Genomic DNA, 144,179 nt, shown 5'->3' on the forward strand with positions numbered 1-144,179 from the left:
ACCAGTCGACAGGGAATGCTTGTTTTTTTTAGGCACATGATCCCACTACTCCAGTATGCTAGAGGTTTGCGGCAAAAAACTTTTGTTTGACTTGGCGCCGCTTAACATCTAGCATCCATTGGAAAACTTCTCACCGCTGAAAAGGACAAAATGGGAATGTGTAGTTTAATATACGTTCAAAGCTTTGTCATTAACGAGTGTCAATCACCAATCAAGTATTTGTTATTTTTAAAACAAAGTTATTCTGCAACACTAACTATGAATCCATCAAGACAAAATGTTTTCTAAAATTACGGAACGGAATTTAGATGTTTCGACAAAACGAAATTGATACTGCAAATTCTATACTTATAAGAATACGCTTAAGAAATGTTTTATCATAAATAGAATATCATGACATTGTATAGCCTCCCCTCTTATATGCAAATATTAGTGTCATACTCCTTTATTTCTTTAAGAAAAGAAATGATAATGTAATGTTTTCGTTCTTTGAAAAAGGATCCGTAGAAATGATTATGACGTGAAATGAAAATAAATCCTGGCTAACGTTTTAAACAATATATTTGATTAAATACGTATCAAAGTGGAATTAATGCTTTCCGCTTTGCCACCTGGAAATACGTAAGTTCCTGAAAATTACTTGTTGACTTTTATTTTCACGGAAATTCGATCGGAGCTAGGTCGTTAAAAAATGAGGTTTGAATGTTAGATTCCGAAGTATATAAGGAACGTTAACGAATGCTCTAAGCTGTTGGAGTACTGATCCCACCTCTGGTATGGCCAGGGGTCCGTGTTTGCTCTACCCCTAATTTTGTATTCTTTGTAGGAGTTATGAGATTGGTCATTGTTTGTTATCTTCAGTTTTTATCTATCAAAACCATCTTGGTACATATTCTGAGCATGATCATGTAAATAACATGCACTGCGTAAGTTTAACTATGACGTAACATCAGGACATGATATATTGCTTACTACGGAGGAAAAAATGTCAAAACAACGGGTTCGGCACAAGGGCATACACTTGATGAATGTATACAAGTATAAGGATAAGCATAATTTTCTACACAAGATCGATATTGCTGTACAAATGTTGTCAGTTCATCATGTAAACAAAATTTCAAGATTCAAGTAGTTCAAGTGTGATAATCAGCAAAATAAACAGACCTGTATCGTTTTCTTAAACTAACAATCGAACAGGATTTGCGCTAAACCGTTTTATGTCTATAGTCCTATTGACGTCATCCTTTGACGTGTTGTAGTGCAATACGCAATTCCCGAGTTGCTCAATACTTCTTTCCCTTTGTGGAACTCTTACGCACAGTGAGACACAAAACATACTATCGTCCACACGCGTAGGGTACAAATGTTTATCGCTGCCTTGATATATTGCCTAAAGGCCGATTATCAGACATCATGTAACAACCCAAACTGCAAGGACACACAATATTAGTAAGTTTATTAGTATTTGATAATGAAAAAGCTCAAACAAAAATCGATAATCGCCAGTTTTCTTTCATTAAAATATCACTCGTGCAGAAGAGGAAATAAAAAATAATTTCATATTTAATTTAATAACCCAATTCATTCAAATATTATTCTTGATATAGTCAGTTTAATGTATAACAACGGCTGATATAAACAAACGTTACACTTTCATTACTTCTATCCGTATTAACATAGCTAGTCTAGAGTATATGTATACATCTTGTACCCACCCAAGCGTTCAACGGAACACTGAACGTACCTCTATCACGGAAGAGTTGATATCTCCGAAGTTGTGTATTAAACATGTTTCGCGTCATACGAGTTGTGTATGAATTAATTGATTTAAAAATTTAAAATATTGGTTCTGTATTTTATTAGCTTCTCTTTTGCATAAAAAGGATTGTTACTGACCTTATGTTAGATCTTGACATATATGTTATTTGAAAGATGAGACACTACGTATTTGACAACTCATGCTTATCTAATTCGTCTCTTAAAAAGTTTCACGGAGGACATCAAAATATTACTGTATATAGTATTTAAGCAGTGACTCACTTGCATTGCCAACAGCTCCAGCGTTACTTATATGCATCCGGTATTTGTCCGTCTCTCCGTCAATAGCGAAGTATGTATATTCGATATAATACTCGATGTCATTCTCGTCCACCATTTCTAGTCGAAGGTGATTGTGGCCCGTGGATGTTAAAGCGTGAATGATATCATTTCCTGTTAAAAGTAAATAAAAGCACTAGAGGAAAATACCTTTCATAGTTACTTGTATGATACCCCCAATAAAAAATCGAAAAAACCATCAAAGTAAATTATGAAGTGTTTAATAACAAATTTCGAATATTGTTTTCTTTGCTGCAGTTTTTAACAGATGCAGTAGATTTGGACCATTGCATGTCACCCAAGTTTGTACCAGTGAACTGATATTGATCATTAGACATTATCAATGATCAACGTCTTAGGTTTGACGAGATGTCGGGATAGCAAATCGAACCCAGGACCCCCACCGGCTTGTAATGACCCGTCTTTTGTACATGTGTATGAAGTAATAGATATGATAAATGTTTCATATTCATAATATGCATGCACAAATACCAAGCCAATTTGAAATATTGAATTGCTTGAAGCAGTTGTGTTGTACAATCTAAACAAGTTATGTGGTCTGCACGCGGCGTTGTCTTACTATGCGAATTGTTATTCAACACATTGGCTGGTTCGATACGCAAGAGCTTGTTCTGAGTGTGGTCGGCTTTTTAATCGAGGCAGGCTACTGCCTGGCAGGGTCTCGGCGGTCTCGTTTGGGTTCAGCATTTCGCGAATTCTATTGTTGTTATAACGATCTAGTTTGCCAATACAACCTATCATTGGGTCAAGTGCTGTCTGACGTGTTTCATACCGATTGTTAGACCGTTCTTGGCACACTGGTTTTGACTACGGATAACTTCGTTTGCCTGGTCGGGATATGGTGTTCATGGCTGGTGTGACCGGTAGACAGGGGATGCTTATTCCTCCTAGGCCCCTGATTCCACCTCCGGTGAGTCCAGGGGTCCGTGTTTGCCCCACTCTCTATTTTGTATTGTTTATAGGAGTTATGAGATTGATTACTGTTCGTTATCTTCACCTTTCATGCAGGAATTACCATCGCATTGTCTTTAAATAACATACCGATCATAAGGAAACACACTTACCGATCCACAGACTGCTGTTTATAAATCCAAACCCTTCAGCATATTCCCGCCAATTTCTGTAAAAGTCCACGTCTCCATTCACACGTCGCTGTATAACCTGTAGACAGATTGTTATCAGATTTTTATCCAATACTGTATTTTGAAATTAACATGCGATTTACTCCAGAGGACCAATGTAAAAGATACTAGTAATTTGGAAATCTTAGTAAGAATGGAAATAAATGATGGACTTACCGTCCAGGCTTGTCCTAATTTGAATAAACATAAGACTCTGACAAGCGTGCCCTGAATATTCAAAGTGTACTCCCCGGATTCAGAAGTAGAGAGAGAAACACAATCACAGTCTCCACATCCTGAGGAGAGAGACACGAATGAATGTGTTCATATCTATTTTAAATACCAAAATGAGAAATATTGTTCATTAAACAAAGTACCTCCACTCTCATTGGACTTGTCAGCTTAATTGTTCAAAGTAGAAAAGTTGTACTGATTTTCACTTCATATAGGTTAATTTAATCAACAACCGAAGAAAATATAGGGTACCTGTAAAATGCGAAACGAAACGAAATCTACCGAAACGAAACGAAATCTACCGAAACGAAACCCATCGAAACGAAACGAAACCTACCGAAACGAAACGAAACAGATTGTATGATCCAAATCTTTTAATTATAATAATTGAAAATGGTATCTTAGGCCCCTGTTAAAGTTTACACATATAGATAAAATTCGCCTCCCCTTTGATTTAGGCTTTCGGCTTGACTGATACAAAGTTTTAAGAGTTGGAAAGGGGGGGGGGTAAGCACAAAGTACATAAATACCATGTGCAATTAGCTTCGGATCCATAAATTTCAGAACGGAAGGTTACAGTCTCACAGGTCAGAGGTCTGGGGAAACACACTAAACGAGGGATGGGGTCGTCGGCGTTGAATCACTATGCTTGCGTAAATTATTGCATATACATCATTTCGGATTTATTTACTTTTTCATAGATTATAATGCTAGAATAGACCACCTTACAGTATATCTAATTTTCGCTATACTGAATGAAGTATTCTATCAGTTTTGGTTTCAGTCTACTGTTGGTGGGTTGTTTTGTTTTTTGTTGTTTTTTTTTTTTTTTTTTTTTTTACACAAATGTGCCTTACTCGAATTTCACGTGAATTGCTGTATTTCATCAAGTTTTCAATGTCTCGTTTTCTATAATGAAGGACAATTTTCAAAAATCTTACCGAAACTCGGGGTAACATTAGAGACCTTGAAAGGCTCTGTTGCATTTTCATAGGGTATTTCTTCCGTGGATTCGTTCAAGGAACTCTAAAAGAATTTGAAACATAATTATATGTATAAATATGATTTGCTTGCAGAATGTATTGCAACACTTATATAACTTTCTCTCCAAACTTGGGCTACTTTAGAATATGTTGATCTGAGCATGTCCATATAAGTATTAGTTGTATGGGTCAATTTTGATTATGACGTCACATTATGACGCCAGGAATGGCGAAGGAAAACAAATATCAACAAAACAGTTTCGGTGTAAGGACATACACCAGCTGCATGTAAATTGAGACAATACCATTATGATATACACAAATGTGTCTACATAATCTCACTATTGCTGTGCCAATGTTATCCGTTTATCGCGTGAATAATGATTCCCAAAAGCATTCGACTTAAGGACATAGATGTATTTGCAAATTATATCATATCATTATAAAGACCACTTGCGAAATGCTGACTTTAAAAGAGACTGTTGAAACCCCGATGATATCAACCTATTTGTCAGTAACCTGTATCGGTTTCCAAATGGATTATACGCAGAACATGCTTTCGCGATGTTAATGGACTGTTGCTACATAAATATGGGAAGTTGGTAATTGAGAATATTATATCATCCCGTTTGTCATAAAGTTAAGTTATTTTTCATATCGCTTTCAACGTCTACGTTAAAAGTGCATTATATGTGAAAGTTATATCAACCACTTTTTTTTTTTCAAAATTTCTCAATGACATGGGAAGATATATTAATGACGAATAAAAACATTTGTTTTGTACAAAAAGAAGATAAACCTCATAAATATGCGTTAGATAACCACTTTTAGTGTAAAGAAATACAAATGTATATAAGGAAGATTTATAGACTTGCGAGTTATCTAATCATTGAAATTGCATATTCCTGTGCCTGGTTTAAGGGTAAAAAGTGTTATAAATCATTAAAATATAAAAGATGGAGTAATTTTTATTGAATTGAATTTGTGGTGACAAAATGACAGCTAATGCCCCTTTAAGGACGATATCCAAGTACAAAACAGGATCGCAGGACTCAGTGGTGTTCTCTTGGATATATGAAATCAACATATCAATGAAAATGAATTTTGTTAACAGATGTAACGCCCTCGATGGATTTAATACCCAGTTGAAGACCACGGTAAGATATTTATCTCGTCTAGGAGATCGTAAATCTGAATGTACTACATCTAGAAAGGGATGTTACAGGTTTTGCAGATGAACTCTTACCATAATGCATCGGTGTAAATATGTGGCACTTCACCTACAGCTAGTGATATCTGAGTGGAAAAGGGTCAATATAACGAACAATGACCAGTCTCATAAATCCTATAAAGGACACAGACGTTAGAGTGTGATGGAGTTGGACCCCTTGAAATACCAGAGGTGGGATCAGGTGCATTGGAAGAGTAAGCATCCCCTGTTGACTGGTCATATCCTTTGCTAGTCCCCTATTTTGGACAGGTAAACAGAGTAATTCGAAATTGAAATCAGCGTGTCAGAATAGCCTAATCATTGGTATGAAACACATCAGACAGCATCCAACCTAATGACAGGTTATATATTGTATTGAACATAGAATTTGAAAATCAGGCAAGAAAGAGCATATGCAGGTGATGATGCAATATTGCTACACAAATAATGAAGAAACAAAAGTTACCATATATGTCATTAAGTAGAGTCGTTAATTTGTTAACTTCTATGTTCAGTAAGAAATCCAAATAGGAAGCAGGTGTGGTGGATTCTGGGGCGCGGGGGATTTGGGGGCGTCTTTTATTTCGAGTTAGTGAACAAATCTCGAAGAAACGTAAATCAAACAAACAAACCATTTACTTTGATAACAATTATGATATATCTCCATGACTTGCAGAACTGATGGATTCGGATAATATTGGCTGGAAGTAGAGTCATTTAAACATTCATATTTAAAATTGAAAATTATTTTCACCATCTCATATATATGGTCTACATTTTTCTCTTTTGAAAATCCGATTCATTACAATCCAAGTAAAGATTATGTATATATTTATTCAAGCGTTCGATGATTTTCATCGTTCATTCCTATAAAAAAAAAATCTGATTTTGTTAACACCATATTTTTGTACCTACCATCAAGTAGTTTCTGCAGTTGTTTAAACATACACCGGTATCGTTTGAATATATTTCTGTCAGAAGCACACATCGCGTACCTTCTCCAACCGCACAAACAGAAGCGGAGATACAATTTCTGGTTTTCAGACAGCTAACAACACAGGGAATTGAAGCATCTTTTCTGTTAAACTGTACTTCTTTTATAATCTGTCGATTTCCATGACAATTCTCAGCTGTGAATGTTTCTTCTCGAAAACATGAAACAATAAGTACGAAGGAAGAAATTGCAGTCAAAATTCGCAGACTGCAAAGCATTTTCATCAGTTAACGTCGTTTCTCTCTGGTTGAGATCAACATTACTAATGACAATCGCAATCGATCATTGGAAAAAAAATCCCTGTCTGAAATAACATGAGACAACAGATTAACTAGTCACTGATACAATATTACATAATGATATACCTAAAGGAAGTGTTCACCTCTAATAGTTTATAGAACTACGAGGCTACATATGTAGTGTTTTATCAGTGATGAGACGTTCAAACCCATCAAATCAGGAAAAACATGTCACCGAATTATCTTCAATCTGGGAGGTTCAATACACCGATCCACTGCAGTTCGTGACCTTATATTTTGACCAATGAAATGCGCTGAAAAAAAAACCTCCGCCCACCAACTCGAGCCTCGGACAAACATTGGAGATTCGCCGTTGTTTTGTATAGTAAACACAGAAAGGTATCGACCGATCATGTGTTAATAATACAGTGTGTACGCATCTTTTTGTATGAGGAATGAATAAACATTTTCTCTTGAATCTGTAAATTACACTGTAGGTATCCAGACAAACTTAATCGAGCCAAATTCACACCATTTCCATCAACGAAAGACAGACTTGCAGAAGTGTACATGCCGTTTATTGCCTTATGTCACAGGCCTCAAAGTCAGCTAAATGTCCACAAAATAACGAAGATACGTACCTATGAACTTGGTAAGATGTTTTGTTGTTTATTGTACTACGCAGACATTTATAATCCAGGCACGTAGCATCGTTTTTCGGGTGGGGGGTCACTTGCTGATACATATCTTCAATTTTTATGTACTCTCTTTTTACAACTGTCACAAAAGGGGAGGGTCAGAGGAAGTGTATATCATAGCTTGAAAAGAGGGAAAACAGTCATTGTATGGGGAAAAGGGGTAGATACGTTGTCACACTACACTGCTCTGAGCACTATATGCATGTTTGCAAAGTTGTAAAACATGCAACTAAAATCCAGTGTTTGCAGTTTGTACTGTGCTTGTTAGCCAATAGATTACATACTAAAGACATTGATGATTAATGTATCAGTGAAACTTAGTTGCGAATGTTTCAACAAAATCTAAACGATGACCCTACCAGGATCTGCTGCTAGTAATTTTGTTTTCTCTTCTTTTCTTAGCAATATGATGAGCCAATAGCTGGATACTAAGTCCCGTGTGATGTTACATGTAAATAGGAGGAAATGTACCTGTCAGGATACATATGGAGATTGAATAGAACAATGAACTAATTCAAGTGCTTTAAACTTTTCAGTAGAAAAATTGCTGACACTACATAGTTGCAAAATGTTGACTTATAATCTTAAATATTAATGTATATTTTATCAGAGATTTTGAGAGAGAAAAAAGTAGGTAAGAAATAACGAAACTTTTCAATATTATATACATTTTTAATTACTGAATTTCGAAGACCATATTTATTGAAGACGCTTCAAAACGCATCCTAAGCTTATTAATAATCAATCTTGATGAAGAGACTAATACAGACATGATATTTGAAGAATAAACCCCACCAATGGATTGTTGTCAGTCTGACTAAAGCCAGTCCCTACTAATTGTTGTCAACCAATATGCTGTTGCAATAAAATATTTTTGTGAGTAAATGTTTGTTTATTGGCATTTATTGGGTTATAACTTTAGAAACCCCTACATTCCAACCTAAACCAGTGAATATGGGTTATTTTATAGGTATGTAAATTTAACAGTATCCATACAACAAAAACTCGCAAATAAAAGAAGAAAAAGGGAGGACAGGACATTAAGAAATAATGGCCACAATACCCTGGCTACATATGATATCATTATACAAGTCTATTTTCGCAGCAAATGTAATAGTGGCAGTAATTGGTGCCGTATAAGTTTTATATTATGACCCCGGGGTCGAGGCCTCTACTGGTGGACTGTTAGTCCCCGAGGGTCTCTACAGCCCAGTAGCTAAGTACTTCGTTACTAGCTTGAAAATATATTTAATTGCTGTTATAAAATTTAGAAATTCATTTCAAAATTAAGGATTATCTCCCTCATACATAGCTCTTATCCTTGGACGAATTTGGCTCCATCTTTTTTGGCACACTGTTTTTGGCTATATTTAGCTCTAAAGCTTCATAGTTATTTCGGATTTCAAACATTTCGGTTGAGCATCACTGAAGAGACATTTGTCGAAATGCGCATCTGGTGCATCAAAATTGGTACCGTATAAGTTTTATATCAAGTTTAAGCATTTTAATATCATAAAATTTGCATCAGGAATTTTATATGAATTAATGGAAAATTTTGTAACGCCTTTCATCTCGAAGGTTCGAAATCTTTAATGATTGTGATCATCCTATTGCTACATATATTTTATTAACACTAACGGAATTGCTAGTGAATGACATTGGTTTTTATTTGTGTACATAAACGAATTTCTTCTTCCTTGGAGTTGGTTTGGACTTTAAAAATACCATCGATGAAACAGATGCAGATTGAAAAACCTCTTAGGTCATATTTTAAAAACCATTTAAAATAAGAGGAAAAGTGTTCTATATTAATAAGGCATAAAAGTAACCTATAAGTTTGTATAACTATGAAAAAATAATTCTAAATTAGAAGAGCACTTAGTATAATTGCCCCAACCACTAATGAAGCAAACTAAGTTGCATGATTGCTTTGGAGAAATCTGGTTTAGTTTAAAATGTTTATCGTGGCAGATCTAAGATTTGTCAAAAGGGAACCTAATATAGACTAGGGACTTGTAGTGTTTGTATACGAATTTAACCATAAAATGCTATCGGATTTAACCAGCATTCTACACACTCTAAACTCAGTGATAACACATGATGCTGCATACACTTTATCAAACTTAACTCACATGCGTCATACGATATCGTCATAACATTCAAGTTCGGATATAAACAGATTATATTACAATCCCTCCATTCTTTAGCAAAAAAATTCACATTATTTTAGAAATTCAAATTGATATTAAAATTGTCTTTCAAGTCTTATTTGGTATGGCAGCCTTTTGATTAACACAACACAAACTAGTTCTAAACAGTCTCTAAATGAACACAATAACAAATTCAGAATCAGTCACTCATCACAGAGTCTTTGAATCTGGCGGGGAGTCTTGCCTCTCGCTTCGGCCTGCTAGTAGAAGGTACAGGTGTATCATTAGAGTCTTCCAGGTTTGTATCGTCTGACTGAGGTGGTACGCAATCCTCTGGAATCTCACTCGTGCAATCTTTGTTTTTCCCATCAGCATCATTATACTGTTTAACATGAGTAATGGTCCTTTTGTATTTGGCGTTTCTCCCATCAGTCACAGTTATAGCGTTTCCAGATTTCTCGATGACTTTGTATGGTTCATCATAGAAGTTCGGTGTAAGTTTATCCTGCTTGTCTTGTTTCACCAGTACTTTGTCTCCGATTCCAATGTCCGATTCTTTAGCCTGACGTCTCGCATCTGCGTACAGCTTCCCCTTCCCTTTGTTTTGACCGTCACGATCTGTGATCTCAACATCCTCCTCAACACTGGTGTCGGAAATAGCTGGAATCTTTTGTTCTTATCTTATGTTTGAACATAAGCTCGGATGGACTAACTCCTGTAACACTATGAGGTGTAGTTCTGTACATCCACAAGAACTTGTCAACCTCCTCCCTACAGTTCCGTTTTTCTGCAAATGCAATCCTCATTCGTTTGAGAAGTGTTCGATTCTGCCTCTCTACCTCTCCATTCGCTTGGGGCCAAAGGGGTGTGGTCTTCCTATGCATGATTACCTCACTTTCTAAGTAATCCTTAAAGTCAGAACTCCTAAACTGAGGTCCGTTGTCTGTAGTTCTGCTCACTGGCAATCCATGTGTAAGAACCATTTTCCTCAAACTCCGTACAATTCTATCAGTAGTTGTAGACCTCATGACATCAACTTCAAAATACCGACTGTAGTAGTCAACAACAACAAACAAGTTGTCTCCTGTAGGTAAGCACATAAGATCTGCAGAAATGTGCTCCCATGGAGACGATGGTATGTCGGTTGATTTCATCGGTTCTGATTTCTCTGGAGAACTTACGAGTTGACATGAATTACATGACCTGCAGAACTTTTCAGCTTCCCGGTCAATTCCAGGCCACCATAATTTGGTCCATAGGTTCCTCTTCATAACGACTATTCCTGGATGTCCCTCATGAGCTAGTTTAAGGACATTCTCTTTCAGACTTTTAGGAACAAGAATCCGAGATCCTCGCAGAACTAACATTCCAATACATGCAAGTTCATCTTTAATGGGCAACACAGTTTTACAAGTTACTCGATTTCATCTGTCTGCTATCTCCTCATCTGTTGTCAATTCACGTTCCATTTCTCTAGTTGCCAATGCGTTCGGAGTTGCTGTTAATGCCACAAAACGTATGTGTTCATCTTCATCGTTTTCAATATCAGAATTTGACTTCCCTTCAGATGTCAAAAGTCGAGACAAGCTGTCTGCAATGTTGTGTTTCCCTGGAATATGGACTACACTGAATTTGTATGGTTGAAGACGCAACGTCCATCGTTGTATCCTTGGACTTGCTGTTCCTCTGGATTTAGAAGAATAGCTACATTCAAGTGATTTGTGGTCTGTAAGAAGTGTGAAGTCAGTTCCAGTACAAGTACATATGTAGTCTTTCACAGGCCCAAACAATTCCCAAAGCTTCCTTTTCATTTTGAGAATTACGACGTTCCGTATCTGTCAAGCTTCGACTGATGTAACAGATAACTCGATTCCCCCCTTGATCTCCTAAACCAACACAGTTCATAATCCCACGGGGCTAGTGGCTGTAATCAATGTGGTCTTCGCACTCCCATCAAAATATCCTAGTGTCTTTGTATTCTGAAGTCTTAATTTCAGTTCTTGGAAAGCTATTTCCTGTTTTGTTGTCCACTGGAATGTAGTGCCTTTTCTAGTAAGTTGTCTCAATGGCTCTGCAACAGTAGCCAAGTCAGGAATAAATCGACTACTAGTTTATCAGACCTAGGAAACTGTGAACTTCAGCTGCATTTTCTGGTTGTCGACTTTCTTTCACTGCTCGGACGTTCTCCTCTTCCGGTTCAATCCCTCGGGATGACAGCAGGTGTCCCATAAAACAAGTTCAATCATTCTGAAATTACACTTTTCCTTGTTCAAAGTTAGTCCCAATTCCAGTATTCGGTTCAACAACTTTGCGAGTCGCTTATCGTGCTCCTCAGTTGACTTCTCATGTATGATGATGGCATCAAAAATATCCCTCACCCCCTCTAGTCCTTGAAGTGCCTGCTGAATCACAAGCTGATACATCTCTGGGGCACAGGATATTTCGAATATCAAGCGTTTATAACAATAGAGTCCTAAGTGGGTCAAAAATGTAGGAATTGGTCGTGAATCCTTGCTAAGTTCAATTTGATGAAAAGCCTACTTTCTATCCAGCTTGCTGAAGACTATACTCTGATTAAGATCATATAGGACATCATCCACGTTGGAATAGGGTGTTGTTTGCAAATCACTGCTTCATTTGCACACCTCATGTCTACGCAAAGTCTTATATCTCCTCCACTTTTAGGTACAACAACAACTGGCGAAACCCATGGTGTCGGCCCTTCTGCTTTCTCAATTATGTCTAAGTTCTCAGGTTCTATCAGTTTCTGCTCCACTTTGCTGCGTAAATTAAATGGAATTCTTCTCAGTGTCTGTGCTACTGGAGGCATGGTTTTGTCAATAGGAATTTCCAATTCAAAGTTTGTAAGTTTTCCTATCCCTTGAAAACACTTACTGTACTTCTCACATATCTGATCTAGACCTCCTTGACCTGGTTCCTGGACAGCACTAACATTGTTGATACTGGGTCCCAATTTCAATACTCTGAGTTCCAAAGACGATTTTCTTCCAAGTAGAGTTTGTCCGACTCCATCAATCACCAATATCTCTGCTTTGGTTTGCATCCCATTAACTGCTAACACAGTGTTGAACTTACCAATCACTTTAATTGGTTCCCTATTCCCATATGGATACAGTTTGCTCTCAGATTTGCTCGACTGACATACAAAGTTTTTCTGTTTCAGGTTTTCCCACAAATGTTTGTCTATAACATTGCAACTTGCACCGGAATCGATAATCATAGGAATGTTCGGGACATTGCCTACCGTGAGACTTATTTTCACTGAACTACTGTCTATATCAATGCTAAATGCATATGCTTCCGAACTTCCCTCAGGGTCTTCTTCCTCGCTAACCAATCTCACTTTCTGTTTTGAGTTTCTTCCTCCGGGTTTTCTTGGTTTTTGCTTTATACTCATACTCTTTGTTTTGCTACCTCGCTAAATGTCCTACCTTGTGACCATTGTAGCATTCTTGTTGTTTAAACGGACAATGTGCTTGCAGGTGATCCGATTTGTCACATCTGTAACACTTCCGGTCTAAATTCGATTTATCGTGATCTCGATCCCGAACTGAATTGCTCCGTCGCTTCACCTACACGTGTTTTACCCCATTTCGAATGGTCCCCCCTTCCACGCGGGTTGCTTGAATCTCACTTGATTCGAATGCCCTTGCCATTTCTTGTAGTTTAGTTAATGTCAAGTATTTACCTTTTTCGAGTAATTTCCTCCTCAAATGATTAGAAACACATTTTTCTATGATTTGATCGCTGATACTTTCCTCCTCGTTAGGAAAATCACAAAAGTGAGCTTTTTTTCGAAGACGTGTAACATACTGGTCTATAGTCTCTGAAGTCATTTGTTGCATCCCTCGAAACACATGTCTTTCGTACAGAGTGTTGTCTTTGGGGCTGAAATACTGATCTAACGCTTTCATTGTTACCGAATACACATCCTCCTCGTTTTCAGCAATCGGCTCCGGCACGGTCAAAGTACAAAAAATATCCTGCACAGACATTCCACCAAAATGTAACAACAAAGCCCTTTTCTGGTGAGCATCAGTGACTCCTTTTTTGATGACAAAAAATTCGAATGCTTGGCGCCAACGTGGTCCTATGTTGGTCGGGTCTGAATGACAGTCAAAATTCTGGATTCCTCATACATCCGTCAAAATTTGCACGGCCATGTCCCCCAGATTGATAAACTATCGTCGTCGCCATTTTGTGATATTTGTATATGAATTTAATCATCAGATGCTATCGGATTTAACCAGCATTCTACACACTGTAAACACAGTGATAACACATGATGCTGCACACACTTTATTAAACTTAACTCACATGCGTCATACGATATCGTCATAACATTCAAGTTCGGATATAAACGGATTATATTACTGGACTCTAGGGTTTTGAGGCATTTTTTGTTAATGTTAGGGGTTATTCTTGCTATTCTTTATATATAATAAAATCAAGAAATGACAAGAAATAATTGATTTGTTTATTTCGATGCACTTGTCTGTAAGTATAATGTCAAATCTACGACTTTTATTTTCAAGTTGTCATGGGGCACAGGGGGGGTGGGGTGGTGTTTACATCCACCCCTGTTTGCATTGTTGTACAATTTATACCAATATATATATATATATATATATATATATATATATATATATATATATATTAAAAGAAATAGAAAAAACAGTACACAAAGTTAAAAATTTAACGCAAGCGCTTTCATTTTATAATCCTCAGGCGTTACATTTTAAAATAGTTTTGAAATGGTCTGACGTCATAAAGGCGTCCTAACATTTCACGTACATAACGACGTCATAAACGAATGAAGGGAAAAGGTTTTTACGTTAAGCATATTATGACGTCATAGATAATAACAGTAAACATATTTCACAGTAAGCTATTGAGAGCCGGTTTTAAAGTCTTAATAAAGTGTCTTTCTTTTTCTCGTCGGGAAATAGTATTTTCTGTATACAGTTTATAAAACGGAAATACACTGAATTGTCCGTGGCCACACACATCAATATGTTCACTAACTTTAATTTTTCTGTATTCGGGTGCTGAAATGTGTTGTTTATGAACTCGTATACGAGTTCGCAGAGTAGTTCCAGTTTCACCGATATAATGTTTTCCACAGCCAGCACATGTTATAACATTACTGAAAAAGAAGAGGATTTTATCACAAATTTTGATTTGAAAGAAAGCTGTTTCTATGGCTTACCCAAAGTCCACAAATCGGATGAAATAAAACATGCAATACAGCTTCAAAATTGTGAATACATCACTTGTTTTAGACCCAAGGATTTGAAATTCCGCCCAATTGTAGGGGGACCATCCGCCCCAACACAAAGACTTAGTAACTTGCTGGACATTATATTAAAACCTCTGTGTAATGAAGTCAACAGTTTTGTCCGTGATGATTTAGATTTCTTACGACACTTACCTGATAAGGTAAACGAGAACGCAATATTAGTAACGTTTGATGTTGTTAATTTACATACTAATATTACTTGTCCACTAGGACTTCAAGCACTAGAATATTGGATAGATAAACACCCAGAACAAATAGATGAACGTTTTTCTAAAGACTTTATTTTAGAGGCAACAGCACTTGTACTACAAAACAATGTTTTCACATTCAACAACAAACACTATCTTCAAGATAAAGGTACCGCAATGGGAACCAAAATGGCTCCAACATATGCCACTTTTACACTCGGCTATTTAGAGGAATTATTATACCAAAAAGTTAAAAAATCATTTGATGAACAATTCGGTCTATATATAAGACAAAACTGGAAAAGATACTTGGATGATTGCTTCATTATTTGGAACAAAGACATTACGGATTTGAATAAATTTAAAAACATTCTAAACGAATTGGATATCAATTTAAAATTCACAATGGATTACAGTACATCTTGTATACCATTCCTGGATGTTTCTGTTATCAAAAAGGAGGATAAAATAATTACAGATATTTTTTACAAACACACGGACACTCACCAGTATTTACACTTTTCGTCCTCGCATCCAAGACACACAAAACGTGCCATACCTTACAACCTCGCCAGAAGAATATGTACCATCGTTAGCGAAGAACCTACCAGAGAACAACGTTTAGGGGAATTAAATAGTTATTTACAAAAACAGAATTATCCAATCAAACTTATAAACGACGGAATCAAGAAAGCCAGAGAACTCCATAGAGAAAATCTTATCAATAAATCCAAAATCAATCCCACAACAAATTCACACATTTTACCGTTTGTTACAACATACAACCCAAGGAACTCTAATGTTACACCTATCGTTCGGCAACTCAACGACCTACTAAAAACAGATGAAAAATGGGGGAAATTATGAAGAAATATACTTTTATCAACAGCAAGAGACAACCGAAAAATCTTAGGAGACTGTTATGTAAATCCAATTTTCAGGAAAAGTCCAACAAAAAAATTTTCACCGTTACCAAATGTGACGATCGGCGATGCGGAACGTGCCCATACTTAAGGGAAGGAAGTTCGTTCAAATTTAACAACAAGGAATTTACGGTAAATTCAGATATGACGTGCTCCACCAAAAATTTAATTTATGTTATAACATGTGCTGGCTGTGGAAAACATTATATCGGTGAAACTGGAACTACTCTGCGAACTCGTATACGAGTTCATAAACAACACATTTCAGCACCCGAATACAGAAAAATTAAAGTTAGTGAACATATTGATGTGTGTGGCCACGGACAATTCAGTGTATTTCCGTTTTATAAACTGTATACAGAAAATACTATTTCCCGACGAGAAAAAGAAAGACACTTTATTAAGACTTTAAAACCGGCTCTCAATAGCTTACTGTGAAATATGTTTACTATTATTATCTATGACGTCATAATATGCTTAACGTAAAAACCTTTTCCCTTCATTCGTTTATGACGTCGTTATGTACGTGAAATGTTAGGACGCCTTTATGACGTCAGACCATTTCAAAACTATTTTAAAAAATGTAACGCCTGAGGATTATAAATTTAAAGCGCTTGCGTTAAATTTTTAACTTTGTGTACTGTTTATTCTATTTCTTTTAATATTTTATACCGGACACTGTGATTTTTAAAAAAAAAACACAATTTGGATATATATATATGTGTGTGTGTGTGTGTGTGTGTGTGTGTGTGTGTGTGTGTGTGTGTGTGTGTGTGAGAACATGTTCCAGAGAGTATTAAACAAAATTAATTATAATACCACTGCGTAGGATAATATAATTGTTACTGTTCGTATTTTACAGAATAGTTAAATGCAGACAACTGCAATCTATTATGGGGCCAAGATTACTATAAATGTTTATAGATCTAATGATTCAAAAGAAAATAATACGGACTAATTTTAACATCCAAATCTGAACACGTCTTCAGTCTGTTTACAAGTGGGTGATCATCAACTTATCGAATTTACCGAAACGGTAATCATTACGATATGTTAAAAAAAATAATCATTCTACTGACAAAGGAATGTAAATTCACAGGAGTTTAAAATTTTATCAATAAAGTTAATAAAATGTACTTGATTGACCAAGCCATGAGTTCTGCGTTGGTCAATCAGGTACATATTATTAACTTTTTTGATAAAATTTCAAACTCCTGTGGTAAATTATGGAATAAATATATGAAAACAAATCTCAACAGCCTGTTCAGCAAGAGTAATGAGAATTAAACATTACAAAACCCGAGTGAGGATCGTCATCCTAGAACGCGGGGCCTGTCGTTTCGGTGTGATTTCTACGCTTTCGTGAGTGGAATGAAATAATTTGAAAGCATATAAATAAAAATGAATTATCACAATCAACCCTTCTCCTTCACACGGGATGAAATGATGACCCTTTTAAAGTAATCTAACAAAAGTTTAACCGGGATTATCTCGAAAACGTTTGCAGTCGCCGTCATTGTTTACTTTTTTGTCCGAGTCTCCGTTGTTGCTATGACGTAACCATGGTGGGCGGGGTTTATGCTGCGACAGTGGATCGCTGTATTAGAATCAGGGTGCTAATTTTTCATCAATTTAAAATTTAAAAAAACTAATAATTAAATAACGGATATCTGATGTCCTTATATAAACTGATATCTTTAGTTGGAGTCTCGCTGAAATCAAATCAATAGTACTTTGTGCAGGTTTACAAGCTATAATGAAAAGAAAATTACTTAGTGAACTCTAAATGAAGTGCAAACATATCTCTCTCCGTTAGTAAGAAAAATCGTGTGGAGAAAAGGCAATGCAAGATAGCGTCCAATATCCAGGTCGGAATATCTCAGGAGAATTTTGACTCACTAAATTTGAAAATATAAATCACCATATGTATGTAGCAAACCTAACGAAAGGTTGTATATGCATAATAAACCATTGTCTGAACCATAAAATTTGCGAAACCTTGACATCCACAAACACCATCTACAGGTGATAGTGGAATTTTGTTATATTGATAAAGGTAAAGCTCACGTTTGTCATAAAATTAAATTGTTAGTTTGCCGTTAAAGGCCCAACTTTAAGTTAACACCCCCAACTTGTTAGCCGTCTGTCAATCAAATATTTAACAATAGATCTCAGGTAGAGTGACATCTGCAGCTAGAGCTACCCCAGAGAGGTGTTTTGATAACAATAACAGCCAATACCTACAGACATTCTTTAGATCTCGAGGAAGCCCTGTATTCTAGAGTTTTGATAGCATTGACCTGTCCACAACTACTATTTTCTCGTAATTCAATTGTTTTTAACAAGACCCCTGAACAACGCAATTTTAATATAATTGTAATCACCCGCTATATACATATATTATGAATTAAACAATCAGAAATCAAACAATAAATTGCCAATTAATTTCAAAACTTGTAACTTATTGAAATAATTTATATTATCAATTTATGATAGTTCTATATCTATAAAAGAAATTATTCATTGAGTCAATGACTGAGAGTAAAAGAGAGAAAGAGATGGTGGTGTAGAATATGTGTCATCTAGCCATAGGGATAAAACCATTATACAAACACTATGACAACAGTTCTAAACACTGCAGACGGCCTTGAGACCCTTCCTGTGTACACCAAAAGTATACACAGCACCCTGATCTCTTGGCCAGGTAAATAACAATGACCATAGATGAGATCCGCCCACATCCAGTGATCCGTGAAGAAACCGTGTGGTATTTTTTTTTTGGGGGGGGAGGGGTCTTTAACGTCTGTGTTTGGTAAATATTCAAATATAAGACAGATATTGAAAACTGTGGCGTGTTTTACTTACAATTTACTGGGATATATCAGTAAAATTGGATATTGATAATAGATAAATCGTTTTCTATGCATGTAAAATTCGAGTTGAAGACCACAGCAAGAAAATTCTTTTTCTCGTGTAGAAGCTTATAATTATGAATGAATTTTGCAACATTAAGATCCTAAACCTGATCAGCTTATAAAAGGTTTATAAATAGGGGGACGTCAACAGAATGCCCCAAAACTTGGTTCAGTCTTTTATCCCAAACTTTTTAAGTACAAACAAACTTTGCAGTGCCTAGATATAGACCATATTATACCTAAAACATCTACGTGATCTTATTCGTCTTCTTTCAACTATAGTCTAGCTGAACATGTCATTACTGGTGATGTCGATATAGTTGAACACGAGTGCACAAAATCACTTATTTTACAAGGTCCTTATAAATTCAGAGAAAACCGGTCTTTCAATTGGTGACAAGTCTTCGTCACTAGACTGAATTCTGTCGCAGATTATGCCAGACAAGTTGACTGTCACAGTACCCAATTCTGCAACCAGTTTTGGACGTCACAATGCCTGTCTCTAATATGTTACAGTATCTCAGTTCTCTGTACACCGAAACCATTACAGTGGCAGATTGCCCGTGTCTACAACCACTCTCACTTTGAACGTCAGAATGGTTGTTTCTACAGTTAAACATTTGAACGTCACAAGCCTGTGGAAAGATTTAAATTCATGGAAATTGTTAAAATGTTACAGTTTTATTTAGGGTTAGGGTTTTATTGTGATGTAACAAGGATACGGTTCCTTAACCTTAAACATGTGAATTGTGTATTTCGCTGTGTTTTTGGAATTCTTAGGATAAGAGTACCTTGGAAACAACGAAAGTCCAATTACTGAAAATCTTATTATTTCATGGTACCCGGCTTAACAGCCAAATATTGAGAGCGTCAAAATCTGTGTCTTGATGACTAATCAGGGCGTCACCATACCCGACAACCAGACAGAGTGGCACTGCTTTTTCAGCGGCTTTTCTATTTATATTGATTGCCCAGGGGCGACATCCACCAGTATCACGTTGATCACAGATCAAACAAATATCTTACTACGTCTTATCTATATTCAAAAACCCATTTACTGGTTGACCTAGAGCATGTTGAGGGCACAAAGTTCACAATCACATTATAATGATAATCAGTGGAATTTAGAAATAAACGGTTTTCTTATAAGAAAATATTTATATTGAATGATGTAAATTCATTCTGTAATTGTGATTTTAATTGTATGTAGAAAAGTTTTTACCCCTTATGCTGTTATGCCTGTCAGAAATACATGCGGAAATTTACGAATGCAACACATCTGCATAATGGCTCTTTATGAAACATAATAATCATATAAATCAAAATGCAAATATAAATATCGAATTCTGGAATATGAACCATATCAAGGTAAATATTCAAGAAATAAAACGCAAACTAGTGCTACAAATACAAATTGATGTACAAAAGTCCCAAGGAGATTTTATTGAATTTAAGATCACATTTTTTCGCTAAAATCAACAGCATCATTGTACGTCTTTTAAACACTTCACGCCATGATTAAAGACTTGACTTTCTGTCATTATAGAGAACCGATTCTTCAAATAAACTAGAACCGAGCAATATACACATCTTGTTATTAATCATCGGGGAAAATGATTTCTTTAAAAATTATTCTGATTCTTCACGTTAATATCTACACGATGCTGGAATTTCCCATCGACTCTATCAATGCTTCCTTTTGAAATAAGGTCTTCCAAAAAGTATGTTGTAATTTACATGGCCACAAGTTTGTGTCTTTTCATTAGATGACATGTTTTTGGAATTCATTTCAGAAACAATTCATGTAATAAAGCCTACAAGAGAAGAAAATTGTCCTTGAAAGTTTTCGATTTGATCGATTTCTGGTTTAAACTAGTTTAGATACAAAAGTCAGAGTCAAGTCAGCGTCAATAGGTGTAGGCATATAGTGGTAAATTGAATGAGGATAATTATTGAACACTAAACGTTGCGGGATCTGTTTTCTACAACAACATCCTTTCTTTGGATGTTTTATCTACTGGCAATATTGATTAACGTGTAGCTATCAATTTAAATTAAAGCAGTAGACATAAAACTTTACATTTTACAAGCTTGGAAACTCGACGTGAATCTGGTATTGTCACCAGTAAGACAGACATTGACATAAGACAAAAATACATTACTTGAACACTCAATTTTTATTTATTACTTCCTTAAGTTTATTTCACATTTTCGTGAGCTGGTCGATCAGATTCTCATGTTCAGTTGAAAATTATCGGGGTATGTTCTACCTTTTATACTTCTAATCAACCTACATATCTTCACCTCTTACTAATATAAAATAAATAGCCCGTTTTCCTGACCTTCCCATCACGTCCCACAAATGTTTATAGAGCATTAAGGGAAGGTCGGGGAAACAGGATATCAAACAACAGGATGCTTTGAATCTGTGTTTTAAATGTATTAAAATTAATGACATATGCATTTATGAGTCAATACTTAATAAATCACATGCATGCTTAACATAATTGTGTTCGCCACTGCTTTATGTAACCGAGCAGCAAGGGAAAAGTTTTGATTCGGCTTTATGAAAGGTGTAGATAACGTACAGTGATCAATCTCATAACTCCTACAAGCAATACAAAATAGATAGTTGGGCAAACACGGACCCCTGGACACACCAGAGGTGGGATCAGGTGCCTAGGAGGAGTAAGCATCCCCTGTCGACCGGTCATAACCGCCGTGAGACCTATATCCTGTTCAGGTAAACGGAGTTATCCGCAGTCAAAATCAGTGTGCCAAAAACGGCTCAACAATCGGTATGAAACACGTCAGATAGCATTTGACCCAATGATAGGTTGTATTGACAAACTAGATCGTTATAACGACCATAGAATTTGCGAAATGCTGACTTCAATCGAGACTGTTGAAACCCCTGTACCATCAACTTGTTTGTCAGTAGCTTACTTCGATTTAAAAACTGACTATACGCAGAACAAGCTCTTGCATATCGAATCAGGTGAGATATATAAACACCATATGCAGGTGATACTGGAATATTACATAAATATTGGAAATTGACGATGGAGAAGCTGAAATAATCCCGTTTATCATACAGTTGAGTTGCCAATTTGCAATCAATGTCTACTTTCAATAAAATATCTAAGTATGAAGCAGAAGTGGACAACCCTGTGGTGTCCTTTATTTCGAGCTCACAAGGATATATCAAATCGACATATGAATGAAAGTTATCATTGTTAATAGACAAAACGTCATCGATATATCGAAATGTCGAATTGAAGGCCACAGCGAGAGATTTTTTTTCTTCTCACGTAGAAGTTTTTGAATAATTTCCGCTTCATATGAATATAGAAACAGGTCAGCTAACAAAGGAGCACAATTCATGCCCATGGGAATTCCAACAGACTGTTGGAAGACCTGATAGGCAAAGACCACGAAGATATTGTGAATGAGGAACCCTAGCATATTTTTTATTTCAACTTCAGAGTACTTGTGCGTGTAATCAGAGTGGTGTTTAACAAAGTAAGTTATTGAATGACTGATCACTAGGTATTAATATTTCCGTTTTCCATTTTTGCTGAATAAGCAACTGTCTATTATTATTATTTTTTATTCATTATAAAGTGCAAAATTACCTATAGTTTCTATGCGCTGTACAATGTTCGTGCTAATAATAATTAATAATCAACAGGGGATGCTTACTCCTCCTAGGCACCTGATCCCACCTCTGGTATGTCCAGGGGTCCGTGTTTGCCCAACTATCTATTTTGTATTGCCTGTAGGAGTTATGAGATTGATCACTGTTCGTTATCTTCACCTTGCATTCTAATAAAAGACCTGTAAGAGCTATGAAGAAAATGATAAAACAATAGAAAGAATTAAAATAAAACATGGTAGTAAAATGACGAAGTGGTTGACTTTGAGTTGACAAGATAAAATTGGCATACAGGTATTCGTATGCTGGATCAAAATTCAGTTTGCACATGGAATCCTTGATACTACACTGAATTCTACATTCACAGGGCATATTCACGCTTGAACAAGGGTGTTTTTATGTTCTTACGGAATGTTCCATGTGCTTCAAGCTCTCAAAGTTCCAGTGGCAGTTTATTCCACAATTGTGCACCTAGTGATTTTATGGCTCCTGTACCGTATTTGTTTGATGACTTCTTCACTACCAATTTCCATTGGTCGGATGCTGATCTCAAGGTCCTATGTGGCTGATAAACAGGACAAAACTCTCTCATGTATGCTGGTGCTGAGAAAGATTGTGGTTATTTATGTATGGTTGTCAGCACTTTAAACACAACAAGTTGATTTACCGGAAGCCAGTGTAGTTGTTGAAGTATCGGCGAAATATGTTGTATGTAGCACGTTCTTGTGAGACAACATGCAGTGTTGTTCAGAGCCACTTGTTGTCGGTACATGGGGCGATCGGTCATGCCAAGCAGGAGGGCATTCTGATAGTCAGGGTGTGATATGACTGTTGCATTGTTGACCTTCGCATACGTTTCCTGGTTGAGATGGTGTTTCACCTTGGATATTCTCCTGATGTTGAAGTACATCTTCCTTACCACGGAGTTGAATTGTATTTCCATTGATAAGGAGGCGTCCAGGACAGTAACGATGTTTTTAATAGTAGTCTTATGTGTCAATATTGCCTCACCAATCTTCAGACGGATATCCTTTACAAGGCACTGGTTGTGGGTACTAGCAACCACCATAATCTCAGTTTTTCTATCATTTAGTTTAAGTTTGTTCACAGTCATCCAGGTTCGGACACTTGTTATGCATTCCTCAATAATGTTGACTTGATAGATTCGTTTTACAGTGTGTTTTTTTTACACTCAAATGGCTGTAAAGGTGAGTGTCATCTGCGAACCCATGACGGTTTGTGGTATATTGGTTAATAACTCTCCTGAGTGGGAGAAGGTACACCAGGAATAGAAGGGGGCCGGGAACGGACCCTTGGGGCACTCCGGTGGACGGTGGTACATCTGAGGACACACTGGTGTTGATCTTCACCGCATGTATGCGGCCATTCAAGTAAGACTGTACCCAACGGAGTGCTGTGTCCGTCAATCCAGCCTCCACACGTTAGTATCTCTAACAAGAGGGTATGATCGATGGTATTAAATGCCGCACTTAGGTCAAGAAGGACCAGGAGCATAGCGTCACCTTCATCCAGTACTGCTTCTACGTCTGCTTTTATTCGTAGCATGGCTGTCTCAGTGCTGGTACCGGTCTTAGAAGCTGACTGCAGATCATCATGTAGACCATTTCTGGTGAGATGGCTATTAAGCTGCTGTGCAACAACACGCTCGATGACCTTGTTGATGAATGGGATATTTGATACTGGCCTATAGTTACTAAACGTTCTCATATCAAGTCCAGGTTTTTCTATGATATCAAAAAGTCTAGTTTTTTTAATTTATCGTGAGGAATGGTCGTGTATAGTGTTGAAGAGGTATAGCTTTTAATGTTATTGATTTGGGAAAAATTCTGCGATTCTCTGGCTAAGCTCCATGTCAGGGTATGTACACGAGGTACTTTTAATTAGAATTTTTGGAGTGCATATAAATGATTATCACGCCTCAGACAAAATTGTTGAAATCTAATTGGTCAGATCTTGGTCACATGACGCATTGAAAAATACCATCTTATGCGAGTAAAATCCGTATTGGGAGAGTAATTGTATTTATTGTCGGGTTCGACTTGCAGCCGTGACCAAAAAAAAAAATATTTCCGTATCAGGTCACTAGCTAACTGTGTAACTAATAGTTTTGAGTTACTAATTAGGGTAGATACTGTTTCGTACCGTGATATCAAAACTCTAATGTGTGAATATTGGGGGAGGGGGGAATAATTTATCAACATGGCACAATAATCAAACAATTACAAAACATGATACACATCATGGGCACGTCATTTGAAGAAATATTTACAAAGATACAACTTTACATGGAAATCAAATTCTAATATTGATTTCGCCCTCTGATGCATGCAAATATTTACATTTCCAATGTTTTTGCCTTCGATATCTTTACCAATTGAAATGATAGCCATTTCCTCATGAATGAGAACGACGTGAGTATGAATCTTGATGAATATAGTATAGAGCACCCTACATGGATATGCATTGGTGCCTGTGATTTCATCTTTGTTCGTTATCTTCGCCCTTTCACGTGTTACTCCTGAAATAGTATTTCGGTCTTACTAAAGGTTTTCTTTGACCACTTAAAATGTGTTCACACGAGTTACTTCCGTAGCAGCATTTGAGCCTTACTGAGGATTTTCCGTCCAGATTTCCACCACATCAGGGTTCTCTCCGTGTAGTCGCCGTTGAGGTTGAGATAGAAGCAATTTTGATACCACCAAGCACTTCTGTATTTCACTGCACACGACGCACTGGATTTCTCGTCGTTATCCATGTCGTATGTGGTAAACTTCATGTTGTCATGGCAATAGGTGGCGCAGTTACCCGAAAAGGTGTCCGCTGCGAATGAAATAATAACACATTGTAGAGTTAGTTAAGCATGCATTGCAAAGTGAGCAAATGTCAAACCTAGAAAGCATGAATGTAAAGGGGAAGATATCAAACAGTGAGCAATCTCATAATTCCTAGAAAGATTACAAAATGAAGGGTAGGGCAAACACGAACCCCTGGACATACCAGAGGTGGGATCGGGTGCCTAGAAATAGTAAGCATTTCTTGTTGAATTGTTACACTCACCGTGAGCCCTAAATGTACCGGTATGTTTCCATCAAGTAAACGGAATATTATGTAGTCAAAATCAGTATGTAAAAATGACCTATCAATTCATATGAAAAACGCCAAACAGCATTTGATTCAATGACAGATTGTATTTGTAAATTAGATCGTTATAACGACCATAGAATTTGCAACAACTCAACATTATCGTAGACGGGATGATTTAAGCTCCTCCATCGTCAACTTTCCATATTCATTTACATGTAGCAATAACCCATTATCACCTGCATATCGTGTTTGTCTTTCAACTGATTCGGTGCGCAAGTGCTTGTTTTGCATAAGATCATTTTTAAATCAATGCAGGTTACGTACAAATAACTTGATGCTACAGCGGTTTCAACAGTCTCGTTGAAAGTCAGCATTTTGACAAGTTTATGGTCGTTATAACGATCTAATTTACCAATACAACATGTCGTAGAAATTAAGACCGCTCTTTGCACGCTGATTTTGACTACGGATTAGTCCGTTTATCGGATGAATATATCTATCTCACAGTGGGTGTGACCAGTCGACAGGGAATGCTTAGTTCTTCTAGGCACATGATCCCACTACTCCAGAATGCTAGAGGTTTGCGGCAAAAAACTTTTGTTTGACTTGGCGCCGTTTGACATCTAGCATCCATCGGAAAACTTCTCACCACTCAAAAGGACAAAGTCGGAACGGGTTGTTTAATATACGTTCAAGGCTTTGTCATTAACGAGTGTTAATCACCAATCAAGTATTTGTTATTTTTAAAACAAAGCTATTCTGCCACACTAACTATGAATCCATCAACACAAAATCGTCTTCTAAAATTACGAAACGGAATTTAGATGTTTCGACAAAACGAAATTGATACTGCAAATTCTATACTTATAAGAATACGCTTAAGAAATGTTTTATCATGAATATAATATCATGACATTTTATAGCATCCCCTCTTATATGCAAATATTAGTGTCATACTCCTTTATTTCTTTAAGAAAAGAACTGATGATGTAATATTTTCGTTTTTTGAAAAAGGATCCGCAAAAATCATTATGAAGTGAAACGAAAATAAATCCTGGCTAAAGTTTTAAAAAACAATAGATTTGATTGATGAACACTGATGTATACGTATCAAAGTGGAATTAATGATTTCCGTTTTGCCACCTGGAAATACGTAAGTTCCTGAAAATTACTTGTTGACTTTTATTTTCACGGAAATTCGGTCGGAGCTAGGTCGTTCAAAAATGAGGTTTGAATGTTAGATTCCAAAGTATATAAGGAACGTTAACGAATGCTTTAAGCTGTTGGAGTACTTATCCCACCTCTGGTATGTCCAGGGGTTCGTGTTTGCTCCACCCCTAATTTTGTATTCTTTGTAGGAGTTTTGAGATTGGCCATTGTTCGTTATCTTCACTTTTTATCCATCAAAACCATTTTGGTACATATTTTGAGCATGATCATGTAAGTAACATGCACTTCGTAAGTTTAACTATGACGTAACATCAGGACATGATATATTGCTTACTACGGAGGAAACAATGTCAAAAAACGGGTTCGGCACAAGGGCATAGACTTGATAAATGTTTACAAGTATAAGGATAAGCATTATTTTCTACACAAGATCGCTATTGCTGAGCAAATGTTGTCAGTTCATCATGTAAACAAAATTTCAAGATTCAAGTAGTGTGATAATCAGTAAAATACACAGACCTGTATCGTTTTCTTAAACTAACAATCGAACAGGATGTGCACTATACCGTTTTATGTCTATAGTCCTAGTGACGTCATCCTTGAACGTGTTGTAGTGCAATACGCAATTCCCGAGTTGCTCAATACTTCTTTCCCTTTGTGGAACTCTTACGCACAGTGAGACACAAAACATACTATCGTCCACACGCGGTGGGTACAAATGCTAATCGCTGCCTTGATATAAAATTTAAACTTTCATTACTTTTATCCGTATTAACATAGCTAGTCTATAGTATATGTATACATCTTGTACCCACCCAAGCGTTCAACGGAACACTGAATGTACCTCTATCACAGAAGAGCTGATATCTCCGAAGTAGCGTATTAAACATGGTTCGCGTCATACGAGTTGTGTATGAATTTATTGATTTGAAAATTAGAAATACTGGTTCTGTATTTTGTTAGATTATCTTTTGCATAAAAAGGATTGTTACTGACCTTATGTTAGATCTTGACATTTATGTTATTTCAAAGATGAGACACTACGTATTTGACAACTCATGCTTATCTAATTCGTCTCCTAGAAACTTTCAAGGAGGACATCAAAATAATACTGTATATAGTATTTAAACAGTGACTCACATGCATTTCCAACAGCTCCAACGTTACTTATATGCATCCGGTATTTGTCCGTCTCTTCGTCAATAGCGAAGTATGTGTATTCGATATAATACTCGATGTCATTCTCGTCCACCATTTCTAGTCGAAGGTGGTTGTGGCCCGTGGATGTTAAAGCGTGAATGATATCATTTCCTGTTAAAAATAAACAAAAGTACTAGAGCAAAATACCTTTCATAGTTACTTGTATGATACAACCAATAAAAAACCGAAAAAAACTATGAAGTGTTTCATAACAAATTTCGAATATTGCTTTCTTTGCTGCAGTTTTTGACAGATGCAGTAGATTTTGACCATTGCATGTCACTCATTGTTGTAGCAGTGAACTGATATTGATCATTAGACACTACCAATGATCAACGTCTTAGGTTTGACCAGATGTCGGGATGGCAAATCGAACCCAGGACCCCCACTGGCGTGTAATGACCCATCTTTTGTGCATGTGTATGAAGTAATAGATATGATAAATCTTTCATATTCATAATATGCATGCACAAATACCAAGCCAATTTGAAATATTGAATTACGTGAAGCAATTGTGTTGTACAATCTAAACAAGTTATGTGGTCTGCACGTGGTGTTGTCTTACTATGTGAATTGTTATTCAATACATTAGCTGGTTCGATACGCAAAAGCTTGTTCTGATTGTGGTCGGCTTTTTAATCGAGGCAGGCTACTGCCAGACAGGGTCTCCGCAGTCTCGTTTGGGTTCAGCATTTCGCGAATTCTATGGTTGTTATAACGATCTAGTTTGCCAATACAACCTATCATTGGGTCAAGTGCTGTGTGGGGTGTTTCATACCGATTGTTAGACCGTTCTTGGCACACTGGTTTTGACTACGGATAACTTCGTTTGCCTGGTCGCGATATGTGGCTCATGGCTGGTGTGACCAGTAGACAGAGGATGCTTATTCCCCCAAGCCCCTGATTCTTCCTCCGGTGAGTCCAGGGGTCCGTGTTTGCCCAACTCTCTATTGTGTAATGCTTATAACAGTTATGAGATTGATTACTGATCGTTATGGTCACCTTTTATTCAGGAGTTACAATCGCATTGTCTTTAAATAACATACCGATCATAAGGAAACACACTTACCGATCCACAGGCTGCTGCTTATACATCCAAACCCTTCGGCATACTCCCTCCAATTTCTGTAAAAGTCCACGTCTCCATTCACACGTCGCTGTATAACCTGTAGACAGATTGTTATCAGATTTTTATCCAATACTGTATATTGAAATTAACATGCAATTTACTCCAGAGGACCAATGTAAAAGGTACTAGTAATTTGGAAATCTTAGTAAGAATGGAAATAAATGATGGACTTACCGTCCAGGCTTGTCCTAATTTGAATAAACATAAGACTCTGACAAGCGTGCCCTGAATATTCAAAGTGTACTCCCCGGATTCAGAAGTAGAGAGAGAAACACAATCACAGTCTCCACATCCTGAGGAGAGAGACACGAATGAATGTGTTCATATTTATTTTAAATACCAAAATGAGAAATATTGTTCATTAAACAAAGTAGCTCCACTCTCATTGGACTTATCAACTTAATTGTTCAAAGTAGAAAAGTTGTACTGATTTCTACTTAATATAGGTTAATTTAATCAACAACCGAAGAAATTATATGCTGCCAGATTTGTTTTAACAGATGTCAGACAAACAAAAACAAAATTGTATATCAACATCAGAAAATCGCAAATCTTCAATACATAACATAATAAAGATATATAAAAACTTGTTAGAATGACAAAATTTTAATTTTAACAGTTTAAAAAAAACTGATGTTTTATAAATATAAATCAATTAATAATGGGTATCAAGGAAAGCATTGGATAATATTCATACAATAGAGAAATACCAGCATAAGAGTTATTGCCCTTGACAACGTTTTTGTAATATACATAATTGATAATTTATGAAAAATATAAATCTTTCCAATTTCAAATTGTGTACCATATGTTTTTTATTATACCCAGTGAATAAAATTTCTAAATATAGATTTCAATTATGCACAAATTTTAATGAAATAAAGATTTTGCAAAAACATATGACATCACACGAGAGTGAAATTACTTTTAAAAACGATACCCCATGCTTGCGTAAATTATTGCATATACATCATTTCGGATTTATTTACTTTTTCGTAAATTATAATGTTGGTGTCGCTAGAATAGACCACCTTACAGTATATTTCATTTTCGCTATACTGGATGAAGTTTTGGTTTCAGCGTATTGCTGGGGTGTTTTTTTTAATACAAATGTGCCTCACGTGAATTGCTGTATTTTATCAATTTTTTAATGTCTCGTTTTCTATAATGAAGGACTATTTTCAAAAATCTTACCGAAACTTGGGGTACCATTAAAAACTTTGAAGGGGTCTGTTGCATTTTCACAGGGTATTTCTTCCGTAGATTCGTTCAAGGAACTCTACAAGAATTTGAAACATAATTATATGTATAAATATGATTTGCTTGCAGAATGTATTGCAACACTTATATAACTTTCTCTCCAAACTTGGGCTACTTTAGAAGATGTTGATCTGAGCATGTACATGTAAGTATTGGTTGTATGGGTCAGGCTTGACTATGAAGTCACTTTATGACGTCAGGAATGGCGTAGGAAAACAAACATTATCAACAAAACGGTTTCGACGTAAGGACATACACCAGCTGCATGTAAATTGAGACAATATCAGTATGATATACACAAATGTGTCTACATAATCTCACTATTCCTGCGCAAATGTTATCTGTTTATCGCGTGAATAATGATTCGCAAAAGCATTCCACCTAAGGACATGAATGTATTTGCAAATTATATCATTATAAAGAGCACTTGCGAAAGGCTGACTTTAAAATAAACTGTTGAAATTCCGATAATATCAACCTTTTTGTCAGTAACGTGTATCGGTTTCCAAATCGATCATACGTAGAACATGCATTCGCAAATCGAATCAGTTAAGGGAAATAAAAATTATATACAAGTGTCAATGGACTGTTGCTACATAAATATTGGAAGTTGGCAATGGAGAATCTTATATCATCCCGTTTGTCATAAGTTGAGTTATTTTTCATTTTGCCCTCAACGTCTACATTAAAAGTGCATTAGCTGTGAAAGTCATTGCAACTACTTTTTTTTAAATCTCTCAATGACATGGGAAGATATATTAATGACTAATAAAACATTTATTTTGTACAAAAAGAAGAGAAATCCCATAAAACTGCGTTAGATAACCACATTTAGTGTAAAGAAATACAAATGTATATAACGAAGAATTATACACTTGCGAGTTATCTAATCATCGAAATTACATATTCCTGTGCCTGATTTGAGGGTAAATAGTGTTTTAAATCATTGAATAAAATTTTAATTTATAAAAGATATGAAAGATGGAGTAATTTTATTGAATTGAATTTGTGGTGACACAATGACAGCTAATGTCCCTTTAAGGAAGATATCGAAGTACGAAACAGAATCGGAGGGCTCAGTGGTGTTCACTTGGATATATGAAATCGACATATCAATTAAATTAAATTTTGTTAATAGATATAACGCCCTCGATGGATCTAATTCCCAGTTGAAGACCATAGTAAGATACTTATCTCGTCTTGGAGATCGTAGATTCGAATATTATACATCAAGAAGGGGATGTTACAGGTTTTGTAGATGAACTCTTACCATAATGCATCGGTGTAAATATGTGGCACGTCACCTACAGCTAGTGACATCTCAGTGGGAAAGGGTGAATATAACGAAAAGTGACCAGTCTCATAAATCCTATAAAGGACACAGACTTTAGAGTATGATGGATTTGGACCCCTTGAAATACCAGAGGTGGGATTAGGTGCATTGGACGAGTAAGCAGTCCCTGTTGACTGGTCATATCCTTTGCTTTTCCCCTATCTTTGGCAAAGTAAACAGAGTAATCCGAATTTGAAATCAGCGTGTCAGAATAGCTTAATCATTGGCATGAAACACACCAGACATCATTCAACCTAATGACAGGTTATATAATATATTGTATTGAACATAGAATTTGAGAATCAGGCAAGAAACACCATATGCAGGTGATGATGCAATATTGCAATATTGCTACACAAATAATGAAAAAACAAAAGTTATCATCTTTTTCATAAATTAGAGTCGTTAGTTTGTTAACTTCTATGTTCAGTAAGAAATCCAAATAGGAAGCAGGGGCGGTATATTCTGGGGCGCGGGGAATTTGGGGCGTCTTTTATTTCGAGTTAGTGAACAAATCTCGAAGAAACGTAAATCAAACAAGCTACTTTAATAACCATTATGACATCTCTCCATGAATTGCAAATCTGATGGATTCGGATAATATTAAATAGTATACACACAATTATGATATGACCTTAAAGCTTTACATAAAATCCCTAACACAAGATTTGCCTCGAGGTCAATCTAAAACCTGCATCATTAAGTTTGTCCAATACAAACGTTCCAAAGTTACTAGCATGACTAATAAGTCACTTTGGTTCCAGGTATACACTGGTGGGTACATCAACCCTTAAAGGAGGAAGACGAGTTGCTGATCAAGTGGAATAAATAAACATCAACTTCCCTACATATTGCAGTCTTCAGCTTGTGTATTATATTTCGGAATGAATCTTCCATTTTGGAATTTGGGGGGATGGTTGATTTACTTTTGAGATGATCATCATTACTACATCTTACCAACTCTGATGTCCAATAAGACATAGATCGATTTTGAAGTGCCCAATTCAGGCATTGACTGATTATAAAGTCAACCAATAAAGACATTGGCCGACTATGGAGTTGCCAATGCAGCCATTAACCGACTCTGATGCCGTCCAATGCGAAACTAACTCTTATTTTGAAGTGGCCCAATGCAGGAATAGGCCAACTAGAAAGTCCCTCAATGCAGGCATTGGCTGATTATGGAGTCTCCCTATGCAGCCATTAGCCAACTATGGAGTCGCCCGATGCACGCATTGGCCGACTATGAATGATAATGAAACAATACAGGCATTGGTAGATTATGAAGACAACCAAGAAAAACATAGAACAATGCCCGTTTTTAGAGAACGTTGGGTATACTAGCTTCTGCATTCAGACATTAACACAAAAAATGTGGACATTGGCGAACTGCAAAAAAAAAAAATGCTGTCTAAATTAGCTACATCACCGTACACATGTAATTTTTGTTTAAGATTTCGTCAATGCAGATTTAAATATTGTAAATGTGAAAATATTTTTGTAAAAATTTCACCGCTTTCTATTTAAAAGTTGATCATTTTATCAAAACGTCTATATTTTGCTCATATTTACATTGCTGAAAATTTTTATTACAAATTTGCACAGTGCACCAGTTTTTTGCTATTGTATCAATATGATATTTACAATACAAGCCTTAGAATACGTCATTGAAATGAGAAAAAAAATAGATTGGACAAATTAAAAAATAGTTCACACTGTGTTATTCGCTAGAAGTAGCGTCATTTAAACATTCCTATTTGAAATTGAAAATTATTTTCACCATCTCATATAAATGGTCTTCATTTTTCTCTTTTGAAAATCCGATTAATTACAATGCAAGTAAATATTACGTATATATCTATTTAAGCGTTGGATGATTTTCATCGTTCATTCCTATAAAAAAATTGATTTTGCTAATACCATATTTTTGTACCTACCATTAAGTAGTGTTTGCAGTTGTTTAAACATACACTGGTATCGTTTGAATACTTTTCTGTCAGTAGCACACATCGCGTACCTTCTTCAACCACGCAAACAGAAGCGGAGATACAATTTCTGGTTTCCAGACAACTAACAACACAGGGAATTGAAGCATATTTTCTGTTAAACTGGACTTCTTTTATAATCTGTCGATTTCCATGACAATACTCAGTTGTGAATGTTTCTTCTCGAAAACATGAAACAATAAGTACGAAGGAAGAAATTGCAGTCACAATTCGCAGATTGTAAATCATTTTCATCAGTTAACGTCGTTTCTGTCTGGTTGAGATCAACATTATTAACGACAATCGCAATCGATCATTGAAAAAAAATCTCTTTTTGAAATAGTATGAATGAGACAACAAATTAACTAGTCACTGATACATTATTGCATTGTGATATACCTAGAAGAAGTATCCACCTCTAACGGTTTACAGAACTATGAGAGAAGTCTTTTATCAGTGACGAGAAGTTCAAACACATTTCAAATCAGCAAAAACATGTCACCGAATTAACTTCAATCTGGAAGTTTTGATTAGAATCAAGGTGCTAATTTTTCATCAATTGAAAATAAAAGACTAATAATTAATTAATGGATAATTGATGTCCTTATAGAAACTGATACGTTTCGTTGGAGTCTTGCTGAAATTAAATCAATGGTACTTTGTGCTGGTTTACAAACTATATTGAAAAGGACCTTCTTATCTTGCAGTGTGTCTGTATGGGCATTGAAGGCATGTGCATGGCAAATATTTTGATTTTCTTCAAATTTGGTGAAAATTATACTGACATGTTGTTGAATTTACATGTAGTTAGTTTTGAGGTAATATTAAATAGAGAGCACATGATTATTCTGTGAAAAAATAAAGATAACAAACGATGATCAATCTCATAAGTCTTGTAAAGAATACGTTGAACTCCTACCAGAGTTTTCAAGCGAGGACCTTCTTATTTTACATATTGTTTATTGAATATGTGCGTAAGGAAAGGGGTTTGTTTCTTTCCCAATTTTTGAAAAAATTACAAGTTGTTGACTCCTGTCCCCTTTAAGAAAATATTGCAAAGCGAGTACATGGTATGTCCTCCTACATTCTAAAAGCAAAAACCCTTGTAAAGAACTTGATTATTTTGCATGGGTTTCCGTTACAAACCAAAACCGTCCCAAGTACCCTCTGAATGAAACATCTGTGTAATCACGTAGAACTCGAACAGGTGTCAAAACTGATTTCAAAGATAATGACATCGTTCTGTCAGTGATATTACGTGCAGGAAATGGATTCAGAAATTTCAGTTCGCATGCTATTACAGAAATTCGGGTGGCAAAATAGTTTGAACAAGAGTACAGAAACGGTATATATGTTTCTTTAACCCATGAGTTGTAGAAGTTTACTGAAGGTGGTATCAGCTATCAGTTACGGATAACTTCGTTTACCTGATCAAGATGAAGGGCTCACTGTGTGTGTGGCCGTTTAATGGGTATGCTTACTCCTCCTAGGCACCTGATCCCATTTCCGGTATGTCCAGGGGTCCGTTTTTGCCCAACTCTCTATTTTATATTCCTTATACGAGTTATGAAATTCGTCAACTAGTTTAGATCGTAGATAGTGCGTGATTTATTACTCTACTTGTATGCATTCTATTCTCAAACTCTACTTGAGTATATTTAAAACCACTGTTATGTTTTCTCATTGTGTTTTTTCCTTAACTGCTTTATTGTTACATACATTTGTTGATGCAAGCAACATGCCTACTTGTCATAAATGTATGTTGTCAATATTAGTAAGCTTTATTTATGATTTCCTATGCGAAAAAATAAACCTTTGATTCAATTTTGAAATGAAGAAAGAAAATGCAATTTAAATCGGGCGAGAAGACGGTTAACTGGATCTGTTATTTATTATTCATTATACCTGGTAGTCCGAAATATCTGACATTGTCCTGGCTTTTATCGATTAAAAGAAAATACCACTCCAGAATTCGATAATCGAAGTACACAATTGTAGTCAACCGAATTATCGCTGTCATTTGAGCGAACAAGTCACGTGACACAAAACAAAGTTCGACAGTTTGTTAAAATGTTTCCATGAAGCTACTTATGTGATGAAAGAACCCATAAAATCTATATTAGTAAGTACAAGAAGCATGGTTTTATTTATTAATTAGGAGTTTAACATTAAATTTGGCTCGCAAGTATTTAAACTGTAGGCGGCGAATTTTTTGTTCAGTTTACGTAATGGTGCCGGTTCTGACGTTTTTCTGGCACGGTAAATATCAAAATCATAAAAAGTCAGGAAAACGTCAGATATTTCGAACTATGTCCCTGAATGCTCGAAAACACGAAATGATCTCATTCAAAATTCACATTCATCACTTTAAGTGTGTTATACATTTCTCCATGGACCCCAAAACGGTCTCGTAAAATATAAAAAAAAAACTCTGAATTGTTAATGAACTCCAATAAAAGGATGCATGGGCTCATTTGAAATATATTTATTATTGAAAAGAATGAAACTGAAATGACAAAACGCAATTTTACCATATTAATCGATACAGTATTCCAGACAGTTTTTCGTTTTTGATACAGGTATTATAATGAAATGTAGTCATAGCCTTAAATACAGATTCATTTTCCTGATCAGCTTAATTGATAAACCCTGACGTACATTAGGGTTAACTTCAACTTAAGTCGGACAAACACGGACTCCTGGATATACCAGAGGTGGGATCAGGTGCCTAGGAAGAGTAAGCATCCCATGTCGTCATGCCATGTTCGCTGTGAGTCCTATATATTGATCAGGTAAAAGGAGTCATTCGTAGTTCAAATCAGTGTGTAAATTAGCTAGTGAACTCGAAATGAAGTGCAAACAAGTCTCCCCGTTATTAGGAGATATCATGTGCAGAAAACGTAATGCAAGATAGTGTCCATTATCCAGGTTGGAATATTTGAGGAGAATTTTTGACTCACTTTAAAAAAAGAATCGTCATATCTATGTAGCAAACCTAACGACAGGTTGTATTTGCAAAACATAACATGATCACAACCATATAATTTGCGAAATCCTGACCTTAAAGAGGTTCGCACCAGGTATTTGGAGTAATGTCAATTTTTTGGGAAGTGTACATATGTATTTTCAATTTCTACGTTGAAGGAGAACTAGGAAACTGAAATGAAAAACTGGGTCGCAATGCTTATTATTGAGCTACAGTGTTCTAAACATGACCTTTTTGCGCTTAAGAATTATTCATTTAAACTTTATTTGTACGTTGGTGTCAACACAATATAAGCAACATAAATCAATCAAAACATAATAGATACATAATCATGTCCTCTAACAATACAGATAAAAAAGTTTAATACAAGTAATGGAAATAAATAATCACCTTTTGCACTTGCTTTACGACAAAAATCATGATATCAGATTCGAGATTTTAAAAAGACATATTACATGTAGGAGTAATGTCAATTTCTAAAATTTCACAAAATTTTCCAAGTTGTGTTTTAAAATTTAAAATGGATCTTTTAAAAAGTGGGGTTGGAGACTGGAGACCAAATTTTTAAATTATTGGCGAAAATATTGAATTTTTATACAAAATCTCAAATAAATTAGGGGGCCTACATGGCTGAGTTGTTAGAGCATCGCGTTCAAAATCACACGGCCTCTCACCTCTGGTCAGCACGGGTTCGAATACCGCTCGCGCCGGTAACTCACAAAGATCCCCAGTTTACTTGCGGAAGGTTGGTGGTCTCTTCCCAGGTACATTGTATCTGGGTTCTCTCTTCCATCAATAAAACTGGGCGTCACCAGATAACTGAAAAATTGTTGAGTGTGGCAGAAAACATCAATCAATCGAGTAAATTAATTGAAACGGGTTTTTTTTTTAAAGAATCGGTGTTCTATTTCGAAAAATATATGAACCAAATTAATAAATTACAACATGTGATCTAGTTCCAAGTCTCAACTACTTGTATCATAAATTATGAAACTGAAATACATGTATAGGAGTATAAAGATAAAAGATATAATAGATGACCAAGAAACTGTAATAACATGCAGATTTAGAACTTGGAATTCTGCGACATTAGGATACAAAAACTGGTCACCTTATAAAGGGTGTATAAACGAGGGAACTCCAACAGAATGCCCCAAAACCTGTTTCAGTCTTTTATTCCAGCATATTTCAAGTTCACGTTTGCACCCTGTATTTCCTATAGTTATACCTCTACTGTCGCATCCAAACCTTTTAATTACAAACTTCGCAGGGCCTTGATAAAGACCTTCTTATACTTAATTCATTTACGTGTTCTCCGTCTTCTTTCGACTATATTACAACTAGACATGTCGATATACTCTAAACCAAATTTTATTCGCGGGGACATTATTTCGCGATTTACCACTGAAGAACTGGTTCACAGCAACAACTTTTCGCAATCAAGGTAATCTTAAACGTACACGAAACATGAAAGGTCGGTTCGTGGCGAGAAATATTTGCGATGAAGAGGTTCTCGTGAACCTGAGAAAATTTCGCGCACGCGAATAAAAGTTGGATTACAGTAGTTGAATACGAGGGCCTGAAATCGTTTATTTAAAAGGTCCTAAAATCAGAGAAACCCGGTCTTTCAATTGGTGAAAAGTCTTCGTCACTAGACTGAATTCTGTCGCAGATTATGAATGTCACAATACCCAACTCTACAGCTAGTTTTGGACGTCACAATGCCTGTCTCTAATATGTTAGAGTATCTCAGTTCTCTGTACACCGAAACCATTACAGTGTGTGCAACCACTCTAACTTTGAACGTCAGAATGTCGGTTTCTACAACCAATCGTTTGAACGTCACAATTCTGTGGAAACATATAAATTCAAGAAAATTGTTCAAATTTTAGTTTTATTTAGGGTTAGGGTTTTATTGTGATGTGATTTCAATGACACGGTTCCTTAACCTTGAAACATGTAAATTGTGTATTTCACTGTGTTGTTTGGAATTCTTGGGATAAGAGTACCATTAAAACAATGAAAGTCCAATTACTGAAAATCTGATTATTTCACGGTACCCAGCTTTACAGCCAAACAATGAGAGCGTCAAAATATGTGTCTTCACGACTAAACAGGGCGTCACCATACCCGACAACCAGACAGAGTGACACTGCTTCTACAGCGGTTCTTCCATTTATGTTGATCGCCCGGGGACCGACGTCCACCAGTATCACGTCGATCACAGATCAAATAAATATCTTACTACGTCTTATCTATATTCAAAAACCCATTTACTGATTGGCCTAGAACATGTTGAGGGCACAAAGTTCACAATCGCATTTATATTGATAACCAGTGAAATTTAGAAATAAACGGTTTTCTTATAAGAAAATATTGAATGATGTAAATTCATTCTGTAATTGTGATTTTAATTGTACGTAGAAATGTTTTAACCTCTCATGCTGTTATATCTGTCAGAATTACACACGGAAATTTACAAATGCAATACGTCTGCATAATGGCTCTTTATGAAACATAATAATTATATAAATCATAATGTTGCAAATATAAATATCGAATTCTGGAATATGAACCATATCAAGGTAAATATTCAAGAAATAAAACGCAAACTAGTGCTACAAATACAAATTGATACACGTATAAAAGTTCCATGAAGATTTTAGTGAATTTAAGATAGCATTTTTTCGCTAAAATCAACAGGACCCGCGTACGTCTTTTAAACACTTCACACCATCATGCCTCACTATGGATTAAAGACTTGACTTTCTGTCATTATAGAGAACCGATTCTTCAAAACAACTAGAACCGAACAATATCCATTTCTTGTTATTAATCGTCGGGAAAAATAATTTGTTTTAAAAATCATTCTGATTCTACGCACAGTTATTTTCAAGTTAATATCTACACGATGCTGGAATTTCCCATCGACTCTATCAATGTTTCCTTTTGAAATAAGGTCTTCCAAAAGTCTGTTGTAATTTACATGGGCACAAGTTTGTGCCTCTTTCATTAAATGACCTGTTTTTGGAATTCATTTCAGAAAGAAGTTTTCGTTTTGATCGATTTCTGGTTCAAATTAGATTAGATACAAAAGTCAAAGTCAAGTCAGCATTAATAGGTGTTGGCATGTAGTGGTAAATTGAATGCGGATAATTATTGAACACTAAACGTTGCGGGATCTGTTTTCTACAACAACATCCTTTCTTTGGATGTTTTATCTACTGGTAATATTGATTAACGTGTAGCTATCAACTTAAATTAAAGCAGTAGACATAAAACTTTACATTTTACAAGCTGGGAAACCGAAATATATTATTGGTTAAAAAGCTCTACAGAGCTTGTGTTTGATTTGTTGAATGTATATAGTGCCGGCTTTAAATAAAATTTGCTTCACTTTACCCGACTTGTATCTGGTATTGTCACCAGTAAGACAGGCATTGACATAAGACAAAAATATATTACTTCAACACTCAATTTGTATTTATTACTTCCTTAAGTCTATTTCACATTTTCGTGAGCTGGACGATCAGATTATCCTGTTCAGTTGAAAATTATCGGGATATATCCTACCTTTTATACTTCTAATCAATCTTCATATCTTCACCTCTTACTGATATAAAACAAATAGCCCGTTTTCCTGACCTTCCCATAACGCCCCGCAAACGTTTATAGAGCATTATGGGAAGGCCGGGGAAACAGGATAACAAACAATAGGATGCTTTGAATCCGTTTTTTAAAAGTAGTAAAATTAATGACATATGCATTTATGAGTCAATACTTAATAAATCACATGCATGCTTAACATAATTGTGTTCGCCACTGCTTTATCTTCCTTAAATAGTTTGAAGTGCCCAAACTTAAACCTATGCATGGTGTTCAGGGCACATGGGAAGGATGGATCTTCATCGTCATTCAATTGAGTCTTCTGTAACACGGAATCTCGAATTTGAGAATTTCATCTGGAAGAAACAAAATTATTGGCTTCTCGGTGTCAATAGTTTGGCGAGCGAAAAGTAACTACCTAATGTATTTCGTCTTTGACGCGGTGATGGCAGGAATGAAACTCGAACCCACCTGTCATGAGTCGAACACTCTACCGACTGAACCACTGCGACTATTCGCATGAACATATTAGAAAGTTACAGCATTAGTTGGTTTTGAAATAAGTCTATACAATGATGAATTTCATGTATTGTTTTCATTGTACTGCGTCGTGTCCTTCAGATGTGGAGGTCACGGGAGAGGTTTCCTTTTCTCACTTCCTGGTTTATACAGTATTACATTTATATACATATTGAGAACTAAGAAACAACGTGGACGTAATGGCGTGTTTACACGTAATTCTGTTTATCACAGGTATGGAAAAATTGACATATATTCATCATTCTTTAAATAACAGGTAAGGAAGAATACGAAATTCTACACATATTACTTTGAGAGTATTGCGCCGTTAGAAAATGGAAATGGAAATACATTCATCCGATGACACGAATCCGGTATGACGCCTTTATAAGTAGACTGATCAAAATTCAAATCGATATTTAGTGTCCTTGTGATCAGGTAGTGACGGGAGAAATACATGTATCATAGAGTAGCACTTGTTATGCTTTGAAGTCCCCTGAAACTGGTTATAATCTATAAACATTGAAGGCCAACATTGTTATTCCAGCATTTAATTGCTTCGTCAGATAGTTTATGTATGAAGTGATATGCATGTGTTTAAGTATATTTGAATATTTGAAGTTATGTTTTTGTGGTCATCCTTCACACGCTTACAATGTAGTTTTACATGTATCAAATCAACATTACTGTGGTGCATAAAAAAATTTCCTTTCTCAGGATGAACATACTTATGTAGGCGAATGATGCATGAAAGTATTCGTTAAGCAGGGAAACTCAATATTTCCGCACCACATGCAAATAATAACTCCATCATGCTTTACTTATTTGTTTTATTTATGAAAAAGTGTTCTTTTAAGTTTTTTTCTTTTTATTCTTTTTTATCATTTCATGTTGATATGTTTTCATTGATTAGATGTCACCAGGAAACTTTGATCCAACCCTGGCCCTCAGAGCCGTAGTACAAGCCCCTCGTATAATTGATTCCTCGCCATGTGTTCTCAAGGTCTTATCCGAAAGTTCAATTAAATTAAATTCTATAATGCCGAGCTTTTGGTGAAGGAATATTCGTTTTCTACCAAAATGGTTACTATCCTGAGGCGATGACATGTGACGGCTGCTCACTGATAGAGCGTTTTCTTTATGATCGGGAGGTCGTGAGTTCGAGACCCGCTCAGGCTCTTGTCGCGCCAAACGTAATAGCCCAATAAAGGACACATCGCATGTTTCAAAACTTTTTAATTTTTTCAGCAAAATTAATTCTTTTCATGCCTAAAACTACTTTGAATGTGTTTTGAATGAAACATTTTGCATAGTTTTCAAGTTTGAAAGCGATGAAATTCAAATCTTGCAATATGCATATTTACTTCGATATTTTACGCGCCACTATGCGCGATGTCATATGCTACATATGTACCTCGACCAAGAGGGTTTGAAAAAAGGTAACTTTTTCATAAAAAGATTAAATTTGATTGAAAAAATAGCCAATTATCACCTTAACGGCTTGTACATAACGTTGCATTTGGGTGTTTTGTGCCATTTAAGAGTGTACTAAATGTCAATAAAAAGGATTTTGATTGAGTCTTCTTCAATTTCTCGAAAGAAAATGTGCGGAAAAAGACTTAGATGAGCATTTTTGTCTACGCAAGTTCTTTGTCATAATAAAACCCAGTCGCCTTTGTCCATGTCCTTTTTTCAAAAAGCAGTTGGACAGAGACCATATAAACTGCGAGAAAATGGTTAAACCTAAGTTAAGCACTATAAGGCCCATAGCATATACATTCTATTCTGGTCTTGGAATTCAATACACACTCGTATCAACTAACCTTTACCTTGTAACAACATCCCTGTTTCTACCAACTGGTAGATTTACAAAATAAAATTAAAGATAAAAAATAATTGAACTTTTAATTATAACTAAGATATTATATTTCCCAACACTTTGAATTGAATTATTATGTTTTCGATGGTTGTTGTTTTCGTTTGGCGTTTTTTTTTTGTTTTTTTTTTGGTTAAAATGAACTTATCTTAGAATATATCAAGTGCAGTATATATTAGTTACTATGTACCACTCTATCTTGAAAGACCGTAACAAAATTCTGAAGACGCATATTTCCATTCTTCAAATTAATCCAAGAATGGCCTAGGTGTTAAAAGAACCTCTCGTGGCTGCCTTCAGACGTCCCGCAAATCTGAAAGACATGGTGGTGCGAACCAAATTGGAGGTTCCTTTGCCCAATGAGGGCTTTAAAACGTGTTCTGATAGTAGATGCCTGATGTGCAAACACAGCATGAGCAGACAGTTTTGAGAGTCCTCTCACCGGCCGATGCTACCGATTGATTGATTGTATATTGTATATAGATCGAGAATCTTTCACTGATATGGAGACGGTGAAGGGCCACAAAATGTTGGCCTATGCTCGGCGCTTATGGTCTTTGAGGGAGGGATCTTTATTGTGCTACACCTGCTATCACACAGGACCTCAGTTGTTGCGGTCTCATCCGAAGGACTGTCCAATTTAGTCGCCTCTTACGACAAGCAAGTGGTACTGAGGATCTATTCTAACCCGGATCCCCACGGGAATGGACGCTATCGAATCCTTGGGTACTTATCCTGTCACACATTTTCCTAATAAGCTGCAAGGTCTGTGACCAACAATACATAGGTGAAAATGGGGACCTACATAGAAATATCAATAACCACCGGTCTACCATTAAAAGCAAAAGGGTCAAAGAACCCGTTGCCCAGCATTTCAATGTCGCAAGACAAAAATGGGAGGACATTGCAGTAGTGGTTATTCACTCACTGGTCCGATGTGGAGAGAAAAAACAAGAAAAAATTCTGGATGCATAGATTGAAACCGTTCCGCCCCAGTGGCATGAACAAACCCAATGACTTCACCAGAATGAATGTGGCCTAGCTTCCCCTAGTTATTATTCAGTGTTATTCTGTTTGTTTTACACTTTCATTTTGGCTGTCTACTTCTAAATTGTCACGGCATCTTTATTAGCAGTCATTTTTATAATAATTGGTTTCTTCTTTATTATTTATTCATTACTATTTTAAATAATATCCTTACTTAGTTCCCTTGATCATTTTTTCCCATTTTTCCCATTTTTCAATACCAGATTGTATTGATTTTAAATTATCAATCTATTTATCTTTTCATATTATTTTATTTATCATCACAGTTGAACCCTAGTTAATGTAAAGCTTTACACCTCCAGGTACGAAATACTCATTATCAGCCGTCATTAGAACGAGTTAACATACCGCTTAAGTATACTGATTAGTTAAATCAGACCAGCGGTTAGTACAGCTGAAACCCGAAAGTCCCGGATAGCGATTTTTGTCCGATTTCTCTCTTAATAGTGGATATAATGGCTTCAACATTTTTGTGATATCTGTTTGTGACCTATTAAATGAGAATCTAAGAACTTTTTCTGGAAATTCTATTACAAAGGTACTTAACCAGAGTTTTCAGCTACAAAAAAGCGGTAAATTTAGTACGTTTTATAAATGCCAAAACCTGAACACAGTCGCCGATCATGCGATATACTGAAAGTCCGCGTTTTAGAATTAAACATAGACAGAATTCATTCAGGCTCAGTTTTAGATATCTAAGGTAATTTAAATAAGTCGCACTGCAATATTCCATTATCACCTGCCTATGGTGTTTATATGTCTCAAGTGATTCGATCAACAAAAGCTTGTTCTGCGTTTGACCAGTTTTTAAATCAAGGCAGGCAACTGACAAACAAGTTGATGGTGCAGGGTTTTCAACAGTCTCGTTTAAAGTCAGCATTTAGCAAATTCTATGGTCGTTATCACGATCTAGTTTGCCAATACAACCTATCATTAGGTCAAATGTTGTCTGACGTGTTTCATGCCGATTGTTAGGCCGTTCTTGACACACTGATTTTGACAACGAATGACTCCGTTTTCCTGATCAAGATACGGATGCTCACGGCGGGTGTGACCGGTCGACAGAGGATGATTACACCCCCTAGGCACCTGATCCCACCTCTGGTGTATCCAGGGTCCGTGTTTGCCCAACTCTTTATTTTGTATTGCTTATAGGAATTATGGGACTGATCATTGTTCGTTATCTTCACCTTTCACTTGCATATATGGTGCATTTATATGTGCAAGCTATTTTGTCACCCTACACATCATTTGTAATTATACATGTGTAGTACACGCATTCGGCCAGGCGGAGTCCCTCTGAGTGAAGAAAGAGTTCAACGAATCGAATAGCTACACGTATGTATGATGTATGATAGATATTAAAAATATCACATGAATTATCTAGTTGTTTCATGAATTTATTCATAATCAAATGTTTAAATAAATAGTACAGTATATTTTCTTTTAAAGCCAACATTTTCAACAAAAATACAACTTATTTCACATGAAAATAATAATACAAATACTTATTTAATTAATATCATTAGTTTTAAAAGTCTTCACAAAAACCATCAAGGTTCTCGGGACAACCACTGTCGTTGAGATGCAATAGATAAAAATAAGTGAGCTAGATTTGCCTTTTTTTCTAATGCAACATTTCAATCCACTTTGATATACACTATAAATAACATGCTTCTTTTAATACTTGAGTTATTGAAACATATCTGTTGTTGAATTAATTGAATAATTTTATAATACACTTATTATTTTGATGCAATGTACTAATACACACGCCGTGTAATTTAAAGTAGTCTTGTATAATTTATCGAAGAGAAACGGCAAATGTTAACATCATTCAATCATCAAGACGATTAAAGACTGTAATATCATAACTCCGTTTTCTTTCTTAATCAAGATGACAAATTCTTTTGGAGTTAAATTATTTACTCTAGGGAGTATAATTTCTTTACTTTTGGAGTTTAGATTTTTATAAAAAAAAAAAAAAAAAAAAAAAAAAAAAAATATGGCTCTTGAGTGAATGAGCCTTCAAGTGGCCAGAGCTGTGCAACGGTATCAATGATTAATTTCAATCATTACTAATTACCATCAGACATCCTCAGCATTCATTTTACATATGCGCTGTTTGGGGACGAATTCACAAAATTAAGGGTACTCCTTTTTCCGATTTAAACAATATCACGATCACAAAATACAGCAGTTTTTATTATTCTGCGTTGTGGAAATAATCATAGAAACATAAAATATAGTATTTGCATGAATTGGTTTACTTAAAATCCAGTATTTACAAACGGGCTGTGGAAATCGGTCAGTGTCTTCGAACGTGATTGGGTTCTGACATATATGAAAGGTGAAGATAACGAACAGTGATCAATCTCATAAATCCCATAAGCAATACAAAATAGATAGTTGAGCAAACACGGATCGACTCCTGGACACACCAGATGTGGGATCAGGACCTAGGAGGAGTAAGCACCCCTTGTCGTCCGGTCACACCCGCCGTGAGCCCTACATCTTGATCAGGTAAACAGAGTTATCCGTAGTAAAAATCAGTGTGTCACGAACGGTCTAACAATCGGTATGGAATACGTCAGACAGCATTTGAAAATTTACCGCTTTTTTGGCATGTAAAAATTCTGGTTCGGTACGTTTATAGAAGAATTCTCGAAAAAAATTTACATTCTAATGTACCTACATGTAGGTTACAAACAGTAACTTCTGTAAATTGTGTGTTATTGCATGCATCATTTAGAGAGAAGTCTCGAAAATATCGCTATCCGGGACTTCCGGGTTTTGGCCGTACTACATCTACCGCTTACAGTTAACGCGCTCGTTGCTTTTGAATTTATCCAGTTCAGTATTGGCGCTCGATCGGAACGACAGCCTTTTCTAATGCCACATATGACACTCGATAATTTTAGTATGTAGACGTTTTGTTTTTTAGTTGTAGTGTTAGTTTCTTTTTCTATGTAGGTTTCTTTTCTATGAAAATATTCTAAAGTCCTGAGAAAGGGACAGGTCATCCCAACAATTTGACAATTCACTGATCTTTGACAGTGAATTGTTAAATTCGTATACGTTAGCAGCTTACTGTGAAATATGTTTACTGTTATTATCTATGACGTCATAATAGTTCTAAAGTATGAACTATAGATGACATCCCTCAAAATATTAGAGCAATGTTGATTGTCGTTAAAATATTAGTCTCAAAGATGACAACCAACTCGTGATTGGTAATCATGACCTTTTTCTTTACAAGTATGCAAAAAATGACGTAACATTTTTTCATTATGACATTTTTGGATAAGATAAAGGTCCTTTTTGCTAGGAACGGCTCTCTCTCTCTCTCTCTCTCTCTCTCTCTCTCTCTCTCTCTCTCTCTCTCTCTCTATATATATATATATATATATATATATATATATGATAAGAATGTTTAAATTTTCATGTTAAAATACACAATATTCGTTGATTGTTGATTTTATACTTTGCCTCCTTTTCACAGTTCTTGTAGATGCCGTGTCGTCTGCAGTCTACTGCTCCTTTAAGAAATACTCCACTAACTTCAATTACTACTACTCTAACTACAAACAGTCCACGACCTACTACATCCAAGTTTGTGGTGACTATTGCTCCTACAACTCATGTGGAGACAGCTACAGTCAAGTATCCACTTCTTACGCGTAAGTTACATGTATTGTACACTCTATATATCTGTCTATCTATCTGTCTATCTATCTGTCTATCTATCTATCCATCAATCTATCTACTTATCTATCTGTCTATCTATCTGTCTATCTATCTATCTGTCTATCTATCTGTCTATATATCTACTTATCTATCTGTCTATATATCTATCTATCTATCTATCCATCAATCTATCTACTTATCAATCTGTCTATCTATCTATCTACTTATCTATCTGTCTATATATCTATCTATCTATCTATCTATCTGTCTATCTATCTATCTACTTATCTATCTTTCTATTCATCTATCTTTCTATCTATCCGTCTGTCTATCTATCTTTCTATTTATTTATCTTTCTATCTATCTATATATCTATCTATGTATATATCTATCTATGTCTCTATCTATCTATCTATCTATGTATTGTAAAATTGTACGGTACCAATTTTGATGCACTAGATGAGCATTTCCACAAATAATGTCTCTTCAGTGATGCTCAAGCCGAAATTTTGGAAATTTGAAATAACAATAAACTTGTAAGAGCTAAAAGGAAAACTAGACTGCCAAAAAATGGAGCCAAATTCGTCTAGGGATAAGAGCTATGCATGAGGGAGATCATCCTTAATTTTGAAATGAATTTCTAAATTTTATCCCAGCAATTAAATATGCATTCATATTTTCAAGATAGTAACCGATGTATCTGTCTACTATCTATCTATCTATCTGTCTATTTATTTGTCTATTTATCTATTTGTCTATTTATCTATCTGTCTATTTATCTATCTATCTATTTATCTAATATTGTATATCAGCATATATCATATGCATTGTATATCCCACAGATACACTGCTTCCTTAGTTGGAGTAATCATCGGATCGGTGTTGGGGATTATTGTGTTGGGCGTTTCAGTTGGAGTGGCATGCTACTGCGGTCGGGTGAAGAGAGGGAGCCCGGGGCAGATCCTCAACCCCGTCGTCACATCTACCATACCGTACACACCCACGCGTAAGTACAACTGAACACACCCACCATACCGTACACACCCACGCGTAATTACAACGGAACACGCCCACCATACCGTACACACCCACGTGTAAGTACAACAGATACACGCCCACCATATCGTACACATTCACACATAATTACAACAGAACACGACTACCATACCGTACACACCCACGCGTAAGTACAACAGAACACACTCATCATACCGTACACACCCACGTGTAAGTACAACTGAACACACCCACCATACCGTACACACCCACGCGTAAGTACAACAGAACACACTCATCACACCGTACACACCCACGTGTAAGTACAACTGAACACACCCACCATACCGTACACACCCACGCGTAAGTACAACAGAACACGCCCACCATACCGTACACACCCACGTGTAAGTACAACAGAACACGCCTACCATACCGTACACACCCACGCGTAAGTATAACTCAACAATCCAACTTAAGATATGCTATTATACACAAATACGTAATGTGTTATTTGATACTGCAATAAAGTTGCATCTGCAAGTACTTTGAGTCCTTGAAATACAATATTCTGATAAGTGTTACATTTCAATTCGATAATATTATGGGAATACTTTGTATTTCTGATATCAAGATATAGGGCTCACGGCAGGTGTGACCGGTCGACAGGGGATGCTTAGGTCCTCTTAAGTACCTGATCCCACCTCTGGTATATCCAGGGTCCGCGTTTGCCCAACTCTCTATTTTGTATTCCTTAGGGAGTTATGAGAATGATTATTGTTCGTTATCTTCACCTTTCATCTAATGCATTTTGTATTTCTACAGCTGATATGGGACACCCCTCTGGAAGTCCTGGTGTCGGAGTAATTAGTACCCCTCCCTACCCGGTGACATCAGACAATACAACTGTGGCATCCAAGAATGACGACATCCCCACTTCCACCATATAGAGATGAAAGTGGAATCAGCTTCAATACTTATAATCATAACATGAAAAATAATGCCTATAAACAAACCCGGTTACTTACAATTATGACTAGGCTGAAGCTAGCAGCCACTAACCTGCAGCCAATAAGGCCATAGAAGCTAGCAGCCAATATGAAAGTTCATCAAAGTACTGCGAGTTTTCAGACGGAATACTAAAATGTAACACATAATAAATCAAAGTTAATAATTTTTCAACAGTTAATCAATAAATCGTCTGAAACTCACAGTACTTTGATGAACTTTCTCATTGGCTGCTACCATCTATGGCCTTATTGGCTGTTGGTTAGTGGCTGCTAGCTTAAGCCTAGTACAATTATGATTATGAGAAAATCCTTGCCGAGCCTTGGAAATAAGGGTGATACTTAGAATTGCTAATTTATATTAGCTGTTACGATAAGCATTTAATTTAGGGTATTCTGCAGCTTTGAAATTTCATAATGCTAGATAGTCATCAAATTTCGTCCAGTAAGTATTCGAGAAGCATTTATTTTGCTTTGAATTAGCTTTGAGCCCGCTTATCACTCCATCATCTCATATGTACAGAGATGTATATAGGGAGGAATGTTGATCATCACACCTTGAGTCAGCAAAATTACAGTGACTGGTCAAGATTGACAATCCAGCCGCCTAATGGAGTTTAGTTTCTGGTTGTTATTTGACCACTACCTGATAGCAGCTTTATGGATACCAGGACATGCCCACTTACTTGTGGGCCGCACGTCTTGGAGACAAGCCTTCAATCAGTCCCTGTAGCCTAGCCTAAAATCTGTTAGCACTCGGTGAATGTGTGTCGGCGCCAGAAGGCACTGCATAGGACTTGTCAAAACTAACAGACTGGTATTTATGTAGAATGTGGCCCCAACGCATATGTATTTGCATTTTACAGTGATTATGTATGAATGTACATGTGTTAATATACAGAGGACTAAAATAGGCTGTGCCTGCTGCTTAATCCTATTCATTTTGTGTATAAGATATTGTTTGAATAAATAGAAATATCAGTTCACTAAAACACCCCGTTATTAAATCAACAATCCATGGCAGACACAAACAATTCGGAGTACGTAAGGAGACTCAGTCGTGTCTGGTGATTCTCCTTTAAATAGGTCAGCCTCGGCAGACCTGACTGTGCCTACTTTGTGACGTCAGACTCAGCAGACCCGACTGCAATTTTAATTGATAGTGGTAGAATACCTTAGATATGTACGATATCTTAGATGCATTTGAAAGCTCGCGTTTCATATTGTAAGGTACGACTGTGACGTCATAGTTACATTTGTGTATACATTAGTGTACACATGGAAACATCCTCTGATGGCGTCGATCCACATACGAGGTTCATTTGCGGTTACAGAAATAGCCGAGTAGTTACGATTGCTCTCCCGGCTGACACAGTACAGAAACAGAAATGTATATTGTGAGTCCCCGATTTTCACGCGGGCAAATAACACTAAAAAGGCAGTTCGCAGTTAAAGCTTGAAAATATTTACATTAATAGCATTAATGTAAAGATATGGATTTTATTTTAAACATAAAATGAACAAATGATCACTAAAATGTAGGGAGACTCTGAATTATAGCGTAAAGTAATCAACTTGAAGTTTACGTTTTTGTTTTGAACTGTTTGCGTTTGACGTTATGTTTTTTCGTCATTCTACAGTGACATCACACGTGTACGCGACCGCGTAATCTTGTAGTTCCTAGGAAATTCCTATCCCATAAATGGAAGAGTTTGGTTTGTGAGAAAACAAACTCTGGCGGAAGTTTGACCTGACTGTGTTTACGCTGTGACGTCAGACTCAGCAGACCCAACTGTGGCTACTTTGTGACATAAGAATTGATATCGTCTGCTTTGTCCTGCCCTCGGTGTGTTCCAATCACAGTCTTTACTACAATGTATCCCTCTTTTGTACACATACTTGTTACACTGTATGTACTTTGATGAAAACGACTGTCAGATTGATCATCCTTTGATCAAATAAACGCCTTATGAATATGTGTAATAGTCGTTCTTCCGCCTACACGAACGATGCTGTACATTGTGATTTTTTATTTATCTTTTTAAATTTATTTTTATGTGTATTTTCGCAGTCAATTTTTTCAATGCCTATGGAAAAGAATTCGAAATATTTGATATTGAATTCAATCAAGTTCGATAAGTACATTAGATATTTTAACAAATTACGATGTATACGTGTGATACGACAGACAACTTAATTGTTGAAATACGTTTGCTAATGAGGTTTGACTTTATAGTAAAATCATATTTTGAAAATTGTGTTTGATATATTTTACAGAGTATAGAGAGCTTTATATTATCTGTCGTTATTCAAACTCACATTGACTGTTACCCCTGCATCTCACATAATACTAAGAAATCAGTCTTTTGCGTTTTTGTCTGTTGTCATCGTCTGTCCTGCTAGTACAGACACAGGTCAGCTTTATGTTTGTCCTTTGTTACATGAAGGTTTTGTCTGATTTTTACTGCGGGTTACTCCATTTACCTGATCAAGATATAGGGTTCACGGCGGGTGAGACCGGTCGACAGGGGATGCTTTCTCTTCCTAGACACCAATTCTCACCGGGCTATAACGCGATGTAGTTTCCTGTAGGAAACTGTTGAATTTGTTCTGTGTCACAACCATGCCTCTGTGAACTGAAAAGGTAAAGATAATGAAGTGATCAATCTCATAACTCTGTAATGTTTTTGTTCGATTCAATCAAACGTTTTAATGACTTTATTTGTCACAATAACATGGAATGACCTGACACCCCTTATAATTAGAACAGTCTGGGTGTATATAAACCCGGGGTGCTATGATTCTGTGTCTTTCTTGTGAGCTGATCGAACCGAGAGGGAGTTAAATAAGAAGTAAGGTTAAATAAAGGTTTTAGCATCAGGAAAGGTAAGTGGAAAATCAATTCAATGGCCTGAATAGAGCTGAAGCTGTTTTGGTTGTTTGTTCGCCTTATTGTTTACCGGAGTGGTTGTCCATGGTGACCGACAATAGCACCGATATTTTGATATTTCCTTTCTGTGACACCACAGATAACACGAATAATTGAAGTTTTCGTATGTATTGATACTACCGCCCAGAGCATGACAATACCACCTCCATTGAATTTGTCCCGTGGGGATCAGGGTTAGAATAGGTATTCAGTAATCCTTGCTTGTCGTAAGAGGCGACTAAATGGGGCGGTCCTCTGATGAGACTGCAAACACCGAGGCCCCATGTCACAGCAGGTGTGCCACGATAAAGACCCCACCCATAGGCCTAAATTTTTCAGCCTTCACCGGAAATGGTGACGTATCCATATGAGTGCAAAAAATCCCGAGCGTAACGTTAAACAATATACAACTAACCATCCACCAAATCTGTCGATCACCTCAACACAAACAGCTCTGTGGAGTTCTTCCTGTAGCCGATATACCTTCCTCCTACCATCAGAACTCCAGCTTGTTTTTGTCTCGTCAACAAAGAGAACCCAATCAGCTCCAGATGGTAAATGTTGCATGTCTTCGTATTCATGCATGTCAGGCGTAATATCCGATGTCTCTTGGTCATCACTAAACCTCTTTTTGGACATCTGCCACATATCTGACTAGTGTACCATTTTAAGGCGGTTGCTTAGTGTTTGAGGGGACAGCTATGGACACCATTACCGCTAGAGTGGCTGATATCCATCTGTCTTAAATGGTTTAGAAGGATGTAGGGATCCTGAACTCTGGTTGTGACACGTGACCTGGGCCTTCAACAGATATCCCGAACACTTCCTGTTTGATTGAATTTTTCCCAGAGTTTTCGAATTGTCAATAAAAGTGGCTTGCCACCTGTAACAGGAAAAATAACTTCTGATGCAAGTTGCCAAAGCGATTAGGGAAATATTGAGGACAAGATAATTAGTGAAATAAAATGAGTAAAATCTGTCGTAAGCACAATCCAAACACCAACATTCCCACGGCTCTCACTCTTTCCTTAATAGGCATTCTACCCATTTTATACAATTTTACACTGGGACAATTATCAAGGAATTATATTAGTCGTAAAACGTAGCCGAGTACTTCAAGCACGTGCTACAGAGAACCGAATTTTTGTTTGATGGCTTGGTCATTTCTATCGATGGCATTTGATTGCGCCCTCAACAAAAGGGCCCTTATGGCAATTTTACCCATTTTCACTTTTTAGCAGATTCAGATAGATAATTGGTAGTTTATTCAAAATATGTAATTTCATGTCTCCCCTTCACTTCTAAGACGTATTTTCTGCATTTGAAGTACTGATATATTCTTTAACATCAGCGTAACGTCATGACGTTCTTGTCTTCATTACAGAGAACAACAATTTAATCTGAAAGAAACAAGACCTTTGTTTTGAGCCACGTGACTCGTTCGCTCAAATGACAGAGAAAATTCGATTGAGTACAATTGTGTGCTTGTTATCGAGTTTTGGAGTTATAATTTCTTTAAATCGATATTAGTAAGTACAACAAGCATCAGTTGGGTTTTTTTTTTATTATTCTTTTTTTAATTTATTTATTTATTCATTTTTCAGTATTTTCAAATTATTTCTTTTATCGGGGCGGACAATTCAAAGTTATGTTGATTGTAGATTTTCTGGTTGGGATTGTATGTTATGTGTGGCGTTAAATCTTGTGTGTGGCGTTGAACATGAGGGTCGTAGGTATCTTAAAGCTATACAAGTCATAATTGGCGGTAAATAGATTGAAAAATACAAATATTTAACACATTCGTTATGTGAAATATAGAATCAGAGTGAATCTGAAGCAATAAACCAGTCAAATCAGCAGAAATTGTCGATTCATGAATCATTGTCATCCTATCAGTAATTCCTGCTCGTAATCGCCCATGTTCATCGACCTCGGAGGTCACCAGTTCGAATAAAAGCGAATGAGAGGCGCTGAGCACGTGTCAGATTTGTAAACAATTTAACATACCAAATTCATAAAAAAAAATCACTATCAAAATTTCATTTGAATGGCACATTTACGATGATATTACTTTCTTGCACTTACAGTGCATAATACTTCTTGTCATCCATGAAACGATGTGATATTGTAAAACAAACGAAACATGTAGTTAATCACATCATTTTCCGTCTTTGTATATGACCTCGGTTTCAGCAACCAGATTGTTTTCGGCAATCATCGTTCCCATGGCCGGGTATGCGACGCTATGGCGGTTCATACAAAACGCTTATTGTAGGTATGTTCTCAAACAATACTCTCTTGTTTATTTTTGCAGAATTTTTTTCCAGATCTTGGGGATTATATTGCTTATACCAATAGGTGTTATTTGTTGCATAATTGAATTGTTTAAAAAATACGGTCAGGGTCAGCTTGTATAGCTTTAAGGCAGACCATACCCCATTTATGCACGTGAATTTCACGGTCTTTATTCGTCCAAACAAAGGGAAGACGTTACGTGACCTTTCAAACTATTATGAGTGTTTACATGAGAACAGTTGGTATTATTTAAACCATAAAATGTTTTCTTTGTTGTTTCATCGGGTGATGAAAGTAGTTGGCATTACAGAAGAAATGTATAACCCGCATAAGCATAAAAAAAAATTAAATAAAAATTTTAATATTCTTAATGAAAATGAAGTAAAACCTACATGTCAATTAAAATGGAATGAAAGATTTCAAACTTTCCAAGATGAATGGAAAATCATTAATACTACATATTGTAATGTATTTTGATTATGTATTTAAAGAAAGAAAAGATACAATGGTTTCAATATCGTGTTAACCATAGGATATTGACTACTGACACATTCTTAACAATTATTAACAAGTCAGATACAGATTTATGTACATTCTGTAGCCAACAAAGAGAAAGTATTGAACATCTATTATATATCATGAATGTGTCAGAACGAGTTCAAATATCTATACGGAATGCATATGAATGGATCAGTAACATATTTTCTTATGATGTTGTAACTTGTAAAAAAGAATATATTCTTGGATGTGCTGAGAATGAAATTAGTAACATTATCAATTACCACCTTCAATATTATATGTCTTGTTGTAGATGTCAGAACAAAACACTTGTGTTAAATAGTTTTAAGCTGACTTTGTCAAATGTATACAATATAGAACTGAAATTAGCTATAAGAAACAACTAAGTTGATTTTTTAAAAGTTATTTGTACAACTTAGAATACAATATAATAAAATTTTTATAAATTCATAATGCTATATGTGTAAATATTGCCAAGTACACAATTTAGTAAATTACATGCAGGGGACAGAGAATGATTATTCCTCCTAGGCACCTGATTCCATCTCTGGTATATTCAGGGGTCCGTCTTTATTTGTGAGTGCTTGTTGTATGGATATTGTTTTACCTATAAAATACCCCATATCCACTGGTTAGGTTGGAATGTAGGGGTTTGTCAAATCCTAACCCAATAAATGCCAATAAACTACATCTACTCACAAAACAATATTACGACCATAAAATTTGCGAAATGCTGACCTTAAACGAGACTGTTGAAACCCCTGTGATATGAACTCGTTTGTCAGTAGCCTGTCTTGATTTAAAAACTGATCATATGCAAAATAAGCTCTTGCGTATCGCATCAATGATATAAATGAACACCATATGCAGGTGATAATGGAATATTGATACATAAGCATGGGGAGTTGACGATGGAGAAGCTGAAATAGTCCCGTTTGTCATAAAGTTGAGTTGTTAGTTTGCCGTTAATATTTATTTTCAATAAAATATCTAAGTACTAAGTAGATGTGGAAGACTCTATGGTGTCTTTTATTTCGAGCTCACAGGGATATATCGAATCGACATATGAATGAAAAAGATTATTGTTAATAAATAAAACATAATCGATGTATCTAAATGTCTAGGTAAAGGCAACAGACAGATATATTTTTTTCTCATGTAGAAGCTTTTGAATACATAGAATACATCAGTGGGTTGTAACACATAATTTCCATTCTTCTTTTATATTACGTGACTGTCAAGATGTTCGTAGTTTCAGGATATTAACTCTCAGATCATTTCAATCTTGCTAGGAATAAATAACATCTCAGTTTAATGGTTGTATACTTTAATATTCAAAATCATAATTTCAGGAATTGACTCCTCTTTGATCTGAAAAAAAAATCGAGATTTAGAGAAAAAACATTGTTGATTATTAATCACATCGTAGTCTATAGGTATTAACTGGTTATGAGTCAGTGTTGGAATCTACGTGCATACGAAAACAAACTCCCCATTTACAGTGATTTACGACAAATAATCTTTTCATTTCATTATCGATTTCTTCCTTTCACAAATCAGCACACGGGCATAATCCTATATATCAAATAAAACAAATCATGGAGGACACTTAATGAAAAATACATCAAAAGAAAAACACAATATCGCACTTTTACATATTCATTTATGGAATGCATACTGCTAGCATGTTAGTAAGAACAATAAGATGATTGGGATCGTGAATATCTACTTACAGGCACTCTCTACTTTCCACATCTAGCACATGTGCATCTGAGCCAAAGCGTCATGGCGTCACAGTACCCAGCGCTGCACCCAATGCTCTTGCAATGACTGTTGCACTTATACTGGTTACCCGGGCAACCAAATCCCGCCAGGGATACGTCAAATGAAGCTAAAATATAATTAAGGGGAAATAATATGTAATTTTGATGAAAAAAGTTGAATCCTTTTTTGTAAATCTGTGCAGTGTTTGTCATAAAGATAATGATTAACAGTGCCTTACATACATTGATGCATTTACAATTTAGTCCCTTATATAAATATCAAATCTAAGATGCACGACTCTCATCGCTATACATATACATAGACTTGTACCATGATACTGTTACATTCTGTAACACTGAGAAACAGTTTTAATGCCCATGATAGATATATGCAAATGACAACAAGGCTCAGAAATCTTTTAAGAAATGAAATTTTGCTGAATCCTTTTTCTCGTGTCACAAAATTTCAAATAAGCAATAATGATGATATTGCCGTTGTACATTTATTAGTTTCGTAAGGTTATTCAAACCTGCTTTAATAATCCCTACAATTTCTTTATAATTACATTTTATTTCACGTTTACAAACCTAAGCCAACTATTTACTGAAAATTCATCATTGTATATTACAGTTTAGGAAAGGATTACAAGATTTCAATAGCGTATACCGTTGAATAGTTGACTGAGAATCACCACGTCATTGAAGTGACTCGGAAATATAATTATCGCCTTTCAGATTAGTTACAGATCTGTATATGGTGTGAACATGGGATACCGCTTATCAGAGAAATAATGCTCGTCAGCTACTTTACGACTTTCTATTTCACTATTAGATTTTACCTAATTGAAATATTAGAATAAAACCGCTTGGATGGTAGGAAACGAACACGGTGTATATACTATATTGAATTATATATATATATATATATATATATATATATATTACATACCCATCAACAGGACAAACAGCGTGAGGAAAAGAAATGATTTCATCTCAGAAAAGAAACCTCGGTTGATCTATAATAGAAATATCAAATGAAATATTCAGAAAGTTATGAACTCAAAATCACTAGCAAAAAGCAAATAACTGTACTTACATCAGGCGAAGGAAGGAGAAATAATGCTGTTTATTGAATGTGGAAATATCCATCCTTATATACTATACAGGGGTGTCAAAATACCGTCGAGTACAGGGAAACAGATGCTGAAACAGCACTTGTGATGACACACTTTTCATTTCATTTTCATGCAGTTGCCATGGAATTGGACTTTGGGACGAACAATCTTCATTCATTTACGCCATTCAGCACTGCAATGCTGATCAACGAAATTCCACGATCTAAGTAACGGGAGTATGCACATTACACACCTGTTGCATGTGTTTCGTTCCATGAAAATCCTGAAATTCAAATTTTCGTTTGTTTTTTTTTATAAACGACAAGCATACATTGTATGATATTGGTTATCTATATAGTATCTAATTTCATGTAAGTATTTTTTAAAATAAGACTTTCATAGAATATGCAATCCTAAACTCTACAAACATCGAATATAGGTAATCGAGGGTACGTTAATGTCAACCATAAAAACTTAGCTGGAATAAACAATGTGAAGTTATAATCGAAATAAATAAGTAACTATATATATCTTATTCCGAGTTTACTGTTCGTAAGTTTCATTTGCATGTTAAAGCCATTTAGTTCAGATGTAAAGAAATGCAAATGACCTGAAAGCTACTGCATTCGTATGATTTGTTTGATTAACATTTCGCAAATAACGATCTAGTTTGCCAATACAACCTATCAATATGGTCAAATGATGTCTAAGGTGTTTCTGGCAATTGTTAGGCGGTTCTTGAGACACAATTGTTGAATACTGACTACTCCGTTTATCTCACAGCGGGTTTGACCGGTCAACAAAGGATGCTTACTCCTCCTATGCATCTCATTCCTCTCTGGTGTATCAAGGGGTACGTATTTGCTCAACTCCTAATATTCTTTACTGGATTTATGAGGTTGACCACCGTTGGTTTTCTTCACTTTTAACCTTTATTATATCGATAAATTCACAGTGTTTCACATATATATTCCATGTATCATATATATCAAATACTCCATATTTTGAGGATATTTACAAGACACAGTTAAGAAATTCTTTGCATCGTCATTCTCACTAAGCAGGTTATTTCCGTAATCGCAAATAAACCTCGCATGTAAGTTGTCGCCATCAGAGTACTTCGTTTTCGGTTGCTATTTTCATTAAGAATATTATATATTTTTTATTTCCATTTTTGTCTAAAATCAAAGAAATTAAATGTGTTGGAAGAAAAGATTGTAATAATGATCTAGTTTGCCAATACAACTTATCATTTGGGTCAAAATTAATGCTGCCTGACGTGTTTCATACCGATTGTTAAGCCATTCATGGCACACTGATTTTGACTACGGATTACTCCTTTTAATTGATCAACATATAGGGCTCACAGTTGGTATGACCGGTCAACAGGGGATGCTTAATCCTCCTAGGCACCTGATGCCACCTCTGATATATACAGGGGTCCGTGTTTGCCCAACTCTCTATTTTGTATTCCTTATAGGAGTTAATGAGATCGATCAATGTTCATTATCTTCACCTTTCATCTATACGATAATTTCATTTTTGTTTGAATTCCCAGTCGTTAAAATTTGTATAGATAATAAAGAAAAGAACATTGGAAATGTAAAATATTGAAAATGAAAATACTACTTATAAAATAAGATCAATTCAATGGACGTAACCCTGCGATAGTGAGTTATGAACCGTTTTGAGACTTATCGAAAAAGGCAAATACATCCTTCTGTCGTTGCTATTGTTGTGTTTACCTATTTTTGTATTTACAAAAAAGAATTATTGATCAACAAAGAAAGGACGATTCTATTTATCCGGGGCATTTAATAAAATAGGAAAATAAACATAATCTCTATGGAGCTTTGTCTTTATAGAATCATGCAATCTGTTAAATAGGGCATTCACTGTCGACCAGTCACACCCGCCGTGAACCCAATATCTTGATCAGATAACGGAGCAATCCGTGGTCAAAATCAGTGTATATCAGACATGCTATCTGACGTGTTTCAAAGCAATTCTGAGGTCGTTTTTGAATTAGGGTTCAATGTTTCATATTAGGACGTGATATAATGTTCACTAGTTTTTCATATATTAAAACATATGTGTAAGCAGTAAGCACTCGACCTCAATTTCATAATTTAAAGAGTTATCATAGTTTTTCACCTACATGTACCAAGATCATTAACATCAGTAGTAGTTGGTGTAGCACTTGCAACAATCGTTCTTTAATCTTAATATTTCTAATGATAATTCTGAAAGCAAGAGCAATATTGTATATATATGTAAAAACGGTAGACTATTGCACTGACAGAACCCATCGTGTAAATATTCGAAATAAAGGCTGCATCACCTAAACACGAAGTCAAGACGTAACATTTATCAGCTATATATCCATTTTCTCAGTAGTGACAGAGGAAACATTGATAGCAAACATACTTTACGTCCACGTCATTATATGTAAGCGTTTACTAAATGGGATAGATATACTACAAGTGTACTTCATTTAGTGCAATTGCTATTTGCATACATGGGATGGAACATGTCATTCAGTTAACTGAAAGGTCTGGAAAGATGACTGAATGGCAGTGGTCTACTATTCAGTCACCCTTTAGTACATATTTAACCATTCAGTGACATTGCAGTAACCATTCAGTCACCTTCAGTAACTATTTAGACACCTTTCAGTTACTATTTAGACACCTTTCAGTAACTATTGAGACACCTTTCAGTAACTATTTAGACACCTTTCAGTAACTACCTTTCAGTAAATATTTAGACACCTTTCAGTAACTATTTAGACACCTTCAGTTACTATTTAGACATCTTTCAGTAACTATTTAGACACCTTTCAGTTACTATTTAGACATCTTTCAGTAACTATTTAGACACCTTGAAGTTACTATTTAGACATCTTTCAGTTACTATTTAGACATCTTTCAGTTACTATTTAGACATCTTTCAGTTACTATTTAGACATCTTTCAGTAACTATTTAGACATCTTTCAGTTACTATTTAGACATCTTTCAGTAACTATTTAGACATCTTTCAGTAGCTATTTAGACACCTTTCAGTTAGACATCTTTCAGTAACTATTTAGACATCTTTCAGTAACTATTTAGACATCTTTCAGTAACCATCCAGTCACTTTGTCTGTAACCATTCAGTCACCGAATGGCATAGTTTTATACTGTGGTAATCAAGGTTTAGCACTTAAGTTTAGTTCTGTAAATAGATATTTTTATATTTTTCAAGTAGTTCTCTTGATTCACAGCCAAATTAAATGCGCTTAAATATGAATCCTGATCAAATATGTTAATTTTCCAGTTATGTATGTTCGTTCATGATTAGAACATGTGGTGATCGCATTCGCCAGTGTCACACACGTATATGTTGTACAATGTTGATAACGACCTCTCTTAATAATCGTGTACAGATAAAAGTAGTACCTACTAACTAAGAATATGCATACCATTTCATCTTTCCTGTTTTGTTCATTTTTTAATATCATCATTTTTGCCTTTTCATACAGGCTTGCTTTACTTGTCATTCACTTCGATCTCTGATATAAATTTTTGATATATAGTACATTTGGTTTCATACATATTTCAAAGCTTTGTGATGATGTTGTAGGGTTTTCAGATTCATTCATGTATAAGGATATGCATTTATTGATGAACATCATTTGTTTGAAAAGTCAATGATTTGATTTATATCGAGGAAAACAAGATGAATGTAATTACGGAAATGTTAAAGTTCATTTGGTGAGGAAAAACTTCAACTACTTTTTCGTGCGAAACGTAACAGGTGTGAAAAAAGTATCCATTGAGGTTTATCACTGTACTTGACGTCATTTCTGATTGTTGTGAAGCATCATACACGACACAACTGGATTATCTACGCATACCGCGCTATGTCATTCTATTATGACAGGTACCAACAGTATCAATATCATAAGTAGTCTTCCAGCATCTGCTTCAGTATTTAAACACTCCTATTGATAGGAATAAGCATATAAGTTATGAAATATACACGGTAGACTTAAATTACATTTGATTTCTCTGCGTGACTGCCGTAAGTATATCGATAAAAAGGATGAAACCATGTGAAAACTATTATTGAAATGTCATTCCGTCGACTGTGGATTGAAATTTTACGGAAAGGTCTGGCAAGGTGACTGAATGGCAGAGCTCTGTCATTCAGTCACCTTTCATTAACCATTCAGTCATCTTTCAGTAACCATTCAGTCATCTTGAAATCAGTAACCATTTAATATCCTTTCAGTAACCATTCAGTGATATTTCGATCACTCTTCAGTCGACGGAATGATATAGATTCATCTAGTGATATTTCCTTTTCTTCCTCGTATTGCTCAGACCGTTATATGACTGACATGACGTACCGCCTATATGCACTGTCAATGCATGGACGTGTTAAAAACAGGCAATGAGTGAAAAACGAAGAAATAATGAGCATCCTCTCTCATATCAACTATCTTAATTTGACAGATTGGTAATATACCCCTGAGATGAAGCCATTTCTTTTCGTAACGCTGCTTACAATATCGACAGGTATGTATACATGTGTAAACACTGTATAGACTATGATTTTAACCAAAAACAGCCCAGTAGGGGGAGCTGCTTCATAATTTCCTATTGATCAGCAGGCAATAGTTGCATTTTTGACATCATGCAACATTTGTATTCTGATTGTATAGGCACATTATATCACTAACCGATATAGATGTTTTCTTGCTGGTTATAGTCTCATAGATACATGCATTAGAATATTGATGTATTTCGTAAACCTTACTCTGTCGTTCCGACAGTTTTAACGTGATTTTTTTCTTCTTCTTATTTCTAAGCTTTTGTCGGTGTAGCCATAGCGGGTTTTGGGTGTCCGGGCGATCAGTATGAATGTAACAGACACTGCCAGAGCATTGGGTGTAGAGCTGGGTACTGTGACGCGAGCACCCTGTGGTTAAGGTGCACGTGCACTTGCTCCGGACATGGAAATATACACGTAACGCCATCATCTTTTCGAAAAGTCTAAAACTACGTGGCACTAAAGGAATGGCAATGTATATGTAATATAAAGATGATGAAGTTTCAATTTGTTTTATTTGTAATTCAGTGACGTGTATGCTGGGCTGTGTTTCCATCGATTACATAACTATTCTATGGAAAAGGATAGAAAGACGTTTTTGTAAAACTAGTTTATAATTTACTTCATGATAAGGAGAGAACGGGAAAACACGATCCTGTAAAGATGCATATTTACATCTCGGTCGTTCTTTTACATGCTTTGATAGAAGAAAGTGTAACTCTTTGTAATTATTTATATTTTTAAAGTCTACCTTCCATGCTTTTAATTATGAAGTACACTAAACATGACAATTATTGAATCACAAAATATTGAACATACATCACAAGATTATCGAACATACATCACAAGATATTGAACATGCATCACAAGATATTGAACATACATCACAAGATATTGAACATACATCACAAGATTATCGAATACAGCAACGTTTTACACGCCATATTCGACATGATGTTAAGGATTTGAAATTCAAAAAAGGACTTTAAATGTCATTGAATGGTCATCATGATGTTGATTAAATCATAAACCGGCACTACATTATACAGTCATTTTAGGTACAGATATTTTAACGACAAAGATCTCCCTCTCTCCGTCTCTCTCTCTCTCTCTCTCTCTCGCTCTCTCTCTCTCTCTCTCTCTCTCTCTCTCTCTCTCTCTCTCTCTCTCTCTTAAATAATATGTACGCAATTGCGTACAGTTTGCGTATAGGCAGCTACGCACCTGAGTGTAGTTTGTTGCATCCTAAATCGCCGTCCGGGACAAGATTGCACTATCATTAGGGGCGACGATTTGGGATGTACTATATTACATCCCATATTGTCGCCCGTCCTAAATCGTCGCCCGCCAATACTTTATTGGATAGATTACACAGAGGTTATTTTATTGTACCCCCTCTTATATGTGAGGTACATAGGTTTGTTTGTCTGTCTGTCCGCACTCATATCTCTGGTGTTTGTCGACCTATTGGGCTGACATTTTTTATGTAGACCTATTGGGCTGACATTTTTTATGTATATTACAAGTGACCCTCTGACATGCCTCCCCAAAAATAAAATTCTGGAATCAGAGCTTAAAGCGAGCTGTGTATAATTTTCAGCAACTCCACAGTATCTCTGGTGCTTGTGAACCGATATGTGGGTTACATGTGTTCCTGGCATGTGTTTTCCGTAACATGAAATGTCTTGATCGCGAGCTCAAAGCACCGCCAGCTGTAATCATAACGAACTATTTTCGACTGTCACTTCTTCGTCGGAAACCCACGGTTGATTACGCTTAGTTCCTCTCTCCATCACCCGTGGGTCCATTCATTCCTACTCGCTCGTTCTCGTGAATAAGTAATGAGGCAATTTGATTGGGCGCTCATCGTATACCTGAGCGAATTCGTCCAATCAACAAGACGCGTTCAGCCCAATTTCGGTATACAATTCTTGTGATAGCAAAGTTAAATTGATGCTACCTTTAAAAACAGAAGAGTTCCGTTACTATAACGATTACTTTGATTGGACGATATTTTAAAATATTTATTCATGAAAACGAGCGAGTAGGAAAGAAAGGACCCACGGGTGATGGAGAGAGGAACAAAGCGTAATCGACCTCAGGTTTCCGACGATGCTTTCACTCTGGTGTTTGTGAACCGATTGAGCTGACATTTTGTATTTTGATTATATGGGATTTAGCACATAGGTTTCATTAGATACAAATGGAGAGAGAGAGAGAGAGAGAGAGAGAGAGAGAGAGAGAGAGAGAGCAACGAGTTAAAGAAACCAAAAGAAAATATTGAAAAATAAAGAGGAATGATGGGTGTTTCTCTCGGTTTTCACGGGTGTCTAAACGACGGGAGTGTCCAAGGCGGCTAACAGGCGTAATATTATAATCTGAGGTCGTTAACAGGCGTAATCTAATATAATCTGAGGTCATTAACAGGCGTAATCTAATATAATCTGAGGTCATTAACAGGCGTTATCTAATATAATCTGAGGTCATTAACAGGCGTAATCTAATATAATCTGAGGTCATTAACAGGCGTTATCTAATATAATCTGAGGTCATTAACAGGCGTAATCTAATATAATCTGAGGTCATTAACAGGTGCAATCTAATATAATCTGAGGTCATTAACAGGCGTAATCTAATATAATCTGAGGTCATTAACAGGCGTTATCTAATATAATCTAAGGTCATTAACAGGCGTAATCTAATATAATCTGAGGTCATTACAGCGCAATCTAATATAATCTGAGGTCATTAACAGGCGTAATCTAATATAATCTGAGGTCATTAACAAATCTGCGGTGCACAAGACCTGAAAACCCCATGATCAGCAGAATGACCCTACAACAAAAGGCAAAATGATGTATTGTCGGACAACCCCCCCCCCTCTCTCTCTCTCTCTCTCTCTCTCTCTCTCTTCTCTCTCTCTCTCTCTCTCTCTCTCTCTCTCTCTCTCTCTCTCTCTCTCTCTCTCTCTCTCTCTCTCTCTCTCTCCACCATCAACAACAAATACAACCCTTTCAATAGTAACAACACCACTACCAACCAAAACAACAAGAACAAATACTGTGATCATAATAAATTTTTTTTTTAATTATACAACAGAACGAGTAAAAGACGAAGTAGAAGATTAAAATGTCTTGTTTATAGGGTTCAGAGAACCTTTTGCGCTCATTTCTGAACCACAGAAGAAGAAGAAGAAGAAAGAGGAGGAAAGAAGGAGTTAACAAACTGCCAGTTTGTACAAATGATGTTTCCAAATAGTATCAGCAAGGGGGACGATAATTTGGGATGTGAGGTTCTGCCCAAATCGTCGCCGGCGACGATTTAGGACCGGTGACTATTTGGAGTGTTACATAAGAAACCCAAATCGTCGCCTATCCCAAATCGTCGTCGGCGACTATTTGGGACGGGCGACAATTTGGGGTGTAACATGGTTCATTAAACATGCTCTCGGCATGAGAACCTTTATTCCAAAAATAATGAGGCTTATGATATTCCCCCCAAAAAATATTTTTGTTTAACTGCTTTCAAATAGAATTAAAAACATCAACTGCCAAGTCAACATTTCTATTGTTTAGCAAATTTATAGCTTTCATAATGTCATTCTTTCTATCCGCGTTGAATCCCTATTGGATTTTATTGCTCTGAAACTTAAAGTCAGGTACTGAAAAATGTATTTAGTACAGGACTAATTAAGAAGACATTAACATAATCATTTGTGCAATTAAAGATGCCCCACTACGTCTAATTGACACGGTCCACATAGCAATCAAGGCTCATTCACAATGCCCCATCAAGGTTAGGTCATCATGCCCTATCAAGGCATGCACAAAAAAGTTAGATCTTATCAATGTCACGCCAATTACGAATTGTCACAAGTATTCATGAGAAACGCTTCAAAATTCTGAAAAATCAATGTATGTAGTACTAACATATTACTCTGAAACTGGTTCAGCAACACGCTCTATGCCTGAGACCCATTAATGAAATAATAATGAGGCTAATGAAAGGTTAAGATAACGAACAACGATCAATCTCATAACTTCTGTAAGCAAATCAAAAATAGAGAGCTGGACAGACACATCACATGTGGGATCAGGTGCCTAGGAGGAGTGTCGACCAGTCATACCCGCCTTGAGCCCTATATCTTGATCAGGTAAACGGAGTTATCCGTAGTCAAAATCAGTGTGCCAAAAACGGCCTAAAAATCAAAATGAACTGAGATATTTCAGCTACTCTTTAACAAACTCGAGAAATTCTCCGAAACATGGCTTAACCAGCATAGGCCAAAAAATTACGGACTGCCACTGGCATATGTAGGTACTATAAGGGTACCTCTTGCTTCACACAAAATCAATTGTTTAACGACTCTTACTAATTAACAGGAGGTACTACCAGGAAAGGACTGCGCGTCTTGTCGAGGGTTCTATCATAAGGCTTCTTGGAGTTGCGTCTTGTAGTTCTGAAAATAGCTTGCTTGAGCTTTGAAACATCATCAGTAATTGGCCGTCCTAATATTCCTGAACAAAATCACACTCATGTTTATCGGCAACACGAAAAACAAAATTCTTTTGTTTAATTGCTTTAAAATAGAATTAAAAACATCAACTGCCAAGTCAACATTTCTATATTGTTTGACAAATTTATAGCTTTCGTAATGTCATTCTCTATCCACGTTGAATTCAAATTAATTTTGTTTGTTCTGAAACTTAAAGTCAGGTACCTTTTTCTCAACTGCTTTAGATGACAAGTTAATTTCACCAAAAAATTCCCGTTTCTGTCGTTTCAGGATCCGTTCAAGTCTCAGAAAAAAGGTCTAAAGCGTCTGTAGTGGTAAATTAGTCAGAAGAATCATGCATAGGACCGGGTCGTTCAATTTGTGAATCTGCATGAAATGCACGCTCACCTAATTGACTCGGTCATAGGTGCGGATAGGGATCAAAACGTGTTCGAACTGGCTGATTGCTCGTCAATGACCAATTTACCTTGACCAGAACTTCATATACCTGGACCAAATAATTGATTGATTGATATTTTCCTCCACACTCAACAATTTTTCAGTTATCTGTTGGCGCCCAGTTTTTATTGGTGGAAGAGAGAACCCAAATACAATGTACCTGGGAAGAGACCACTGACCTTCCGTAAGTAAACTTGGAAACTTTCTCACTTACCGGCGCGAGCGGGATTCGAACCCGCGCCGACAGAGGTGAGAGGCTGTGTGATTTTGAGCGCGATGCTCTAACCACTCGGCCACGGAAGCCCTGGACCAAATAACTATCATGCACTTCCGCGTATTAAGATAGTTCCTATACTACAATAAAACTTCTAGAAAATTATGCCTCCTTGGTAAGGCCATTTGTTATTCATATCGATTTGGAGTATAGTTGAATGAAATTATCATAGGCCAGAAATAAAAGATTATGGGGGTGGAGTAGGGGTGGACATGTGTTTATTTCTGTGTCGTCTTTCTGTCCATAACAAGATCATGTTTTATCATTTAAACTCAATGGTTTTTTAAAAATATTTAAATGATGATGAAATGATAAGAAATGAATCGTATAATACTTCTCTTGATGGTGGTATCATAGGGAAAATTGGACGGAAAATTTCATCAATTTGTGTATTAAACGCATTGATGAAAAAGCTTTCCATCCAATTTTCAATATGATACCACCATCAAGAGTTCCAGAGAACAACTTGCAACAGGGGAAGAGTAAATGTCTTTATCAAATGTACAACGATATAAAAATCGATAAAAAAAAATCAAGTTTTTAACATTTTACATGTACATTTATGATTTGAATTATATAAAACATTTGTAATAATTGAGTTGTACAACATTATCTTTTTAATACAAATAAATATTTTTATGAAATATACAACGATGGCACAGAACTACATATAAGTGCACTATTCTTTCATGTTGAAATGGTCAAAATATCAATACTGATATATTTACTAGCTATTTAAAAAACAGATTGACCACAAATACTAGGAGAATTTTTTTTCGTGTAGTGTGTCATCTATGGCCTTCTGACAAAAACTTCATCACAGTGGACTCAGAAAGATAACTCTTATATGAAACACCAACCGTCAGCGTAATCGGTGGACTAAGAAAGATAACTCTTATATGAAACACCAATCCTTACAATCGGTATGAAACGGTAATGGTAATGGTCCGTTACAATGAAACTCTCATGTTTCATTACAGTAATGGTCCGTTACAATGACACACTCATATTACGTTACGCTAATGGTCCGTTACAATGACACACTCATGTTACGTAACAGTAATGGTCCTTTACAATGACACACTCATGTTACGTTAATTAATGGTCCGTTACAATGACACTCATATTACGTTACGCTAATGGCCCATTACGATGATACACTCATATTACGTTACGTTATTGGTCCTTTACAATGACACACTCATGTTACGTTACAGTAATGGTCCATTACAATGACACACTCATGTTACATTACAGTAATGGTCCGTTACAATGACAAACTCATATTACCTTATGCTAATGGTCCGTTACAATGACACACTCATATTACGTTACGCTATTGGTCCGTTACAATGACACACTCATGTTACGTTACAGTAATGGTCCGTTATAATGACACATTCATATTACGTTACGCTAATGGTTCGTTACAATGACACACTCATGTTACATTAAAGTAATGGTCCGTTACAATGATGCACTCATGTTACGTTACAGTAATGGTCCATTACAATGACACACTCATATTACGTTACGCTAATTGTCCGTTACAATGACACACTCATGTTACGTTACGCTAATGGTGCGTTACAATGACAGACTCATATTACGTTACAGTAATGGTCCGTTACAATGATACACTCATATTACAATACGCTAATGGTCCGTTACAAGGAGAAATTCATGTTACGTTACAGTAATGGTCCGTTACAATGACACACTCATATAACGTTACGCTCATGGTCCGTTACAATGACACACTCATGTTACGTTACAGTAATGGTCCGTTACAATGATACATTCTTGTTACGTTAATGTAATGGTCCGCTACAATAACACAATCATGTTACGTTACGGTAATGGTCCGTTACAATGATACAATCATGATACGTTACGGTCTGTTACAATCATACTCATGTTACGTTACAGTAATGGTCTGTTACAATAACACAATATTGTTACGTTACGGTAATGGTCCGTTTCAATAACGCACTCATCTTACGTTAGGGTAATGGTCCGTTACAATAATACACTGATGTTACGTTACGTTAATGGTCCGTTACAATAACATACTAATGCTACGCTACGGTAATCATCCGTTACAATGATACACTCCGGTTACGTTACAGTAATGGCCCATTACATGTAGAATGCCATATTACGTTACGAAATGCTCCGTTACAAAAACACACAAACGTTACGTTACAGTAATGGTCCGTTTCAATAAGACACTCATGTTTTGTTACAGTAATGATCCGTTACAATAACACACTAATGTTACGTTGCAGCAATGGTCTGTTACAATGACACAATCACGTTACGTTACGGTAATGGTCTTTTACAATGACATATTAATGTTACGTTACAGTAATGGTCCGTTACATTTACAATAACATATTCATGTTACGCTATGGTAATGGTCCGTTACAATAAGACACTAATGTTACGTTTTGGTAATGATCCGTTACAATAACACACTCATGTTACGTTACAGTAATGGTCCGTTACAATAATACACTCATGTTACGTTACGGTAATAATCCGTTACATTAAAACACTGCTGTTACATTACGGTAATCGTCCGTTACAATGACACACTCCTGTTACGTTACAGTAATGGCCCGTTACATGTACAATGACATGTTACGTTTCAATAATGATATGTTACAAAAACACGCAAATGTTATGTTACGGTAATGGTCCGTTTCAATAAGATACTCTTCTTTCGTTACAGTAATGGTCCGTTACAATAACACACTAATGTTACGTTACAGCAATGGTCCGTTACAATGACACAATCATGTTATGTTACGGTAATGGTCCTTTACAATGACACATTAATGTTACGTTACAGTAATGGTCTGTTACATGTACAATGACATATTCATGTTACGTTACAGTAATGGTCCGTTACAATAAGACACTAATGTTACGTTTTGGTAATGCTCTGTTACAATGACACAATCATGTTACGTTACGGTAATGGTCCGTTACAATGACACAATCATGCTACGTTACGGTAATGGTCCGTTACAATAACACAATCATGTTACATTACGATAATGATCCGTTACAATAACACACTAATGTTACGTTACGGTAATGATCCGTTACAATAACACACTAATGTTACGTTACGGTAATAATCAGTTACAATGACACACTAATATTACGTTACGGTAACGGTCTGTTACAATGACACAACCATGTTACTTTACGGTAATGGTCCGTTACAATGATCCACTCATGTTACGTTACGGTAATGGTCCGTAAAAATAACACACTAATGTTACATTACAGTAATGGTCCGTTACATGTACAATGACACACTCATGTTACGTTACGGTAATGGTCTGTTACAATGACACAATCATGTTACGTTACAGTAATGGTCCGTTACATGTACAATGACACACTAATGTTACGTTACGGTAATGGGCCGTTACAATGACACACTCGGTTGCTGCAGCCCTGTCGCTCTAGTAGGGAAGGATAGGAACTAACCAGAGACCCTTATGAAAATCTTTATTTTTCTGTGCATGGTTACGGTCTTACGGGTATATCGCTGTATTTTGCATGGCCACCTCTTTTTTCGGTATCAAAAAATTCTTCAACATATTTCTACACTACACTTGTGCCCAAACATACATGTATATACCTTTCAAGCATTCATTATTTAGCCCCAAGCGAACAGAAAACTTACAGCTGCAAATGTTTTTGTTTGTTAACATATATAGCCATGTTAGGTTGCAAGTTCATTTCCATACCCATTCTACTGTTAAAACAAATATATAGTGAACTACATGTAATATCCCAATACATAACTTTGTCAAATATTTTTTATGCATTAATCCCAGTTCAGTTAGATAAGAATTGTTTGAATATTAAATGAATTAATTAAGGGTTTTCACTCGTCTAGTCCCCATCCCGCCATTCGTGTTTTTGTTTTACACTTCACAATAGAAAACAAAGTGGTTTCGACAGGACCAGTCTAGGCTTCGATAACAAAACAAGATTACTTTTCAATACTAAAGAGCTTATTTAGAGGAAATAAGGGGTGAATCTGTAGCTCTCTGGTTTGTCGCAATTTTCCCTATAGAGCTACCGCTCTGCAGCTACACCTCGGCCAAATTGGCTAGATTTCTTCTAAAAAGTTATAGCCCAATCTCCTTTCATCGTGTTTTGTACATGTAAATGTTTGCGTTCATATCAGGAATACAAAAAAGAAGAAAAAACTGGCTCAACTCATATACTACATATATCATAGCTTCTAACAATTTTTTTTACCAGAACAATATCCATATTTCCAAAGGAAAACACACACACACACACAAAACAAAAAACCAATAAATAAAGATAAAATAAACAAGAGGCCCATGGGCCACATCGCTCACCTGAGTCACCTCGGTCCATATCAGAAGATTTTCCATATCTATTTGCATGTAAAACCGTAGTCCCTATTATGGCCCCAAACCTTCCCCTGAAGGCCATGGTTTTTGCAAACTTGAATCTACACTATGTCAGAAAGCTTTCATGTAAATGTGAACTTCTTTCGCCCAATGGTTCTTGAGAAGAAGATTTTTAAAGATTTTCCCTATATATTTGTATGTAAAACTTTGATCCCCTATTGTGGCCCCATCCTACCCCGGGGGGGGGGGGGGGGGGGGGCATGATTTTAACAAACCTGAATCTGCACTATATCAGAAAGCTTTCATATAAATCTCAGCTTTTCTGGCTTAGTGGTTCTGGGAAGAAGATTTTTAAAGATTTTTCCTATATATTTGTATGTAAAACTTTGACCCCCTATTGTGGCCCCATCCGACCCCCGGGGGCCATGATCTTAACAATTTATAATCTGCACTATATCAGGAAGCTTTCATATAAACCTCAGCTTTTCTGGCTCAGTGGTTCTTGAGAAGAAGATTTTAAAAGATTTTTCCTATAAATTTGTATGTAAAACTTTGAGGCCCCCTTGAGGCCCCATCCAATCCCCGGGGTCCATGATTTTAAGAAACTTGAATCTGCACTATATATAAAAAAACAAAAAAAAAACAAAACAAACAAAAAAAACCCAAAAAACTTTGACCTTTTGACCCCCTATTGTGGCCCCATCCGATCCCCGGGGGCCATGATTTTAACAATTTAGAATCTGTACTATATCAGGAAGCTTTCATATAAATCTCAGCTTTTCTGGCTTAGTGGTTCTTGGGAAAAAGATTTTTCCTATATATTTGTATGTAAAACTTTGATCCCCTATTGTGGCCCCATCCGACCCCCGGGGGCCATGACCTTAACAATTTATAATCTGCACTATATCAGGAAGCTTTCATATAAACCTCAGCTTTTCTGGCTCAGTGGTTCTTGAGAAGAAGATTTTAAAAGATTTTTCCTATAAATTTGTATGTAAAACTTTGATGCCCCCCTTGAGGCCCCATCCAATCCCCGGGGTCCATGATTTTAAGAAACTTGAATCTGCACTATATCAACAACAACAACAAAATAAAAAACGAAAAAAAAAAAAAAAAAAATCTTTGACCCCCTATTGTGGCCCCATCCGACCCCCGGGGGCCATGATTTTAACAATTTAGAATCTGCATTATATAAGGAAGCTTTCATATAAATTTCATCTTTTCTGGCCCAGTGGTTCTTGAGAAGATTTTTTAATGACCCTACCCTATTTTTACCTTTTCTTGATTATCTCCCCTTGGAAGGTGGCCTGGCCCTTTATTTTAACAATTTAGAATTCCCTTTACCTAAGGATGTTTTGTGCCAACTTTGGTTGAAATTGGCCCAGTGGTTGTTGAGAAGAAGTTGAAAATGTGAAAAGTTTACAGACGGACGGACAGACGGACGGACGGACGGACGCCGGAATACGGGTGATCAGAAAAGCTCACTTGAGCTTTCAGCTCAGGTGAGCTAAAAAGTGTAGATGTCTTTTTCCAGGAGGATTGATTAATTAAATATTGTGTAATATCCCTCTAGAGAATTTTTCAATCAGGTAAAAGGCTGCAAAATTTAGGCCTATGCTAGACACTTACGGCCTTTGAGCAGGGAGGGATCTTTATCGTACCTCACTTTCTGTGACACGGGATCTCGGTTTTTGCAGTCTCATCCGAAGGACCGCCCCATTTAGTCATCTCTTATGACAAGCAAGGGGTACTGAGGACCTATTCTAACCCGGATCCCCACGGGACTCGAGGGGTACTGAGGACCTATTCTAACCCGGATCCCCACGGGACTCAAGGGGTACTGAGGACCTATTCTAACCCGGATCCCCACGGGACTCAAGGGGTACTGAGGACCTATTCTAACCCGGATCCCCACAGAACAAGGGGAAATAACACATCGTCATAATGGCCGACTTCCTTTTAAAACGTGAATGCCGATATAAATATCACTATCATACATGTATATTCCTTTTGAATTTAATTGTCTCGCGGGTAGCTCAATAAGTTCACGTCGCCTGCTGATCTGTGGATCGCAGGTTCGAGTCTAGCAACGGTTTGAATTTCTTCAGATTGCTTTGTACTAAAACCGCATTTTTTTTTTTTTTAAAATGAATAAAGTAAATTGGAAACTTTTCCAATTTTATATCATTGTACATATCTTCCACTTTCCATCCACATCAGATTTCTCAGGTGTGTTATTTATCCTTAAAAGACACAAATACTTGATTACCCCCTTCACATATCGCTGGAGAACATGCCCAACTTATTTTGTTATTTGAAGGAACAATGAAGATACATTTTTAATTGAATAAAAGTAAAATTACTTTCAATTTTCCTTTTTACCTTAAAGAAACACGCATGTAACTTCACCTACAAAAACTAAGTCCGTTATGCCATCTAATCTGATGTAAACCGGAGGTACCGATTTAGGAAACGGTCATTTTGAATATGTCAAGATATGTCCATTACAGAAGGGTCTCACAGTCTGTTACCCTGTCTTCATTTATGTAGCCATGAACACCAAAAACCTACTTTGAATAAAAGTACATTTGGGGAACAAATCTAATACATGCATTTACTGTACACATATAGGGCTAACGGCTGGTGTTACCGGTCGACAGGGGATACTTACTCCTCCTAGGCACCTGATCCCACCTCTGGTATATCCAGGGGTCTGTGTTTGCCCAACTCTCTATTTTGTATTCCTTAATGGGGCATTGACACAATTTGAGCTGAAAACTTTCAAAATTTATTTTTCCATTTTTAATGCTTTATAATTAAGGTATTTCTAATGGGTCAGCAAACATTTGAATGTCAGTTGTCATGGTACATGGGAGATACAGAGCTCATAATTCTTTGTTATGTATAAACAAGGCTCTGCAATGATTTTGTTTATATAGATTAAATATACTAGTAAAAATTTCGTTTAAAGCAGAATTTTTCAATTTACAAGTTAATTCTGAACACAATTAAATAGTTTCTAGTGTTTGGCACATCTCATTTTGTTTTAAATTTGATATTTTCTATCAAGCAACAAATATGTAAACAAAAACGTTGCACAAGCCTTGTTTACATAACAAAGAATCGTGAGTGCTGTATCTCACTTGTAACTCAACAACTGATCTTCAAATTTTGGTTGCCCATTAGTAATACTTAGTGAAGCATTGTAAACAATAAAGATGGAAATAAAATTTGAAAATTTTCAGCTCATATTGTGTCAATGCCCCTCTAAGGGAGTTATGAGATTGATCACTGTTCATTATTTTGCCTTTCACACAAATCATTAGACGGAATTCAACAAAGCACTACCTTTTGGGTTAAATCTTATTTTTGCACTATATACATGTAAAAACGGATAGAAAAAAAGAGAATTTCTTGAGTGATCTACCTAAGATTTTATTAGCCATATCCACTTTAATAAAGCTGTACAAATAAATAAAGAGTTAAAGTAACAAAATACCAGCTACAATTCGTTCTGAAATACACAAGTACATCAATGAACTGATGCAATCCATTTACATCAGTCAGTGAGATAGGACTCCATGATTTGTTCAAATAGCTGCATTTCTGAGTCAAAAATAAAAAAAAAATTGATGAAACTAAGTATTTGTTTTCCCTGTTTCACAAACAGTCTTTTCTCTCTAAGCGAAAAACCTATGGACAGAAGTTTCCTTTTAGAAATACAAATATATATTGACTACCTAATCACACAAAACTAACAAAGTCACTGATGGAATGTCTTGATTTACAGGTATCAATGTGTAGTTTTTATCAAATCAAATCAATGTATCACATATAAACTGAAACATTCACAAACATGGCATCAAATCATGTGAAATTCAACTGGAAACTGAATATAAACATCAGAAAAAAGGGAGATTACCCAAGATAGCTTTAGTTGTTCATTAGTCCACGAGAAGAGGGAGAACCCACTCACATGTCCCTAAATTTCATGACAATGTGTTGTACAATTATCTTTATGCCATTTGTAACTTTTTGATTTCTTCCATAGAAGATTTATATATTAAAGAGAAACAATGAAACAGCATCAACAAGTTATAGGAACATAATTTAAATCCTAAATCATACAAAACTGATAAAATAATGGTATAAATGTAAATATACATCATAACAACTTTAATGTAATTATTTACATGAAGTGAATATATACCTAGCAGCTGCATACATCAAAGAAAACAAAAAAATCAAACACTTGTTTCACGCATAGTAAATGGATACATACATATAGTACGATATGGAGAGTGTCACACACAGTCAGATCTCTACACAGATCTTACATTTAATGCAAAACATTGGTGTCAACTCCACCCTTGTTCAAACATCATTTTAAAAGAGTTAAACATAAGCCTTCTCCAAAAAAAACCTTCTTAAAAAAAAAAGATGTCACATAAATTTACTGGTTAGTACCCTCAACTATAGGCTTTGTGTTTAAAACATTCATGGCACTTTTATTTATTAAGCAGTCCAACCAAACAAAATATGGCTGACAAGTCACTCTTGTAATGTTCTTAATAAAGCTCCAGTGATAATTGTGCTCTTGATTTTCAGTCTTCCTCTGTTTACATATCCTGGATTTCACTTCTTAGGATTTCATAATTAATGGATACCTATGTAGTCTTTCGTACAGATTACTGTAAATGTCTTATATTTGGCAAGTTCGATATTAAGCGGAAATTAAGTTTTTCGTTTGTTTACCTTGGACTTCATGTAATGTTCTTGCAACTACATGTAAACAAAAGTTAATCAGTAACAATAGACATTTTAGGATCTACGTGATTTAGCACAAAGTCTCCACTGCCAAAGGTGCTTAAAAGAGTACTCTACCAAATATAATAATTACACAGTAGTTTCCCTTATATCATTATTATTATTATTATCATAATATAATCATTTCACAGTAATTTCCCTTGGCTCACGATTACATGTTTGATTTTGGCATATACGTGTACCAGTTTTCAGTTTTTATAACTCTGAAAAGCAAATTTGACTAACTAGCGATTGCAAACTGTCTTGCTCATGGTGTTTGTTTGCCCTTTAACAGAGAATAAATAAATGGCTGTTTCATCACTGACAAGCTAGTCTCCTATGACAGAATTCATCATCCCAGCTTTGCAGTAATTTTGCAGAGCAATAAGTTGATGTTAAAAATTATATGAAGTTTTACTTTTTATACTAATAATAAAAATTACAAAGTACTATTATATAGTCTATAAAAAATGTTATGAAAATGTTGCCCCCCCCCCCCCCCTCCACCTATAAATTAATAAACAATTGTAGCTGATGTTGGTAAAATATGCAGTGAGATTTTATAATTAAATTCCCTCATACCTCAAAATGTATTTCAGACTTCCAATATCAAAATGGTTTACCAAACACTCACTGAAATATAACTACCCTATTCCACAATGTTTCGTAAAGTTACACACACAAACAAAATAAAAAAAAAAAAAAAAACTTTTTAGCACTCCAATTACATCCTAACAAAGGAAAAAAACCACCTAGTATACAATTTTGCACTTTCTTGATTCATGTCTGTGGTTACATTATCTACTAGTCTATATTCTCTGAGAGTCTTGTTGGGGGGAACCAAGTTCCGGGCTTTGGTCAGATCTGCCTTTGAACCATGGAGTTTCCTTGAACAGGAACCAAAGGTTGCCACCCCAAACAACCATGTTCAGGAACCCAAATATCTACAATCAAATCCAAAACATAAAACACATTAAAAGCCACCTCATGCAATGTACATAAATCTGAATAATATCAAATAAATCTTTGTGAATTTGTATATATAGATATATATATATATATATATATATATATATATATACACACAGACACACACACACACACACTGGTGCACAATATTTGATCTCTAGCAATCATTGTGTTACCTGTGTCTCCATTTTTATACTTTGTACATTTGGCAGAAAACCCACTTCTGATAAATATGCACATACATGCAGTTTCTTTACTCCACATACAGGAATAAAGAGGACATTTTTTAAAGAGGCTAATGCTCTGTCAACATATGATAAATACAGGCCTATGGTAGGACCAGAAGTTACTCCTTAACCACAGGGCTGGAATTTCACAATTTTGGGACAGGGCCAATTGCTTATTATAATAATTAATGTAAAAAGTTTTTATGCTGAATGTTCAGAAATGATGAACTTTTCCCCAACCTAAGGTTCCACAGAATTGAACCCGGGGTCCCAGCTCTAACCACCGAGCTACCCAGGCCGATATCCACGGTCCATATAGCCCTAACTACTACATTTTCTTCCCTCCTTTAATTTTCTTCACCTCAAAGACAGACAACCCAGATTCCTTTATCCCTGATAGGGCTTTCAACTGAGATCCAGGGTGATCAACGGCAAAAACTGTAAATAATATAGGAAAGGAGGAAATTTATGGCTGGACCAGGAATCGAACCTAGGACCCCTGCATTACTAGTCAGGTGCTCTAACCATTGAGCGATCTGCCACCGGCCATTGAACCAGCCTGACCGCGATATTCCTCCCTCCTTAAAGGTCTTCAAACTTTGAGAATATCAACCCAGGATCTTAATCCTTTGGCAGGCATTTCACCTGTCAGTTCCAGGGGCTGTCTACCACACCAAATGTAACTGACCAGACTGGGATTAGGTACTGGGCCCCCTGAACCTCTAATCAGGTGCTCTAACCACCTGGCTACCCAGGCCAATGTCCATGGCCCTAATTAGTACTACACTAACCTATACATGTATTACCGTCTCAGGAATATAAAGCAAGTCAAAATTAAAGATTAAGGATCAGTATTTTTGATGCAAGGGTGGGTGTGACAAAACTTAAACGGTAAACCCACTCTATAGTGTTCTCTGGAGATTCTTGGTAAAATGTTTCTATATATTCCTATGTAAAACTTTTATAGAAACTTTGAGTTAACTTTTAAGAACATCTCCATTAATTAAGGACACTCTTATAAAAGTTATGTTCCTTTTTTATTCAGTGTTCTATATCAAAAGGTTCCTGCACTATGTCAGGAAGCTTTCATGTAAATTTGTACTTTCCTAGCCCAGTGGTTCTTGAGAAGAAATTTTTTTAATGACCCCACCCTATTTTTGTGATTATCTATCTCCCTTTTGAAGAGCATGGCTCTTCATTTGAACAAACTTGAATCCCCTTTATCTATCAGAGCTTGAAGCTAACTTTTTATGTCACCAGTCCAGCCGGACTGATAGGGTATAATTTCAATCAGTCTGCAGAAAAATTTACCAGTCCACCAGAGTTTTCCAAAAATAATTAAACATATTTCATTAAAGGAAGTGAACATGAAAATGTGACAAAGGGTTTAAATTTGTCATTTTGATGTATATAAAGAATTCTGAAAATCATTAAGATGTAGCTTTCTTTAGTAGGGAGATATTTCATAAAGATTTACTAATCTTTTCAATCCTTGGGAGCTGCCATATTGAAAAAATTATTACCTCCCTGCTGGGTTATCTCTTAGCATCCACTAGAGGGCAGCACTGATGCTGATGTCAGTTGGACACATTGTGTATTTTTGGAACATTGTAAGCATCAACGTTAAAATGTCATCAGCAGAAAGTGAATTAAATATGGGATATAAGTTTGAACCTGATGTTACAGAGGAAGAAATTGTTTCTCAGAATAATTCTTCTTTACCAGCAATTTATTTTAATGAGAGAGGAATTATACACATTCAAGGGGTGTCTTTGTTGTCATGAGTTTGAACATTTTTGTGTCAGATTACATGGATATACACATAAAGTACGGTTCTCTACACCCATATTTTGACATGGTGTGTCTAAGTCCTGTTATAATTAATACAGCTTACATTTATCCATGGATTTATGTATCCAGAGAGGAAGGGTCTCAGAGGACTTGGATAACAACTTGTTAAACATGTAAGAAAAACACGAAAATGAAAAATACTTTCTGTAATCACATGTATTAAAATCTAAACATAACATGGCATTTGTGTGTAAATATTTCCAATTACACACACAGATAGAATACAGAAACAATTCTGTTGCAGGCATGCTATCAAGATTTATGGCCTAGCTACAGACAGTTTATCAACTAGGTCAGATGTTGTCAGCCTCTTGGGGGGGAAATCAGAGTAGTTTTACCCTCATTTGTTGTGACATAAATTATGGGAGCATTTCCTAAAAGTTCTGCAATTATAAAGGATTTCTTGAAACCTCAGATTTTGATACAGATTCTGAATAAGTAATTTTTATTAGTGTAAATAAATAATTTAACTGTAAATTGCATCTCCGAAATTTTTCTGTGGTCCATGTACATCAATTATTATAAAATATATAAATTATATGCGTATATTGCAGTACTTTTATGACACAGTCACCTTAATTATCTCCAAATATTTTAAAACCTAATAAAATTAATTTATTTGGAATCTTGAAATATAACAGTACTAGTGTTTCTGACGGAGTAAGTTCAGAAGTTGGAGGAACTGGAGATATTTTGTGGGAGTGTTTCCTCTTTTTCTTAATGCATTGTAATTAAATTTGATTTCAATTCTTTTTGCTCCAAAACCTTATCCATCAATTCTAATATGAATCCAATAAATTTCTGCTGTATAATAGTGACCCAGTCAACAACAGCAATGTGTCTCATCTATGTCAGAGCACAGATGTATACTGGGAAATAATGGATGACCTCCATAAACCTTTAACTTAGAGTGTTTAATTGATGAAATCTCGTAATAGAAACAAGCAAATTAGATTCGATCAGGCCACACTATTTAGTTTCAGGAGGTCTTTTAAGTTTATTATGCAACAAATATTTTTTTCATGTTCACTTCCTTTAATGTTATTAAAATGAAAATTTAACTCAATATGCCTCAGACAATATTGTAACACTTAATTATATGAGATTTATATTTACGCTACAGAAGCATGCCAAATGCGTGAACAAGATTTCATAAGTACATTTTCCAAATTGACGCTTTAGAAAATTAACCAGTCCCATCGGACTGGCTAAAACAAATGTCAGTCAGTCCGCCATACTTTTAACCAGTCACAGACTGACGGGCATATGTTAATTTCGAGCCCTGCCCATGGATGATTTGTACTAAGTTTGATGAAATTGGTCCAGTGGTTCTGATGAAGATGAAAATGTGAAAAGTTTATGACAACAGTCGACAGACAACAGAAAGTTTTGATCAGAAAAGCTCACTTGAGACTTCCGCTCAGGTGAGCTGAAAAGGTCAACACCGTCTGACCTTGTTGACATCACTACCACATTTCATGAAAATTTGACCTACGAAAGTCACACTTACCACAGAGGCATTAAGGCTTCCAAATTTAGGGAAGTCCACCTGCACACAGTTTACGGTCTTACATTCTGGAATTCTACCAAACAATCCACATTCTTTGAAGTCTGTGAAGTACTTAAGATCCACAAGGCCCTGGGCCCAGGCCGCCGAAGAAATCAACCAAAGAAGAGTGATCACTGCTGAGATGACGAAGTCCTAAAACACAAAATACGAGTAGAAAACAGGTAGTGACTGAAACAGCACAAGATGATGAAGTCCTGAAATACAGAAAACAGGTAGTGACTGAAACAGTGCGAGATGATGAAGTCCTGAAACACAAAATATGAGTAGAAAACTGGTAGTGACTGAAACAGCACGAGATGACGAAGTCCTAAAACACAAAATACGAGTAGAAAACTGGTAGTGACTGAAACAGCACGAGATGACGAAGTCCTGAACCACAGAAAACAGGTAGTGTCTGAAACAGCACGAGATGACGAAGTCCTAAAACACAAAATACGAGTATAAAACAGGTCGTGACTGAAACAGCACAAGATAATGAAGTCCTGAAACACAGAAAACAGGTAGTGACTGAAACAGCACGAGATGATGAAGTCCTGAAACACAAAATACGAGTATAAAACAGGTCGTGACTGAAACAGCACAAGATAATGAAGTCCTGAAAGACAGAAAACAGGTAGTGACTGAAACAGCACGTGATGATGAAGTCCTGAAACACAAAATACGAGTATAAAACAGGTCGTGACTGAAACAGCACGAGATGACGAAGTCCTGAAACACAGAAAACAGGTAGTGACTGAAACAGCATGAGATGATGAAGTCCTGAAACACGAAATACGAGTAGAAAACAGGTAGTGACTGAAACAGTGCGAGATGACGAAGTCCTGAAACACAGAAAACAGGTCGTGACTGAAACAGCACGAGATGACGAAGTCCTGAAACACAGAAAACAGGTAGTGACTGAAACAGTGCGAGATGATGAAGTCCTGAAACACAAAATACGAGTAGAAAACAGGTAGTGATTGAAACAGCATGAGATGACGAAGTCCTGAAACACAAAATACGAGTAGAAAACAGGTAGTGACTGAAACAGCCTGAGATGACGAAGTCACCACATTCACTGAAACTCACCACATTCACTCAAACTCATCACATTCATTCAAACTCACCACATTCATTCAAACTCACCACATTCATTCAAACTCACCACATTCACCCATACTCACCACATTCACCCATACTCACCACATTCATTCAAACTCACCACATTCATTCAAACTCACCACATTCATTCGAACTCATTACATTCACTCAAACTCACCACATTCACTCAAACTCATCACATTCACCCATACTCACCACATTCACTGAAACTCACCACATTCATTCAAACTCACCACATTCACTCAAACTCATCACATTCACTCAAACTCATCACATTCACCCATACTCACCACATTCACTGAAACTCACCACATTCACTGAAACTCACCACATTCATTCAAACTCACCACATTCATTCAAACTCACCACATTCACTGAAACTCACCACATTCACTGAAACTCATCACATTCATTCAAACTCACCAAATTCACTGAAACTCATCACATTCACTCATACTCACCACATTCATGGAAATTCACCACATTCATTCAAACTTACCACAATAGCCCATAAGTTGCTCCTACGGTACAATTCCTCAAAAAACAGGTACACAATTAGGGCAGCCATACAGTAGAGAAACACCATCACTCCAAAGAAGACGTAGAACTCCGCTGAGGATTTGGATCCCTTAAGCAAATATATAGTTGTTGGAGAACTTCTGTTGCAGAAAGGTGCTGTGAAAAATGCATTCTCAATGCTGAAACCAAAAAGAAAACAAGATATGTTTGTGAAACATTGATGCCACCTATGGGTGCAAACTAATCCTGGAATCCAAAGAAAGGTCTTTTCCTGAGGAATACACAGGTGATTTATGAAGCCCTATCTGATATCACCATCCATTCAAAAGTTATGGCTAAGGTTAAAGTTTTAGCAGACAAACACAGACAGACCCACGAACCTCAGTTTACGAAGGCATGAAAAGGAGATCCGTGGGCAACAACACAAACACACGTCACTCTACTCATATAGAGGTCCTACTGAAACAGTGTACAGTTCTTAAATGGGTATAAGGCTCACTGTCATTTTTTAGCCCTGAGGTGAGAACTGTCTGCCGATGGCTTTAGCTGAGGTCAATAGTTCTTACCTCAGGGCAAAAAAAAAAAACGATTATTGCCCATAAATACATTTAATAACTGTTTCATTACATCAAATACAATCCTGATTTAATTACATTGATATCGTCAGTGCTGGAAGACAACAATCCCTCTGAAAACTTCACCATAGTGGCCCCCTCCTGGCATTGGGACTTACGGTTGAAAAATTTTAAATCATAAAATGTTTATAGTCTTCTCTTTTCTGGATCAGTTGGTTTTTGAGTAGAAGTTTTTTTTATAACTTCATCCTATTTTCACTATTTCTTACATTTACCTCTCCTTGAAAAGGGTGTCATCTTTCATTCAAACAAATCTGAATTTCCTTCACCTAATGATGCTTGGTATATTGTAGCTTAAAGATTTAAAATCTAAATTGGCCCTGTGGTTTTGAAGAAGATCGAAGTAAAAAATCACAAAATGTGAAGTCAATGACAATGGTTGATGGGACAAATTTTGATCAGAAAAGTTTGCTTGAGCCTAATATTAATATTTAATGTTTGGTTACAACAATTTGATATTTTATAATAAGTTAAAGCATCAAATTACCCTCATGTCACTTCATATCACTAAATGCATCAGAAATCAGTCCTGTAAATATTCACACTGCACAATATGTCTCTGGTAACAGTTCTTATAATTAATACTCACTCAAACGGGTAACCAATGGCAACTTTCTCGAGGACAGCGGTTTGATTTGGAGGACATGCTGTGGCTGTCACCTGAAGATATGTGCTTACACTTGTGGTTGTGGCAAATGCAAATATGGCCAGAATCTACAATAAATTAGAATCTGGTCAGTGAAGACAAAAATTCTGTATGTCTGTGGCAGCTACACCAGCCCAACCATTTTTCGCTCACATTTAACCTACCAAAGCATCACAAGATACTACATATCTATAGTCCACACAGTTCAATACATTTGAATTTTTCTCCATTACTATATACATGTGGACCATTGGACTTTGGTGAAAGATAACCAAAAAATCTTATCATTTTGATGAATAAAGAATACGAAATTTAAATGTGTATTAAGTCATGATCAAATTCTTTGAAAACTCCAGCAAATCTATTTTTGGGAAAGGGAAGTACACTGAATTCATTGACAAGTGGCAATCAATATTCTACTTCAATGCACACATTGTGTGTATGACATCCTTAATCGCATCCTAATATCCGGTGAATTTAGAAATGCATTTAATAAACAGCAAAATTAGAATTTTAAAACAATTTAGAAAAAAAGGATGAGAGCATGAATACCACTTTTTATGCAGCGTTATAAATGTGTGTCAGAATTAGGACCGATAACATTGCTGTCTACTAAGTAAATACCACATTATTATATAAGAAAACGGCATGATAAATCCGACAACTACAAGTTACTTAGCTGCTGGGTTTTAGAATAATGCAGAAGACCCTGAAAATGAATGTTATCATAATCTATGGCTTAATATTCTTATAAATTAACTTATAAATAATTCATCAACTTTGATATTGCAGGTATCACTGATGTCACAGTGAGTTGTTTTCATTCCTCCAGGCAACTGGCGACAAAAGAAGTAAAGATATACCCTCGAAAAATTAAAGTCTCTGTATGTTAAAGACCCCTTTACATCCCCTGGTCAACATCTTCATAGAAGTTATAAAAATTTCTTTTCGAATTCAGAAAGAATTTAAACTTTACATACACTCACTTCACAAAAATTCCAGGGAAAAAAACTATTATCACAATGTTTTCACAAAGTAAATCTATCATGAATAAACAAATTACAGTTGACACTTGGTGTCTTGAACATCAACATCTTGTCAATACCATGTTGAAGTGAGTTGAAACTCCAAACTACATTTTCTTCCTGTATAATTTACCCTCAATATCTCAAACCCTTGTAGATATCTTGAAGTTGTTTTTTTTTTCTCAACATCATCAAGTTCAAAATAATGAGGTTTGACTGTATACTTCTATACCTATTTCTTAAAATTTTAAGGGGAGGATTTTGGATTTTTCAAATTCATCAAATTTCTAAATAGAATTTCAATAGAAACATGAAGATTGATAGCTATCTTTGGGGTGAAAGCAAAAATGCAATCAATGAATTCACGGGAACAATTAACTTAAAAGATCTACATTTTATCAACATGATCGATCAATAAAAACAATTTTACAAATATCTGAAACATGTTAATTTAATGGACCCAGGTTACGAGCATATGAATTTCATTTGGTACCGGGTCATTTCAGTGTAATTACTACATCGCATGCAGGACCTCATAAGCTGCATTCAGTACAAAGCATCAGTCATAGTACTTACCAAATTCATTATTCTTAGAGAAAGTACCGTGACGATCATTCGACCAGAGGCCCCATAATCCCAATGTATAATTCTAACCTCAACATCCATTAGCTTACGGTATTAATATTGCTCTCCTCAAGCAAAGTTTCAGGAATCCCATAAACGTCTTTCATTGTTCCACAACACAACTACAAATCATAACAAACTATCCCATATGATACTAAATTCAACAATAGGGGACTGCAACATCTACAATTTTTCATTACTCCAGATATATATCAGGAAAAAACAATTCCTTTCTTCCCCATTCTCAATCACATCCAAACAATTGCACATATATTGCCAATCACTTTTGCGTTTCCAATGTGTTGTATATTCTTCCGAGCTGCTCCGATATTGAGGCTTACTAAAGGCAGAAATCCTCTGAATATTACTAAATCCAAAGCATAGTTCCAAGATCAAATGACTATACTCTGAGATCACTGCATGAGATACAATCTTCTTCTTTTTCTTTTTTTGTCAGTTCTTAAAATATTATTATCCCATTATCATAACTTAATACACATTATAAAAATAAATCCTTTTGCCAGTAATTGCAACATAAAATTCTGTATTAGCACTCACAGCTCATAATTAATCAATCCGCAACGCATCCATACAAAAGTTATGTTGAAACGGAAAATGTATCCTAACTTGCAAATAGCAAACTCCCTCACATAATCATTTGTTTTGTAATTATGACATCATAATGGTGCCCTGCGAGTAAATGTCAGAACAAACTGGTTTCTGCTCCAATGCTTGAATATTGACAAACAATAATATCCTGTAATTGTTTCTTGCAAAAAACTCAAACACTTCCCGTGGGCTGATAATATTTTAACAACTAGCTGGTATCATCTGATGTTGCGTCAATCCAAACCTAATTCATGAAGTAACATGCCCCAGAATCAATTAAACTCAAGAGTGGAAAGCATCAAACAGAACCTCTGTCAAGTAACCTCTAATGAAAACCAAGAATCAACAACACTGAAGTTTAATAATTCATTTTTATGACATCTTCTATTGTTATAGCGAAAATATCACATTTCAGTAGTTCTGGTAATGGGTAGAGGGTATATAAATGTCAAACCAAAAAACTAATAATAAATAAACTGAATGAACTGTGGCTAATTGGAGTGTGAATTAATAAGGAAAAAACTTCTTATAAAATGATTGTGATTGTAGTAGAATACGTACACTGGTGCAGCTGAGATGCCGATGGATGGTGTGTATTGATAATGGAATAATTCCCTGGGGAATTAGCCTCAGACAGTATCAAATTTGACATGACAGATTGGAGATTGACTTCACACTGATCACTTGGCATATTCCATTTAGCACAAGAAATCACAAACAACAGAGGCAATCTAACAAGTGACAAGTGTATCATTAATTTCTCACTTGCTGTGAGATGGCTGCTTTAGATTAATTGCCACATAATTTAAAATAGCCACTTACTTTGTAACTGCTCCTAGTGGTGAATCATTACGTGACTGTAGCTGTTTAATGTATCTCACTTACAGCGGATGCAGCTACAAAATTGTCTCTATAACAATTATCATTTTTTGGTTTTTAAGTCATGAACTAAAAAATCTGACACAGTTCTTCGATTAAAACTGGTTACCGTGTGCCAATACTGAGTGCTGAATGTAATATGACCTTGACCTAGCTGCATGCAAAAGGATATTTTACAGGGATGGACCTGTAGCTCTCTGGTATACATTTTTATTTTTCCCCCAGAGAGCTACAGTTCTACAGCTACCTTTGACCTAATTACTTTAGAATAATGGGTGTAATAATTTCTGACAAAATGTATTTCTTGGGTAGCTCTACTGCAAGATTGCATCATGTTCTCGATTCTATGAACTTTTTGAAAATATGCTGCAATTAAATCATGAAAAAACCTACTTTCTTCTTTCATGTAAGATCTATCATTTGGCACAATTATTATGCATATATAAGTGACAACTAATCAAATTATAGCAGCATAAAAGAATGCTATTTCTAATTCTACAAAAAATGGTCTTCAACTCATTTTGCTATTTATCTGGATTATATTAAACAATCTATTTGATTTTTGTACATTAGTTTATCAATCAATAATGCAATTGTCTTTTCAAATGCTCATGCAGTCAATTGCTAATGCAATTTCACACACTTAAAGGATGCCATACTGGAAACTTTGATACCAAGTAACGCCCAAAAATTTAAACAGCACATTATGATAATTTTTGGAAGTTAAAACTTATATTAGTTCAATTTTTAAAGCCATTGGGTACAGTGCGCATGAATATATTGCAAGGGACTTTTGTGTGGACTGCCTTACATCTTCACCCTTCTTTGATGCATAATGTCCACTAAAACACATAATTCTATGTTTAAAACTCAATTCCAATACAGAAGGATTAGTTTCCTTAAATGTGAACAGTGTTATATGAAACAGAGATATGGGTTTTTTTCCCAATTCATTGTATCTCTATAAATATGAGTATCATGAACAGGCCATCATTATTCTAACTTGCATATCCAAGTCTCTACATATAGTAAATACAGTTTAATGAACCAATGTTAACATTACATGCACAAATTTAGTGAAAATAAATCAAAATTATTTTTTTTTTTTAAATACAGCAGAATTGCTTTGATAAATAATAAAAAAAAAATCCTTTAAATTTTTATAAAGGTTCTCAGACCTGTTTACCCCGTCCAACTGATGTCAGTATTCTAGAACCAAGTTGTCAGTATTTTGAGCACTTTGTCAGTATAAAAGTTGAATATATATAGCAAAAAATGCTACACGGGTTGTTAAACCCTTTTTTTATATGAACAACTCCTTGTATATATAAATAGGATGTTGCTGTTTACTGTTGCTTTTGTATTTTGCAATGTGTAATTATCATGGTTTTCCATCATTCTTTAAATCTGTCATATTTTATAAAATACCACAGCATTTTGATAAAATAATTTTTTATAGAGTCCACGAGGTTATCTCCTTGTAGAAGGTTGCCGGTTGTAATAATTTTGACCTTGCTCTTTGTTCAATAAATTTTGTTTAAATTATATTCCCTACATCCATACTATTTATCCCTTAATTTCAAAACAATTTGAACTTGATAAAATATGGAACGAAAATAAATACTCCATATTGAATTAAAGTTAGAAATATCCATGAATATTGTCATTGACTTATTAGACACTTTCAGCTTCGATAGGTACTTTTGTTGTTTACACTGAACGTGTCTGTAGCAGTCATTTATGCTTCCGTGACCGCAGCTGAAGTCATGTTGCACACACTACAAAACACCATGTGATCTTTCTTCAATTGTTGGAGGCATGGCCAAAGCACTCTGTATGAGTCCTTAAAATTAGGGCATATTGTTTTCTTGTTTTGAACCTCTGAATGGGTTTGGATGTTTTGTTTGCATTCTCGTCAATCTGACATTCGCCATCCATGCTTTTTTAAAAGTTTGACATAAATCAGTATCAATGGAGCGCTTTTAACAATGGCAACTTTAATTGACTAAACTGGTTCCCTATTGACCTCGCTTCTCTCCTCGGACTAATCAGCGGGGAACCAGTTTAATTCAATTGACAAGGTGTTTTTTTTCATCATACCGATCGGAAACTGATTTTTTCCAGATTCGTGGAAAATCGTAAATTCTTAACGTGAATCCATAGAGCGTATTTTGACTTTAAAATCCATGGAAAATATGGACAATCTGTACAAGTAAACAGTTCTGGGTTCTACTTCCTGTACTTTGATTACAATTACAGTCCACTCCACTTATATAGAAGTTGCTTATATTGAACTATTTGTTATATTGAAAGAACTAATATTGAACTATCTGTTGTATTGAAGTCGCTTATATTGAATTATATGTTATACTGAAGTTGCTCATCTGTTATATTGAACTGTCTGTTATATATTGAACTATTTGTTATATTGAAGTCAATTATATTGAACTATCTGTTATATTGAAGTCATGCGCTTATATTGAACTATTTATTATATTGAATTCGCGAAGTCACTTATATTGAACTATTTGTTATATTGAAGTCAATTATATTGAACTATCTGTTATATTGAAGTCATGCGCTTATATTGAACTATTTGTTTTATTGAAGTCACTTATATTGAACTATCTGTTATATTGAAGTCACTTATATTGAACTATCTGTTATATTGAAGTCAATTATATTGAACTATCTGTTATATTGAAGGCATGCGCTTATATTGAACTATTTATTACATTGAAGTCACTTATATTGAACTATCTGTTATATTGAAGGCATGCGCTTATATTGAACTATTTATTACATTGAAGTCACTTATATTGAACTATCTGTTATATTGAAGTCATGCGCTTATATTGAACTATTTGTTTTATTGAAGTCACTTATATTAAACTATCTGTTATATTGAAGTCACTTATATTGAACTATCTGTTATATTGAAGTCACTTATATTGAACTATCTGTTATATTGAAATATCTGTTATACTGAACCATCTGTTATATTGAAGTATCTTATATTGAACTGTTATATCGAAGTTGCTTATATTGAAGTATCTGTTATATTGAAGTAAAGATAAATAACCAATAACATTATTCATATGGTTCATTATTGGTTATAATATTGAAATTTGGATATAATGAACAATGCAGGTCACCATGCAGTTGAGGTAGCTTAGTGATGGAGTGTTAACTTTCTTCTTAACCATCAGGTCATGAGTTTGAGCCCTGCTTGTGCCATACGGCAACATGAAAGCCAAGACGTAAACATAGGTTGTGATTGCTTCTTCGCCAAATGCTCGGTATTCAGAAGTGAGAATCATGGGTTTTTCAAATATTACCTTAAAAATGAAGGTCCCATATTGCAGCAGGCATTGGCATGCTAAAGAACCCCCACTGCTACAGCCTTGAGTGCTAAGCATTCAGGTCTAAATCTGTGGTATGCATCACCTATAGCTGGAGATGTCTCAGTATGATTCAAATATTCTTCAAAGGGTGTAAAAGTAAACAAACAAACAATATTCAGTCAATGGCTGCTCTCCTCAGGTAGTGAACTGGTGACAAGTATGAATATATGGTAGCTTGCTGTGACTTAAAATCTGTTATTGCAAATGTACATGCAAATGATAAATGCTGCTATTTTATGTATAGGCAGGGACCATGTAGGAAAACAAACTGACATATGCATGTTGAGTGTACATTACGAAAACCAATGTGCGAAAAAATGTCCATGCACTTTTAGGAATCTTGGGAACACATGAAAATTGGTGAATCACTGAGTTATGTTGTTTGGGAACACATTATGCAAAAAAAAAAAGGCATGGAGACACTGATTCACTGAGTGCATGTTGTCCAAAATTGACATGATTAGGGCTTAATCTTTTATTAATTGTCACTATGTTTATGATTGGGAACTTTGATAATGGTTTTGCCATGCACAGTGACTTAACCAGAGTTTGCTATTTTTGGTCTGAGGTTCAACCACTTCCTAAGCCTTTCCAGCATGTTTATAATTGGTTGGTAATTCCTGTTTCCAAAAGCCTGTACACTTTTAGCTACATTGTGTGACTGATAAAACCCCAAGGTTCCTAACAGCACGTCCTCATTAGATTAAGACATTCAGCCTTATAGCTCTGGGGGTACAGTAGACCCAAGTCCATTATAAATGATCAATACTAACTTCTCCCCGGTGACTGGAATGTTAAAATTTGGATATAACTGCACAAGGCATTACTTTCTTCACTTTTGCTTGAAATTGCTATCACATTGTCAAATTCAACCTTGTATTTTTTCACTTTTGTCTGTATATTTTCACAACCAAATACAAGCACTGTATAAAAAAAAATACATACAACATATGGAATTCAAATAAAATAACATTGAACACTCAAAATAAACCAATTTTTAACATTCAAACATTTTTCTTTTAATTTTGTGTGAATTCTAGCACTTTGACATAAATATAACATGATGCGTACAATAATTGACCACCAAGCTTCAAATAAAGCCACGCAGTTAAGCAACACACATTCACCCTGATTCTTAATCAAATTTTCTGAAGCTTCAGCTAAAAAATTTGGCAGATGAAGCCAAAATATCTTGGGTAATTCTTGACTACTCAATCAGGACTTCTTTAATCTGAATTCTGATCAGTTATTCATGGCACAGAAAAGACCTTCTACTTAGTTACACGCAATCAGGGCTAAGTTCTAATCACTACTCCCAATACTGGCCTGTCGTAATGAGGCCTGGGGCAATATCAGAGGCCTTTAACTGAATTATTCTGAAACCTTCCTCTTTTCTTTGTATTTCATCAACTTAGCATTTACTTAAACTGTAAAATCCTGTATCTCTGCCATATAGACTCATTCCATTAGTTGAAAAAAAAAAAGAATTTCCAGAGTTCATGAACATTCTAAATGATTGAATAACTTGAGGGAAGGATTCAGAACTTTTTTTCAAAGAGAGGATCCAAGCATCGATCCTCAAAAGTCAAGGTTTTGTGATTACGTGCTCTCCACACAAAGAGTGGAGAGTACGTAAGATAACCTTGACTTGTGAAGATGGGACCCAAGATGATACAATTATATAATGCTCAAAAATGGGATTGTAACCCCCAAAATCACATTTTCTTCATTTGGTAATTATTTTCAACCAAAGACAGAAATGCATTCCAAATAATGTTGCAATCTACACATTCCCTTCACCAAAGGGAAACTGCCACCACCAGCACCACCCCTCTAGATCTGCTTGAATTCTATGATGCATAAAAGTTTAAATTGTTACATGGATTATTATTGCCATTGGGATGTTATATCACTTGCATATTTATTTAAATCAACAAATGATCAAGCAATTCTATCACAAGACTATGTCTTTCTTCTTCCATCATCTCAAGTCCCATAGGGATTCAGGTTAGAAAAGGTCCTTAGTACCCCTTGCTTGTAATAAGAGGCAACTAAATGGGGTGGTTCTTTGGATAAGAACGCAAAAACCGAGGTCCCGTGTCACAGCATGTGTGGCACGATAAAGATCCCTCCCTGTTCAAAGGCCATAAGTGCCGAGCATAGGCCTAAATTTTGCAGCCCTTCACCAGTAATGGTGACCTCTCCATATGAGTGAAAAATTTTCTCAAGAGGGACATTAAACAGTATACAACCAAACGAAACCATTTTATCACAAAGTCTTCATCATATATACAGATGAGAGAATTCTCATTACTAAAAATGCAGTGATATTATATCATAGAATTGAACCTGGGACCTCTCAGTGATGGATCAAGCCCCCTAACCACTAGACTGCCGTGACTGATGTACGAACACCTGAGCGTCACAGGCTACGAACAAGATAGAAAAAATCTAACAAGCTGACAGCAGATCACAGAAAAACTTCATATATTGATTCCAGTGGTAAACTGTGCTTGATAAGGCTTCTAGTGTTCTTTTCTTAACAATCGGGATGCTCTACGATGCTCAATTACACAAATTTGCTTGGATGCACTGATAAGAGATATGCTGTCTCAAAGTTTAAAGAAAAAAATATACATCATCCTGTAGTTTTATTTCACAGCAATTTTACCCCATGCTGAGAATTTTTATGTTTCCTGATAGTATTGTATCATTATCAAATGCATTGTTTGTTTTTCTATGTTTCAGAATAATAATAGACCTACTAAAATATACTATCTGACAAATAATTCAAATCAGATGTAGTTGTCTTCACTATAACCCCACCATCCCACCTCCACTCCATGCAACAAGTGCTGCATCATGACCAATGGCAGATTTTATAAGCACAGTGTTTCACACATGTCAAGAAGCTGAAAATGAATTAATATTTCAGAATTATTTAATAAACACAGTTTTTAGTAAAACTGACAATTTTCTTCAGCAGAGGTGAAATAAAAAATTTGAAACACAGAAGGCTGTGCTGCTACAACTCTCAGCAACAGTACCTTGTTAAAAATGGGAAACAACACATAAATGTTTATCAAAACCAGAAATATATATCAAGAGGCTTATGGGTCACCACACTCACCTTAGTCAACCTGGTCGTACTGCTCTTCTGACAAAGATTTTTTTTAGAAAGACTTCTTACCCTCTTCAATGTTCCCACAAAAAATAAAAATTAAACTCATACTATGACCCCCACCTAAGGTGTGAGAACATGGTAATGAATTTAAAACTCAACTTGATTTCATACAATTATAGGGATGCCATATAATATGTATCATGCAGGGCTCGAAATTAACATATGCCCATCAGTCTGTGACTGGTTAAAAGTCTGGCGGACTGACTGACATTTGTTTTAGTCAGTCCAATGGGACTGGTTAATTTTCTAAAGCATAATTTTGGAAATTATACTTATGAAATTTTATACACACATTTGGCATGCTTCGATATGTAGATATCAGACGAATCTGATTTGTAAATATAAATCCCACATTTAAGTGTTACAATATTGTCAGAGGCATATTGAGTTAAATTTCATTTTAATAACATTAACGAAATATGTTTAATTATTTCTGGAACACTCTGTTGGACTGGTAAATTTTTCTGCGGACTCAGGTTGAAATTATACCCCATCAGTCCGACTGGACTGGTGACACAAAAAGTTAGCTTCAAGCCCTGTCATGTAAATTTCATCCCCAACTTTAGTCCCATAGTCCACATCTTTTAAAAAAAAAAAATTCAAACTTTTCCTTACCTATGTTCTAATATCAAACTTTGAATCCATATTGTGGCCCATCTACCCCCATTGAATCTACACTCATTAAAGAAGCTTTCACACATACAATCATATAAGTTTGATATTTTCTGACCCAGTAGTTTTTTCAATTTTTTAAAGATGATACAGTATTGTTCACCATTTCTTAATTATCTCCCCTTTAAAAAAGATGTGACCCTTCATTTGTACAGTTTTAAATTCCATCCACCTAAAGATGCTTTATGTCAAGTTTGGTTGAAATTGGACCTGTGGTTCTGGAGAAGAATTAAAAGATGTGTAAAGTTTCTTGACAGACGAATGGACAGATGGGCACTGGATAACAGAAAGCTCACTTGAGCTTATAGCCATGATAGCTCTGGTGAGCTAAAAACTACATTGCTCTGGCTGATCCTCATGATGGATAACATTTGACAAATATTGCTAGTTAAATCAATACCCTTTATGTTGCGAGCCATCCTTATCATTATAGGGATGTTTTCTGATGGTCCTTAATTGTTTTATTTTGAACATGTTGAAAGGCCATCCCCTACATCCCAGATAAATCCCCTGAGCTGCCTAACATTTCTCCACACTATGTTCAATTATGGATGAGACTTTACATAAAGCCGAATAACACAAACAATTTATGTAGCTCTCTCTGTGATCAAATGTGTAAATGTTACCCCTTTTGATGCCAGGCATCACATACACACAGGCCTCTCTGAATTTAAGACTATTCATTGGATATATGTTTCATTTGGTAACTATAAGCAAGTACATGTGTGCTGATTTTAGCTGAGTCCATATCTAGTGCCTTGGGCATTGAAACACGAGTGCAAATTCATGGATGCACTACAACTACCTGCAGAACTGTAGTTCTCTGGGAAAAAACTGAGATAAACCAGAGTGATTCAGATCCATCCATCAAAACATAAAATGCAATTTTTCTATACTCTGTACTATTGTGTTGCAGCTTTGAGTTTGAATTGATTGACAACCCAATATGGCTTCAGAAGCAGGCAATATTTATTACAGTTGGGATTTTCAATTTCAGGGGAACTCTAATGTAATGAACATTTAAAGGGATAGCTGTGGGAAAATCTGTTATATGCACTTTACGATGCTAAAAATATGAAACGGCAACATATCTATGAATTTTATACAACATATCTGAATCATGCACACACACAATAAAAACTGGGGCTGTAAATTGCAGTCTCTATAATGGATGGACCTTGTCCTAATATTCCCCCAAAGAGCAACAATTTGGTAGAATAGGAAATTTTCAACTCATCTATTATAACCCAAAACAGAAGTGCTATTTTGTGATTACACCAAATGGTTTCCTAAACTAAATAGGGAGTAAATTAGTGTTGAAAAATCAGAAAAATTTCATAATCGATAATTGGTTATAATCGGAAGAACTGTATTGATCAATGATCAATATAATCGGTATTTACATGTAGTTAACAGTCTGAGAATTTAACGGTAGACCGAAAGACCGTGGCTATGCCAAATGAGGTCGGGCCATGCCATGTGCAAATAAGATATCCCAAATTGTCTATGCCAAATTCTAAGAAACATAGGAATAATTATGATACGTGTGTGATAATGCACTTAAAATAAATATTTTCTCTAAGACTTACAATCGTCAAAATCTATTTTTGTGACCTGGATTTCCCTCTGTTAATTTTAGAGTATACGACTTAAGCATCTAAGCGGTTTGAAGATTATGACTAGTGCTCTAAACAAATTTTTCAAAATATGATTCGTATGTCTTTAAATGTTGATGATTTTTTTTTTACTAGCATTGATGAATTTTATTGGGATCGATTTTTAAACTAAAATTTTCGTCAACAATATAATTAGAGTTATCCTATTTTTTCTTTATTTCCCAAATATTCAAGTATTGCAAGAATGTCGAAACAAAATAACATACGTTTGACTTAGCAAAAATAATTTTGAGGTGAAGGTCAAACAAACAGCATGTATATGATTACGCAGTTTAAGTATTTTCTGGACAGTAATTATGATTATGATGAGCAAAAGAAAAAAGAAAATGAGGACAATATCAATAGATCAAATGTAGAATTGGAAATGGAGTATGAAGTTGAATAAAAAAACCAAAGTTTGTTAATAACTATTTTTTCTCAATATATGTGTTATTTTTGTCGTCAAATTTTGGTCAGGTCTATGCCAAATGCCAATGGTCTATGCTGCATCAAAAAGACATAGACCTATTGTCTATGCCATTTAAAAAGTTAAATTCTCAGACTGAGTTAATAAATGTTTATTATTTTGGGGTTATTTCCATTTAGTTTTATGGATATGTACAGCATATGCTCTAGCTGGTGTTACTGAATTCCCACTTTTCAATGTGGAGTCCACTCTGACTCTCCCCCACACATGTCTCGATATAAAAGCGAGATTAACAGTCAAATGAATCTCGGATTAGATATCAATTAGTGTACAGGCGACAATCGATTATGAAAAATAGAATCTATAATCGGAATCGAAGAGCCAAAAACGATCGATAATCGATTGTCGGCGACAATCGTTTCATCACTATAGCGTATAAATAAAAAACCCTATTCTTAGAAATCTGAAAATAAGTTCCAGACCTAGAAAAGTAACAAGTTCATCCCGGGTTCCAATGTTGGTTAATGATCGAGCTATGCTGTGAATTTGAACTTTTGAAACCCCGAAGCATAGGGTACATCTATATCATGAACACCTTATTATCGCAATTCACCTTTGAATTAGAACACTTTGGCCGATATAGTATTGCGTTGTGTGACGACACAATTGAATCTGTTTGTAATACAATTGCGAAATGCAACAGAAACTCTCATTGGTCCATATGTATAAGTCCGCCCAAATTCCCTTATACGGGAGTAGTCAGCATTTGAAAACATGACGGCCAGATGCTAGATGAAAAAAAAAACTTCAAAGGAAGAAAGAGAAAAAGTTGTATTCTTGTGTTGTTGTCTCATAAATGTAATATAAAAAAAATTCCTAACATATTTTCCTACTATACTTGTGTCCAAACTTACCTTCAAATATTTATTAAAGCCCCATACGACCCAAAGACTCGATCACAGCTTTTGATGATTTCGTTCGTAGACGTAGCCATGTTAGGTAGCCAGTCAATTCAAATCCCGGTTCATTTCCATATTGGCACAATAGCGTCTAGATATGTACTAATACCCCACAAATATTTTAGCTAAATTGTTTAAATAATATACCACCCCAATCCTATTAAATGATAATTATTCAAATAGCTAAACTCACGGCAGTGCGGCTTTCATTAGTCATGAGCGGCCGCGCCGGCCGGTCTCCATCTAATGTCCTTATGTAGCATATTCGTTCATCTACAGCTTATTTTACCTTTACAAAAACTGGTACAAAAATGTTTTAATTTTTATTAATTATTCGTGTTGATAATAAATGAAGAGCGAATACATAACTTACAACCGATTTTATGAATAGATACCAATAGCAAGAGTTCGAATTGACCGGTTACCTAACATGGCTACGTCAACAAACGAAATCATTTGAAGCTGCGAGTTTTCGGGTGGTGTGTGGCTTTAATGAATATTTGAAGGTATGTTTGGACGCAAGTATATAGTAGGAAAATATGTTAAGATTTTTTTATATTGAGTTTATGAGACAGCAACACAAGAATACACCGATTTCAGGCCTCAACCGTCCGCAGCTTTTTGTGACCCGTAAATCAAAGGTTTTTATAAGAGGTGGATCTTTTCAGAGAGCTATGTACAGTTCTCCAGCTACACTGAATCCGCTCGAGAAAGTGGGCGGGCTGTAATCGGCCAATGAAAACTCTTGCTGTATTACATCAAACATGTCATTCAAATTGTTCAATCGTCTCATTCAATTGTGTCGTCACACAACGCAATACTATATCAGGTAAAGCGTTCTAATTCAAAGGTGAATTGCGATAAACATGTTCAGTGTGGGAACTCAAATTTTATACAATTAATCAGTGACATTTTTACGACAGAGATATTGATAATACAACATCCAGTGAAATATTGTGCTACGAGCTACATGTGGCATCAGTTGGTCCTCATTTCTGCACTGCTACTCACCCACTGAATGGCCTTGATAAAACCCTTGGGTTCTTTCAGAGGTTCTATACTAAAGTTGCCCAAGCACTGAAATACAATAAAAATTGTCAGTACATATGGTAAAAGATCAACTTCATTTATAGACACAAGTTATTACATCATAAATATGTACCAATGTTTATCTTATAATAAAATTAATTAATATATCTCTATATATATATTTACCTAAACATAATTTTTCAATCTACTGGGCTAATAATAGCAGCTGTATTAGTGTGTGCACATAAATTGGATAACGTGATAATAACGTGTTATACTTTATGAATTTTCTTTTGTTTGCCAACATCCAGCTGCCGTTTGGCAAATAAATAAGAGTCTGAAAAATAATATATCTATAGGTATCCTTGTAGAGTGTACATTATGTAAATGAAAATATTCCATGGTTGTCAGTCAACAAAATGATCCAGCCATGGAACAGCTACAGATGATTTGTAGGATATCATCAGTAGACAGGCATTGTGATGTCATTACAGTGAAAGCTGTCTAATCCGACATGTACTGGGAGACAAAACTCTGCTGTCTCTATATATAGTGAAACCTGTCTAATCCGACATGTACTGGGAGACAAAACTCTGCTGTCTCTATATACAGTGAAACCTGTCTAATCCGACATGTACTGGGAAATTAAACTCTGCTGTCTCTATATATAGTGAAACCTGTCTAATCCGACATGTACTGGGAGACAAAACTCTGCTTTCCCTATATACAGTGAAACCTGTCTAATCCAACATGTACTGGGAGACAAAACTCTGCTGTCCCTATATATAGTGAAACCTGTCTAATCCGACATGTACTGGAAGACAAAACTCTGCTGTCCCTATATACAGGAAACCTGTCTAATCCGACATGTACTGGGAGACAAAACTCTGCTGTCCCTATATATAGTGAAACCTGTCTAATCCGACATGTACTGGAAGACAAAACTGCTGTCCCTATATACAGTGAAACCTGTCTAATCCGACATGTACTGGGAGACAAAACTCTGCTGTCTCTATATACAGGAAACCTGTCTAATCCGACATGTACTGGGAGACAAAACTCTGTTATCCCTATATACAGGAAACCTGTCTAATCCGACATGTACTGGGAGACAAAACTCTGCTGTCCCTATATACAGTGAAACCTGTCTAATCCGACATACACTGGGAGACAATTTTTTCGGTCCAAATTCACAGTGTGTCAGAATACTTTGTGTCAGTGGGTTGTTTTTTTTAACTTTTTGAGTTTTAAGCGTCATGATAACCCTCTGTGGCTGAATTCTGGGAGGTTTTTTTAAAAGGGTCACACTTTAAAAAAAAAAAAATTGATCTAAAATATTTGATTTTGATCTACACTGTTTAGGGTACACTTCAGTAGTGTTTTGTTCATAATACGAATAAATCTTGTTTCAATGCACATGAAATGAATACCTTCATAATTATTTATCAATTGACTGAAGTTCCTATTGGATAATTGTCATCATATGTCTCTTTGTCACACTTATACATCATATATATATATATCTCATCAATGTTAGAAGGTATGGTCTTTAAATATATTAGGGACCTCTTTTACGCATTTCGTGCTGCCGTTATGATATACATCGAGTCACAGAAGTGGGCAGTTTTTCGAGAGTGCTCGCAAACCTCAAAATTTGTTGTAGTTGTAGACCTTTACCGATGAAACTATCGATTCCTGTGATCGAGACCATGTGCAAACTGATGTCCTACGGAATTGTTTTCTCAATTTGTCAGTCGGCATTTTATTTCGTTTTGTGTAAATCTATAATTAAACAACATCACCATGTTGAAACACAACTTAAAGACTGGTACCATGTTGAAACAAAACTTAAAGACTGGTTTTCTGCCTTTATTCTTATATACTTCCTGGAAAGAACATTGAGCCCGATTGCAAATGTGAACTTTCATCTTTTTATCTGTGTCACTCATGGTGACCCTTTGGATGATGATTTTGGGAGTAAGAAATATATTTTATGCAGAAATTTGCGTTGATGGAAACACCGAGTGTGTCGAAAAAGATAGTTATTAGCAAGGTTAAAGGTTTCAAAGAGTAGGTCAAACTCCAAAGTCACGATCACAGGGTCAAAAATGTTGGTACCCACGGAAAGGTCCTGTCACAAGGAATACTCAAGTGAAATATTAAAGCTCTAGCACTTACTGTCAGGGTTCATACACCTTTTTTGTTCCTATTTTCCATGACTTTTCCAGGATTTTTTTAAAATTCCATACCCAAAATTATAGACAATTATGCATCATTAATCAATTATTTATTAAATATTCTTATCACATTTATGTATACCACAAGTTTTTGACACATTTATATAGCTGGCATGTGATACTATGACTTCTAAAAATAGCATATTCTAAGCTTCTCAAGTTCCACATTTATCTAGATAGACTACTCTACTGCAACCTATAAAAACAACTTTGTTGTCACCACTTATTCATTGATGGGTACCAAAGAATGCACCAACATCTCAAAATGACTGAAGACACTAAATTTCCATTTCTTTCTTGTTTTAAATATGCTGGTATTAAAACCATTTGATTTTGTGAACCTCACTTCATGTATAGGTGACCAAATTTTTTTTAGCTTTCTCCAACGGAGAACCTGGTTAATTATGTTAATGTATTTCTTAATTCTTTAACGTCTCATGGCATTTGATTTCGCGATAAATGTGAGTTTTCCTTCTCTTCCTGCATACTCAACAGCTGATGTTTCTAAAGTGCTAATGTCCTTTTCAAACCTTTTTTTCTTAGCTTTCATTTCTTCTATTTCTTCAATTAGGTTTTTCCTTTTCTTAGAATAAATAGACCTCGTTATTACGTTGTCCCAAGATGCCGGGACTCGGTATTACGTTGTAAAAATTCCGACAAAAACGTAATAAACCCCTATTTATTCAATAGGGATTCTCAAAATAATAAGTCATTCACACCTTGGCTGCCCCAGGCAGTCACCATGTAAATTTCCTGGTCTGTTCGGGGATTAGAGACACTTGACTGATCACGCTTTGATAGATCTAGCACATACCCTGTATCGAAGTCAGTGATAAGCAATTAAATGATGTTTATTTAGAAATTGTACTCAATAAAATTTTCTTCATTTTTCACACTTTGATGACCAAAGAAATAATAATATCTCAACTATATGCATGTTTAGCATCTTGTGATTGCTTTCGATTTTAAAACTCTATTTACGGACAGCATGTAGGACAAAATTTATCGTAGCACAGTTAAAACAGCTTGGACATAGTTAGATGAGAAAAGGTAGTGTTCAATTAAAACAATTGTCAGTTATTTTGACATAATAGTTTGAGATTTGTTAGATTTCGTCCATAAATACGCCGATCAAACTGCCCAGTGCTATCGGCCGATTTGTGCAAGGCATTTAGCTCAGTGAACATTTTAAAATCCCTTGGTATCTTTTTTTGATGTGCACGTGATTTTAGTGACATCATTTAGTGTTATAAATGTGATCTTAATATTAGTGCATTATTTTTTTAAAAGTGGATTGCGTTTGTTCTCCGTGTTTATCGTTGGTAAAAAAAAAAAATGTACGAGTGTTGGATATCGCGTGCGTTTTGTGTCGTAGTTTTGTTGTGTTTTTTAAGATGGGATTTATTAAATTGTGTTTTGTATCGTGTAGTAGAGACATAACGTAAGAAAAACGATGTTTTGTTATTTTTTTTTCTATTAGATGACCTAGTGCAAGAGCGATAATCTTCAATTAGGCAGGCCGGAAACTACGTACTAAATAGGAAACCATGCTAAACATTAACTGCATGGTTCCTTGTTTACAATGGGAAGAAACAGTCTGACATAGAAAAACAACACCGGGAGACAAACAAAAGATCGATGATTGATGATTTTTTAACACCTAATAAAAAATAATTTGCCATTTATATAATTTTCCAGGACTATTCAAGGACTTTTGGCAACAATACTGATTTCCATGACTTTTCAAGGCCTTTAATTTTCAAATTAAAATTCCATGACTTTTCAAGGATTCAAGGACCTGTACGAACCCTGTACTGTTCAAAAGTTATTAGCAAGGTTAAAGTTTCAGACAGAATTTCAGACAGGACAAAAATAATATGCCCCCCTCCTCCCAATCTTCGATCTCAGGGGCATAAAAATTGCACATTAATACAATATATACAACAACAAAAATGAATTTTACAAAAAAATACCAATAATAATTTTGAAGAAAAAATTCATTACAAAAACTGAAAGTCACAATTTTAGAAGCAAAATATCGCCGAACGGTAAGATGCCTGTTGGCTCTAGTTTAAACTGATTATTAAGTTAATTCTTGTTTATGTTAGACAACAGTTTGGACTGTTATCAAAAACTATTTTGTCCCTCGAGTATGTATGAATAATGAGTACAGGTCAAGCCCAATGTATTTTACCGAACCCAATTTCAAAGAACATATCAACCGAAAATCAACAAACTGAACATTGAATCGAGCATTTATATTTAACAGTATTAATATTTCTGTGAATCATTTCTGTCCTATTATTTTGTGCATCGATACTCACTGCTAGTTAAAAATCACTTGTTTCGCCACTGAGAAGGGGTTTATTTTTGTGGCTATTTTTGCATCAGAAACCTTTATCAAATTATGTGTTCGTATTGTGTGTGTGTGTAAGGAAAATTGTAAACTTTCTGAATTTGAGTAAAAGAATTCTGAAAAGATTCTTATAATCATATCTACAGTTATTTATGAAAATGAAAATCAATGTACATGTCCTAGATATCTTACTTTACTATTCATGCAAATTGTAAGAGGCCTAGCATTATTCTTTGTAGTCGTTCATGGTGTCTTTTATGATAAACAAATTTAACAAAGATATACTGCTAACCGTACCCAAAAACGAAAAAAAAAAAGCCTCACACATTATGCACGTGAGTCAGAATCATAAATAGGCTCCGTAATTTTGAAATCCTTCTCGCACTTTTGGGAGAGGACCCGGCGTCCAAATCTCCCATCATGACAAAGGCACCGCGAGACAAGTTTTTTGTTTTCCCATTAGTATACTTGGATCCATTCTCCTAACCGTAATGAGAAACATTTATTACTGAGCTGTTACACAGAAAATTGACAGTTTTTCTTTACCTTTCCTACGGCATCCATTTTCAGTTTTCCAGCCTACTAAGGTCAAGGTCAGTGTGATTTTTGATATATCGTTCTCAAAATGTTTCGTGTAGAAAGAAAGACAATGAAACATAGTCATCCAGATTTATCATGGATGGAATTTAACAATAAGTCAAATAAATATACATGTATTTACAGATATGCATATGAACTGTTAGTACTTAGTTTATTATCAGTATATATATTGTGCAACATGATTGTATGCCAATTTACGCTGGTGTGTCCAGTGGTCCGTGTTTGCGAGCCAACTATATGGGAGTTAATATGGGATTCGTTATCTTCACCTTTCATAAAAATATCTACTTAGATACAGTTTTCATTTTATTTAAATAAACGGGGAAATTATTTAAATTTACTTTTATTTACACAGTACATCTATTTTAATTGTATATCTTGTAGTAGACTTTTAACGAAAAAGCCTTATGATATTGACCATCTTTAAAGTCTTTTAGGAGGCATATTGTATTTACTATATATAATTCAAAGTTTTCAGCGTGTAAACCCAACTCCAACATCTCAACAACAAAAATTCGTTTATTTTATGAATATCGTAATATCAATGAGCGCATATCTATGTCATTAAACTATAACAATTTAACAACACATATTTGTTTCTTTTTTGTAACTTTTTAATAACATGTTCCTCTTAAGGATATAAAAATCTGTACATTTTGTAAATTGGAAGAAGAAACATTGGAACACCTCTTCTGGTAATGTGTAAATGTTCAATCTTTTCTAGATACTTTGGAAACATATGTTGAAGAAAATACAAATCTACAGTTATCTATTACAAAAAGAAACTTTTTGCTGGGATTTCTTGATTCAAACAAATATATTCAAAACACACTTTTTCTGTGGTTAAAGTACTACATATATACAATGAGCTGTACAGAGAAGAATTTAAATATAGTAGTAGCGATATCTCATTTGAAAAAGATATATGAAACCTTGAAATACATCTTCTATAAAATTGGTGAAAAAACAAAATTTCACACAACCTGGAATGGATGGAACCTTTTATTCAATCGAAACAGCCTCTTGATATATTTATTCTCTCTCTCTCTCTCTCTCTCTCTCTCTCTCTCTCTCTCTCTCTCTCTCTCATAAAACTTTTTTCTGTAACTTGAAGATTGATGCATATGCCACTTGTGTTGATATTACAGAATAGAAGAAAATAAAGAATTATAAAAAAAATAATAATAATAACATGTACCTCTTTATAGCAATAATAACAAACATTTATTATCATCTACTATTTGGGTTTGCTTCATTCCATATTTATTCAAAATCCTCTACATGAGAAGAAAAAAATCTCTTGCTGTGGCCTTCAACTCGACATTTAGATATATCGATGACGTTTTAAAATATCTATCAACAATGATAATTTTCATCCATATGTCGATTTGATATACCCCAGCGAACTCGAAATAAAAGACACCACAGAGTCTTCCACATCTGCTTCGTACTTAGATATTCTATTGTAAATAGATGACAAACTAACAATGAAATCCGGAAACGGGGGGGGGGGGGGGGGGGGGGGGAATTCGGGTACCTGTAAAGTGTGAAACGAAATCGAAACGAAACGTCTTCGACGTTGGATCCATCTTTGGGCATAGATACATTGATTGAAGAAGCTGCAGTCTGAGAAAGTTGAAAGCTCTTAACCTCTTTTTTATCCCTCACTGCTGAGGTGCAAGTAGGTGTACTTTCAATAATGGAAAAAATTAAATAGTATACATTTTGGGTGTTGCTTAGACGGAGAATTGAAAACGAGATGGAAAACGGAATTTTTTTTTATATATGCAATACTATCAGGAGGAGGTCAGCATTTAGTAAAATCAAAAGGCTTATGAACAAGGGAAGCAGAAATTACAAAGAGAACGGGGTGACATACTTAGAATCCACCGTTTTATATGCTACATATAAATATACAATATCCACATGTATACATATAAAACTAATTGCACATGGTATCTAATCAACTTCGGATATGTACTTTGTGCTTACTCACACCCCCCCCCCCCCTTCCTCCTCCAAATTTTAAAACTTTGTATCAGTCAATTCGAAAACCTACATCAAAGGGGAGGCGAATTTTATTAATATGTGGTAACTTTCAGAGGGGCCTAAGGTACCATTTTTAATTATTATAATTAAAAGAGTTCGGTTATACAATCTGTTTCGTTTCGTTTCGGTAGGTTTTGTTTCGTTTCGGTGGATTTCATTTCGGTAGATTTCGGTTTCATTTCGTTTCGATTTCGTTTCGCACATTACAGGTACCCGGGGAAATTCTATACCAGGGCGGTTTTTCCGCCCAAAGGGAAACTCTATACTGACTTTGTATATAGGGGAAATTATATGCTGTGGGCGCTTTTTTCCCCATATGGAATAAAATGTATCCCAGGCCCGATTTTCCAGAGGGGGGGGGGGTATGCGGGGGAGGGGAGTCTATGATACAACACCGGGTCTGAAACTGTACTTAGTGTCAAGAAAGCTTCAAAATGATGTTATAACTCTGTTGAAAACTGAAAACTAACAATTCCACGCCAAATACGTCAAACTTTTATGGGGTATTAACTGTGAAAGTCATGCCAACCATTTTTTTTTCAAAATGGCATGGGAATATATATTAATGACTAATGAAAACATTTATTTTGTACAAAAACAAGAGAAACCTATTAAAACTAAGTTATATATTATAACCACTTTTAGAGTAAAGAAATATATAAGGAAGAATTATTGTCTTGCAAGACAACAAATATTTAATCACCAAACTTACACATTCATGTGCCTGTTTTGGGAGTAAAAAGTGTTTAAAATCATTAAATACTGGTGTTATTACGGAAATATGTAAGATAATTAAGGCAATTTTCATCAAAGAAAATTTTGTGACAAAATGACAGCTAATGGGGCATTTAAATAATGAATGAATACATTGAATGTGACTACAATAAAAGAAGTTTATTTTGTTTACATACAATCCTTTTTACATGGTGTTTTTAACAGTTACAAAAGTATGTGAGCATCGACAGATTTCTTAAAAATCGAAAAATCTTAAAATGCAATCGTTTAGTGATCCTCCAATGGAAGGCTGATTAACACCATTTTAAATGGATATATAATTCCGAGCAAAAATAAATCACCGACTATGCGGCAGTCTGCATGTAGCTGGTATCCTGTTGATAAGTTTCTGTACTATCACATTTTTTTCTTCTGTTCACCAAAAATAGTGTCCATGTACTACTTTATTTCCTTGTGTAAATGACATTCCCCAATGCTATCGGTTCCAGGTTTCCGCGCTGCGGTAGTTTTTTTAAGAGACTTTTAACATCTAGTACGGATACTTGTTATCATCAGATTTCAAGAAGAAGAAAATTGTACCGGTTGATATAAGTTTCGGTGATATCTATAATTTTATCTCTCATCGGTGTCATTTTCTTCATCTTCCGCCATATCTGTTTGCTTTTTTACAATTCATTGCAAGTGTCGAAATGTGAATAAATTAGCACTTAGAATCGATATTTAGCAACATACGCAGGAGGTTTTGGATGGATGGTATTTTTTCATCATTAATGATTTAGGGACTTCATTTCTTACCGCCACGGTGGCCTAGAGGTTAAAGCGGAGGGTTTCGAATCCCGGCTGCGACAGACCCAAGTCGTTAAAAAAAACAAACAGGTAGTGACAGTTCCATCGCCAAACGCTTGGAATCAGGTTTGAATGTCACGGGTCCTCGGAGATGACCTTAAAATCGGATGTTCCTTGTCGCAGTAGAGGTGTGACACGCTATTTAAAGAACTCACTGCTCAAAGGCCGTAAGTGCCGAGCAAAGGCATAAATATGAAGCCCTTCTCCGGTCTAGGTGACGTCTCCATATCAGTGAAATATTCTCGAGAGAGACGTTAAGCAAGATACAATTCATCTATCAATCATTTCTTACTATAAGAAAGTAAATACAATACTACCAATTATGAAGCAAAAAAAAAAAAAAAACTAAAATGTAAGAAAGAGAGAGAGAAGAGAGGATGAGATTAGGGTCATTATTTTACCCCCATTCCTTAAGAAAAATCATCATGATTAGTCTTTAGAAGCTCAGATTATGCCCATCAGTTCTAGCATCATATATTCGAAGTTTACTGGCATGTACAAAGTTAATGGAGATTCCGAATTTCCTTACTTTTTACTGACAATTATCAAACTTGAATTATTTGCTTATGATGTCATAACACACACCCGTCTATCCACTCATCTATCTCACACTCATCTATCTCACACTAGTCTATCTCACACCCGTCTATTTCACACTCATCTATCTCACACTCGACTATCTCACACCCGTCTATCTCACACTAGTCTATCTCACACTCGTGTATCTCACACCCGTCTATCTCACACCCGTCTATCTCATACTCGTCTATCTCACACTCGACTATCTCACACCCGTCTATCTCACACCCGTCTATCTCACACTCGTCTATCTCACACCCGTCTATCTCACACCTGTCTATCTCACACTCGTCTATCTCACACCCGTCTATCTCACACCCGTCTATTTCACACTCATCTATCTCACACTCGACTATCTCACACCCGTCTATCTCACACTAGTCTATCTCACACTCGTCTATCTCACACCCGTCTATCTCACACCCGTCTATCTCACACTCGTCTATCTCACACTCGACTATCTCACACCCGTCTATCTCACACTCGTCTATCTCACACCCGTCTATCTCACACCTGTCTATCTCACACTTGTCTATCTCACACTCGTCTATCTCACACCCTTCTATCTCACTCGTCTATCTCACACCCGTCTATCTCACACCCGTCTATCTCACACTCGTCTATCTCACACTTGTCTATCTCACACCAGTCTATCTCACACTCGTCTATCTTACACTTGTCTATCTCACATTTGTCTATCTCACACTCGTCTATCTCACATTTGTCTATCTCATACTCGTCTATCTCACACTCGTCTATCTCACATTTATCTATCTCACACTTGTCTATCTCACACTCGTCTATCTCACACCAGTCTATCTCACACTCGTCTATCTCACACTTGTCTATCTCACATTTGTCTATCTCACACTCGTCTATCTCACACTCGTCTATCTCACATTTATCTATCTCACACTTGTCTATCTCACACTCGTCTATCTCACACCAGTCTATCTCACACTCGTCTATCTCACACTCGTCTATCTCACACTCGTCTATCTCACACTTGTCTATCTCACACCCTTCTATCTCACACCCGTCTATCTCACACTTGTCTATCTCACACTCGTCTGTCTCACACCCGTCTATCTCACACATGTCTATCTCACACTCATCTATCTCACACTCGACTATCTCACATTTGTCTATCTCACACCGGTCTATTTCACACGTGTCTATCTCACACTATCTCATGCACTCGTCTATCTCACACCCTTCTATCTCACTCGTCTATCTCACACCCGTCTATTTCACACTCATCTATCTCACACCCATTTATCACACACCCGTCTATCTCACACCCGTCTATCTCACACCCGTCTATTTCACACTCATCTATCTCACATTTGTCTATCTCACACTCGACTATCTCACACTAGTCTATCTCACACTCGACTATCTCACACCCGTCTATCTCACACTAGTCTATCTCACACTCGTCTATCTCACACCCGTCTATCTCACACCCGTCTATCTCACACTCGTCTATCTCACATTCGATTATCTCACACCCGTCTATCTCACACCCATCTATCTCACACTCGTCTATCTCACACCTGTCTATCTCACACCTGTCTATCTCACACTCGTCTATCTCACACTTGTCTATCTCACACTCGTCTATCTCACACTCGTCTATCTCACACTTGTCTATCTCACATTTGTCTATCTCACACTCGTCTATTTCACATTTGTCTATCTCACACTCGTCTATCTCACACCCGTCTATCTCACACCCGTCTATCTCACACTCGTCTATCTCACATTTGTCTATCTCACACCCGTCTATCTCACACTCGTCTATCTCACACCAGTCTATTTCACACTCGACTATCTCACACCCGTCTATCTCACACCCGTCTATCTCACACTCGTCTATCTCACATTTGTCTATCTCACACCCGTCTATCTCACACTCGTCTATCTCACACCAGTCTATCTCACACTCGACTATCTCACACCCGTCTATCTCACACCAGTCTATCTCACACTTGTCTATCTCACACCCTTCTATCTCACACCCGTCTATCTCACACTTGTCTATCTCACACTCGTCTGTCTCACACCCGTCTATCTCAGACATGTCTATCTCACACTCATCTATCTCACACTCGACTATCTCACATTTGTCTATCTCACACCCGTCTATTTCACACTTGTCTATCTCACACTATCTCATGCACTCGTCTATCTCACACTCGTCTATCTCACACCCTTCTATCTCACTCGTCTATCTCACACCAGTCTATTTCACACTCATCTATCTCACACCCATTTATCACACACCCGTCTATCTCACACCCGTCTATCTCACACCCGTCTATCTCACACCTGTCTATCTCACTCGTCTATCTCACACCCGTCTATCTCACACTATCTCATGCACTCGTCTATCTCACACCCGTCTATCTCACACTTGTCTATCTCCCAGTCTTCTATCTCACACTTGTCTATCTCTAAAACTAGCACAATCGTGCACACCTGTATCCGCTGCAACTTTAATTATATGAATATATGTTCAATTCATTTGATGAGTGCAATAATTCTATTATAGATGTCTTTAATTCGATTACTTCTCAATTACGGTAAATGTGTTTAGTATGCCACTGAAATAATTATATTTGTATATACAGTTCCAGAGTGTGTTTGGAAAAGTATAATTGGAATAAAGTCGGTAGTAACAACTTGGAATCTAACACCCTGCATTCAGAATGGCTACTGACAAACAAGTTCATGGTGCAGGGGTTTCAACAGTCTCGTTTAAAGTCAGCATTTCGCAAATTCTATGGTCGTTATTTAACATCTGGTTTGCCAATATACGACCTGCATCTGTTCATTGGGTCATATGCTGTCTGGCGTGTTTCATTATATTGATCGTTATGTTGTTCTTGGCACACTGATTTGGACTACGGATAACTCCGTTTACCTTATCAAGATATAGGGCTCATGGCGGGTGTGACCTGTCGACAGGGAATCCTTACTCATCCCAGGAACCTGATCCCACCAATGATATGTCTAAGAGCCCGTGTTTGCTCAGCTCTCTATTTTGTATTGCGTATAGAAGTTAAGAGATTTCAAGATCATTGTTCGCTATCTTCACTTTTCATTCAAACACATCTGCTTTGAACATACTTAGATAATTGAACATAGATATTAACGGCAAACTAACAACTCCACTTTATGGCAAATCATCTCGTTTATCATAAAGTTGAGTTGTTAGTTTGCCGTAAACATCTATACTCAATAAGATATCGAAGTACGAAGCAGACGTGGAATACTGTGTGTTGTCGTTATATCGAGTTCACTCATGCTATGTCCTTTCCATTTCGATGGTCTTACACCTTTCCTTTTCGATTTCCTTTTACCTTGTGATGTTCACTTTGCATATGACGTTAGTATTTCGGAGCAGGTCATGTTCAGTCCATATCGAGGTATCACTTACAAGTGTGCTGATAATCGTTCCATCTTCTGCTGTTCGTCTGCTGATATATGCAGTCGGATTTTCTCTCTCGTTTTGTTCAATTAAAAGATTGGCAGATGCTCTTCTGCAACATGCAAGAGAAGTAGTGGACATAATGATACCATAATAAAAGATGTTGGCTTCTCATGGATAGCACACGAATGCTTACATCAAATAACTAATTTGCCCGAGCATGCGTACTCGTTCTAGGCACCTGACCTCCACCTCTAGTACATCCTGGGATCCGTACTTGCTCTACTCTTAATTTTGTATTCCTTAAAGGATTTATGAGATTTTTCACACTTTTTCTAGAAAGGTTTTTTTACAGTACACCTGAATATGGCTTATGTTGTAAAATCAGAACAGAATAAATTGAAAATGTACGTATTGAAATTGTAGCAGATGCAATATAGCTCTGAAAAAATGCGAAGAATTAATTGAAAAATGAAGAAAATCAGCCCAAAGAAAAGAATGCAAACATGTTTTTATCTTCTCAGATTGACATATATTGAGATTTCTGTGACGTGGGGGAAAACCAATAATCTTATCTCAGATTTTGAAAGACGCGTTAGCCAGAATATGTAAACCCACACAACATATTTCAGCTGAGATTTTGACATTTCAATGAAGGATAATGATTCGTCAGCTCAGTACATGTAAGATACGTCAGACATAGCTGCACACAACTTTTCAACATTTTTTTCTGATATATAAATTTTAAGATGTTTGTGGAATGATTTCTCTCATTGTTTGTCGTTTACCTTTTAAGGCTTCACAGTGGACGGATCGTTCCGTTTTCTTTTCTTGTTACTTTAATTTCTTTGCTACGTGTATCAATATTTACAACGTTTTGATTGGGCTTCAATAAGGTCCTCGTCAAAAACATATGAAAAATCATGAATTGCATGTCCCAGAATGTGTATGGTTTCTGTCACAGATACTTTCATTTCAAGTAGATGAAATAGGACGTTTTTAATTACGAGATACATATTAACAAAAACCAGTGAAAGTCAAAGAAGATAATGAACAATGATAATTCTCATAAATCCTATACAGAATGCACAACTGAGAGCAGTAAAGACACGAACCCACGGAAATACCAGGTGGAATCAGGTGCCTGAGAGGAGAAAACACTTTTCACACCCGCCTTCAACTCTATACCTTGATCAGGTAAACGGGGTATGGCATTACGAAATGTGGAAATTAAAATTAAGTTCCTTTATAGATAATGCAGTTGTAATAATGAGCCTTACAAACACAAGCTTTGTTAGCTGACACCAATATATAATCCTCATATGTAACTTACATGTTTCTAATTCTTTTATCCCCTCTGTTTACTTATACACACAGATGGATTTATGGAATAGGGTTACCTTGAATTGATGAAAACATGAAATTGAATCTCTTAAATCCCATAAAAATACAAAATTGACACGCCATTGACATGAATGAATGTTCTCGTGAATGTATATGCTACACTGAATGCATGAATGCATACTCTGTCCTAAATATACATATTTCTTTTGATGTATATTTTAGGCTGAACGTAATTCAGTTGTCCTTTTAACTGGGTATATAATGACCCTAATGAGTTCGTAAATAAATGTTAAAGTGGCGATAAGGTACAGTAATAATTTTCATAAATCTAATTAATCCTATAACGAATGCAATCTTAAGACCAAGGCAATCACAGACCCCTCGACACAGCAGACATAGGGCGAGGTGCCTAGGAGTTGTAAGTGTCCCCTGTCGCCCGGCCACACCCATCCTGAACCCTAAACGTTAATCAGGTAAATGTAGTAACCCGTTGTCAAAATGTTTCAATAGAATGTATTGAATATGTATTTACATTATAATAATCTTCATTTCGACTTATTATTCCAAAGATTTTACGAGTATATATGGACTAAATGTGAATTAAACTTAATTGATTTGTCTTGATTTCATCGCCTAGTAAAGCTACTTTAAAAAAATAATTGTAATATCAACATGATTATCGGCAATGTTAATATTTTATACAATCAAGCAAGAGTAGAAAGTCATGGAGTGTTCTGTAGACGAAATACCCCACCTGTGTTGGTTAGCTTATCTATACTACCCAAACGCATGCATGGTATTTAAATGGAAGGCAATTCCATGACCGGGAGTTATAAATATATCCTTGGGCGTAGCGTCCATCTTGGTCTTGTAAAAGTATGTTATTACAAAAGCGCTTCAGGAATCTATTTTAGACCTGCAGGTGAGAACATTCTATAATTTGTAATTTCTAAACCATGATATCACCTCGAGTACTCATTCAGGACTGTAAAATATCATACCTTTGTGGAATTCATTAACTGTGTTCCTCAGTGATAATGTGGACATGTAGCATGATGACCTGTGTATTTCACAATATGGACCACTGTGTTGTTAAGCATAAAAGAATTATATATTTTTTTTTCAAAATCTTTGCAATTGTGCTGATAATTGTATTCACATACCCTCCCTTTCAGAGCTGATGTGTTTAATCTGATAGTTGTGACTGTTTATATAGTTTTCTTTATGAATTTAACAGCTATATACTGTTAATCCCATTCGCTTATATGTATATATCTTTTATCAAAAGCATCAGATTATACACTTGTAATGCTGTGAGAAATCTACTAATCACAGGTATTATTGTCTTCTGAAACAACCTACCAATTACACGAATCACTATCTCCTTGAGTTAGTGAACATTTATGTATTCATCCCATGACCACAAGTACATATCTTCTCAACTGGCTCGACTCCAATATTCCATCTTATAATTATTGAAAACTATAAGGAAATAAAAGAATAAGATTAGTATCAACTTTACTACCTATTTAATATAACTCAACACCTAAGTACATAGCATACAGCCAGCCGTGTACGCTGGAGGCCGTGTAAATTTATTCAGACTTTTACACAAATCTGAATGAAAATACACAATACTGTTCCTATAAATATATGGCGTGTAAAACGATGCACTATTATACTAATCTTGTTATTCATATTCGAAAAGTTGTCATTCATATTCGATAATTTTATCATTCATATTCAAAAACGTGTTATTCTTATTCAAAAACATGTCATTCTTATTCAATAAATTGTTATTCATATTCTAAACGTTTCATTCATATTCAAAAACATGTGATTCATATTCGATAATCTTATCATTCATATTCGATAATTATGTTATTTATATTCGACAATCATGTCATTCATATTCTATAATTTTGCTATTCATATTCAAAAGCATGTAATTCATATTCGATAATCGTGTCATTCTTATTCGATAGTCATGTCATTCTTATTCTATATTTTTTTAATTCTTATTCAATATAATTTGCATTGTGGGTAATATTATCTGTTTGTAAAGTCTCTGCTTATTGGGTACATGTATGTGAAAACGACAGAAGATTATGGTGTTACCATATCTGTACGCAGCACATTCATAGGTAATGAATGTATATTGATTGATAAACATTTGGTAAATGTTCATCGTATTACACTAACTAACATAAAGAATGTACACTTACCACCAGATTTGGTAACACCATAATCTACTTTCGTTTTCACATACATGTACCCTCCTATTGGTCAATAATGGACCGAAAAAGCTCTATTAAAACACGCTGCTATAACTTGAATACATCATGTTCCCGCTTTTACTAGCGAACCACGGGAAAATACAATTTCCAATCCTTTGAATGTATACCAATAAGATATGTTCAAAACAAGGCACATTTTTTTTTATTTTCAGTTATATAACCATAATTATAAACATGTGCGTACTTTCAAGCAGAATTTTTTTTCATTGATGTTTAAAAACACGAACATTGCAAGCTCTTTGTGTATTTTAAACAATGAGAAAAAAAACTTATTTATGCAGCATATATGAAGTTGAGCCAGTTGACTATTTTCTGTGTATGAATTCATGAACAAGTGAAGATAACAAACAGTGATCAATCTCATTAAAATACAAAATTAAGAGGACAAACACGGACCCCTGGACACACCAGAGGGGGAACAGATGCTTGAGAAGAGTACGCATCTGCTGTTGACCGACCACTTATCTTGATCAGGTAAACGGAATAATCCATAGTCAAAATCAGTTTGTAAAGAACGGCTTAATGTATATATTAAGATATTGAAACAAAATGAAATATCTTGAAATATTGAAACATTGTAAACATTAACAAGCGTGTGTCATGTCAGTTGTTAGTCTTTTGTAACATACTGATGTTGATAACGGATTACCATTGATCTAGATACAGGCTTAATGAAGGGTGCGATCGGTCAAAAGGAGTACGTTAATACCTGCCCCCACACCTGGTGTTTCTAGGAATTCGTGTTTGCCATGTACTGGATTTAATTTATGAGATTGATTACTGTTCATGATCTTCGCCGTTTTCATAAGGACAAATATTTCCATGTACAACCCATGATACTGACTTGTTGAAGAGGGTTAGTAACCAGGCTAGAAGAAATAAAGTCACTTGGACTAAGTCAAAATATATGATCTATCGCCAGGCCAAATCTTTGCCACTGCACACCAAATGCAAATTGATATATTACAGATAGACTCAAAGCAATAGGTCTCAATGTTTGACTGGATTAGCTCAGCGTTTCTTCATTTGGTGCTGATAACGTCCACACCACAGTTCTTTGACTGCATACCATCTCAATGTGCAAATCTACATGTATAGAACCTACTTCCCCACAACACCCAGTTTCACCCCGAGGCGGGATCATGTTATGTGTAGTCATATAAAAAAAACTGTTAATGTTTTACAGATAAGCTCGAAGCAGCAGGTCAGAATGTGTGACAGGGATCGGAAAATGTTCCTTCTTATGTTGCTGATAACGGTCCTACCAGAGTTATGTGATTCTGGGCCTGATCAGGAATGTAGCTTTGATATACCTACCTTTACCGGGAGTTTAGGAAAATATTGTGAGGAAACTCTGCATTCGTTGAACTGCAGTGTCGGCGTAAGTAACAGTGACGTCAGTTCTTTCAGTATATGGTTTGTGTACATCTTTACACATTTACTACACGATACATTTAATAAGGACGGAGACATTAGGAAAATGAATCATTTTATTAAAATGGTATAAACCACGAGCGTTTCCTTCATTAGTCGCCAAAGGGTCGAGTTATTCCATACTAATGATTCATGTGATGATCCAGGCAACTTTGCTACGATGTTAATATGGAGCGCCAAATTAACACAAACTCAAATCATTAAAAATATCATCAATTATTTGAAGATATCATCAATTCAGTTATTGCTTAAATTAATTGAATTAATGCGAGCATCAAATCAATTATTGCCCTCATCAAATGAAGTAATGCGCGCATCAATTGACTTATGGCTTTCATCAATTCAAACAGTTCAAATGATAAGAACATCAAAATGGTGGAAATGTTGCTTGCAAAATAAATTTAGAGTTTGGTATAAATGATTTGATGATCCCTTTAATTCAATTGAAGATATGTTTGATTATTAACAACGTTTTTGAATAATTGTAATGATAATTAAAAGATTTATATAGCGCCCTATCAACATTAGTTCTCTAAAGCGCTTTACAAATGTGAAAGAAAAGATAATATAAAATCGATGTGCACATACATATGAATAAAATATTCATAGTGTCAGAATTAAAATGCATAATTATTATTATTAATATATAGCGCCTAATGTAATATGATTACCCTAATAACATATGAAACAATTTAAAACAACCCTTATGCATAATTAAATATATAGAAAGGACATAGGTATGATACAAACTACATGGGTTTTGGTGGTTTTTTTTTTTTTTTTTTTTTTTTTACAACACTGTAAGAGCTGTATGTAAGAGCGCTAAGTATATAAAAATAATCACAAATTAATAAGGAATCAATTCTTGTAAATACTTGCTGTGTACATCAATTAAATCAATGATATAATTAATTCAGTTGAAGAGAACAACATTTCTATAATTGCACGCATCAATTGAATTGATGTACTTATGCATTGAACTATTGCTCTTTTCAGTTGAATTGTAGCTTGCATCAATCTAAATGTTGATATCATCAATTGTTTTTAATCAGAGCAACATTTCAAGTATAGCGTGCATCAATTCAGCAGAATAATTCATGACATCATCAATTCAATTAATGCGCGCAATTATTCAGATATCAATAATTATATGAAAATATCAATAATTGAATTGTTGTGACCTTCAATCATTTGAGTTTAAGTTAATTTGGCGGTCCATATGTTAATGAATTTCAATTTTGCATCACAGAAAGTCTAACTGTTGTTGATGGTCGAATATTTATTGAATTATTCATGAAACTGGGGTAAATACATCACCTTGAATATAATGCATTCAGATTCTTATCCGGAGTAACGATTAGAGAAGATCTAATTTTTATTAAATTTGACCCCTCCCTACTCAAAGGCCATAAGCGCCAAGCATAGGCCTAAATTTTGCAGCTTTTCACCGGCAATAGTGACGTCTCCATATGAGTGAAAAATTCTCGAGAGTGATGTTAAATAATGTGCAATTATTCAATCTTCCTAAGACACCGATTTGATCACTTTTTTAAAACGTCCATGGTTGTTATAATGTTCTACGTGTGTTCTACATTTACATATAATGCTGCCTCACATGTTTCACACTGATTATTAGGCAGTTCTTGGCACACTCATTTTGACTACGGATAGCTCCGTTTACCTGATCAAGACATAGGGTATGACCAGTCAATAGGGGATACTTACTCTTTCTAGGCACCTGATTCCACCTCTGGTATGCCTAGGGCTAACTCCCTATTTTATATTTGTATAACTTATAAGAGTTCTGAGATTGATCACTGTTCATTATTCACCTTTCATCTGTCTTAAAGATATGAAATAACTTACGGGTATCCGAAGATGACACGGGAATAGAGGTTAGTGAAACTTGAAAAAAGTATTCTCCCCTACGGTATGATTTATTCTTAGGGTAACTTTATGAAACGGGTCCCTGAGCTTCACTTCACCCACAGGCAGTTTCTATTAACAAACAAACAAGTAAAACACAGTCACGATAGTCGTATGACCTTGACATCAAGATCGAGTTCATGGGTATTCTGAATATTTATCATAACTCAACATACATCTGTACTCTAATTGTACTATGAAGCTAAATGCTTCTTGACATTTGAGATCTGGATGTAAAGCTAGTAAAAACTTCATTCTCCTATTATTTATTCCTATTCTTCTGATTCCTTTCATTTGTAACTTTGTTAATACACATACATGTAGCTATTTTTTGACACAGCGTACTGATATTTAGTATAACCATGCACTTTCTGCATTTCATCTCCACCATTGACATACATCTGCAATCAGAATGCATAATTTTGAAACTTCGTTGTATTCACTTCATATTCACATCCAATAAAAGTCCAACGTCACATGTTCATGCAAGGTCGAGGTTGTAACCCAGATTAATCACGGTAAAAAACACATCATGCGTTCTAATAACAAGAATAGTAAGGGACTTGAGGAGCTCGAGAACATTTTCCAATGCTATATTGCATAAAACCCATTAGATTATTTAATGCAATCCAGGAATATTGTTATCCAGGGGTCCGTGTTTGCCCAACTATCTATTTTGTATTGCTTGTAGGAGTTATGAGATTGATCACTGTTCGTTATCTTCACCTTGCATGATAATAAATGAATTCTTTCAGCCAAGGAGAAATATTGATAAAGACACTACACTTCAATGCAAGATCAAAAGAATGCAAGGTATGTTTTATTTCAGAAATAGGTATGTTTGTATTAACATATACACACTATTTGGACTACTGATTACTCCGTTTATACCTGGTTAGGATAGAATGCTCATGACTGGTGTGATCGGTCGACAGGGGATGCTTACCCCTCTTAGGCACCTGATCCTATCTTTGGTGTATCCAGGGGTCTGTGTTTGTAATGCTATGAAATTGTAACTGTCCGTTATCTTTACGTTTTATGTATTCTTTACAGAATTTATGAGATTGATCACTGTTATAATAGTATCTTCCATTTATCAAGAACTTATTTTCCCAATTACGTGATTTGGGATTTATTGTGTTCCTTCAGTTTATATAAACGGATAATATTACAGGTTGGGATGCGTACCAGAAAACTCTGGGGAATTTAAGCCTATGTCAATACGAAGACTGTGAACCGGCCCAGCTTGTGTCGTTAGAAGTGGCCAGAATAAAACAAAGGGGATACCTTGATGAAGTAAATTCTTGGCCAGCTATCCAGCTTAACTTTACAGTACCGAAGGCTACAACGGAGAAGCTGTTTTGTATGTATAAAATATTACGTCAATTTACTTTTTGGCATTATATGAGAGCTTTATCTATATGGTGGAACCTCGTATGCGAAATCCTTCATGTATTCCTAAATACCAGTATGAGTGAATTAACACCGAAACCATTCGCAGAAATACATGTATATCTCTGCAGAAATGTAATTCAATCTGTAAAACCTGCATCAGTTTTGACTTTTGATTGTATGTCTTGTAATAATCACACATTGATACATACAGATCATCCGGAATTCAAAAGTTTCTTCATGCTGACTCGGACTGTTGAATGCTTATTTACATCATGTGATTTTGAATGACAGCAAAGGTGTTGTTTAAAAAAAAATATCTAAATACCACCTAGGGTTTCACACTCGCTTTTCAAGTATAACATTATTCCCTGTTTCTTATAATTAAATAATATAAATTTCAACGAGAACCCTTCCATGTTCCTATTGACCATTGGTTTTACACCTGACACGACGTGTCGTGTTCAAATAGAAATAGCACTTACTTTTTAAAGCAGTGTCTTCGCGGCTAGTCCCAATGGCAGATTTAGAGGGGACCAAGACCCTCCTCTTTTTTTCGCCACAAAAATATAGAGTAAAACTCCAGATTTGGCACCAAAATTGGCTGAATATTTTGGCTAATAATTGTTTTACACATCCCCCCTTCGGAAATCCTAGATCCGCCACTGAGTCCTGCGTGTATTTTTCCTAGCTCTTTGTTTTCCAATGGTCATACTGATCTTAGAGGAAATTTTAGTTCACGTATGAGTTTTATCTCATACTATTTTTGCCTCTTTTCTCGCAGAATCCGTCAAACTTCTGGATCTATCCACTACACTTCCTCTCTCTGGAGGACATGCTGCACTGTTTACTGTCTATGCGCATGCGTCTGAAGATCGAAAAGAGGAGACTCGATATTTTTTGCATAGGTCATCAAAAAGTATTAATTTTTACCTTAAAATGAGAATTTTTAACTTTAAGTGTTATTTTTGCAGTGTTCATACATTCAACTACATGTTTTTGATTACATAAGGTTAAATAGTTTGTTTAAAGCAGATTTTTAAATTTACAAGATAAGTCTGAACACAATTAAATAGTTTCTAGTGTTTAGCACATCTCATTTTGTTTTGAGCATGCTATTTTCTACTAAGCAATCCATATGTCGAAATGCGCATCAGATGCATCAAAATTGGTACATGTGCAGTATAAGATTTATATGTAAACAAAAACATGGCACGAGCCTTGTTTACATAACAAGAACTGTGAGTGTTGTATCGCACTTGTAATTCAGCAACTGATGTTTCAATTTTGGATGACCATTAAAATATTTTAGTTAAACATCGCAAACAATAAAAATGGAAAAATAAAAGTTGAAAATTTTCTGCTCAAATTGTGTCCATGCCCTTTTAAGTACATCATTGATGATCGTGATAGTAAGGATATTTCTCAGTCACCACTCATCATTAATCATACCTTCTACTAAAGCAGGCCTGTGCTTTGACTGTCTGTTTATACATGTACTATAGATACCGGTGGGATTTCCTTGACCTTTAGCAGTGATTCACAAATGACCAATGGAGACTACAATTTTGATACGCGGTATAGACTGTTGGATTTTTCTAACTACAGTTATTCAAGTCCTGATAATGATAAAAGATATCAGGTAATATTTCATAAGTTTATTTTGGCATGATATTGTTTCTGTGTTAACACTACTCACTAATATGATAACAGTGTAAGAGAGAGAGAGAGAGAGAGAGAGAGAGAGAGAGAGAGAGAGAGAGAGAGAGAGAGAGAGAAAATCTAATTTATAACAATTACGAGAGGAATCAGTGTATGTGTACAGTACATACACTGTGTTAATTTTGATACGTGAAAAATAGTGTAAATTTCTATAATTTCCTGAGTAATGATATTGTTACCTTTTAATATAATGAGTAATGGAATCTTTCATATTAAAAGATTGATTTTTTGAAATGTACAAGTAGATCTCTTATTTGATAAATGAAGATATTCAGCGTATTTTTCCTTCATGCATTCCACTACTGTTCTGAATTTCATGTTTTACAGAGAATTCTGAGTTTTCCGTGTTTTGTCGGATTCCATCACGACCCCTGCCAATCCGATAATTACAAAGTGTACACGTTAACATTGAAATCGTTTTCCAAATTCAAAACCAACGAAGGAAGAACTCCATTTACCGAATTATCCTACAACATCACGATATACGATTATTATGGTATGTGTTGATTTTAATGGTCATTTGATTCAATTCCCAGAAAATGATTTTATAAGGCTGCAAAATCAAATGATGCGCATTGTAATTGTACATGATCAATGTTACTAGTATATGATTACAGTATAATCTATTCCAGTATTCTTTCTTTTACGGAACTTACTTTGGTTCAAAGGATTTGTTGATTAGTTTGAGTGCACAAATCATCGGCGTGGAAATCCACCATTTTTGTAATCTCTATAGTGTATAAGCCGTGCATGTTAAAATCGCTGTTCCTATACTTGCTATCATAGGTAATCTTTACAGTGTATAACCCATACACGATACATGATCACTCTTGTATCATATATATATATTAGTATAAACCACTTTCATCCGTATCCTCATCTTTTCTAAGCTTATCGTAACTTATGATTATATTGACGTTATGGAAAAGTTTGCTTATGTGTGGATGATGAATCGTTGCCAAAATAAAAGCGCCAAAATGATTTATTCATATAAATAAATAATACACCTGTTAAATAAGCTGAACACTTTTTGTATTCTTATTAGGTAGAATTTATTCAGTTAGAAGTGCAAATTTCTTGCTGTGTCCTTCCACTCCACATTCAGATATATCGATTCGACGACGTTATATCCAGTACCAATGTTCGATTTCATTCATATATCGACTTGATAAATTTCACTAAACTCGAAATAAGACACCATAAAGTCTTCCACATCCGTTGTATATTTGGATGTTTTACTGCACATAGACGGTAACATAAACTAACAACTTAACTTTGTAACAAATGGGATGAATTCAGTTTTCCCACCGTCAACTTCCCATATTTATGTAGCAATTTTCTTTTAATACTTGCATACAGTGCTTATGTCTTTTAACAAATATCACAATGGGCAGACGATAATCCGCTGTTTCTGTAATTACTTTCTCGTCTACTCAATATTTACAGTTTATCATCCGTACAAGTGGAAATCCACCATCGCTGTTGCTTTCTTTCCGGGAGAAAAAGACGTGACGTTTTTGTTTGACCCAGCACCAGTATCAGTGACGTATTATCAAGTCTCGTTGTTTAACGTTAATGACAATACAACCTACAGGCATGAGAAGATTGGACAGTCAACTAAGCACTGTTTTAAGGACGTAATGGAGGGCACGTATTATATCACAGTGAGTTAACTACGGGGCTTTTTCATGTGCTGGTGTCTCCTCATTTTCTTATTCTCTAATGTATATTTTTCATGTTTAATTTATTGTATCGAGAAACTTGTCTAGTAAGTTAATTCGTTAATACTGGTATATGTAATCAAATATGCATTTCTGTGTGTTTCACTTGCTGTAATAATTATGTGTTTCAATTAAAGTAAGTAATCACCCTCTGTTCCTTAGGTGGACGGACACTAATGAAACTGTTATGAATTCTTTATTTTTCGACGGATACTAATGACACTGTTATGAATTCTTTTTTTCTTCCAAAAAACAATCTATTTCCTTTTCAAATGTCATTTACATTTTTCAGATAATGGTTATAAGTGACGAACACGATTGCTCAGAGAGTTGTAGATTAACGAAATCCCATATTTTTACTGTCGGAAATCCAAACGTTATGCGAACTAGGGGTGAGTTTTCTGTGCTTAATACACGTATCAACACTTCGCGAAAGTTACGTCCCTTGTCCGCCATCTCCCGGATAAAAATCGTATTTCCCTACGTTGGCCTTTGTAATTTTCCTCTCTGTAGCTTTGATATCTGTTATTTTTCCATCAATTGCAGTCAACTACAATATGCCCCAGATTGGGGCAACCCATTAACTTGTATGAAAACTTGGTAATTGGCTAAAATTCAAAGTAATAACATCTTACATTTGGTAAGGTAACGAAGGAAAACTTGGTTTTTCACCGATTGACCTTTGGTTGACCCCGCAAAGGGACGTAACTCGCGGCGAAGTGTTGATACGTGTATTGATCTATAAATTAGAAGAACACTATTTGTCCTAGTCTCTATGAGCTAGCTTTTTTGATGATGGAATTATGCCTTGGTTTTCTTTTACCATCTTTCATTTGAACAGTAACATATTACGACAGCAGTTCCTCGGGAAACATCAGAGATATCAGATTGATATTTACTGCCGTTGGGTGTGGCGTGGTAGTCGGTCTGGTGGTTCTTGGTGTTTTCTGTTACTATCGATGGAACACCAACAAACAGATAAAGAAATCAGGCTAGTGGATAATATATTATAGGTGTTTGGTCACTGCTTGATTAACTAAATATTTCATTTTCTATTTTCGTCTTTGCTGAATGGCTGTTTCCCCATTAACCACAAGAAGTTGTTTATCGAACTTACATAAAAGACATAGTATTTAAAATGTTGAAAGTAATGGCTTGGAATTTTTAATTAATTGTAGGCGTGTACTCGGTTCCGAAGGTGCTCTTGGTATACTCCAATACAACACCAGAATCCTGTAATATAGCCTTCGAATTTGCCAGGTTTTGCAAGGAAAACCTCCACACAGATATCCTTAATGATAACATAAAGCATGAAATGTCTATTTCAAATGACAATAAAACTAGCGAACATATTTGCTCACACTGGTACAGTGAAAAACTATCAAAGTCATCGGCAGCAATTATTCTCTGGACGCCATCATATAAACCTAAAGAAGAGGATGATCGCAAAAACTTTGATGAATTTGATATTGGTGTCAGACTAGCTCTGAATTCAAAAGGTGAAGACGATTTCAAAGCCATGTGTGTCTACTTTGACGAAGCACACAGAAAATCAATCCCAACTGCCATCCAAACTGAGGCTCGTGTTTTTCATTTTCCTAATAAATCCAAGAAGTTTTGTGCGTATGTACTTGGCCACAAAATTTCACGACATATCCCCATCAGCAAAGAACTCAGTGCTCTTATTTGTGACTTGTCATTAAATACAAGATCTATGGGAACAAAACGTAAATATGCAAGTCCACATCTTGATGCCATGTGTGATGAGGAAACCAAAGATAAAAATAGAACATTAGAGCATGATGTACGACACGAATTCGTGGTCTCTAAATCAGAAGAAACTGAAACTCACCCTTTGATACCACATGACGATTTACAGAAAATATCACCAGATATCCACACATCAATTGATTCAGAAAAGGATTCGACTTCATTCGAGAGAGATATACAGTGCACAAATCTACGGTGCACAAATCAACTGTGTCGGTGTTCAGAAACGTCGCATGATGTACACAGACATGTACTATCCATGACGTCACCTGACAGCGTATCAACGTTGCAGTTGTTTGGCTCTGGTGAAATTCAAAATCATGAATTTCTACGGCGGAGCAGCAATGACAATTCAAGTGCAGGCACGTATTCAAGCTACTTAAGTATATCTCATTTAAAATTCAAAACAATGGGGTCCACCCCATATGACAATTCCTCCCAGTCATCAGGGTACGTATGTTGTAAATCTATATCATCAGCTTCTTCATCAACACATGAATACGAAAGCATTGCTCCTTCACGCCCTACACCCCACCAATATGAACGACTACAACCTGTGGAGGTAGATTGGGACTCGATTTCGGACAGTTTCAAAATTCATGAAGATAGCAAAGAAGATGCTCATGTACACTCAGAAACATTTTCTATGAGTCCACTACATACAATGTCTCAACACCGAACAATTGACTTTGAAAGTTATAGCGTGTCCAGCGAAAGTATACGGAGTTCGGAGATTGATCTTTCTCAATTCACGTGACTTGATGAGATTTCCCGGAATATATGCCATGAAAGAGGTTCGCACCTGACATTTGGAGTAATGTCAATTTTTTAGGAAGTGTATTTTTGATTTCTACATTGAAGAAGAATTAGGAAATTAAAAAGAAAAACTGGGGTCGCAACGCTTGTTATTAAGCTATAGTGTTCTAAACATGACATTTTTGCACTTAAAATTTATTCAATTAAACTTGATTTTTCTGTTAGTGTCAACACAACATAAGCAACACAAATCAATCATTACTTAAAATAGATTCATAAACATGTCCTCTAACACTACAAATGAAAAAAAATTAATACTAGTAAAGGAAATAAATAATGACCTTTTTTTTAACTTGATATACGAAAAACTTTATGATATCAAAATTGAAAGTTTAAAAGGATATATCAGGAGTAATGTCAATTTCTAAAATTTTACATAATTTTCAAGATCTGGTCTTCCAATTTGAAATGCAACTTTAAAAAGTGGGGGTTGGAGATCATACTTTTGAATTATTGGCGAAAATACTGATTTTTTTTTTTTTTTTTTTACAAAATTTCGAGTAAATTAATTGCAACTTTTTCAAGAATTGGTGCTCTGTTTGGAAAAATATATCAACCAAGTTGATAAATTACAACATTTGAACTAGTTCCAAGTCTCAACTACCTATATCATAGAATGTAAAACTGAAATACGCGTATAGCGGTATAAAAATATTCGATACATTGGATGAAACAGAAACTGTAATATCATGCAGGGGCCCGTTTTACAAAAGAACTTACGACAAAGTCGCAAGTCTTAAATTGTATTACACAGTTATTAGTTTGAATGAAGAAATTAAAACGTTTCTGAAACTTTAAAATTTTCAACATTATTTCTTCACTATTTTACATTGGAGTGAATTATCTTACAATAAGCCGGAGAATTCCAATATGTAAAGTTGGTCGTAAGTCGTAAGTTCTTTTGTAAAATGCACCCCAGAATTAGAACTGTTTGATTAGTGAATCCTTCCGCCACAAAATATAGTCCTTGTCAAACCCTTTCAAAATTTGAATTGACACAATTTTTTTAACTGGATAGGGTTCAGCAATAGATGTGTAATATATTTGCACCAATGGGATCAGTATTGAACCAGTGAATACTTAGTTGTAGCATCCTGCACAGTTGTACTCAAAGACTCAGGAGCTAACTTCCTTAAACGAACTTTTTAACGATGTGCTATCTACATATTTCTTGCTCACTATATGGACGTAATGAAAATGTAAAAAGCGATTGTTAAATTACTGAAGCCAACCTACTCAGGTCATGCATTATAATCAGCATATATATTTGGCTAAGATATGGGGATTACGGCGAGTGTGACTGTTCACTCGCGGATGCTTACTCGTTTTAGGCACCTTATCCCACCTCATGTGTTTCCAGGGGTCTGTCTTTAACCTACTCTGAATTTTGTAGTTTTATTGGATTTATGAAATTGATCACTGTTCGTTATCTTCGCATTTTCATAGTACATCAAATGACAATTTTTTTGTTAAGATGATACGGCAATAGACGTTCATGTTCTATTATGTAAAACTGACAATACATAAGCAATGTTATACATGTTTGCCCAATTCTCTAAAAAAAAAATTATATTCTCTAATTTGTATTCTTTATAAGAGTAATGAAATTCATCACTGTTCGTTATCATCACGTTTCATGTTATACATCATATAAAAATACACACATTGGCCGCGGATGATATTTTAAAAGCAACATGTTGTCTGTCATTTCAGTCCTAATAACTTCGTGGTTTTTATTGTTTCCATGTTTTACGTTCCGTTCTCTCACATATAGAAGTTATGAGATTGATCACTTCGTTATCTTCAACTTTCATAGAGACGTGTAGAGCAGTTAAAAATTTTGAACAATTAATGACACCTTCGGCCATCTAAAGTCGGGGGCGTCTTCATTGTGCCTACGTCTATCGTGACCTGTGACCTATGTTTTAGGTCACATTTGCATGACCCAATACTTTCGCTTCAAATTTCGGAAGCTTTGTGAAGGAACAGACACTACCCCATGTATGTGAAACTCTTAGGATTGACACGGAACCTGAATCGAATCCGAGATATCTCCGTTGCAGTCGCAATAAGTTGGTTGTTCCTTTTGATAAAGTGGTGTGTCTGTCTTTCGTTTAATTTTGTTTGTCCGTAAAACACACATTTCTCAATGATTTTATTTGTAATTCAAACAAACAATTCTGAATTTTGCTTGACGTTAATTTGTGTGTCATCCAAACATGTCATTCTGAATTAACTTGTATGTTTTTGAAATACAACAGGGGATGCTTACTCCTCCTACGCACCTGATCCCACCTCTGGTGTGTCCAGGGGTCCGTGTTTGCCCAACTATCTATTTTGTATTGCTTGTAGGAGTTATGAGATTGATCACTGTTCGTTATTTTCACCTTGCATCTTTCTGAATAATTTTGTATCTTATTGAAGCACGACTTTTTGAATACTGTTTTTTTGGATAAAACTTTGCGTGGCTCTGAAACACGTCTTCCTCAATAATGTGTGTTATTGAAATGCATGTTTTTTTTTAATAATTTCGTTATTGAAACACGTCTTTGCTAATAATCATGTTTGTTATTGAAACAATCTTTTCTGTATAATTGTGTTTGTTAATAAAACACGTCTTCCTGAATAATCTGTTTGTTATTGAAGCATATATAGCTCTGAATAATTTTGTACGTCATATGTGTTGTTACCACACGAGTTCCGGAATGAAAACATATGAAAACTTAGATGTCCTCATGCATACAGCTCTGTATTGACAAGTGTGGTAAATGTAAAGGATTCCGTTCAGTAGATACTTAACGATGTATCAATGGTTGCAAATGTTGAACCAAATTGAACAGTAAGAAGGTATCGTAACATAAGCATTGGTACAACAATGTCCACACGTTGGGGCAACATGATTTCAATATTGAAATATCGGTTACCTTCGGTTTTTTCGTTTAAGTCACAACATTATTACAACGTTGAACACACAGCGAGGCACTACCTTTAAAGAACCTTGAATTTGCTAATTTAATTTCAATGTTGATAAACAACGATTTCCGTTGTTGAAATAGTAGTACATATTAACGTTATACCTTAAAGGATGTTTAAATCGCAGCTATTTTTAAAAGTCACCTCTAAATCTTGTATATTGTCCTTGTAGTTTTATGATTGATTGTTTTACTACCGTCGAGAATTTTTCACTCATATGGAGACGTCACCAGCTGTAGGTGAAGTACCACAAATTTGGACCTATGCTTAGCCCTCAGGGCCGTAGCAGTGATGGTTCTTCAATGTACCAACGCCTGCTGCGACAGGAAATCTACGCTTGTAAGGTCATATCCGAAAGACCCGTGATTCTCACTTCCAATGTTGAGCGTTTGAAGAAGGAGCAATCACTACCCATGTTAACGTCATAGATTTGAAGCGCTAATTGAACGAATAGGGCTCCCGGTTACTATGCGAATGCTCTACCACTGAGCTACCGGTTATAAAAATAAGATATTTCATACGTTAATTCATGATAATACTCGCATTCATTTATTGATATGTAGGAGTTAAATGCATAAATTAACATGGGGATTTCAAAATATACTACTCAAAATTTGATAAGGATCACTAGGTTATATGTGTGTAATGTACCACTAACATAACAAAAGACATAAATTTGACTCAGAAACGTGTTTACGCAGGTTATGAATGAAAATTCATGAACGGCATGAACTTTTATCAATACGGAATGCTTGAAATCTGATAACAACACCAAAAGGCATTTCGTTACAAAAAGTTAACAGCAAACCAGAGAAAGAATTACATCGTTTTTGGGTATAGTCCATCATTACACTTAGTCGATGAAGTGTCAATACCGGGTATGGTCTCCCCTTGCATCAATGACGGCTTGACAACGTCGGGCCATGCTGTCAATAAGCACCCGGATGTTTCCAATGGGAAGGTTGTTCCACTCTTCTACGAGGGCGTTTCCGAGCTCTGCCAAAGTCTTGGGTTGTGCTCTACGGCGTGAAAGGGCAACCTGCAGCATGTTCCATACATGCTCAATCGGGTTCAAGTCCGGCGAGCGCGCTGACCAGTCCATACGGACAATTGTCTCCTGCTGAAGGTACTGCTCCACCACCCTGGCGCGATGAGGACGGGCGTTATCATCCATCAGGATGAACTCTGGGCCAACAGCACCAGCGTAGAGTCTGACGTAAACATCGAGGATCTCATCCCGGTACCGCACCCCCGTCATTGTTCCCCTCTCCAGGACATGAAGATCTGTTCTTCCATCCCTGTTGATTCCACCCAGACCATGATGGAACCACCACCATAACGGTCATGTTCACTGATGTTGGCATCATGGAAACGTTCACGTTGTCGCCACACTCAGTGCCTCCTGTCTGTAAAGTCCAAACAATACCTGGACTCGTCGGTGAACAGAACTTGAACCCAATCGTTCTGTGTCCAAGTGACATGATCTTCAGCCCAGTCCAATCGCTCCCGCCGGTGTCGAACAGTCAGAGGGACTCGAACACATGCCCTTCTCGAGTTGAGACCTGCGTTGTGAAGCCGATTCCGTATCGTATGAGTGGACACATTCACCCCGAGGCGTTCAGGAGGTCGTTACGTAGGCTGGTTGCTGTCCAGAAGGGATGGCGTCGTACCTGAAGAGCCACGAAATGGTCTTGGCGTTGGGTTGTCGACCTCTGACGACCACCCTTATGTCGGTGTGCTGCTGTACCAAAAGTTTGCTGTCGGTTCCAGGCCCTGTTTACAATGCTCTGGCTGACGTTTAGTGCATTTGCAACGTCACGTTGTGAATAGCCAACGTCAAGCATTCCAAAAGATCTTCCCAGTTGTTCTGTCGTCAGGCGACGCCTTACACGTTGAGGGGGTATTGTGTTGATAAACGTAGTGTAAACACTCAAGTGAGTTTGAAATTTTAGAAAGAATCAGACACCGATGCCTGAGTGAAAATCGTGCAATGGTAGCAAAAGTATAAACTGTGATGAGAAACGCATTTCCCATGGCATGAAATGCACCTGCAAGTTTGTTGAAGACGTTTTTGATTTCACTTGGACACAATATTGGCAGTTATGCAGTTATTAATTTTTTAAACAGAAAAATATCTATGATCCTTATCAAATTTTGAGTAGTGTACTTTGTTTCCTAGAAACAGTTTTATTGTTTAAAACAGGGGGGGGGGGGGGGGCGTTGGTGTGAAATTAGGATTTTCATGTTTAAACAAATGTTTTCAATATCTGCACTTACGTTCAATAATTTCAATAATGTTTTGTGATTAGCAATGATCAAAAATGTTTTTCATTAGAACATAATCTAAGTTCATTGAGCGTTAACACATTTAAGTTATGTATTTGGTCGAAATTCCCCGTCTGATTCTAGAAAAGATGAAAATATAAAACTAAAGAAACCAGCAGCAAACTAACAACTCAACTTTATGACAAATAGGATGATTGCAGCTTCTCCATCGTTGACTTTCCATATCTATGTAGCAACATTCCATTATCACCTGCATATCTTGTTTATATATCTCAACTGATTCGATACGCAAGAGCTTCTTCTACGTATGATCAGTTTTTAAATCAGGGCAACTGATAAAAAATTGATGCTACAGGTCTTTCAACAGTTTCGTTTAATGTCAGCATTTGGCAAATCCTATGGTCGTTATAATGATCTAGTTAATTGCTAATACAACCAGCCGTTGGGTCAAATGCTATCTGACGTGTTTCATACATGAACCAATTGTTAGGCCGTTCTTGGCACACTGATTTTAACTACGAATTACTCCGTTTACCAGATAAAGACTTATGGCTCACGGCGGACGTGACCGGTCGACAAGGGATGCTTACTCCTCCTAAGTACCTGATCCCATCTCTGGTATGCCCAGGGGTCTATGTTTGACTAACTTTGTTTTGTATTGCTTATAGGTGGTATGGATTGATCGCTGTTCGTTATGTTCACCTTTCATTACACAATATTCCAAGCTTCACGTTTAGGCATAACCACAATTGTGGCATTGAAATTTCTCTTCATACATGTATTATCTTTCTCCACGTCTTGATATGTATTCACGTGATAACGATTTCCCGTCAATTTATTGTGATATTGGCGAGGGTAGAAGGCTTTGAATGAATTAAAATATATAGAGATACATTGTATACTAAAGCTGAATAAACAATATTATACTTTTTAAATAAAAAGTAAAGATTATGAAGAGCAGTGATGAATCTTATAGTTCCCATAAAGAAAAATACTTAAACATTTTATTAACCATAAATGTTAAAGGCAAACTAACAATTAAATTTTATGACAAACGAGATGACTTCACATTCTTCATTGCAAACTTTCCATTGTACAGGATATGCTCACTCCTCCTAAGCACTTGATCCCACCTCTGGTATGTCCAAGGATCTGTGCTTACCCAACGTTTGTATTCTTTAAAGGAGTTATGAGATTGATCATTGTTCGTTATCTTCACTTTTCCATAATCATGTAGCTATATTCCACTATAATTCCAATGTTATTTATTACAATTGTTTTGATTGAACACAAATAAACCTAAACGAGAATTTACATATCAATAAAGCCAAAAACACGATGTATTCATACGCACTTGAAAACAAATAACATAGTGCAGGGAAACTATTGACATTGATTAATACAGTGAACGAATTGGAATTATAAGAATCAAGCATTCTTTCTGAAGAATTTATCGATGTGTAAACGCCGAACATTTTAATCAGAAACTTAACATAAAAATCCTTCGCACATTTATTCAGTTTGTGAGTAAAATGTCCAGGGTTTACGCATCGATAACTTCCTCCAAAGGAATGTTTAATCCTATAATTACCTGCAAATTGTGTTGATATCAATTTATTCGATACGCAAACCCCTGTTCTACAAATAGGATGGTGTTACATGAGTTTCAACAGTGTATATATATATATATATATATATATCGTTTCGTGCAAGAATCGTTCCGTGCATGATCAAGCCACGCCCATAGAAACGTGCAGATCGTTCAAACCATGCCCTTAGAAACGTACAGACCATGCAAGTCATGTAGGACAGGTAAATATTGTTGGGAATTTGAGCAATTATTTCAAAATGTCTCTAAGACGGGCTTTCAACAGTGAAAATCTGCAAATAAGCGAAAGAAGACAGTTTATTTTAAAACCACCGGGCAGAGAAAAAATCAATACCATTTGATCATACTTGGTAGTTTCTAGCAAGTGCAGAAACGTATATATCCGCCCGAGGTAGGTTTTTGTTGTTGTTACATTTGTATTCATGATCAAGTTTCTCTTTATAAATAAAAACAATATTCAAAATCGTTTATCGGAACTGTCTGCATAATACAGAGACCGACCTGTTTATAATTTGTATATTCTACGCAGATTCCAAGATGCTTCTTTTACCACAATAGAGGTCAGCTAATTCGGGTATTTGAAATTAACATTTGTACAGAAGGTTTGAAAAGTCGGGGGGGGGGGGTCAATTGAAATATGACAAAAGAGGTGTTTATATATTTTGTCTCTCAAAAATGAATGCAGTTTTCTATAGGTTTAAGGTTGAGGCAAATGCAACAATCTAATTAAAATTGGATGTTAGATCCGCTGCATATCTGTTGATCATTACTGAAGTTAGTCATTATTTGTTTATCTCTTCATTTATTTACTTGATTTATTTCTCAATCTATTTCAATCATAATTTGATTGTTTCGTTTTGTTTAGAATTTTCCCTTCTTATCCAAGGTGACAGATTCTTATTGACTGGCTTATACGATATCTAGATGCACCCCCCCCCCCCTAGCTGCAATAATGTAGCCCTCTCTGATTTTTTTTTTTTTTTTTTTTTTTAGGGAGAGGGCTACAACTCCTTAGGATCTCCGTAATGGTGCAAATGCGGGAGTGATTCACTCCCGCAACATTTGCGCTCATTCTAAACATTTCCTGACTTTCTTTACGTAAATAAAATGATATTCTATGTTTCTTAGTCAATATATAAATTTACAACCTGCAACTTTAGATTTGTGAGGCTCTATTCTACCGTTTTCAACAATTTCGATAAATTCCAATTTCTCGATTCATATTTGTGCGCCATGTTTGATGTACTGAAGTTTCAACTTCCGGTTGTCAAGTCATTTGCATATGCCATATAAGGTAGTATTTACATCAATGGACAAGTATGGAGGCGAAAGCTATTTCGTCGGTATTGAAAATGTTTGAATTTAATATCAAGTTAAAAACCGAACAGCAAAGTGTAAATTCTTTCTGCAACAATATGATTTTCCTTTCTTTGTCGAAGTGGCTCGAGTAACTACATTTTCGCGCTGATTGTCAATGTTTAGGCTTTTCATTAGATCCACCTACGAGATCTCGCGATAACAAGCATGGCGGAGCAGACGAAGAATTTTGCATGCTGTACATTATATTTAATGAAAAACACCTTTATTAGACATGCCCGAGCACAAAGTTGGTACTCTTTTTGGTGTAAACAACATTTGGGACTAATACACAGAGTTTATTGTCGGTTATTCATAAAATTATTTTGCACCATTACGAAGATCCTATGGAATTGTAGCCCTATCCCGAAAACGTCAGAATAAAAAAAAAATTGGATAGGGCTACATTATTGCAGCTACCCCCCCGCCCGAGAATATGTCGCAGACTTGCCTGACCAGAAGTTTTCTAAATCTGTTTATCTGTTGTCATACACATATGTAAAATACTGTATATAGGTTTATTCAACATGTCTGCCATGAATACTGCCATTATATTGAAACTAATACCGAAAACAATCAAAGCGTGCAGGCCATGCCTACCGTTTGGTGCAGACCGTTCACAAAGCATATATGCCACGCCTACAAAGTGGTCAGCATTTTGTGCAAGCCTTTCGCGCAAACCGTTCACCGTTCCGTGCAAGAATCGTTTCGTACCGTTCCGTGCAAGTGGTGTACAAGTGGTGTAGTAGTACGCTTCAGGGTCTGTATATTGATATCACCAGTCTAGGTGCACTATAGATGAAAAAAGGGGGGGGGGATTTGTTACATGATGGTCTATTTGTAGGCATTGAAAAGTTTGTAATTAATGAAGTATAATTCTAGGATATACGGGGTGTAGAATTGAGTTAGAAATAAAATGGAATACAACTGAACAAGCACATATCCGGTGTGTTACATAGCACTAGTACCCCTGTAAACGTTGTTTCCTTGGACAACATGCCATGTGCAGTACATGTGTTTATACATTTGCATTTTGTAATAACTAAAAGTGACTTTGAATGATATGAATAGCATACCTATGGTATGTCAAACGTTGCAATATTTGATCTTTTCCATTTGTATTGTATAATTTTCCATTTGTATTCTATATTTTCCACTTGCATTGTATAATTTTTCATTTACATTGTATAATTTCCATTTGTATTGTATAATTTTCCATTTGTATTCTATATTTTCCATTTGTATTGTATAATTTTCCATTTGTATTCTATATTTTCCATTTGCATTGTATAATTTTTCATTTGTATTGTATCCAGGGAATGTTTATTTTGATTTAATTGTTACGAAGGATTTCATTAGTTAACATCACTAATGTACTACATATGTAGACGTCCTTAGCACACAGGGCCGTAGCAATGACGGTTCTTTATCGTGCCAACGCCTGTGCAGCGATACGGAATATCTGCTTTTAAGGTCATTACGGAAAGACCCGTGATTCTCACTTTTAAATTCCAAGTGTTTGGCAAAGGAGCAATCACTGTCTTTGTTTATGTCTTAGGTTTGATGCGGCAATGACAGTAACGGTTCTCGAACTCACGACCTCTCGCCCACAAACCAAGCGATATACTGAGCTACCGCGACCAGGTCCATGCAGGACTAGTTATTATTTTTAAAATACGTAGTTAGATATAGTATTGGCGAATCCCCCCACCCTGATCATTTTTTTAAAATAAAACTGTCCAGAAAAGCATGCACATTTTTATTTAGTCAGTAGATTCGGGGGACTTAATTCGGCTCTTGGGTCCCCACCAATTGTTAACATCGAGTTTGGTTTGTTACAACTATTCAATGGATTAATCTTAAGTTACCGTTTATCGAATTTGGTAACGCGCGAGATGTTGAAGAGGTAAAGTTCAGGAGCCACGTTTCGCAGGAATGTACCGTATTTGCTAAGTGTAATGGCGTAACCCCCCCCCCCCCCCCTCCAAATTAATTGATCACTTTTATGCGTCTAATGTGATCAGCATATTCAAACTAGTCTCCTATTTAACCACTGGCTGATCTAGATAATTCTGAACGAAGGGATGCAGTAAACTGCTGGATGTCTGGGGACTGTCTTAAGATCCCTAGTGATTCCAGTGCAAATCCTTGGTGGAGGAGGGGGGTGCAGGGGAGGGGGACGTCAGTGGCGGATTTAAGGGGGCGCAGCCGGCGCCCCCCCCCCCCTAAAATTTTCAAATTTAAGGTAAATCTTGGTATCTTGTTTAGTGAAAAATGTATTAAACGATAAAAGAAGCAACAATTTCTTCCATTCCCGGAGAAATAAATGACAAAATCTTTTGATTTCTTGAATTACTTTATTGAGAACTTAATTTTTCCAGAAACCCTTAAAATTTGCGTCATTTTACTAATTTCACTAAATATTAAAAATGACATATTTCAAGCTCTGTAAAATCCAGGAGCTTCTGGGGGCTTGGCCCTGGACCCACTAGGGACCGCCTCAAGGCGGCCCCCATACCCCCTGCTTCATAAAGTGGCGCCCCCGTAACCGCAATTCTTGGATCCGCCCCTGGAACAAATGCGTTCTGACAAAATAAAACGTACATGTATGCTTTTTTCGACATCGATATACAAAATATCATATTTGTGAAGGGAGGGAGGGGGGTCTCCCGTCGCAAGATTCCTCATTGCTAGCTACATGTATGTTCAACTAGTCCTTATATGGAACCGATCGCGGTAGTTCAGTGATATACCCTTTGGTTCGTAACTGTGAAGTTCTACTCGTGTCATGGCTGCATCAAACTTTAGACGTAAATATAGTTAATACTTTCCCATACGCATTGCTATCTATAAGTGAGAATCACGGATCTTTCGGATAATGTGACCTTAAAAGTTGACATCCTGTGTTGCGACAGGCGTTGACACGTTAAAGAACCCCTACTGCTACGCCACTGTGCCCGTACATGTAGCATAGTAAGTTTATTTGCGGTACGTCACCTGCAGCTGGTGACGGCTAAATATAAGTGGGACCTAAACTACTGAAATCCTTCGTAACAAATCAAAATAAACAATCCCTTGGATGCAATACAAATGAAAGATTTTGCAATGCAAATGGAGATTATGCAATGCAAACCAAAAAGTTATATAATACAAATGAAAAATATAGAATACAGATGGAAAATTATACAATACAACTGGAAAATATAGAATACAAATGGAAAAACATACAATACAAATGGAAATTATACAATGCAAATGAAAAATTATACAATGCAAATGGAAAATATAGAATACAAATGAATAATTATACAATGGAAAAGATCAAATATTGCAACGTTTGACATGCCATACATACCCTTTGTTTATTCCATTTTAGTAACAGATTGGTAAATGGTTTTTCCACGTTCATTTTAAAATCAAAACGCAAGTACTTTCATACATGTATGTATTTAGACAAAATGCGTAGTCTTCGTGGTTTTTTTTTTAAATTAATGTAAACCCGTCAAGATAATTTAGTAATTGGTGGTGTTTTATTGTGATTTTGAGCACTAAATGGTACTTTAAACCGTAATTTCATTTGTTTCTTATTTTACATTCATTATCATCGCAAATGTACATTTATCGGGTACATCCTCACAACTAAATCGTAATCACCGATGTGAAACGAAGTCTATAACATGCAAGCCCGATATATATAACAACAGAATATATAACAATAGAATTTTAAACTTCTATGACAAGTAAACAGAGAAACACGACAGACACGGAGAATTCTGGTATATTTTTGAATTCATATCACCTTTAATGAATTTCTCTTCGTTGATTGTGTCAAGTAAAATTACTTGTTTTGAAAAATAATAGCATCATTATGACTCATCGTCAACGCGATACAATCTGTAACGTGGGAAGAGAATAGAAAACTGCTCTCTGCAGACGGATTTATTTCATCTATCTACCCTGCAGAAGAATCTCTTTTGTAAATCTGTCCCGCCTACGTTTCATAATTTACCTGTAATACCGGGCGTTTAAATTCAAGCAAACTTTATGACACGGAGCTATAAATAAATTGTTAGGTGTAGCGTCCATATTGTGCCTGCAGAAATGTGATGCTATAAAATCTCTTCCAAACCCACGGTTTTATTCAGTGGTGAGTACGTTCTGTAGCAGCTAATCTCTAAGCAATGATGTTTCCAGTAAATATTCATGGCTCTAGAATATCAAATCATATATTTGTGGATTTGATTACATATGTCCCTACTGTTACTGCTGGTATTTCGGTTAATGTCTTCTGTGATTTACAGTAAGGAATATTATGAGTTAGGCATCTATTTATTTTGATAATTGCATTGTCTAATCAGTCTATATATTGTTTCTTATGAGACCAATTTATTCATGCTGATCACTGTCTCAAAAGTTGTAATTATAGACATTGACAATCATTGGTGTCACTATTTTCTGTAAAAAGATTCACGAACACAAATTAACATTTATGTTGCATTTTATAATAAATGGAAATTATACTTGAACAAATATTCAAGAATTGTGACAGTTTTCTACATGATGTAAGACTCAAATAATAATCCAAATCTTTTCCTGAAACATCAATAGAGGATATGTCCAACTTGTTTTTCTACATGGTATATCTATCTAAAAGACATGTGAAGGAACGGAATCTAGGTTTACTTTCATTTTCAATTCGTGTACGTTCATTGAAGCAGAAGATTAAATTTGGCATGTCATTTCATTAATGTCTAATTTAAACATCATACTGTTTTTATTGCAAACATATAGAAAGTTCATTCTATTTGTTGAAAATTTGAAGAGTATTTCGATATTATAGTCTTCATCTATTGAAATCCACAGGAGTTGGAGTTCGGCCACGACTATGGTTTTTTGCATTTATAGTAGACCATTATTCCAAATACTGAATTTGACTACTGATTACTTCTTTTCAATGCAGAGAGTTCTTGGCGGCTATGACTGATCAGCAAGGGATGTGTTTCCCATCTAGCTTATAGGTATCTGATCCCATAGATGTTGTTTCTAGTGGCCTTATGAGTTTGATCATTGTGTGTCATATTCACCTTTTTAGCTCACCTGAGCCGAAGGCTAAAGTTAGCTTTTCTGATCAAAATATGTCCGTTGTCTGTCGTCGGCGTCGTCGTTGTAAACTTTTCATATTTTCATCTTCTTCAGAAACATCGGGCCAATTTCAACCAACTTAGCACAAAGCATTCTTGGATAAAGGACTTTCAAGTCTGTTCAAATGAAGGGTCATATCCCCTTAAAAGGAGGAGGTAATCACAAAAATGCAAAAAAATAGGGTGGGGTCATTTAAAAATCTTCTTCTCAAGAACCACTGGGCCAGAGGAGATGAAATTTACATGAAAGCTTTTTGACATAGTGAAAATTCACATTCATTAAAATCATGGCCCTCGGGGGTAGGATGGGGTGACAATAGTGAATCAAAGTTTTACATACAAGTATATAGGTCACATCATTAAAAATCTTCTTCTGAAGAATCACTGGACCAGGAAAGCTTACATTTACATGAAAGCTTCCTGACATAGTGCAGATTCAAGTGGTTCAAATCATAACCCCCAAGGGTAGGATAGGACCACAATAGGGGATCAAAATTTTACATACTAATAGAGAAAATCTTTAAAAATCCTCTCAAGAACCATTAGGCCAAAGCAGTTTACATTTACATGAAAGCTTCCTTACATAGTGCAGATTCAAGTTCGTAAAAATCATGGTCTCCGGGGGTAAGTTGGGGCCACACTAGGGACCAAAGTTTCACATGCAAATATATGTGGAAAAGCTTTAGCTATGGGCGAAGGTGACTCAGGTGAGTGATGTGGTCCATGGGCCTCTTGTTTATAAAACAGGCATTTACATATACAGCCCATGATGCTATCATGTTGAAGAGGGTTGGTAACTGGGCTAACATACTGTAGAAGAAAATGATAGTTTGACTTTGGCGAAACTTTTAAGTTACGTGTGATCACATAACAAATTAACTTTTGATGTTTACAGAATGTCTCAAACCATCAGATCACAATGTTTGATTGGAATCGGTCAGTGGTTCTACTTATTGTGCTGATAATGGTCACACCAGAGTCATGTGATTGTAGGCCTCGTCGATGTAAAAAGAGCTATATGCTACCTAACTTCTCCGGGAGTTTAAGAACACACTGTGAGGAGACTCTACATAAGTTGGATTGCAGTGTTGGCGTAAGTACTAATGATTCAGAATAGTTTATAAATACATCCACTGCATGGTAATAAGAGACAGTGGTATATGAATAACTTTCTCAACATATCAAAATAGTATTCACCACAAGCGTTGTCTCGCGAGGCTTAAGGTGACTCCATACTCGCAGTTTTATCTGATACAAGTTTGAAAAGTGTATTTATTTCCATTCATTAGAGTTAAAACTAACAAATTATCAAATAAAATACATAGGTCATCACACTTTTTAAGATGAGAGACGTACATAAACAGAACCATATATCACTGTCAGAAAATTGCTGTTTTCCTTAAACAACGTTATCAAATTTTCATAAAAACTGGTTATGACGATATAGTAACATTCATAACAATTTCATGAAACTATCTCTTCACAAAAATATACAAAATGTCTGTAAAAAAATAAAGGAAATCTATCACATAATAAACTTGATAAAGAAATCAATAGAAACAGAGTTATTGCCCTTGGATTCAATATTTTGACATGTATCATTGATTATTCCTCTATAACTTAGACTTTTGAAATAGTTTATTTCTAACAAGATTTTTTACAATAAGTATCGGAAAATACAACAACAAAATTTATGTTCCTATCATGCATAAATCTAAATAAATAATTGATTTTGCAAAATCTGATGACATCACAGGTGGGTGGAATTACTTTAATTACTTTCAACAAATAAAAGCATATACCCAGGTGTATATGCAACATACACCTACATGTAAGTAATTATTTGTTTGTTATGCCCATATCCATAACTTAAACGTCATACCATTATTTACAAATTCTAGTGAGATCTAACAAAAGATTGCTTTACAATATAGGTATTCTGTGAAATATGCATGTTGATCCATTTTCAATGTTTCTTCGACTTCATATTTGTATACAAAACAGAAGAAAAAGGCGATATAATATGACATCAAATTTAATTTCAATCAAAATAAAAATGTTTTATAAGCTTCTTAGCTGTTACATTTTTAAATTTGTATGTCAGGTAATATACTTAATATATGTACCCTTTGAGAAAGACTTATGGTATTTCCCTTCTAACATTACCGCACCTTCAAATTTGTTTTATATTATCATTGTAACTAATGACGTGTGCTTGCAAAGAACGATGTGTAATTACCCAAACTGTGCTCACGGCAAGTGTGACCTGTCACCAGGGGAAGCTTACTCCCCTTGGAACCTGATCCTATCTCTGGTAGGTCATGGGGTTCTTGTTTATCCTATCCAGAATTTTTGTATTCTTTGTAGGATTTATGACATTGAAAACTGTTCATTATCTTCTCTTTTTTTCATTGAATGGACTTTTTATTTACATCAATAAAATTCCAAGGTCACATCTTTTTGTAAGGGCAATGTCATAATCAGATTGATCACAATTTATATTAAATACTGTACATCATTACTGATCTTTCATAACGAAGGAGAATAAACCCCATTCTTTTACTGAGTCAGTTTTATTTTTCCAGTAGGATTTTTAAATGGAGGTAGCATTTAAATTCCATACCCTCCTGTGAAAATCAAGCTGACGTATTAAAAACACTGCATGAGAGTTAATGAACAGGTATCAAAGTAATTTATCCAATGGAATGATGGATTTTCATTTTCCCCCCACTGATTTCTATCAAAACGATTTATCGATGAAACTTGATACTAAATTGGTTTACTTCTCCAAAACTTAATAGAGTGTCTGATTGATCATATCGTGACTAACTTTGCCTTTTGTATATATTGTCTTCTTCATCTTCACGTGTTATTGTTCATTTTGCATTGAACTAAATCAATATACATGATTTCAGCAGTCACATGGTTTTGGATTATGTTGTATATATTAAAAATACTTCCACCATGGCTTTTTATCCGTAAAAAGACAATAAGATAAATTGTAAAATTCCTTAAATAACACATCCGCAAAATGTGTCGTGTGTTCAGAGGACGAAATGACTTAAGAATACCAGTTTACTACCTAATCCTATTTTGCATAAATACATTAATTTACTTGATGATATGATGGAAAGTTAAACATATCGAACATTGATCAATGAAAGGTGAAGATAACGATTAGTTATCAATCTCATAACTCCTATAAGGAATACAAAATAGAGAGTTGGCCAGACACGGATCCCTGAACATGCCAGAGGTGGGATCAGGTGCTTAGGGGGAGTAAGCATCCCCTGTCGACCGGTCACAACCGTCGTGAGCCCTCTGTATTGATCATGTAAACGGAGGAATTTGTAGTAAAATTCTCTGTGCCAAGAACGGCCTAACAATCGGTATGAAACATGTCGGACAGCATTTGACCTAATGATAGGTTAAACGAGACTATTGAAACCTCTGTAACGTCAACTTGTTTATCAATAGCCTGCCTCGATTTAAAAACTAATCATACGCAAATCAAGCTCTTGTGTATTGAATCAGTTGAGGTATATAAACACCACATGCAGGTGTTAATGGAATACTGTTACATAGATATGGGAATTTGGTGATGAAGAAGCTGAAATCCTTCTGTTTGTTATAACGTTGAGTTGTTAGTTAGAAGCATATGTTGTGAATTCTGTGGTGTCTTTTATCACGAGGAATACATTGAATCGATGTATGAATGCAAATGGTTATTATCGATATACAAAACGTCGTCAATATATCGAAATGTTGAGCTGAAAGCCACAACAGGACATAAATAAACTCTGCTTTATAAGAATACGAACCGCTGGACATATATACCATTAGGGGAATCAGGTTCCTATGAGGTGTAAGCATCCTCTGGCAAATATTAAACATATGTATAGTATTTCCTAATTCCTAATATAGCTCAGCATGAAATATATAGGAAGGTCATTCATCTTTCTTAAGTACGAATGATATCGGTCCCAGTGCTCTTGTTTTTCGATTTGATAGGAATAAGCACTCCTACTAATTGTCTTAAAACTCAAATGAATATTTCAGCTAAGTGAAACTTCCTCTTGTTTAGCATACAATGAGAATAATTATGCACTTACTGATACCAAGGGTATTTGTTGATGTGAAGTGTATAAAGGTTCCTGATGGTGAAAGTTCTAACTTTGCCTAAAACGTGATACAGTTCTCAACAGGACAGTCGCAGTGGGCATTCAATATAAACATAAAAAGGTGACCTGTGTAATGAAA

The 144,179-nt window shown here is 35.7% G+C and overlaps 9 protein-coding genes and 1 long non-coding RNA gene across 13 annotated transcripts in view; 3 read left to right on the plus strand and 7 right to left on the minus strand.

Moving 5' to 3' along the window:
- The window catches only part of LOC125656098 (fibroleukin-like), a 3,513-nt gene extending 1,322 nt beyond the window's left edge, over nt 1-2,191 (minus strand). The window contains exon 1 of the mRNA XM_048886687.2: nt 2,041-2,191. Within this exon, the coding sequence (XP_048742644.1) occupies nt 2,041-2,155 (115 nt within the window). The 5' untranslated portion in view covers nt 2,156-2,191. The remainder of the gene's footprint in view (nt 1-2,040) is intronic.
- Nucleotides 2,192-9,946: 7,755 nt separating this feature from the next.
- Nucleotides 9,947-11,114, minus strand: LOC125656488 (uncharacterized protein K02A2.6-like). Its single transcript, XM_048887090.2, has 2 exons — nt 10,523-11,114; nt 9,947-10,407 (listed from the first exon to the last, which is right to left on the minus strand). Exons 1-2 carry the CDS (start codon nt 11,112-11,114, stop codon nt 9,947-9,949), a joined length of 1,053 nt encoding a protein of 350 aa, XP_048743047.1.
- Nucleotides 11,115-22,910: 11,796 nt separating this feature from the next.
- LOC125656487 (fibroleukin-like) lies at nt 22,911-29,640 on the minus strand. The gene is made up of 4 exons (XM_048887089.2): nt 29,527-29,640; nt 29,293-29,389; nt 28,164-28,334; nt 22,911-25,589 (listed from the first exon to the last, which is right to left on the minus strand). The coding sequence occupies exons 3-4, from the start codon at nt 28,276-28,278 to the stop codon at nt 25,351-25,353; spliced, it is 354 nt and encodes a 117-aa protein (XP_048743046.2). The 5' UTR covers nt 28,279-28,334; nt 29,293-29,389; nt 29,527-29,640; the 3' UTR covers nt 22,911-25,350.
- A 914-nt stretch (nt 29,641-30,554) lies between these two features.
- Nucleotides 30,555-40,628, minus strand: LOC125656099 (uncharacterized). Its single transcript, XR_007363014.2, has 3 exons — nt 40,490-40,628; nt 37,591-37,735; nt 30,555-30,631 (listed from the first exon to the last, which is right to left on the minus strand). It is a non-coding gene; the product is annotated as an uncharacterized LOC125656099 (long non-coding RNA).
- Nucleotides 40,629-41,144: 516 nt separating this feature from the next.
- On the plus strand, nt 41,145-50,646 carry LOC125656096 (uncharacterized). Its single transcript, XM_048886684.2, has 4 exons — nt 41,145-41,275; nt 47,467-47,644; nt 48,494-48,657; nt 49,473-50,646. The coding sequence occupies exons 1-4, from the start codon at nt 41,242-41,244 to the stop codon at nt 49,595-49,597; spliced, it is 501 nt and encodes a 166-aa protein (XP_048742641.2). The 5' UTR covers nt 41,145-41,241; the 3' UTR covers nt 49,598-50,646.
- Nucleotides 50,647-75,925: 25,279 nt separating this feature from the next.
- On the minus strand, nt 75,926-104,492 carry LOC125656093 (synaptophysin-like). Of its 4 annotated transcripts, XM_056144550.1 has the most exons (7): nt 104,437-104,492; nt 99,280-99,345; nt 84,774-84,898; nt 83,530-83,728; nt 81,870-82,061; nt 80,403-80,460; nt 75,926-78,256 (listed from the first exon to the last, which is right to left on the minus strand). In XM_056144550.1, the coding sequence occupies exons 1-7, from the start codon at nt 104,452-104,454 to the stop codon at nt 78,171-78,173; spliced, it is 744 nt and encodes a 247-aa protein (XP_056000525.1). In that variant the 5' UTR covers nt 104,455-104,492; the 3' UTR covers nt 75,926-78,170. The 4 variants fall into 4 exon arrangements, with proteins under 4 accessions (XP_056000525.1, XP_056000526.1, XP_048742638.1 ...); XM_056144551.1 differs by lacking the exon at nt 80,403-80,460; XM_048886681.2 differs by lacking the exons at nt 99,280-99,345; nt 104,437-104,492 and adding an exon at nt 86,432-94,591.
- Nucleotides 104,493-108,821: 4,329 nt separating this feature from the next.
- LOC125656486 (protein McbG-like) lies at nt 108,822-109,797 on the minus strand. Its single transcript, XM_056145718.1, has 2 exons — nt 109,284-109,797; nt 108,822-109,021 (listed from the first exon to the last, which is right to left on the minus strand). Exons 1-2 carry the CDS (start codon nt 109,795-109,797, stop codon nt 108,822-108,824), a joined length of 714 nt encoding a protein of 237 aa, XP_056001693.1.
- Nucleotides 109,798-110,119: 322 nt separating this feature from the next.
- On the minus strand, nt 110,120-110,782 carry LOC125656485 (uncharacterized). The gene has a single exon (XM_056145719.1). It carries the CDS (start codon nt 110,780-110,782, stop codon nt 110,120-110,122), a length of 663 nt encoding a protein of 220 aa, XP_056001694.1.
- Nucleotides 110,783-114,267: 3,485 nt separating this feature from the next.
- On the plus strand, nt 114,268-129,180 carry LOC125656484 (uncharacterized). The gene is made up of 10 exons (XM_056144549.1): nt 114,268-114,398; nt 116,960-117,154; nt 119,889-119,946; nt 120,308-120,496; nt 122,031-122,167; nt 122,575-122,743; nt 123,694-123,911; nt 124,261-124,360; nt 124,810-124,959; nt 125,147-129,180. Exons 2-10 carry the CDS (start codon nt 116,984-116,986, stop codon nt 126,493-126,495), a joined length of 2,541 nt encoding a protein of 846 aa, XP_056000524.1. The 5' UTR covers nt 114,268-114,398; nt 116,960-116,983; the 3' UTR covers nt 126,496-129,180.
- A 9,652-nt stretch (nt 129,181-138,832) lies between these two features.
- Nucleotides 138,833-144,179, plus strand: part of LOC125656091 (uncharacterized) — a 14,567-nt gene continuing 9,220 nt past the window's right edge. Inside the window, exons 1-2 of the mRNA XM_048886677.2 lie at nt 138,833-138,925; nt 140,815-141,012. Coding sequence (XP_048742634.2) covers nt 140,839-141,012 — 174 coding nt within the window. The 5' untranslated portion in view covers nt 138,833-138,925; nt 140,815-140,838. The remainder of the gene's footprint in view (nt 138,926-140,814; nt 141,013-144,179) is intronic.

The sequence above is a fragment of the Ostrea edulis genome, chromosome 7 (genome assembly GCF_947568905.1).
Source record: "Ostrea edulis chromosome 7, xbOstEdul1.1, whole genome shotgun sequence".
Classification (NCBI taxonomy): domain Eukaryota; kingdom Metazoa; phylum Mollusca; class Bivalvia; order Ostreida; family Ostreidae; genus Ostrea; species Ostrea edulis.

Bases quoted from the DNA above. Each gene is read 5' to 3' on its own strand.
- LOC125656488 (XM_048887090.2), bottom strand. From the start codon at position 11,114: ATGTTAGTTCTGCGAGGATCTCGGATTCTTGTTCCTAAAAGTCTGAAA. The intron at 10,408-10,522 runs GTAGGGAGGAGG...AAAAGATTCCAG, and splicing joins ATTTGCAGAAAAACGGAACT to CTATTTCCGACACCAGTGTT.
- LOC125656487 (XM_048887089.2), bottom strand. From the start codon at position 28,278: ATGGTGGACGAGAATGACATCGAGTATTATATCGAATACACATACTTC. The intron at 25,590-28,163 runs GTGAGTCACTGT...TTTCATTCGCAG, and splicing joins TGGAGCTGTTGGAAATGCAT to CGGACACCTTTTCGGGTAAC.
- LOC125656096 (XM_048886684.2), top strand. From the start codon at position 41,242: ATGGCGTGTTTACACGTAATTCTGTTTATCACAG. The intron at 41,276-47,466 runs GTATGGAAAAAT...TCCTTTTCACAG, and splicing joins CGTAATTCTGTTTATCACAG to TTCTTGTAGATGCCGTGTCG. The intron at 47,645-48,493 runs GTAAGTTACATG...TATATCCCACAG, and splicing joins CAAGTATCCACTTCTTACGC to ATACACTGCTTCCTTAGTTG.
- LOC125656093 (XM_048886681.2), bottom strand. From the start codon at position 86,521: ATGGATGTTGAGGTTAGAATTATACATTGGGATTATGGGGCCTCTGGT. The intron at 83,729-84,773 runs GTGAGTATTAAT...TTTTGGTTTCAG, and splicing joins GCCATTGGTTACCCGTTTGA to CATTGAGAATGCATTTTTCA. The intron at 80,461-81,869 runs GTAAGTGTGACT...ATGTTTAACAAG, and splicing joins GAAGCCTTAATGCCTCTGTG to TTGTTATCCAAGTCCTCTGA.
- LOC125656486 (XM_056145718.1), bottom strand. From the start codon at position 109,797: ATGTGTGAGATAGACGGGTGTGAGACAGACGAGTGTGAGATAGACAAG. The intron at 109,022-109,283 runs GTGAGATAGACG...AGTGTGAAATAG, and splicing joins CGGGTGTGAGATAGACGGGT to ACGGGTGTGAGATAGACGGG.
- LOC125656485 (XM_056145719.1), bottom strand. From the start codon at position 110,782: ATGTCTGAGATAGACGGGTGTGAGACAGACGAGTGTGAGATAGACAAG.
- LOC125656484 (XM_056144549.1), top strand. From the start codon at position 116,984: ATGTGTGACAGGGATCGGAAAATGTTCCTTCTTATGTTGCTGATAACG. The intron at 120,497-122,030 runs GTATGTATAAAA...CATGTACTATAG, and splicing joins TACAACGGAGAAGCTGTTTT to ATACCGGTGGGATTTCCTTG. The intron at 124,960-125,146 runs GCTAGTGGATAA...AATTAATTGTAG, and splicing joins CAAACAGATAAAGAAATCAG to GCGTGTACTCGGTTCCGAAG.